General features: G+C 37.7%; 1 protein-coding gene across 1 annotated transcript; it reads right to left on the bottom strand.

Annotated features, from left to right (window-relative positions):
* Positions 1–28,120: 28,120 nt before the first annotated feature.
* Etnk1 (ethanolamine kinase 1) lies at positions 28,121–86,350 on the bottom strand. The gene is made up of 8 exons (XM_005379081.2): positions 85,913–86,350; positions 65,201–65,460; positions 53,998–54,138; positions 50,357–50,499; positions 40,812–40,895; positions 38,740–38,900; positions 34,014–34,087; positions 28,121–33,698 (listed from the first exon to the last, which is right to left on the bottom strand). The coding sequence occupies exons 1-8, from the start codon at positions 86,066–86,068 to the stop codon at positions 33,626–33,628; spliced, it is 1,092 nt and encodes a 363-aa protein (XP_005379138.1). The 5' UTR covers positions 86,069–86,350; the 3' UTR covers positions 28,121–33,625.
* Positions 86,351–144,179: the final 57,829 nt, after the last annotated feature.

The following is a 144,179-nucleotide window of genomic DNA, read 5'->3' as shown; positions in this document are numbered from 1 at the left end:
ATTATTCAGCCAAATACCTGGGTTTTTTAGAGCTATTAATTTACCACAGATTCCAGCACCCTCAGCATATCCCATCTAGCCTCCCAAATGTCACACTTTATAGCCCAGTGGAACACAATAGCCTGGAAGATGGACAAGATTCTTTCCAAACTCCCCAGTGTCTCAGTCCGTGGGTCTAAGGTGGAGCAGAGAAATCTACAATTTTTTAAAATCTTTCCAGATGATTTGGATGATCACAAAGAAGTCTGAAGTCTATCTGTGGGAGGAATTTCCAAATGAGATGCTGGACATGGAACTAATCAGTGAGTAGGTCTTTAATTTACACATGTAAATTGCTCCCACTCTCAAATTTCTGTACCTCCTAGTTGATAGAAGAAATATTACTGCTAGCAGGTGGATGTGGTTTGTTCTCCAGAAATATTACTGCTAGCAGGTGGATGTGGTTTGTTCTCCAGAGGTCCACATGCTGGAATTTTGGATACTAGTGTAGTGATGTTGAGATGGGAGAACTTCTAAGATGTGGGTCCCAGAGCAAGATAATTGGGTCACAGGAGCTCTGCCCTTATGAGTAGAGGAATGCATGACCTGGAGTGGGTTGTGTCTTGTGTAAGTAGATTAGTTCTGATAAGAGTGAGTTGCCACAGAGTGAAGTCACTCCAGGTACTTGGCCCTTCTGCAGGTGGTTAGTTCCCTTTCTGTCTCTTTGCCATGCCATGACTTAACCAGAGAAGTCCTTATCAGAATGCCAGTCCCATAAAGTTTGGAGTATCCAGCCATCAGAATCATGAGCTAAATAAACCTCTTTTCTTTATAAAGTATTGTATCCAGTCACAGGTATTTTGTTATAGCAACATAGAGTAGGACATGCCTCTAGGATGAGTATGAGTCCCAAAATGAGAATGAGGGCTCTCAAAAGAGTCAGGAAACTGTCTAGGAAAGAAAAAAGAACTCTCCCTCTTGGATAGTGTATCCATGCAGAACTAGTAGAAATCAAGTCTTCTTCACCACCCACCTCAACCCTGATTCATTCTAGGCTGCATATTCTTTCTCTGCTCCTGGAAGAAATTCTGGGAAAGGGAAATTGGCTTTTCCAGGCATTCTTTCATTTTGTCTGAGGAAGTTTCATGCTATAATTAAAAGTCAAGTCAAACTATGGAGCTTAGAGTTAAAATCTCACCCAACTGGAGAGTTGTTCCTCCAATTTGGGCTTGTACATTCAACCTCTCCTCAGCTCCCTCTCTTGCTACTTCCCCTCCCCGACTTCTTTCTCCAAAGCCAGGTTTAAGGTGGGGCTGGAGGACAAGGTAGGCAAAGGAGAACTAATGGTGTAAAGGCCTTACCTGACCAAGTCTGATGCAATCTAACACAGACTCCCTCTAACTGATTGATACTTAAAACTAACCTTGCTCCTCAGGGGCATCAAAGGTTTCTTAGAGGGCATCTGCTAACACTGGAGACCACCACCTGCAGAACCAGGTAGATTCCTTTACCCTGGCTGGGGCCTTACAGTTCTTCACTTAGTGTCTCTGCCATACAATTGCAGGCTTTTCTGGTAGGGTCTCCTTGCCCTCCCCACCATACGCACTTGGGCAGGACCTAAAGAGACCAATGGCAGCTTTCTCTCTCATATGCAGCCCACATTGGAGCATAGAAAAGATTTCCGATCACTCTCGGTGCCACCAAAAAAAAACAGAAGCTCTAGCTACAGCCTTTGCTTTTAAATGTTTCAGCATGTGTCAAACACCAGTCCTCTGTGGCCCCCAAACAGCCCGGAAGCATATTAGAATTTTTATTTCCGTGAAGTTCATTTTGATGGAGGTGAGGAGAAAGCTCCTCCTCCCCTCCTCGCCCACCTTCATGAGGGAAAGGTATAAGCAGAATATTAAAAACTTTAAAATTTCCTCCTTTTAATCTCCATCAACATCTCCTGATCCATCCAATCTCTTTCACAGATTAGAGGTAGACAGCCAGCAAAAGCAGTTTATGTACCTATCTTCTCAAAGTGATGTGCAGTACATCTATTGTCTTGAATGCTTAGAAGAAATAGGGATTTGAAGTGACTTATTTTACAGTCCTAGTCTCGTGGACTGCCACACTGAGGCCAATGGATTTCCATTACAGGATCTGAACATGCCCCACATTCAGTTGGCTCTTTGACATTTGAAAGTCTGGGCAGACTGGCAAGCCCCATTTGCCAAGGAGTAATTACTTCTGTAGTAATTAGGTCTGAAATCATGTTGCCTATTTGAATCAAAAGCAGTTATCTGCACAAAATAACATTCAACCACTGCAGAAACAGAAAAGTAAATAAACAACCCATGTTTCTTGAATCAGGCACAGCACTGAATTTCATAGCAGTTAAAGATTCTAAGAGCATGAACGATTACAAGACTGTCATCAAAAGAACACCAAAGAGATTGGGTAATGAAAGCCAATAATTAGAAATGCAAACTGAAGTTACTATTTATATCACAACAGAAAGAGAACAGAGGGATTAGAAGGGGAAGAAGAGAAAGAATCTTAAATGGTAAATGGAAAATTTAGATATAGCATGGATTTTAAGAAGCAACTGGTCTAATGTCATTTTAAATAAAACGGTAATCAGCTAAATTGAGCAGTTACTGTGTGGTAAATGCATCATATTTATTTAATCATATATGACTGCAGTACATTGAATTGTTCTTGTTGGATCTTTACTCATTCTCTGGCTTTGCTGATGTAACCTACAGCACACAGGACTGGGGAGAATAAATCTCTTCATCTTGTTGTTGCTGGGCTTGACCACGTGCTTGACTGACGGATTTGATGTGAGCACATGCAACAGAGAGGTACCAACGCTGTTCTGTAATTATGATTTCAGGCTTTCTTTTTTGTTCTTTGCTTGTTTTGTAGCTTTGTAAGTTGTATAATTTAACTTGTCCTCTTTCCTGAGACTGGTGCTGGCCCAAAGAATGAAGAAATTTCAGGAGCAGACCCAAACTCAACTTGAAGTTTAGAGTCAGGTTAACCAACCAATGATAAGTCACAACAAAGTTGCAGGCCCATGAGCAGGAGCAATTAATGCTGGTGGTAAGGCACTGGGTTCTGAACAGTTTGGTAGATGGCATTATTTCTGCAACAGCTGATTTATACAGAGGCCAAGACAAAAAGAATTTCTGATCCTCAATGAAACTGCATTTCAATATTTCAAAATATTCCTAGTTTTTTTCATACTATCTATATGTCTCAATTTGGATACCTTGATTCCTATCTATTGTCACTCCTGGCAATTCAAGTTTTTACTTAGAAAACAGTTCTATAAAGAACTTACAAATTCTGAGTCACTAAGAGAATTAAAGATATACACTGCTTCCCTATTTTTGGTGTTTTCTTACTCCAAGCTATAGAGATAACCAAATGGACATCTAGAGCATGATTCAAATAATATATGAGCTTTAGAATGAACAAGATTAAGCAGACTGGCAATAGCTTTTCACACAGAATGGACCACCAACTCCCAGGACGAGAAGCACATGAAAAGTTTGGCATTAATCAACAACTATTCGTTGAGTGTTGATGCAACATTAAGCTCACGACAAAGGTAGCAGTTAGGAGTGGGGACCGGAGGAGCGGCTAAAAACAAAAGTATTAGAGAGAGAACTTCCCAATGAGAAATTTTGTCCCCATTCTAAAAGAAACTCTCATAGGTTCATATTCAGTCTCAATTCCAAAGCATTCAGAACTGCATGGAAACCTACAACTTGCTTCAAAGAATAAATCTCAAATTTTCCAACAAACAAAAATAACCACCCCACCCCCAAAGTAAAACCTACAGCAGCAAGCCAGGCATAGTGACACATACCTGCAATCCCAGCCCTCCAGAGGCTGAGGAAGAAGGAATGGTGCAAGTTCAAGACCAGCCTGGGCTATAAAATGGGTTCAAGGCCAGTTTGAACTACATACTGATGAACAGGGTATTCAAGCCAGCAAAATATGAGGGGAAAATAATCATCAGCATGAAGATTGTAAAAGAATGAAATAATTATTGCTGTTCAAGTGTATATATTAAAAACTCAAAGAAATACATAAAGTATTAGAATCATGACAATAGTTTCAACAAGGCAGTTGGATATAAGGTTGCTGGTGTTGGGCTTGGGAGGTGTAGTTCAGTGGTAAAGCATTTATCTGGAATACAAACACCCTTAGGCTTCATCACCACTAACATATACGCACACACACACAAATTATTAGTGTTAAGCTAAACAACAAAGTCAACTTCAATTTTATACACCAGGAATGGAACTTTGTATCTTTTTTATCACTTCTCAGCCTTTTGGCTAATATCAAGTGTAGAATATCTAACTCTTTTAAAATACACTTTAAAAATCAGCAATAAAGATGTGTAATAAATGTTTTTAAAGCTTTGCAAGATCTCTGTCAAGAAAAATATAATACTTTACTGGAAAACATAGAAGATGACATAAGTAAATGACAGGCATACAATGTTCATGGTTTATATGAGCATGTATCTATTCTAAAAATGACATTATCTCCCATTTACCTTCAATCACAGTCCAATGTGGGTTTTATGTAACACTAAAAGCTAATTTTTTAAAAACCACCAGTAGGACTGGAGATGTAGCTCAATGGTACAGCATTTGCCTCCTGTGCTTGAGACCCTGGGTTTCATTGTTAGCACCCAGAAAAGGGGGGAAAAAATCATAAGCAGTTTAACAGGTAGATAGTTAGATAGATAGATAGATAGATAGATAGGTAGATAGATAGATAGATAGATAGATAGATAGATAGATAGACAGACATGATAGATAACTACATGATAAAGCAAAATAATGAAATATCAACTATATAAACTAAGTGTTGGGTTCATGAGTATTTTTTAATGTAAAATTCACTTTATTTTTGAACTATCCATAACAAAATATTAGGAGCAAATCATATTGAAAGGTCAAGGGCTAATAATAGACCAGACAGTTCTGAAAAAGAAAACTGAAGTGGTTTACCACATGAGAAAGCTCTGAATAAAAGTTACAGTGGTTAAGACTATGAGGTACTTGTATGGTAACCAACGAATGAATCAACGAAACATAATATAGACTTCTTTTTGTGGGGGTGGGTACCATCAATTGAACTCAGGACCTCGCACTTGCCAGGCAGGCACTCTGCTGCTGAACTATACCCCTGGCCCCTGAAATATATAGAATATTCATTTATGAAAACCTGATTTATGTTGTATTTGACATGATAGATCACTGGGGCAAGTAAAGAGCACTCAATAAATTCTGTGAGAAGAACTGGTTATCCATATGAAAAAGAATACGAATATTAAATATGAGACTTTAAAACGTTTAAAAAATATCTTTTAAATATCTTTATGAAATGTAAAGCTTTTAAAATATGACAAAAAGCATAACCTATAAAAGGCTAACAAATTTTATTATATTAAAATTTAAAACTCTTATTAAACACAAGATAGCAGTAAGAGAGTAAAAGGATTTCCCACAATCTAGAAGGAATTTTTTTCTATTAAATAACAGAAAAGATTAATACCCATCTTTTATAAACTACTCTCATAAATCCTTAGAAATAATCTTTTGGAAAAAAATAGGCCAAAGTAGAAACACCTCACAGAAGATGAAGCACAAATACCCCATGTACACTAAAATATGTTCAAATAGTTAGTTATAGGTAAAATACAAAGTAAAACCACAATTTCTATATAATTTCCATTTTATACTGATCAGATAGGAAAATATTGACAATTCTGACAGCATCATATGCTGGTGAGAAGGTGGAGTATCCAGAGCGCTCTTACAGTGGTGGTAACTGGAAGCATAAATTGGTATAACTACTTTGGAAAGAAACATGGTATTACCTAATAAAATTAATCATACATGTGATTGTGACCCAGCAAACCCATTCCTAAGCGTACATGCTAGGAAAACTCTGATTCATGACATATGCACAGCAACATTGTTTAAAGTAATAAAAACTTTAAAATAACTCCAAAGTCAAGATAAGCTGTGTATTACAGTAGAACAGATAAAATAGAGATTTCTTTACAGACACTGATGCATCACTTAACAGAGAGATATGCTCTGAGAACGGTGCTCTTAGGCAATTATGTTATTGTACAAACGTCACAGCGTGCATTTACTCAAGCCTAGAGGGTATGGCCTACTATATACTCAGGCGCATAAAACAAACCACTACTGCACAGAGTTACGATGAACAAAATAATGTGAGATTAGATCAAGAGAAGGTGCAATCAAGAGACCCCATACACATGACCTGTTGGTCAGCTTTCTAGTTGTTACAATGAAATACCTGGCACTTGCAACTTACAGGAGAGATTTACTTTGGTTTCAGTTCATAGTCGGCTGGCTCCAGAACAGGAACATAGGGCGTGGTAGAGCAAAGCTATTTAGTTCAGGGCAGTGGGGAAGCAGAACAGGAGGACCACTCCAGAGAGGAAGGGAACAGGGACCAGGTATAATACGCAAAGTCGCCCCTCCGTGACCCCACACAGACACACACAGGGTGCGTTTACTCACTTACCAAGCAGTGCCCACGCCAATCAAGTTGACAGTCCAGCTTAACCATGACATGTGAGATGTCTGAGCCTGCTGCAGTACTAAGATGACACACTATTTCTAAATTTTTTTCATACAGAGAAGTACACTGTAAAATAATTTTTTAATTATAGCATAGCAAATATGCAAACCAGCAACACAGTCTTTAATTATCGTTATCAAGTAATATGTATTATACAGTATTATATTGCTATATTTTTCTATGATTGACAGTGCTGTAGGTTTGTCCACACGAGCAGAGCATATAAGTCAGATTTTGCTATGACAGTAAGATGGCTACAGTGGCACCAGGCGATACTCCTACGGTGCCACTGTCACATATGCATGCTATCATCACTTGAAATGTTTTACCATGCATGGTTGTAATTGCATACTATGTAACTGTGAAACGATATGAACCATGACCTCACATAGCTTGAGAAATACACCAGTACACCAACAATAAAGCAAGGCACAGAAAAGTATGTAGTAAAATTTCTGCAAAAGTGTTCACAACAGAGACCAGGGATTTAGCTCAGTGGCACAGCACACCTACCTGGCAAGTGTGAGGTCCTGAGTTCAATTCCCAGTAACCCCCACAAAAAAATGTCCACAACAAATACCATTAAACAGTGTATTACTCAGAGATATGTAGAAATTCAAAAGATCAGCACAACATATGAACACAAAAGTTTTGGGATCCAGGGATGAGAATCCAATTTGTAACGTGCATATTGGGAGCCACAAGACTAGTGGATAATAATCTATTTTTAATTGAATGATTTGCATGGGAAAGTTCATTTTATTAACATCTTTAAAACTAGAAACATATACATTATTAGCTATATAATATAGTTTACAAATTAAGAATTTTAAGGCAAGTGCAAAAGGATGCTCAAGAGCCTAATAAATAAATAAAAATCTAAAAAGTGTATCAAGGAAGAAGGATATAAACTAATTCTTTTAGAAGCTCTAACAATTTTAGTGCCTCTCAACTTAAAAGAAATGTCAAAAAATAAATAAAAGGTGACAATGGCTTATACAATACAGTGGTAAGTTTCCAAAACCTTCCATAAGGTATAATGGAGATTTATAACCACACAAGACTTTTATTATTATTATTATTATTATTATTATTATTATTATTATTTTCTCTTTCGGAGACAGGGTCTCACTATGAAGTTCAGGATGGTCTTGAATTCACTTTGTAGCCCAGGCTGATCTCACACTCACAACCAATCCTCCTGCCTCAGCCTCCTGAGTGCTGGGAATATAGGTGTGTACCACCACACCCAGACAGACTTCATGAAGACATACTCATTACTCTTCCAGAAATGTACAAATTGTGGCAAGTATGTCACTCTCTCCTAGAACACAGAACAAGGGAGTAGAAATTATGATCAAATAAATTCTTTGGGTTTTTTTGTTTTTTTTTTTTTTTTTTTTTTTTTTTTTTGAGACAGGGTTTCACTATGCAGTTCAAGCTGGCCTTGAGCTCCCTTTGTAGCCCAGCCTGGTCTCGAACTCGAAACAATCCTCCTGCCTCAGCCTCCTGAGTGCTGGGATTACAGGCGTGCACCACCACACCCGGCATCAACTAAACTCTTTAACTCTCTCCCTTCCTGTCTTTTTTCTTCTTTCCTTTTTCCTTCCATCTCTTCTTTCCTTCCTCTTTTCCTGCATTTCCTTCTCTTTCTCCTTTCTTCCATCCTTTCTCTTCTTCTGTATTAGTTTCCTAGTACTGTGCAATAAATTACAAAAAAAACTTAGCAATCTAAATTAAAGTTTATTTTTCCACAATTTTCATAGGTCAGGAGCCCAGGAACAGACCAGCCAGGCCATCTGCTCGAGCTTTTAGCAGGCTGACTGCGTGGTTTTGGCCAGGGCTCTGATTCCCATGTGCCTGTTATCTTTGCTGCTCTTTCAGTTGTTTGGCAAAATCTAACTCCTTGAAGCAGTAGGACTGAGCTCCCCATGTTTTATTTTTGTCTTTGTTTTATGGTACTGGGGATTCAGCCCAGGTCTCAAGCTGTATCCCCGTCTCTATTTATTTTTGTATTTATTTATTTATTTACTTATACTTCGAAACAGGATCTTCACAAGTTGCTAAATTGCCCCGACTGGGCTCACCTTGCAATCCCCCTGTCTCGGCCTCCGAGAGTGCTGGGTTTACAGACATCTAACACCCTGCCCTGCTGTATCCTTCCTGGGTGTCGAATAAGGATTGCTTTCAGCTATTAGAAGTGTTGCCTTCCTGCAGTGTTCGGCCTCCAAAGCTGGCAGGAGAATCTCTTTCATGCTTCAAATCTCTTTTGCTGTATGTAAGACCTTAAATTAATTCAGGCCTGTCTTGAATAATTTTCTTTTTGATCAACACAAATTCAACTGACCAGAGACCTTCATTACAGCTAGAAACCACAAACTGCTTAAAATGCCTGATGCCTACAGTGACGGGTGGCATTGAGTGGGAGAAAGCTGGAGAAATAGAGGCCATCACATAGGACTCCACGAGCCACGTATGGAACGTGGCCTTTATCCCAGCAACAGTTAGAAGCCACTGGAGCGTCAAAGGTTTCTAAGAACAAACTGTTAGACTCGACTACCTGGATTTGTAGGTTAGAAGGACGGCTGTGGGAGTTGTAAGAAAGGAAAAAAAAAAAAGAGTGCGAGTCACTTGAATGCCTTTTTGTGGGCTGAAAGAAAGTCACATGATAAAATAATCACATGATAAAATAACTGAAAACTGCTGTAGTGCATGCCTGTAATCTAGGTTACTTGAGAAGCTGAGGCAGGAACTTCATGGAGTTCGCCAAGTTCAAGGCTAGCCTGGGCAACTTAGTGAGATTCTGTCCCAAAGTTTTTAAAAAGTTGGGGGAGGGGAGCGAGAATGTAGCTCCGTGGCAGGAAGCTTGTGTGAGGCCCTGAATTTGATCCTGAGGACTGCAAAAAAAGAACAAAACTCCATAAGTTACACACAAAATACTACTACATGCTCTCAGAAATTCTTCAATTTGAAAAACTATTATTGAGCACCTTTTGTATGCCTAAAAACAAAGCTTATAATCAGAAAACAAGTGACTTGTTCCTCATCCTGGGGTCTGCCATATGTATACACCCATGATTTTTTGATAAACTATTTAAGACAGAGCAAAAATCAAAATGAGAAAGAGAATAAAATTTAGGGGAGAAGGTTAGCACAGCAAAATCCATGCCACACCTTCATCCGTTGTTTTCAGTTCAGGTAAAACATTATTCTTAAATTTCCTCAAAATCAAAAGGATGCAGGAGACATGGTCAAAGTTATTACATCCACAGGCTAAACTGCCCAGGAGAACAAACATTCCTGACAGTGAGATTGAACAAAACTTTCCCCCACAGATCCTCTATGTTATTTTAAGCAGTACATTAAGGGCTGGAAAAGGTCAAAATAAAGGAGTGACCAGGGCACCCTTGGATTTGCCAAAAAAAAAGTCTTTTGATGAAGGGAAAACAGAAGATCACTGTGCAAAGAATTGGGGCAAATCTTAGAGATAAATTTATCTCTATATATGGTGTTTGATTACTGCTCATTCAATTTGTCAAGGGCTTAGGGGTTATTTTGTGATTGGAGCATTCCACATGGATAATAAATTGCTAACTTCATGCCTTGACTGACTTGCAAATCTTGGACCTTTTCAGGGATTAACTACTTGCTAAATTCATTTATCAAAATTAAAACTAGGTTTTCAGAAGAGCACCCTACAGATCCCAAGAAACCATGAAAGATTAACTTTTCACAGACTGAGCACCAGTGGGTGACATCAACGCAAGTGATTAATAGTGGGTATCTAAGGTCTGGGGGATATGCTGACAGGTATTTCCCACACACGATGGCATAAGCCAGCTACTAATCAACCTAAGAAAACACACAGCCTGATCCTCTCCATACTAATGAAACATGTCCAATGAACATTTAGAACATCTATAAGAATTCGCTTTTCACTAGCACAAGTTTTTACAAGTGCATCAGATGTCCTCAATATTTTAAAAACAAATTTCACTCTCAACTTTTTTCATCATTCCGGGAGCATCAGTGCCAGCCACAGAATGAAAACTGAAATCTAAAGGAAATCAGCCATAGCTCTTTTGTGATGCAGCTGTGGGGGAAAAAAAATGATTTTAGCTAACTTTTTTTCTCAAGGACCCCTGTGTTGTTTGAGCTATGCGCAGTCTAGATGCTTATCATAGAGAAGCATACACTTCTGTCTCCTTATCCCTTGTCTATTTACAGCCTGTGGTGCTATCTGGGGGCTTTAGAGGCACTTCATCCAAATATCCACATTCACACAAAACGTTCCACCACCTTCCCAGTACAATCCTTGACATTTTCTCTTCCCTCCCTGAGAGGCTCACGCTGTGAACCTGCTCCTTCTTGCATCTGAAATGGCAGCTGGGCTAGTTAATGGTCCCTTCAGAACCTCTACCTCCATTATTCCTGCAAACCAAACTCTGCCTCAGTTCCTAACAGGTCTGATGGTGCCCTAAATAAAGCACCACTGAGACTTTGCTTCCCACCAAAGGGTACAGGTTAGACCCAGATGGAAGTGTAAAACAGCATGTGCCCTATCAAAAGTATTCCCAGATTCCCTTAATTAGACTTTATGCAATTGTTCCCTTCGAAGTCTCCAAACCAGTGGTGAACAAGACTTTTTTTCCCCCTTGCGGGCCATAGCTTACAGTATAACCACTTAACTGGGGATCATAAGAATGTGGGTCGTGCTAACCCCATTGTTTTTATCAGCATCTGGTTAAGCTAGCATTGCTGAGCATTTATGGTTACCACACTCTGTGTGAGGTAATTTATATGCATTATTACCACCGATCTTTACAAGTCTGTGAGGTATGTTCAGTTTCCAAAAGTCACTTAAACCTGAGGAGACTGAGGTACTAGGAGCGTAACCTGCCCGAAGCTAATGATAGCAACAGCAAAAATCAGACTCTGGTCTGTCTGGTGCCCAGAACCTGGGTTGTACTCACCAATCTCTACTGTCTCCTTTACCACCAGGGAAGCCATTGAGTATGCACAGATAAAAGGATGACAAAGAAAGGCCCCTTGGATTTAGAAATTAGATGACCGTTAGAATCCTTAGCACAAACACCTGAGAGCGTTGAGAAGGGAACTACAAGTTGTTGAAATTTACAGAAGAGGTAAGAAGGGGGCTATCCACTAGCAATGGCTAGCATTAAGAAATCAACCAATAACAAAAGCTGGCGAGGCTCTGGAGAAATGGGAACTCTTCTCCACTGCTGGTGGGAATGCAGACTGGTGAAACCACTGTGGAAATCAGACTGGAGATTCCTCAGCAAAGTATGTCTACAGGTCCCATTCAATCCAGCTACGCCCTTTCTGGGTATTTTCCCAGAAGACCTGAAAACATCATATCACAGCGATATAGGTGCATCCATGTTTATAGCAGCGCAATTTGTAATAGCTAAATCATGGAAACAACCCAAATGTCCAACCACTGAGGACTGGATTAAAAAATTGTGGCATTTTTATATAATGGAATATTACTCAGCTATAAAGAAAGATAAGCTCGAGGCTTTTATAGGTAAATGTCACAACTAGAGACCACACTCATAAGTGAAATAAATCAGACCTGCATGTGTAAGCAACATATTGTCTCACTAGCGTAAGAATCTGAAAGAGTAAATAAAAGCTAGGAGATATGATAGACATTGTGAAATGAAAGGAAAATGCTCAAAAGTAAAGGGCAACTGGGATGATGGAAATGAGAAAAGAAAGAAGGGGAAAATTATGTATATATGTATATACAGCATAGCTAACATAGTTGTACTACTGACTTCTACAGCTTTATTGAAAGGAACAGTTAATGATTCATTATTTGATCAACCTTGCATGTCCATATTTGTTTTCCTGAGTAACCACTTTGCAGTTATCAATATGTAATACAACAACCATTGTTAATTTCCTGTCACCTTTTCTGTAATTCAGTATTGTTCATATTGTTTTTGTGCTATTTTGTAAATGGATGTCTGTTTGTTAATATGTTTTTGTTCTTTTATTTTTAAAATTAAGAAAAAAAGGGGTTATCACAAGCTGATTGCCCACTTTATGCTAATTAGAGAAAGGTACCCCCTTCTTGGCAAGGGTACCAGGAAACACTGGCAGATAGAGCACCCAGCCCTTGCACTTGGATCTTGGCACAAGGGGTGACTTGCCCCATATCAGGTGGTGGCCCTTGCTAGGAAGTAGACAAAGACTTATTTGAGGGTAGGGAGACCATAAAGCAAGGACCGGTGAAGAAGTCAACTGAAAATAAAGGACCGGAAGCAGTAAATAGGCTACAGCACAGGAGACAGGAAAACACCTTAGAGTTTAATAAGGAGCATGGAAAATGAAACAGGGGAAAATAAAATTTATTAAAAACAGAAGAAAGGAAGCAGGGGATATAGTGCTTGAGTGCTTGGTGCTGGAGTGCTTGCCTGGCATGCACAGACCTGGTTTTGATCTTTAAGACTAAGAAGGGAGAGGAGAAAAAGAAAGAGGAAGAGAAGAGGAGGAGGAAGAGGAGAAAGAGGGTTAAGAAGAAAGAGAAGGAGGAGGAGGATGAGAAAGAGGAGAAGAAGAAGCAAGAGGAAAAGGGAGGATGAGGATCTGATCCCTTTTGATCAGTTGAGATTAGATATTGGTGCTGCAAATTATACAGGGATGTAACATCTTTCTCTGACAATAGTTAGAAGCCCAGCAAGAAGAAAAAAAGAAAGCAAGTGGTTAGCTTCATCTTAATTTTTTAGGAAATTTCAAAATGCTTCACTACCATTTTAAGGGTTGCCAATCAAAAAAAAAAAAAAATAGGCTGTGGGAAATTATAGAAAAATAACTCAGTTCCTTCAACAAATAAATTGCAGGTTGGAAAAAAAGGGAGAAAGTAGAAAATTGGAGAATGAAAAGTATTAAGAGAAAAATCAACCAATCACAATGCATGCATGTTACTCGGAATCACAATTTTTGGACCATACATGGACTCCTGGATTCCGAAGAACAAACTTTTTCTTTTTTTCATTTTTAATTGGCATCAAAAGGCCACTGGAAATTTAAATGGTAGTTGAGTTTTGTGATATTAAGTATCATTAATATTTTTAGGAGTAGTACCAGCATTGTGGTTGTGTCTAAGAGTCCTCATGAATGAGACCTATACACAGACATATTGACAAATGAACTTCCTACAGAACTTGCATTTGTTTCCAAATAATATGGGAAATAGGGAAGTGGGTTGGGATAGGTGAAACTTATAGTCATGAACTGATAACACCAAAGCTTAATGAGAGGTCGTGTGACATTAACTAAAGTACACTGAGCATTTTTATGAGTTTTCACCTCTCCAATAAATCTTGTTTGATTCAGTGAAAAGATGACATGCGACTCCACGTCTAGTGGGGAAGGTTCTGTTCTTTCTAGTGGACAGTTAAGGAGATAGGCTGAGGAAGAAGTGGAAAACATCCTAAAAGGAGGACACATACACCAGGAAAAGTCAGAAAAATTAAAAAGACTAAAAATACAGAGGCAGAAAGGGATAAATACAAACAGAAAAAGGAAGCAGCCAAAGTGAAAGCAACGCGGATACAGACAGACTTGTGAAATTACATTACCACCTTGTGGTCTTTTAGGATATTGCCCCTGGATACTCAAACCATGCCGATTTCTCACACCTGTGGGCATTTGTGGGGCTCTGGATCCTACACACACATCAGTGGTAAATGACTGAAAGTCTATACCCGAGCTTCAGTCAGGTTTTTTGTTTGTGACATAAATCACCTCGACCCTACTAATATTTTCAGACTCGACCTGCACATATTGTCTCAGATCTCAGTATTCACTAAGCTTTACTGACTCAGTGTCCCTACTTTATATATTCGGGGTTAGCTTTTAATCTGGTGGTTCAGGATTTGATGAACGAGTCCTACTCACCTTGTATGAACCTTTAATGACTTCTTTCTTCATTTATCGTATGTTTGTGGTACATAATAATTGCATGCACCTTGGGGAATCAGCACAGATGCATCGAGCATCTTAATCGTTTTACTTCCCTCACTGCGACACTTGTCCTGCCATCCCTAGACCCCCTCCTTTGGTTTTATCATATATGCTTTCACCATTTTATCCCCACTCGAATTAATCTTAATTTTTAACTCCTCTTAGCTCCTTGAGCATTCTCTTTACCTTTTTGCTTACTTTCCACTCCACAAAAGTTATTTTGGTTGGAGTAGGTGGTAGGCAGTGGAAGGGATTCATACAGCATGGCACCACACGGCAGCAAAGGGTTCGGCAGTGTGGAACTGGTAGCTAAAATAGCCCCACTCTGCAGCCAGATAACCCAAGCCAGAATATTCCACCTGCCACAGTCCAAACGCTTATTGCTGTTGCACACGCATGTGTGCACACGCGCGCACACGGAACACGTTACCTTTCACGTTCTTCCGTGTCCATGCATACTGATGCGCTGGGCTCCGAGCCAGCCTCCCCACTTCCGGTCAGTAACCCTCCAGCTAACCCTCCACACGGCCTCCAGTCAGTTCCCCAAAATGCACATTCGATCATGTGACTCTGCTCAGTAAGTACCTCCTAGTACATTTTAACCTACACCCACAAGGAAAGAACCCTACGTGCCGACAGCTAACCTCTCATAACATAATTTTCACAGCCTGTTAGTGTCACTTATTGCTCTTTCCCAGCTTATATTCCCTGCTCCAGCCTTACCAGTCCTTGCTGTGCCCACCAAGGTCACTGTATGCTTCCGCTTCCTGCTCTTAGCACAGGTTGAGACCTTTGTCTGAAAACCACTTTTATGCCAGTGAACACCTAATCTTAGTTTGCCTTACTTAACGCTTTGTGGCTAGCCTCACTTCTCCCATGAGCGTTTCCCTGGCACTTTCACACTACCACACTCCACTCCCTGAATTGTGGTGATGTACTTACCTACTCTCTCCCGTGCCCTGCGTCCAGCCCCTTAAAACAAGGTGGACTGGAACTGTGCTGTATTAATTTCAACATTCTCAGAACCTAGCACATTGGCTGGCAAGGTGTGGTCTGCCTTCTACTCGACCACTGTGTAGAGGGATATGGCTTCCAGAAGATAGAGTGGGGGATCAAAGCCTTAATGAATAAAAGGAAATACCACTTAGGACATGTATTTTTAATGATAATTAACCTGTAGTGGGGGCTAGGGATTTAGCTCAGCGGCACAGCACCTGCCTGGCAAGTGCAAGGTCGTGAGTTCGATTCCCGGTACTGGAAAAAAAAAAACAAAAAAACCTGTAGTAGCAAGAGTTCTTTCTTCATATAACAGTGAAAAGTTATTTGAACTGTCTTGAAATACATAGAAATAGATGAAAATCGTGCATTCTGGTAGAACAAGAACTTCACTTGTAGGAATTGAAACTGACTTAGAAAGAGAAGAAGGCACAAGGACTTTGATATAAGAATGTTTGTCACACAGTATTATGGTTTAAAAAAACTAGGAGCCTAAAATGTTCAGAATAAAAGCTCCAAATTGAACTGTAGTATAGTCTATAATGAAATTCTAAGTGGTCATTTAAAATGAAATTTAAAGTTATTCTTCTCAAAGGCAAAAAAATCTGATATAAAATAACTGTGGTCAGTTTTACTGTGCGTGTGTGCATTTCTACCACGGGCTCACGCAACAGACTTAGCTACAAGCACATATACAAGATAAACATAGATATATGCATAATGCAAGTTTGAAATATATATACATCAGGCTATCATTTCATTTTTGGCTTCTCTTTACTTCCTGATTTCCCTCTAATGGGCAGGTATTGCCTTCATAATGATGAAGGAGAAATTAAGGACATTTTTTTAAGAGATGAGGAAAAGAGAAGAAGCTGGGTCCCTAAATCCAGGAAGAAAGAAGAGAATAGAAAGCTGGCCTGAATTTAAAAGAGTATCAGAATCCTACTAACAGAAAGACCTATGGAGTTTTACTGAAGGTTAAGCCAATTGGTCATATGTGCCTCCGTGTCAAGTGCTGCAATCAATATGTACTTGAGGTCAGTGTCAGTGAATGGAAATTATTTGGAGAGGAGGCAGAAAAGGTGATATCTGTCAATAGCATGGGTGAGGCTCTTCATACAACGCTTCTTTCTTTGGTGCCCCATCCCCACCTCCACACCTTACAGCAGGGACTTGGGAGAATTCTTGTTTTAAAAAGCAAATAAAATTTTAAGACGCCTTCCCATGGTTTATGGAGAACAGAAAAAACACCAGTGGAAGCAAAGCAAAATATCTATGCCATATACCTGCCCACTTCTACCTGTATTTCCATTACTAGACTACGGTTTTCCTCTTCCAACCAGAACAGACTGATTGTTTCTGAGTTCTTGGAAATTTATTTAACATTACATTTCCTCAAAACTTTTTTGTTGATTGATTGCCAAAGAAAATCCCCCCAAAAAATAATTTCTGGTATTCTTAGAATGGATATAAAAGTTTAAAATTTTTTTGTTCAGAGTGGAAAAAACATATTAAAATCATAATAGATGAACATTTCCTTCAACAGGAAAGAGAAACCAGGATGGGGGAAAGGAGAAAAAAGGAAGGGAAAAGCAAAAAATATATATATACATATATATATGATACTTCAGATAGTATCTAATTCCCCTTTGTGCATTGAAAAGAAAGGTTTGTGCTAATATTGTTTGGGTAATTAAATGCCTATATCTTGTACTCTGAGTAACTAATTTAAAGATAACAATATGCAATGTATTAACCATTATTACTGTTTTATTGTTTTGAAATTTAATTTTTTTCTTTAAAACATCTATATGCCCTACTCCCATCCCTTAAACTCCACCCTCAACACGAACATTCACTCATTGGGGCTGAGAATTTAGTTCAGCGGCAGAGCGCCTGCCTGGGAAGCGCAATGTCGTGAGTTCGATTCCCTGTACCGGAAAAAAACAAAAAAAAAAGAAAGAAAGAAAGTACAAACATTCACTCATATACTGACAATAAAGACATAAACAGCCTATGTTCTTAACGTATGTATTAATCTGTACAGTCTGACACACACAAAAAATACCACAAACTGTGGAGGTACGGGGTTAGATAACAGAAATGTATGTTCTCAGTTTTAGTGACTAGAAATCGATGATTAAAGTGCTAGGCAATTCAGTTACTGATAAGGGTTCTCTTCTTGCCTTGTAAACAACCCACTTTCTTGTTGAGATCAGTTGGCTCTGCCTGGAGGGTAAGGAGAGCCAAAGGAGCATCTTCCTGCTGCCTCTTCCTATAAAGACACTAATCTGACTGGGCAGGGGGTGCACACCTGTAATCCCAGCACTCGGGAGGCTGAGGCAAATGGATTACTGCAATCTCAAAACTACCCTGGGATACAGAGTTCACGACCTGCCTGAACTAGATAGCAAGACCCTGCCTTAAAAAACAAAACAAACAAAAACACTAATCTTGACCTCATTCAATCTTAATTACCTCCTTAGAGGTCCTGCCTCCAAATACAGCCACATGATTGGGGGCGAGGGGAGGTTAGGACTTCAGTAGATGGATTCTGGAGAACACCAACACTCAGTCCATAACATCCAAAAGCTGGCTGAAAATGGCCTATCATGGAAAGCCTAGGAAGTCAAGCTGAAAGCCAAGAGCTCCAAAGGTTTCTCCACAGTGGTTCACACGCAGAGGAGCCAAGTGGACCATCGGCTCATCTACATTCTGAGTAAATTAGAAACACGGAGCAAAGAGCACAACCAAGGGAGAGAAGTGATACACAAAGTGATAGAAAAATGTCTAAAGGTCTCTTCTTTTTTATATTAAATCTTTCTAGAAGTATTTTGGTTACTGTATCTTAGCATTATAGAACGAGAAGAGCCTCCAGAGGTAATCTTATTTAATTTGAGTTTTCAGACAAGATTGGGCACGTTCGGGGTGGCACGGCCTTAAATTAATTTGATTTTTCAAATGACACAATAAGGCCCCAAAAGCCATGGTAATTTTGGGGAGTCTTACACCCAAATAAGGCCTTTCCTTTATCCAACAACTTCTTTCCGATTTCTGTCTCTGGCGTGACGAGGAAAAAGAAGATCCATTCAACCTTTACAAAGAATGGTAAAACCAGCGACCCCTTCTGCCCCCACCTTCATTTTTATAACAGAAGGTAAATGAACTGATGCTGTCAACACCATACCAGGTAACACAAGGCAAAGGGAAACAATTCTACTGCTCTAAGCAGCAAAGGAAATTCACTGGCAAATATGGTCAAATGGTTCATTTTTCTTTTTAATGATTTTTTGGTTAGAGCTGAAACTCAACAATCTTTTCTGGCAGGACTGCTTTAGGCCTTTGTTAGGGTTATCACCAAGACAGCCTTTTACAAGGCACCTACACAGCCTTCTGTTTCCGTGGGGTGGACGACCACAAAGAAGCACAATAACATTTTAAACTCTTTCCAAGTGTCACAGAACTAGGAGAAAAAAGAGAACAGTGTGAATCAGCTTCCTAAAATGTAGCGAGATTAAAATGGCAACTCTTCATCAACTAATTACTAAATATACAGTTTTATAAAAGGGTCTAAATAATTTTTCAACAATTAAGATTCACAGTGTACATAGTGGCAAAAAGCAAATAGGAAAATTTGAGTAGAAACTGGGATGGTTGATTCATGATCTTTTGTTGAATGAAAATAATACAGGAAAAATATTTGATATGTCAGAGAAGTTTTACATTTATTCCCCTTTTGTAATGTTCCAGTTGAATGAAGGCATTAGAGGAAATTATCCAGTGTAACTGCCAATTTTTTAGAAAAATGCAGATTCTTGCCCGCCTAGAAACTTACTATAAACACCCACCTTGAAAAAAAAATAAAGTCAATAATGCTTGACTTGGGTTGCATTGACTTCCATGTAGTATTATGGGAAAACGATTACAGGTTTTGGTGGCAACTCATCTAGAGGGAAAAAAAAAATCATTTACTGCTTATTTCAATGTTATGCATGAGGATAGTAAGTTCAAGGCCAGTCTGGACTACTATGCAATTTTGCAAGACCCAGTCTCAAAATAAAAAATAAAAAAGGTCTAGGGATGTAACTCAGTGAATGTCCTGGATTCAATCCCCAGCACAATAAAATAATAATAATAATAATAATAAATTTATTTTAAATATACATACTGGAGGGTCAAGATTGCTAGGATACTAGACACATGGTCACCACTGAGAAATCAATGGCAGTTAAAAGTGTGTATATACTACCTCAATTATGGCTCAACTAAATAAATTAAAACCAAATCATCCCCCTCCCCTACAAAAAGTCTCTGATGAAAGAGTAAAATGGATTTCTAATTTCAAAGTTGTGAATACAGTTTCTCCAAGGAAGTGGCTTTGCAAGTATCAACTCAGAAAGTTATACTGGCCAACTGTCTCCAAAATATTTACCTCTCTACAAAATTAGAGCCTGTTTTGTTGGTGGCGTTGTTTTATTTGGTTGTTTTGGGTTTTGTTTCTTTTTCTTCGTTTTTTTTGGTTTGATTGGAAATATTTCTCAACTGCACATTTTTTTCATTAAGAAACATATATGGAAATCCATTAGGTACCTACCACTGTGTTAGGTTCTGAGACTATAAAAACACATAAAGTTCAAGTAGCCAGGGAGCATAAAGTCTACGCAAGGAGACACTCATCACTAGCAGGCAACTGTCATCATGACATCCCCAGAGCACTGCAGTGAGCTAGGGAAAGGGCGGAGGAGACAACTGACCAAGCAGAAAGATGGCTTTCTGGACAAGTGGCTTCACGGAGCTTTTTAAAGTTTTAACAGAGTAAGAATTAGCCTGGTCAAGAAAAGCATGAACAAAAGCATAGACTGATAAGTGCTCAGAACAATAAACAAATAGGCAAGAGAGTTAGAAGACTTAAAGGAAGAAGAGAAAGGCTGAGTGAGACCAAACCACAGACACTGATATTTTAAAAATCTTGGTTGTGGCCGGGTGTGGTGGTGCACGCCTGCAATCCCAGCACTCGGGAGTCTGAGGCAGGAGGATCATCGTGAGTTCAAGACCAGCCTAGGCTACATAAGTGAACTCAAGGCCAGCCTGAACTGCATAGAGAGACCCTGTCTCAAAAAGACAAAAATAAATAAATAAATAAATAAATAAATAAATAAATAAATAAATAAATAAAATCTTGGTTCCACATGCCTGATAGTATGAAGGCTTTGAAGCATTTTAAATAGGAAGGGATTTTTTTTTTTCTTTTTTCTTTTGTTTACACAGATTTCTCTGGAGGTCTAGTGGAAGATGGATTTGACAAGCCAAACCAATACCAGAAGACTGAGACAGAGAATATTGAAAGAAACCACAACTATCTTGAAAATTAACCAGGAGCAGCCAATGCCAAAATTCTCTCAGAATCTCAGAATTCTCTCTTTCAGATGTAAAATTATTACATCTGAAGGACAAAGAAAGAATCATCAAGACCTACAGGCAAAACCAAACAAGCATCAAAATCAATATTCTCAAAATGGTAAGAAAATTAGGCCAACGTTAGAAGTTTTCAAATGCAAGGCACCAAGTGAAAAATATTTTTAAGGAACTCAAGTGACTGCCAGTCAAGCATATCATATCACATCTTAATGTCAAAGTTATAGAAAAAGTCCAGATTGTGTAAGCATGAAACATAATAAATGCAGTATATAAATGTACTTCCATCTATTAGGGAACGAGTCTGCACATTTTCTGTAAAAGGCCAGATAGTAAATATTTTAGGTCCTGCAGGTGACATATGATCTCTGTTGCATATTCTTCTTTGATTTCGTTTAACAACTCTTTAAAACTGTAACAATACTCATACTATCACTATACCCAAAGACCATAGTTTGCCAATGCCTATACTGTACTAAAAGATGACTATTATGCAACCAGGAGATAATGAAGCAGTTTTGGTTAAAGGACTGATGCATTAGTATGTTTAACTGTGGGACTGAAAATAAAACAAAGGTTGGGACACAGATGCAAGAATATGTTCTGACATGAAAAGAATTAACTAGATAAAATGGAGAAAAGAGAAAGTAGAGCAACATTATCAACTGTTCAACAAGCTGTATTGAAAGGATACCACCTAAAATGAATAGACTAGCAGGCTATGGTGGTACATGCCTATCATGGGAGGCTGATGCAGGAGGATCACAAGTTTAAGCCCAGCCTAGGCAATTCAGCAATTAAGCAAGACCCTATCTAAAAAAAAAAGTTTTAAGTGGGGTGGGGGAGAGTAGCTCATTGCAAAGACCTTGGGTTCAATCTCCAGTACTAAGAAAAAATAAGTAGCATGCAAAGCAGCCAGGCATGATGATGCAACACCTATAATTCCAGTACTCTGGGAGGCTGAGGCAGGAGGATCACAAGGTCAAGCTCATCCTGGGCAACTTAGTGATTTAGTAAGACCATCTCAAAAATTTAAATAAAAAAACAAAATGGGGTTGGCAGGCAGCCTGGGGATGTAGTTCAGTGTGAAGGCCCTATCTTCAATCCCCAGTACTTCAAATACATATTAACAGGCAAGATAGGAAAAACTAAAAGGCCCCTATAAAAGGTACTCATATAGCTGGACATGGTGGCACACGCCTGTAATCCCAGCACTCGGGAGGCTCAGGCAGGAGGATCATTGTGAGTTCGAGACCAGCCTGGGCTACAAAGTGAGCTCAAGGCCAGTCTGAACTGCATAACGAGACCTGTCTTGAAAAGAACCCCCCGCCCCCGCCGCAAAAAAAGTACTCATGTAAGCAAGCCAGTAGGACAGTAATGTGGAACCTCTTAGAGACAAATGCCTACACTGCAACCCAAACCCACTTATTTATCACAAAGTGCCAGCACTGCAATTAAACCTGAACACTGAGGTTTTATAGTTTAGAAAAGACAATTCACACATTAACATCTTTTGTCTTGAAAGAAAAACAACACCCGCACCATAGGTTTGCTACCACTACCCTAGGACATAAATAAACCTTCTCAAGCACAAAGAATAGTAAAATAATAAAAATGCACTAGAGAAAAAAAAAAACACAGTAAATACAACGTACAATAATTTTAACAGACCAACATGGTCAGAGTTGAATCCAAGCATATCGATGACATAAAATAGATTATCAAAATGAAAACATTTTCAAATTTACTCATAGGGCAAAGTCCCATTATGACCTTTACATATCTGAAACAATGACTCAAAAAAGCTAAAAGGATGGACCAAAGGTAAAACAGACATTCTCAACCAATAAGAAAGCAAGGTTATGATTTGACATCAAAGCAGAATTCACACCAAAGAGCATTAAATGAGATGAAGGTAAAATTTCATAAAGGTCAAAGCCCGGATACACAATGAAGATGCAACAGTTAAGTGCCCAATAATGCAACAATCTACACGAAGCAGGAGCTGCAAGAGTGGAGGACAGACTGATAGAATAGAGTATTAGTGCCAAATAGATGGTGCAGACAAAAAAATACAAAAGGATGAGAAGACCCAAGCAATTAAAAAGTCAGCCTGGATGCCGGTGATAAGCCAGAAGTTCGTGGGCCCCCTACAACTCGAAAAAGCTACAGTCTCATTGAAAGTCTAGAGGCCAGATATCAGGGCAACCACAACATTCTCGAAAAATACAGAAAGAAATTCCAAGAAGTGGCAGAGAAAGGAGCACTAAAATCTGCATATATTCTCTGCTCTAATCTCTGGCTGACTTCTTAAAATATGCCTGTAAGGGGTATATGTCAAGAAGCCCAGCTAAGACAAAAACCTCAATCAGAAAGTTTAGCAGCAGCCTACCAAAAAGGGGCCAGACTTGGGGGGTTTTAGAATGCCCAAGTTATACGCCTGCTAAAATAGACTAAATCAATACTTCTCAATCATGATAGAATCGAGTCTACCAAATACCAACCAGTGTCCTGGATACAAATCAAAACTGCTAGATATGAGCTGGGTGTGGTGCATACACCTATAATCCCAGGACTAGGGAGGCTGAGGCAGGAGGATTGCCATGAGTTCGAGGTCATCTTGGGCTAGTAAGTTCAAGGCCACCCTGAACTACATAGCAAAACTGTCTCAAAAAACAAAACAAAACAAAACAAAACCCTGTTAGGTATATAAAGCAACAGGAAAATGAGAACCAAACTGAGAAGAAATGAAATCAACAGAGATGGCTCTTTGGATGACCCAGGTGTTGAAATTAGTGAAATTACCGTAATAATGTTCAAGGATGTAAAGAAAACTATGGTGGTAGTGTATAAGAATCTCAAAGTTAAAACAATAAAAAAATCAAATGAAAGTGCTAGGACTGAAAATCATAGCAGAAGTAAAAAGAAATTAGATCAAGATGAACGTAATTTGGAAATGCTGTGGGAGTCAGTCTCTTAATAAAAGACATACATTTGTAGATTTAAACTCAAAACCCAGGCGGGACAATAAATACAAATTACACTGCAGTGCATCATACTAGCTTTTTGAAAGCAACTGCAGGAAAATAGCACACAACATACAGAATAACATTCCTTTGAAAGACCAGCTGTCCATCGGGGCATGTTTTATTCTGTCATTGCTTTCCTTGTGGCACTGTCATTGCTTTCCTTGTGGCACTGTCATTGCTTTCCTTGTGGCACTTGTCTAGCACGCTAGACACGCCACCGCCGAACTACATTCCCAGCACTCCCCTCCCCACTTTAGATTTTCAAACAGGGTCTTGCTACATTGCCTAGACCAGCCTAGAACGTTTGATCCTCGCAGCTTAGCCTCCAGAGTAGCTGTGAGTACAGGCGGGTAGCATTGTGCCAGGCTTAGAATAGTTTTCTTAGGAAAAGAATTGAGAGGTAAAAGAAATTTGTGTGTCAATTTTCTTCAAATAATTGACAAGAAAATGAGAAAGCAAAAAAAGCAAGAGAATGAACTTTTCTTGTGGTTCTTTTGGATGCCTGAAATGAAGTTAAAAAAAATGGATATAGAGGAGTATCATTCATTCTAACTGTCCACTGATGGAATCCAGTAGCAACCCAGTAGCAACGAGCACACCTGACACTCAGATCTTGGTTTCTCAACACCATTCCCTAATTGCAGGAGGGGGGGTGGGGGAGTGTCACAGCTCCTAAAAATAAGTTGAACTGAGGGCTGGGGCGGACAAGGTAACAAGATGACCCTGGAACACTGTATGCTGTCAGAAAAGCAAATGCTCAAAAATGATGTGGGCATGATGAAAGGATACAGAAGCCCACTTAAACGAGCTCCTAATTCCCACTGGAACTTGAATAACAAAACTACTGTAATGTAGCACAGCCCATAAAATTGAACATGCATCTGTATTCTATTATAGTTGAGTAAATAAATGTAAGGCAGTAAGGCTCTTCCTTATAATAAAAGTACAATTTATGAACGTAGAAGAAACATTAGCAAACACAAGAACTGTTGTGGGCAAAACTCACCAATGGATGCTAAAATAAATAATGAAGGACTTGCATAGTTTCAGAGTATCCCTCTGTCGAATATCGAGTTAAATAACCCTTAGCTATTGCAGGCTGATCAAGCCACAATCTCCCAAGCAAGAGGACAGTGAAGGCTTAAATAAATGAGACAATGGAAATGATTTTAGGGCTCCAGGAGGGACTAACTCTCTTACAGCTTGTATATTCTCTGAGTTTAGCCAAAGACTTCTCTGGTGGCCTGTATTTATTTGGTTTTCAAATATAGGAGGAGGATACTCAAGAAAACATGGCAATCTCACAGGACCTTGGGAGAATTTTTCCTAGTAGTAGATGATGTCAATCAGGAGAACTACTTTATCTTTAGGTTGGTATTTATTGTAGGAATGTGGAGCCTGCAGCTGCAGTCTCCTTGTAGCTAACTGGGGTTGGAGCCAAATGTCCTCAGCTGTGGTCTTCTCTTGCCCTTTGAGGTGTCACAGCTTAACAGGTAAATACAGGCCTCAGGGTGACCAGGGACTCACAGAGGTTTACTTACTAGGAATCCACTGCCTATCTTCAAACAAGGTGCCTAAGCTTCAGACAACTCACAAGGAAACACGGAAAGCCAATTGGTTAATATTAAATCCAACTCATAGCCACTTTGTAGTGGTCTCCAACATCCCTCAAAATATATTTACTAATGAAAAGGGAAAGATAGGGATAAACCTGGAAAATACTGCTTTACATGATCAAGGTTAAAAAAAATCACTACAGTTGAGCATTCCTAATTTGAAAATCCAAAATCTGAAATGCTATGAAAGCCACTTTTTAAGCACTGATATGAAATAAGGATTCACACCAGGAAACTATTTCATTTACAAAATTGCTTTTTTAAAAAATAGTAAATAAACAAATAAAAATATAAATAAGTGTGAAGCCAGACATGGTGGTACATGCCTGTAATCCCAGATACTAGGGAGGCTGAGGCAGGAGAATCACCAAGTGGGGCCAGACCCTGCCTGGAAATACAATTCAGCAACTGCTGGTTCAATTCCCAGTATGAGGTAATGAAATTACCTTCAAGCTGTGTATAAATCATAAATTTCATGTTTAGACTTGGCTCCATCCCTAAAATATCTCATTATGCATATGTAATATTCCAAAATCTAATTATCTGAAACACTCCTGGTTCTAAGCAGATATATACAAGGAATAACTCACCTATGCTAATTTACATATTAACAACTTACACCCTCATGAATGTTATCCTAACATAAACGTACACTGTATAATCATGTAAGGATAAAGGGAGAAAAGTCTAAAATGTAGTCAGAAATGCTGTGACTAGATACTGGAGGTACTGCTCTCAGACTTTTGGCTAAGATCAAGTACAGAAACTGAAGGTGTCAGAATGGACTCACAATTTCTAAAATAGGTACTTAAATATAAAGTTATATATATATTTCCTTGTTGTTCTAGCAAAAAAGACCTTGAATCAGTCAGTGAGATCTAAGCAGTAATGAACGTACTTTAGTTCTCGGACCCCGATTTCTAAATATCAGAAAAAAAAGAGATTCTAAAAGGAACAGACCCTTTGCAGAAATGGTTGACTACAGGGCTGAAGCGGGAGATGAGTCCAGAACATCTTGGTTTGCCAGAAAGTACAGAAAAGGAACCGTATTTGATGCCACTTCCCGAAAACAAATCCAATAGATTATCATCTAAGTGATGAATCCAAAATCTGAATGTATACTTGAAGTACAGCCACATAGATGACAAAGAGGTGTGTGCACACCAAGAGGACCAGCGCTTATACTAAAATGCTAATGCACCTGTAGTACAAGGTGAAACTGAAATGTCATTTCGCAGCCATCAAAATAAAGACTGGTGGGGTAAGGAACTATCAACTGCTGCCAACTGGAGGAGGGAAACGGCATGTTTGACAAATATCAAAATATTTATATATCATCTTTAAAAGGGGGGAAAGAGCTATACAAATGAGAGAGATCAATACTTGGGCTGGGTAATTAAAATGAACAACTAGTTCCTCATGTCAGGTATGAAACCCTCATCACCATAACATCGCTTTGGGTTGTAGTGTTTTGGTTGGGGATACACAACCTGAAGCTTCCTTACAAAACATGAGATAAACTCAGTGGAAAAATATTCTGCAAGAACAGCTACACAAATTACTATTTGTTACAAAACATTGATCTTCATGGTAAATAGCACCCGAAGGCTGTGTTCACCTTACTAATCTTTTCATACCCATCACCACTGTACCTGCACATTTTAAGAATTTAATGAATAGTGAAGACACACAGTATAGAGGAGTGGTCAGGAGGATACATTTTGGGGGAGGGGGGAAGACTTGGTCTCTACATGATTCAGGCAGGAATCCCTTAAACTCGCTGCAATCTTCCTGCCTCAGCCTCCCGAGTGGTGGTATTACAGGCATGGGCCACCATGCCCAGCAGAAGTATATCAAATTTTTAAACTAAACAGAATGTGTTCACAAATTATGTAATATGCAACATTCTCAAATTTTCAAAAGTAAACTTTTTCAAAACATGAAATCAGAAAATGACATCACTCCAAATATACACTTTTCTGTGTTAGTAGCACGTGTTTGCATGCTTTGTGTGAAGTCGGTACATGCATCTTCATTCCTTTTTTCATCCTCTTTCCCTCCACTCCTTCCCACCTCCGTCTGACCCCTATGAGAAGGATCTATCTCCCTAGTTCCTACTGTCTGTATTTTATTTTGCTGTTTATAATTTGCCTTTCTCATGTAAGAGAAACCATGTGACATTTAAGCTTGTGTGTCTGATTTATTTCACTTAACAGGATGGTCTCAAGGTTCACCCATTTTCCTACAAGTGATTCAAGTTTCTTTTTCTTTATGGCAGAGTAGTACTCCATTGTGTGTAAATACCACACTTTGTCAATTTGTCTGTTGATAGACATCTAGGCTACTTTCAATATTTAGCCATTACATACTGTGCTGTTATAAACTACTTTTAAAGCTCCTGTATTTCTTTCACAAAATAAAAATATCAGTAAGTTGACATAAAAAAAATGGATACACTGTAGTTAGAACCCAACTTTATTGTTACAACCAAGTTTTATTTACAGAATATAAATCTCTTCAAAAAGATACATTCCTTCATTTAATCAATGGTAAAAAGCTTTATTAATCAGAAATAAAGTCTAAACATCACTTATGTTTAAACAGAAAAACAAACAGCTTCATTAAAAGTTCATGAACATATAACAAAAATGTACTTTTACTTTAGCAGTTACATGAATGAGGCTGTTTTTAAATTTTCTTCACAGGCAATGCCTTTTTACCCACAGAACTAACTTTACTTAAATTAACAGCAGTAAAAATGTAAAAATTAAACCTTAAACATGAAAATATGCAATGAAAAACAGGAAGTATCTCCATTAGCAAACAGATTAACAAATTCTCAGACACTCAGATACTTTCTGATGCTTATCGAAACACCCACATCAAAGGTTGCATTCATTTGAGAGGTATCAATACATGTTCAGTGCTGAGACTATTTGTAGCACTTATATATACAAAGCAGCATTATACCACTATAGTTCACATTTGATGTACACAAATTTAAGCTTTATGCCACGATTTCCCAATTCAACAGACAGTTTAATGTGATGACAATGACTCATTTTTTTTCTTGCACATGGGGTAATACCATGTCTTTTTCCTTAGAGTGACAGTATATCTTAAAATTCAATTACTTCGTATCATGGAAACTTGACCTAGCTGTACAAAGGCATCTAAATACAGTATAGCCGAAAACTTTCTTCTTTGCAGATCCCATTCATTTATACTTTAGTAGATACATAAAGAAAACTACCTCAGATTACTGAACAATAAAAACTTAAGTATGTCACTACCTAAACTTTAGCAGCAACACACCACAACTAAAACTATGGCAAGCAAACACTCTCGTCTCCTCCACTGCTTTTGGGGGCTCTTTTCCAAGTCACAGGAACTAGTTTACAAGGACACAACTGGGTTTCAAACTATCTCGGAAAGTTCCTTGTTGAAAGTTTTGAAATTTAACTAACAGCCTACAATGCCAATCAGCTAGCTTATTTCTTGCTCTTTACTGACTAGTTGAAATATAATTATACAATGTTTACAATTTTTATGAACCTCTTAAATTTTGTTAAAGTGATTAATCCCAAACACGCTTACTGGGCAAAATGTTAACGAAAAAGAAATGAGATAGGGGTATTTCAGAGAGCAATTTTTTCATGCGAAAAGCTATAGGATTCTTGGTGAATACAGATATAATGATATATTAACCCTGCTGTTTTATAATGTCAGTAGTATACTAAGTACACAAAGCATAGGAAAGACAAGAAAGAAAATTTCAGGAGGAAAGGACACTAAAAACTTTGCGATAGCAGAAGGGTTTGTAGAGCTTTCATAGTGTTACTTTTACTCACACAAATAGGTCAGATTTTCTTTCCACAACACATTGCAATCCAGAAAGAAAAAATTTTCAGTGTAAAATTTTCAGTGTTTAACTCATCAGTATCTTAGTAATTTCAGTTTTCTAACAAAGTAATACAAACCTGAAGTATTTTCTATTATTGCAACATTTACTGTCCAATTTCCAAAGATGGGGGAAATGATTTAAATAATTTTTTCTGTTTAAAGACATCAAACCCAGGACTTAACACTATAATCACACAAGTGACATATGTTGGAGGAAAAGAAAGTGACTCAATATAACAAATCACTTTCGAAGAATCAAAAATAAAAGAGTGCCTTACATATCAGTAAGTTTCTCAGTAAAAGGACATTCTGAAATACAATGAACCAAAGAAAAATCAGATCAAATCAATTTTGAAATAAAGTTACTTTAACCACATACTTGTAAATCTTTTTTCTTTGTGCACAATAATTACTAGCATTTGCCTTCTATATAAAGTTGTGTAAGATACTGCCAATAACAAAACTCTCCTGTCACAAAGCATGGTTAACTTTGTCCATCAACTGAATAATATTAAAAGTTTATATCTGTATTACTTTTGAATGCAATATAACATGCATTAAAACTTAAAGCAAAAAATCAGACACTTTCATTGTATTTAAACTCATAAAATGGTACAGAAGGCTTCTGTGTAAAAAAGAAATATATGATTACTTTTAAATGTGGAGGGTAGAGCTTTTAATTGAGAGTGTTTGGGGGGTACTCTCCTGAAATCTAGAATAATATACATTAATAGAGTTACAATACTTTTAGCAAAAAATAGAAATAGTTGTCACTAAAAGATTACCTATATCCTTTCTGTCTTTTACAATCACACAACTTTAGTGAAGTCATCTGAGACAGGCATAAATTGAAGTAAGAGATACTGCTTGTCATATCTCTTCTATGGATATGGGATTTAGATTCACACTGAACTTCAAAGTTTTTTGTAGAAAATGTTAATAACCCTAAAGTGAGAAACAATAATACTTCAGCGTGCAATCATTACATCATATATAGTTTGTCTTAGCTTAGAACTGTGACCCAAGAATGGACAGGTATTAGTAACAGCCTGTAAGTTCACTGCTCCCAGGAATCTAACCTCACAAAAATTAATGGCAACTAACAAATGGAGAAAAGTCTTATCAGGCACTGAGAGGCTAAATAAATAAGTACAGACACTGACCAAAGCTGATAAACCCTATTTCCAGTTCCTGTTATCTCACTGTGCAGCCAGAACTGTTGTTGGCTATTTCCAGTCTAAAACCAACAAGCTGGATCATTTCCTGACAGAAAAATTTCTACAAAAGAGAAGAGAATCCAAAACGACACACAATCTCATATGCAAGATACAATTCACAATAATTTACAAATTTTTATTTACACTGTCGTATATACATCCAGGCAGACCTAGTTGATGAGTTTTGTGCTCATATTGATCTCAGATGATCATGTGAACGAATGATTTACTACCATGTCACTTTGACTTCCAGAAAATGGTGGCAGCACGGGATTAGGAGAGAAAAAATCAAATCTTATGTGTCAGATAAAATCATAAATGTATGCATGGGGAAAACAGGGAGAGGATGTGGAATTTTGCTTGTTAAAGCATCCAGGCCACTATGGTCTACTGACTAACACTGAACAAACATGAATGCCACGTCTAACAATCATTTTCCTATTTACAAAATGAGCTTACTACCAGTTGAGTGATTAGGTAAGGCATTCAAGTTCCTCAGCTTTAATAAAAAGGCAACTGATATCTCAGCAAGCCATAGGTCGAATTTCAGAAGGATGAATTCAGGGTGTTGTTGAGATTTACCCTCCTTTAGAATCTTTTAATGGTCAATATAAAGGGAAGTAATTTGAACTCTATTACTGGTCTGCACCATGATCCCATAAACCTGTACAGGAAGTAGGAGCATCACAACACCCCAAATCCAGTCAAAGACTGGGGGGCACTATTTTACATTTCTTAGTATGTTCCCAAGATCCACTGCATGCTTCAGGGCGAGCTAACCTGACGGCCTTCATTCCTGGTTACATTCGCTTCTAAATGAATCTCTCTGCAACAGTTACAGCAGTGTCACAGCTAGCAGCTACGCACGGTCTACACGCAGCGGCTCTGTGAATCTCTAGCCAAAACAGGTGGAAGTAAGAATATTGAGTAAGGTACTAAAATGATCTCTCCTCCTCCCCTCATTGTTCTACGAGATATACACTCTTGCATTTTAAAAGGCAGAAAGCAAAAAAATCAAAAGCATTACATATTCTTTATCATTCCACGATAATGTTCTAACCATAGATGAAAATTCCACCAGAAACAATTTCTGAAGTTCACTTTCACATTATAAAAAGCTATTAACTTTTATTTAATTGGTTCCATTCATTTAGTCAGCTAGGCAAAATTATATTAATTTTACAGTAATATGGTTTATAAAAACAGAAGTGAACATTTATAACATTGGGGAGGTAGAAACCAAATCTTGGTCTAACACTGTTACAGATACAAACATAGTAGGATCCTACTTATGTAACTAGAATTTACCATTTAAAATGCCCTTTAAGTGTTTAGACTTACTTTATTAGCTTTAAACAGCTTGAGATAATCCAAGTATTTTAATGCACTTGTCTGAGAACATAAGTCATTTGGAATAATACATCAGACTCCCCAGAAGGTTTCTCAGAGGATGAATCTGTAGTCGCATACTTGAAATATGCAGATCCATTAAGCTAACTTTGTACATGAGCACTTACGTGACCAAAGTGCAAAGCTTGTCAGACTAATTTTCTAAGTAAAGTTAACCATGACTGCTCAACTTCACACAGCAGTCTTCTAAGCTTGAAGCCTTCTTAACTATTCCAAAGCACTAACTTCCTCCCATACAACTGCTCCCCTCTTACCCCTACACAAAACAAAATATATAAACAAAAACACAATCAATCAAAGCAAAAAAAGCCCTCCTACCATGAGTACTGCTTAATTCACATTTTGTTATTTTTCAGATTTTAAGTGTATAAGACCACTACCCTAAATGTATCCTAAATCCTTATTCGATTCTTTTAACTGCCTCAAAGTATTACTCTGACATTACATGCATCAAGACATCACTATCACACGAAAGACAAAATAACAAACTAAAACTTGAAACTAGGACATAAAAAATGAATAGATTTTTAAAACCTTAATCTAAATAATATCTTCTTGTTTTCAAGTATGATAAATTTTGAGTACTTGTCTGAAAAATCAGCAATATAAACTATTATTTAATACAAAGAACGCATCTCAAGTAAAACACAATTTTTGATTAGAAACAATTTGATAAGGTACAACAAACTAGTAACTTAAATGACCACATTTAGCATTTTGGATACATTTTTCAATACAGATTTTGGTAACAACCTTTATACTTATTTGAAGATTATGTGGTAAATGTTCATATTGCCGGACTACATAGACAAGAATTTAATTCTACATTGTATTCCCCCCCAAAAGAAATGCTTTCCAATGTTCAATTTAAAAAGATGTATCAATAACAAAGACAGTGAATGCATTCCTTCCTCCCGAACCCACAGTTCCATGTGACCATCCTGAATTATCTATACCCGTCAGTGACTGGCATTTCAAAAGTAAATGATGCATTTCACCCATGGTGAATCAAAACAAAAAGGTTACACTGAACAACCAGAATCGTTTTCTAAAATCAACCTTCTTCACATAAAACTCTGACACGTATACACTTAACAAGAGGACGCTGATGAAAGCAGTCACAGAATCATGTTAAATTTATAATAAATAACCCACATGACATAAATTATGAGAGAAAGGCTTAAACTGACATCTTTATACCTTTTGCAGATCTAAGAAATCTCTAATCCACCACATTCTAACAGCAATAGGTATAATTCTTGACATCATTCAGTCTATTTAAAAGTAAGATTGATTTTCTCGAGGCATAATTTGTAAAGCAAAATAACCAAATTAAGTAACAGAATTTTAATGAATATTGGCTTTTTGGAATTTCTTAAGAAAAAATTCACAACCATCACTCAGCTACTGGGGAATTAATGAATTATCTTCTTTACTCAGGCACTTTTAATGCAGTAACCTCAGGCTTCATTTTAAAGTACTGGTTAAAACGAACGATTGCATACCTAGTGAGAAAACAGAATGACAACAACATTAGTGAAAGTCGAAAAACTTAAATTTTCTTTATTTTCACGCACTTTTTGAGCTTTCTGTGTTTCTAAAGGACAGATTTTTAGTTTATTGCACCACCTACTGGACAGTTTTCTAGCACTGAGAGCACTGAACAAGCTTCAGTGTACCAAATTCTTTATAGATCATTTCCAACTGCAGCAGCCTTTAGAACATGATCAAATAATAACAACAACGTTCCCCATCAGTTCTAAATGTTAATTCAAACAAAGATAGAGACAAATGGAATCCATGCAAAAAATTAAACTTACCCAAGGAAATCAAACTCAATAGTGGAGTATTTGGCTTGAATCAAAGCCCATAATCCCCAAAAGAAATGAGAAGCCTTAAAAGGAGAAAAGAAAAACAAAGACTAATGATAATACATTTCTTTGTAAAACAAACTGTTAATTCTATCCTATTCATCAATTACATACACAGTACTTTGTTTTCTTTTTTGTCAGTGTTAAAAATTGAAACCAATATAAGGTCATTAAAACTATTAATTGTATTAAATTTCTACCCTAAAGTATATGTTTTCTTTTTTTTTTGTTTGTTTGTTTTGTTTTTCTCCGGTACCGGGAACCGAACTCACGACCTTGCGCATGCCAGGCAGGCACTTTTTGCCGCTGAGCTAAATCCCCAGCCCCTGTTTTCTTAAATATAAAAAAAGAAGCTGTCATTTCAATGAAAATAACTGATAACACTTGTGCCAATGATAAAACCTGAGTTTTCACCTAAAAATTGGAATCTGAGAAAAATTATATTGATTTTGTGAGCTTAACAGCTTACTATAGTACCATAAACTTCTGGTACAGTGGTAGTGATATCAGTGTATGTGAGGTTTTTGCTATCACGTAAGATGTGTCAGTGCTTGGCAGACCTACAAAATTAAATGTATATTTCCCAAATAATTAATGTTAAAATCACAAAATCATGCACAATAGCCTGTCCAAGTAAACCAATGAATTTTAAGGTAACAAAGTAAAAAAGGTCTTATGTTCAAATCACACATTGCAACCTCAAAAAACAATCGGTCAAATTCTGCTTAGTATCAAGAAGAATATACATAATTATCTGCAAAGCTAAAATATTCCTCTTTCCAAAAATATATGTATGTGAAGTTATTTTCCCATACACTTTAGCTGAAGCATTGAATCTGCACTACAATGATGGAATGGAGAAACAGACCAGAGAACCTGTCTTCAGTTCAGGCAGACATTAAAGAAATTTGCACAAATAATGCTCTTAATAAATTTTTGTTTAGAGAAATTTGTTTTTAAAAAAGTGGTATTTATCTTACATGTAATAAGCTTAGTACATGTATTCAGTGAACACTCTGAATTTTTGTTTTAATTTCTAATGTGGTAAATACTGACAACTTGCATAAACAAAGGTTCGCAGAGGTCTTCAAAATTTTTTTAAAGTATAAAAATTCCTGAAATTAAAATATTTGAGAATCACTGATCTAAATCACATTGGCACATTTTAAGTAACACAAAATTATCTGGATGGTACCTAATCTCTTATATACTGTATTAAACTCTTTTCTTATACAGAGTAGCTTCATATATATATTAGACTCTTAACAGAAGCACCAGAAAGTCGGCAGTTCGGCTCAATTCATGATTTGCATTTCCAAAAAGCAAACTTAGTTGCAAATAAAACACTATCCTCTGCAATTTACTTGCATTATTTCTCTCACATCTGAAAGTCATGGATATGTGAATCTCCTGGTGGAGGGGTGTGTGTGCGCACACTGCTGGGGGTTGAACCAGGGCCTTTGCACTGAGCCTATATCCACCCTCCCCAGCAGTCTTTAAAACTTCTGAGACAGGGTCTTGCTAAGTTGCTCAGGCTATCCTTGCACTTGTGACTACATGCTCTTCACATTCTTGAAGGGACTAGGAGTGCACTCCACATCACGCCAACAAAAATACGCATCATCCACACGGCAAACTATGTCAGCATTTGAATGCAAACCTACGTAACAAATTCGCTTTTGGTTTTTGTTTCCGTGCCTTCCTGCCCAGCACCGTTTCCTCGCTCCCTCATTCTTCCTTCCCCATACCTCTCACATGTGAGTACTTCTTGAGTTCTGGCCAGCGACAGCCCCCTCCTTTCACCTTTGATTACTTTCCCGAGGTGATCTGGTCTCAAGGCTTTCACTGCTGTCTCTATTAATGATACCAATTTCAGTTTTTTCATACTACTGAGCTTCACACGGTCTCTCACTAGTGGCTCCCATGAAACCACAGGCAGAAAGGAACACCTCAGTCTTTACTTAGACTTTGCTTTCCTCTGACGCCTGTTCTCATCTTGACAGAGCGACTACACTCGAATAATTCTGGAACTCATCACTATATGGTGAATGTACCCCATCTACTGAACACGCTCCCTGAGAGACGTGTTTACACTGTTCTCCCCCTCTTTAAGTACTGTGAAACTTAGAGGAAGAAAATTCTCCTTGTACGGCAATACACAATGATTCATGGAATCACCATTTGAATGTCTACTTATTTTCACTGTCTAGAGTGGGAATCCATCACAAAAATAAAAGAAAACTTTAAGAATCAATGACTAATACTGTCGAATGGTACTCATGGTCACATCAAGCAAGACACCGTCAGATGGCATCTATGATCACATTAGATCAGGACTAATAAGCTTACACTGAATTTATTTTATAGCAACTATGTCATTACTGACAACCATTTTATAGTAAAGGAAAAGGCAAGACTGCAGCTGTTCAAAGCATGCATGAAAGAAAATAAAGAAGACAAGGTTTGCTATTATTTCATTCTACATTCCCGATAAAGTATTCCTCCGAACACCTGAGATGTGACATGTACTTAGTGATGTTCCTGGGAATGAAATTAAGACTTAGAAAGAAAAGAAGGTAATCTTGTTGGTTACAAACAAGCTACACCCCGCTTGCGGCCAATATCCTTTCTACCTGAGGATAACAAGGAGGGAGGGTCCTGATGCAAGAAAAGAAAAGACAAAGAAGCACACAAAAGACGATCACAGAATTTTGATAAAATAAAAGAAATTAAAACAAAAACTAGCTGAATAAATGTTTTCAATGGTTTATTAATGAGAAAGAACTAGAAACTGATATCAGATCCTCACAGTACATAATAAACTCACGATATAATGCTTACTCAAAAGCTAAGCGTATATAAACTCAGAGCACATGCTATGAGGAATATTAAGAGTTTTAAGTCTGGGGTCTACCAACTGCCCTTTATCCTTTTCCTATCAGATCTTTTACCGAATATATGACATATTTTATAAATGTATTTACCTTTCATAAAGATATCTTGTTCTTAAGTTAGGTTAACTGAATTTTCTTCTGATTCCAATTTGCTGCACATTTTAAATAGAAATGAGTGTTCAATATTACCCCCCCAAAAGTTACTGTGTATGTCTCATTTGACCTTCTAAATTATAAGCATTTTTGAAGGAATTCAGTTGCTTCCAATCTACTTAACCTAGCTCAACAATGTGTTCTTAATACCTAATTAATGAATATTTATAAAGAACTTGGTGATCAGACCAGAAGAAACTGTACTTTTAATACCATGTACAGATAATGACCACAGTATCCAAAAAAAGATGTTAAACACAAATGTTTACAACTAAATCCAATTTAGCTTTCTAAAAGCAAGGAGTGGACTGTTAACTAAGAATTAGTTATGTAGAAATTAATAAGATAAATGCCTTATGAAAGAAACAAATTAAATGAGCACAAAGAAAAATGCAAATTATGGCAGTGATAATATTCCTCTTGTTAAAACAGAAGTCATCTAAATAGCAGCATTGACTCTGAAGTTCCTTAAGTGACCTAATGGGAAAGAAAACCCTGCACTGTCTACTTGAAGTTCACGCTTAAATAGAATACACAGAAACAGTAGGCACTGTACGACTGGCTAGCGAGTATGTCATCAACTGAACCAACAGTTCTACTGAAGCTAGGGATGAGAACAGCAGGTCAAGGCACATTACAGCACGAACTCTTACTTGAGATGCACGCTGAGTGGTTTCAGGGGAAATGCTTACTGCGGTTAAGATTACGGACCGAAACATTGGTGGGCCACCAAAAGGGTCTATTTTGTAAAGACAGCCAGGCAAATATTCCCCATGTCAGCTGCACAAAACTGTACTAAAACTTATAAAGAGCTAAAATAAATGCTTGGGATTCAATTTAACTGTTTTAATACCTTAGCTGAATGCTCATGTATCACTTTATCCTCAGAGAATTTAAGTATGTTTTTTAAAAAACAAAAGGACATGAGTCAAGCATGGTGGACACATGCCTGTAACATCAGCTACTCAGGAGGCTGAGGCAAGAGTACTGCAAGTTCCAGGCCCGCCTTATCTCAAAAAAGATAACTAAGCAAGACTTTGTCTCAAAAAAGATCTGGGGATGTGAGTCAGTGGTAGAGCACCCAGGTTCAATCCCTAGTATTGTAATTAAAAATAATAATTAAATGAAATTAATTCAAATTAAAAACCCATAAAAAGAAGTAGATTTTGGAACTAAGAAAGTATTAACATAATCACAGGAAGAGAACTATTTGTATCGAGAAAAGTCACAAAGACAATACAATGATCCGGTCATGAAATATAATTCTACTAGTTTTTCCAATCTACTTCTAGCATTGAGATGTGATGACTAACTGTACTGTGGAAAAGCTCGTTTCCCGTAAATCTTCCTGTTTTCATAGTGTAAAGAAACAGATACAAGAAACAGCTTTATATACTAACCCTAACTTCCATTCACTCGTTAAACAAATTACTACTGAGCACCTACCAGATGCCAAGCACCAGTGTACAGGCTGTGGAGATAATACTGAATGAAACCACAGTTCTGTTCTCAAAAGCAAGGCAATGGGATAAACTGTAAATAAGCATTTATTTTTTCATTATTTTGAACAAAAATTCACAAAACAAAATACTGCTATATTAGGAATCACTATTTACATTTGAACTTACCAGTGCAAACTGATTGACTTGGATAAAGAGTACTTCTACCTCCCTCTCCGTAACTTCGGTCCTAAAACCCTTATATTCTTTGTAGGCTTCAAGGTAAGAACGGAGCCACTGGCTTTGTAGCTCTCTATCTGGATAAAGACTATAGTCCACATCACTTACACCTTGAGGGAAAAAAATACATGGGTAGTTTTAAAAACACACACTCTTCTACATACTTTAATCATCATTACCACCACCATTTTTTCATAAAAACCTAACAAAATCTCTTCATTTCTGACTGCAATAGGAGATGTTAAATAGCACTTACTAAAATAATAACTCACTCTGTATTCCAGTTTAAACTCTAAGGCACATCGTTGTTCATTACCATAACCAGTTTTCACTGGTTCAATTTTTCCTCACAGTGCGTAGTTTGAACCTCTACATCCAAAGCTCCAAATCTGCTATTCAGCAAATACCTAGGAGAGTCCAGCATACTAAGAGGATAGTTTGGCTCTAAAACCTCAAACTGTGGCTCTAAAATTTCTTGAGCATGAATCTGCATAAGAAATACATATTTACTGAGACCTTATATATGTACCTGTTATTATGTTTCACAAAACAATACATACTCTATCTTCCAACTCTGATATTTCTATTCCTATTTTTTCATTCCTTCATTTAAAAAAATCATCCCACAAATTTGATTTCATGATCCATAGTTAAAAAAAATACAGATGTAGAAGATACAGTTCTATTTTTTGTGGTATTTAAGGTTTTCATAAAGTGGTCTACTAAACATCTCTAATCTTACAACTTTTTCTTCTCCTTCAGCAATTTTATACTGTACCTACAAAAAAACTCCTCTTAAACATTTTTCCTCTGCCTTGTAGTAATCTTCCTTTCTCTTATATTTGAATATTCAAATTGTACCTAATTTTCAAATTTTAGCTCAATTTTTTTTCTCTATAAAACTGCTGGAAGATCACTGTAGTTTGCTTGTTCATATCCACAACACTGTCTATGTCACTAATATGGTTGTTATCACATTATATGCATAGCTGGCTTTCCCTCTTACAATGATAGGAAAATATGTGCAGCAGTCAGGCATGGTACCATAGGCCTGTAACATACCCAGCACTCTGGGAGGCTGAGGCAAGAGGATCTCAAGGTCAAGCCTAACTTGAGCAATTTAGTGACTTCACAAGATCCTGTCCCAAAAATATAAAGAGGTGGAGTGGTGCAGCCCAGTGCAAAGGCCCCGGGTTCAATTCCCAGTAGGTGCCACATTAAAAAAGAAAAAAGTGGCATATATATGGAGTTATGACCTGTATATAGTAAGCGCGGTGGAAGAAAATAACTGGCAATGTGTCAATCAAAATTTTTTTCCAACTTACTTGTTTGCAAGCCTTAAATATATAAAAACACATAAATAAAAGAATGTGCACAAATACAAGTTCAGAAATGAAGTATTTCTAGTAGGTATAAACTATCCAAGAGAATTTCCTAATAGTTATAGAACAATTCATGTTTCTAAATACAGAGCATTAAAATGAGCTTTAAGTTAATTTTACTTACATAAAAGCAACTAAACTTTTGTACTTCATGATTATAGATTAATATTCAGGAGTAAAAATTACTAACATTTTAATCATCTAACCAAAATGTTTAAGAAATCAAGCTTTTAAAAAAGACATTTCAAAAGTACAAGTGTAACAACAGAAACTGCTTGCTTTGTTTTCCGGGGCTAGGGAGCAAACCCAGGGCCTCAAGATACTAGGCAAATACTCTACCACTGAATTATGCCCTTCAACCCCATCAAAGGGTTTTAAACAACAGCTAATTAGGTCCAACTCTTAGCACTTTGAAGTCTCAACAGAAGCCGCAATCATCGTTTTTCTCCTAGTCATTATTTTATGAAGGCAATTATGGAAGAACCTTTGGTAATCTGTTTCCTCCAGTAATAAGTGAAAACCAAAAAAGGTGAAAGTTGCTTCTGTTGCCAGCTGATCTTTTAAGAAGAAAAAATAATTCTGAAAATACCATTTCAAAGTTAACTAAGTTACTCCCATTATTGAAGCATTCGATTTTACCTGCAAATTCATTGAAATGATTTCCAATATCATATGCCAAGTAGTTGTATCCAGAATATTCATAATCAATGAACTGTACATCACCTATGTGAGACACAAACACAAAGATACTAAGAAATCACAGATAAGGTGAGAAAATCCCTATGCTATTTGTAATTAAATAGCTTCCAATACTTTGTCTCAATGTATGTGCTTGGTTACATGCACTTCTGAGACAATACACGGTAAGGCTGTGAATTTTATGGCAATGAGCTTTACAAAATTCAAACTCTGTCTCCTGATCAACAGCTTCTCATCAACACTAATGACCACTTTATTAAGAAAAAACTAACAGTCACTCCCCAGATTCTAACAAAAGCAAAATATGTTTTCCACCACACGGGGGCATCAGTAACTTAAAACTTCAAGTTTAATGAGTCGTAAGTGTCTTTGAAAACTGTGAATAGTCTATGCCATTTTAACAAAAACTTAATCTGTGATGCCCAACAGTAAATTAACAAATTTATCTACATACAAAAATAAAATACAAATTCTGAAAGACTTGTATTCTGTAAATCTGAAGCACAATGCTGTAATACTTGCTGATGAATTTCAGAATATCACCAATTTAAGAAGTTAGTTCCTACCATACTCTTCTATTTACCAGGAAAGCTACACAACTAGGTTTCCGTATCTGAGCAGCAGTAATGTGCTAGTTTCATCTTTTAAAAAGAATGACATAGTTTTGTCTCAATATTTATAAATTTGAGAAAATGTTACATGAACTACGATTCCCATTCTAAATGTTGCTACATATATACTATATACTTCACTATTATTCTCCAAAGATAATCTTATTCTCCCTGACAAGTGAAGTACTCCTATTTTGGAACTTTTCAATTTTGAGTAGGGCTTTACCTGACAAGATACAGGTTCTACATAGCCAAAAAGGGAAAAAAGAAGAAAAAAAAAAAAAAAAAGTAACACATTTTTAAAAAAGTAATGTCACTGGCTACACCAGGAATAGATCTTTATGAAAAAATTTCACATGAGTCACTGTCGACACTTAGGTATCATGGCTTATAGGGTACAAAATTTTAAATGAACAGAGAGGACTATACGAGTAATTTCTAAGCGGCTTACATTGAGAAAATGTGTAACAATTCTGGTTACCCTACCTGTGAGGTCACGGAACAGACACAGTGGTTACACACACGGGCATTGGTCAAATAAAGCAGCCTATGAACTATAATGCTTTGATATAGATTTGTAAGTTTTAGTTAGGGAAGTACTATACACTGATATTCAAAGAACAGAAAAAATAATTATATGACAAAAAATCACGGAAAATGGAAGGTTTTACATAAAAGCAACAACTTTTTTAAAAATGTAACTATTTCATATAATTCTAAACCTGTGTGAGTAACAGTAAAGAGCTGGTGACGTGCAGCGCGTGACAGCACTTGCTCATGTACACAAGGCCCGAGGTTCACATCCCGGCACCAAGAAAAAGTTTAAAAAGTCACACTGGAGTAAAAAAATAAGCAAGGAGGACCAAAGTATATCTCAGTTAGCAAAACGGAATGCATACTGTTACAATAAATGTTGTATTTTTAAATGTTGGTGAGAATAAATCATCACTGAAATTTAACCCCAACTATTATATTCTTGAATTCCCAGAACAGTATTCTACATAAATAAATCAGAATGGAGTATGTTTTAAAACTTCTTTTCTAGAAGTTATAAGGAATGAGGGTGCAACACGATAAAATACTTGCAACCATGAAAATCAAACAAACTGAAAGCCACGAAAAACATCTCATTTTCAAAACTAAAAATTAAGGAATTAAAAATGCCATATGAAAAGGACACTAAATTAGCTGACATGATTCAAATTATTAAAATATGCCTACAGAGAAAAAGAAACATACACTGAACGAGAGAAAAAAATGAATGAAAATAAACAAAAACAAAACGTTTTAGCTGGTTTTATTACAAATGTTAGACAAGTGACTCTCTGTTGTTCTATTTTTAAAATTATTTTTAGTAAGCATTACTTTTTCACAGGAAAATGCTAGTTTAACAAAATAAGATGAATTCTCCATATGAAACTGTCAATAAGTAAAAGACCAAACACAGTGACTCAGACATACCTATCCACAAGCCTTCAATCAATCAGGATACAAGATTTATCAAGGCACACACCTGAGCCTACTAAACAGTTTTAATACCTAACTTTTAAAATTGCAGCTGTTGATTGCTTTAGCTCTTTAAAAACAAATTCTTGTAGAGCTCATATCAACTGTTACAAGCCAATAAAAATACACAGCCCAGTCTTGAAGCTTACTTTTGCCACATAAATAAAAGCTTCAATTTCAGTTTTAATTTTCAAATTATAGTTAGAATTTGGCAAAGATAGTTAAAATGGCAGGTTCAAAACATGCCTGCCTGTAAATACAATTTAATTAAAACACAGACCATTTTAACAAAATCTGTTTCAGCATGACAACTTTAGCAATGACTTTTTGTAATAACATTAATTCATTAAAACTAGCCTTTATTTTTAAATGCTATGTTGAGTTTATAAATTATGAAATTTAAAAATAAGAAAATGAAGCTAACAAGATACAGATGAGGCTGTTACCAGGCTCCGTGCATGTGAACAAGTGATGCGATAAACCTCCAGTCAGTGCGTTTAAGAAGCACGGGGTGCGCCGCCACATGGCAGCAACAATGGCATACCTAATCTGTAGCAGATGAAGAAAATTTGGCAAACTCACATTTTACAAGACACAAAGCTTAAAAGGAAAGAAATGGTTTAAAAATCTGCATTCACTATTCTTTTTCAAATTATTACAAACAAAGTGGAACTCAACCTTAAATTTAATCTTCTGCAACAAAGTAAAATTAGGCTTACTGCCTTATTTAGGGTGCCAGAAAAATCAAATTACAGTATTGGAAAATACTTTCCTATCAAGAGAAACATTATTTTTCTCCTATAAGTGTCGCTTTTGATTCTAGAATTGCCCATGAACCGAGGTTTCAAGGGTGGAGGGCAATGAGCCTACTCCCTACAGTGTTATGCATATATTACTTCTAAAGGAGGAATTTCTATTTGCAAGGTCCCCAAGGGACCCTTGGCCTCTAAAAAGTACAAATTCACTGGACTAACGCCTACCACTGTTCATCCTTATATAGTTAGCACAATGACAAACACATAGTGGGTAAAGGATATGATTAACACATAAATTTTCAAAGGCTATATTCTGGAGTTTTTTAAAACTATTTCCTCTATATCTGCACTACAGTAATAAAAATCCACACACTGAGTGCAACTGTTCCAACCACAGTATACTAAAAAGTCTTCAAATTTTAAAAGTACTTTAAAACCAAAAACACAGTCACTTATTACCTATGGCTATATAATTTATCACATGACACATCTCTGGATTCTTTTGTTGTCAAGGAGAAAGAAATGAAAATGAAAAGTAAAATAGTCAATGTGTAAACCTAAAAATCTTTCCAACTCATCTGTTCTGCTCTTAGGCAAGAGGAAAGAATAATAAGAAAAGTAACTACGGTCATACTAATGTTAGCTGACATTTTCTCCCTTACACAGGGAAAGACAAGGTCCCTTTCACTTTCACCATGTAAATCAGAGCAATTAACTCCTAGCATGTAAGAAGGATTCAAAAAACTAGTGGACTAAATGGAGGATTGGCAGAGAAAGCTGAGATATGAGAATATATGTTTAAAGGGGGAAATACAAAAAGTGTGGTATTTTCTATCATTCTTATCAAAATATATGGCTGAATACAGAAGGCCCGAATGCATTTGTTTTAAAAAAAATGAGTTCTAATTTTAGGTCTCTCAGAGTTTTTAAATTCATTTGTGTTTCGTATTACCTCAGTTAGGAGGATATTATCTTTTGCTAACTTAGTGGTCCAGATTATGAACACAAACTTAAGATTCTCCTTCAGAAAAGTATGGGAAACTTTCTTGGTTGATAAAAATGTTCTACACCTTTTACAGGTGTCTGAATTACAGGGATGTACACATTTGTCAAAATTTATTGAATTGTATGTTTAAGCTTTTTTGTTCATTGAAAAGTGACAAAGTTACAGACTGGCCTAAACTGCTGTGCTCAGCTTCTCAAGTACCTGGAACTATAGGCACACATCAGCCACTATGTTCACCTTGGTGTGCTTAAGACTTATATATTACACTCTAATGGAATCCTGACTCCATGTTATTCATGTTGAACGTTGAGGCATGAATGTCACTGATGTCTGCAACTCACTATGAAATACATAAAAAAAAATAAGATGAACTAATAAACGGACAGATGGAATGATGTGATAAAGCACAAACTTGCCAACAACTCTAGAGTCAGGTACACAGGTGAATACACTGTAATTCTTTTCAATTTTGTTTGAAAATTTTCAGAATGTATAGGAAAAGAAAAGCAGATTATCAGGTATGTACACTCATTTATTCAAACTACTTTTCCGGTCTTTGTATACATTTGTATCAAACACTGTGGTGACTTCTTCTGCTGAGTATGGGGAGGTACTCCAAGCAGGGAGACAGCTACACATGAATATGAATCCATTTGTTTTATACACAAACGTATTTATATGGTCATGCACATATTTTAATTATTCCATCAGTAAATATATTTAATTTGTTTATATAGGTAAATATTTCTCAAGGCTAGTTCTGTAAAGGAGTATACAGGTCTCAGCCTACCATGGATATTCTGAGTCATCTGTAAACTTCTTAGTAACACTGATCTTTATTTATTTAAATTTTAAAATAAAACAAATGACAAACATTCTAAATCAACAATGCCTTGCATTAATAATTACCGAGTGGACAACAGAGCCAAGTGACAAGCAAGGATGACTGGTCCACTTTCTGTTTATATGGAGTAAATCTCTACAAATCTGATTTACTGTGTAAATCCAAGAAAAAGCTTTCCTTTTCCACTCATCTGCATTTCCTTACAGAATATAAATCAGCTTCTTGTACTTTGATGACAAAGAAAATAGAGACCTCCACTGTTGAAACTTGAATTTATATAGTACCTCCTTTCTTTCCTTTGTTTTCTTTCTTTTTTTTTTTTAATATATGTCTGTTTTGTAGGGTTGAACTCAAGGCCTCAAACAAACTAGGCTGTATTTACCAACGAGCTACAGCCCCAGACTTTTTTCCTTTTTGAGACAGGGTCATGCTAATAAGTTGCACAGGCTGGTCTCAAACTTGTGGTCCTCATGCCTCAGCCTCCCAAGTAACAACAAATATGGGTGTGTGCCAGTGTGCTCAGCTATCAGCTCCTCATAAGGGCTTTTACAAGAAATGGGGGAAGAGAGAGAACCACCAAAAGCCATCAGAATAATAAACAATCTGACAAAAGCATTAAGATATGAGACAGAAATCTCAAAAGCTTTAGCTATTACTTCTGAGATGTCAATAAAAGATTAGTTGAAAGTTAAAATATTAGATTTGAAGTCAGTCAATAAATAATACTCTAATTCACTTACTATAAGTCTACTAAATTAGTAATTAATGTAAAAGATGTTTGTCAACTCTTACAGTTCTGGAGCAAGAACTACTTAATACAGGAGTTGGCACACTGCACGTTCAGGCCAAATCCAGCTCACTATCTGTCTTTGGAAGTAAAGTCTTATCTGAAACCAAAAGCAGAATTTATTCCAAATCTATCTCATCTCATTAAGTGTTCCCTTCCTATCTTTTGGGGACATCTCACTGAAGGCAAGGAAAGCCACTGTTTCCCAACCACTGAATTCCACGCACTCACTTTCACCTCTGAAAAACCTGACCGCTATCATCAGCTCTAAACAAACCCAGGCATCCTCCAGCGGGCTCAGGGCACGCAGCGGCAGTACTCCTCCTGTGGTGCCCATCAGTCCCTGGGAGGTGTGCGTGTGGAAATGCAAACAAGGTGCTTACTCTGTGTGCACTATGTATAAATATGTATATGCACACACAAATATCCTCATACATATACACTTTTAAAATTTTAATCACTGAAAACTAAAGTTGCTGCTAAGGACAAACCAAACTGTCATCTCAAAGTTGTAAGTCTACTTCTACTAGTTATAACCAACTTTTACCTTTTCATAATCTGATACATTCGATAAAATGCAGGCTATAAACAATACAGGAGCTGGCACACCTGTCTTTGGAAGTAAAGTCTTATCTGAACATGGACATATCATTTACTTATGAGGTGTCTATGGCCTTATTTATGCTGTAACATAGAGTAGAATAATTACATTGAAAACTATGGTTCGGCCCACTGTCTAAAAGATGTACCATTTCAGTTTCTTGCCAAAAACATCTGTGGGTCCCTGTCTTAGTATATTGTAACTACAACTGACAGCTAATACATGGACGAGGCTATACACTCCATGTGCATGATCTAAAATCCTGTCAGCAATCATCTCAGATAGATATTATCCCTTAAATTACAAATAAACCAGACTTAAGCTCAAGAATATGTATTACAACTGCCTGGGAATCTGTTAATTATACAGATTTCTCAGTCTTTCTATAGAAATTCTTGTTTAGTTGGTCTTGGGCAGGACCTAGAAATCTGCTTTTCTCCAAGAATATGGATTCTCAAGCAAATACACAGTCAAAACTCAAATATAAACACTTCTAAAGGGATAAAATGATTGGTCTAGTATCACTTACTTCCGGCAATGACCAAAGTGTGCTTGGTTCCAAAATCTGTATTCTGATTTATCTTGGTCATAACTAAGTTTTAATACATCTATTTTTGAGAATTGCTTATAAATTTCTAGTTAAAATATACAAAAGCTACATTATTTTGGTTGGAAATATATCCAGAGACTTCAAGGTGATCCTGTACAGATTTATTGAATTTGGCTAAAATTTACACTTTGGAAAAATTGACAGTCAGTCCCTTGGCTTTCATTCATATTTATATCTTTCTTTGCGTCTCAAAAGGTAGTATGAATTACTTAAAGAGAGACAGCAATGAAACATGTCTGTGAACATAATATGTAGTTTAATCAACTATCCTCTGTGGAAATTATTTAAATCTCAAAAGATTCAACTTGACTCTTACATGCTGTACGTAACAAGGTAACCAGTTAAGAAGATAAATAATTTTGGAGTCTACATTTAAAGTTTTAAAGAACCTCTTTGAGACCACTGCTATAAGTATCAACGCAATGCTACAGTGTCAAACATGAAGCTTTTGTACATTAAACTTACTAACTTTACAGACTATGAGGAAATGTTATCTTCTACTTATAACCAAAGACTTAGCTCTATGGTTCCATTATCCCTAAATCATCAGCTCCAAATTTGAAACTTGACACCAAAGACTAGAACATGCTTTCTTTTTTTTTTTTTTTCCAGTACTGGGAATCAAACTCATGGCCTTGAGCCTGCCATGCAGGCTCTGTGCCACTGAGCTAAACCCCCAGCCCCTAGAACATGCTTTCTTAACATCCTTCCTTGAGTTTTAGATATTTCCTGCACATTCTAACCATATTTTCTTAATACTGATGCATCAACTATTCACACAGGAATATTATTTTTTTCAAATGGATACTACAGGTCCAAGTTAGCCTTCCTAACAAACTACTGACAGAAAGGGGGAGAAAAAACCCACAATCTTCCCGTAACCAACAAACATAACCACAAAGACAAGAAGAAACAAATGGAATGAAATGGACACCTACTGATAAGGGCCAACTCTGAAAAATACATCAAAATGGTTACATTTGTGGAACCGAATGTATTCTTCCATGCAGGAAATAAAAATCAAGACACGTAAGTCTACCTGACCTAACTTTTGGCATGTGCACGTGCACACACACACGCACACCTGTGACTTCTTAAAGTCAAACTGAAGCATAAAGATGTTATTTGAAAATATAGGAACTTTTACGATAGCTGATCAATAGCTTATAGATAAGCAACTATTTCAATGAAAAGTAAAATACCTAAAATAAAGTAATCTGATTTTTTTGGTCCCTTATTTTTAGTGTTAGAAACAAGTTTGTTCTATGAAATGAATATGCAAAAGAAACAAAAATAAAAATATGGAAGGTTAAATTATAGTCCAAAAGAAATAACAGATTATCTTTATTAACTGGCAGTTAAAAATAAAGCTGAGTGTCCACTTCAAATGTAAGATGAAGTCCCTCACTTGAAAGTCCATCATATAAAATGTGTTATTAGATCCTACACTGAACTTACAAGCTGATACATTGCTATACTGTGTAACTAACGTTCTTGTCTACAAATGGACATTGAGATTTGGTTACTAGTATACTGCAGAGTGCATATATACTATGACAAGCATGTATAATAAATGGTCAATAATTCATTAAAGCACACTGTCAACTACTTAAGATTTTAGGGTGTACCTGAATTTTAAAATACAAACTGATTGCATCCAAAATTTTCAAGATGATTCAAATTTAAAGATGTTAGTAGCTCAGTATGTTTAAAAACATAACTTTTAATCCACATTAAAATATCAAATATAGACAATACTCAATCCTTGACAGTGTTCCTTTGGTTGGTTTTCAAGTTCAAGTTGGCTATAAATATTAAGAAACTTTGTATTAGAAGTCCCAGCTGTAAGTAGTAACTCACAACCATGCTCATGAGAATTCTTTGGCTTTAGTATATTCGCAACAGCATACTTCTGTTTCTTGTGAAAAGCAACAGCTTCTCAGTTTCAAGCACACTTTTTTAAATTAATGATAATCCTTTAACCAAAATTATATTTTTAAATATCAATTCAGCATTTGAAGGGCATCTACCCTTTAGCAACCAAACCTCAAGCCACTTTACCCTATGATAAAATACAAACAAATGTTTCTTAGGCAAGAAAAAGAAAATTTGAATACAATATACGAACATTCACAAAAACCATTCCACCTGAAAGCATCAAAGTCTACCTCTAAAATATTGCAACTATTTAACAAAGCTTCTCAATTATTACTTTATTAGATGTAAATTTGAACAACTACAAATAGTTCCTCCATCTCTGGCTCTCTCCTTAGCATCAACATATATAACAAATCAGCACAACAAACACGTGATGAAAAACCTACAGATACATTTGTTTCTCATACTGTTCTTCCCCAATACTTTCTGTTAAAACAGAAATAAAGCAGTGCGATGTCAATTTGTTGATTTTCCCACAACCCCCATTACAAGCAGGTGCACTTTCAAGTCATAAACAACCAAATAGGTTTTAGAATTATATGTATTAACAAAATCATTTCATCATTGTATACTTAAATATCCAACAGGAACCACAACTATTTCTAACAAACGAATTTTTAAGACATATTTTATACAAATATATACAGTATACTCTAAATTTATCAGTTATCATGGCCTTATAACCTAAAAGAAAGTATTTAAAGGTTTTATGCATTTTTTAAACCTTGTATGTGAATTACATTTACTTTTATTCATATAAAGATCAAAAGACAATTAAGAAAATTTTAGAAATCAACCTTTCCTTACTGCTAAGGTCAAATACCTACCTTGTTTCTCATTGTAGATTATATTCTTACACAATAGGTCATTATGGCAAAGCACAACAGGTGAGCCCAGGTTGGAAAGAATCTCCTTCATCCATGTCATCTCTTCCTGAAGAATCTGAGAGCTTGGGATATCACTTAGGAACCTTTTGGTTTCAAAAGAAGAGTTGTAGCTTATTTATCTTCATGACAATTTTTTGAAGTTTGATTAAGGATTAAAACCTATTTTGAGTAAGTCTTTTCCACTTAATTACATATACTACTGAATTAAAACAACCAACTAATGTATGAAGTAAAAAAAGTTGAAACAGAAAATCTTTAGAATGAGCTTAAACATGAAAGCCTATGAACAGTTAAAATGTAAAGCAGTAAAGTTTAAAAAAAAAAACCTATCACTAAAATTGGTGAGTAAATATACAACTAACAACATTAAGTACTACTCTAAAATGTTTTATATTTCCATTTTAGAAATGAAAAAAAGGCGTTAAATTAAAGCTACTTAAAAACTACAAATGCCTGTTTCCAGCTAAGACGTGTGAATACAATAGGAAGCGGCTAAATTCTCTAAGAAGTGAACACATCACTGTCTACAGATGATAAATCAGTATACAAAGGTGTATTCATTAATTATGTTAACAAGAAACATAACTAGAAATTGAAAGTTTTGAGACTGGAAAGACTGAAGGGTAACACAATGTCAGAAACTAGCAACAATGGCCTTTTATCCTACACACTTCGATGTGCTGTATTGGGATCAATCTGACAAAGAATAAAACGGCACAACGACGAACAAGTCACATGAATTCCTCAGGAGCACCATAAAATTGCTACTGAACTGTTTACTCTGAAACTGGGACTCTTGTCCCCTTCTTAATAACTATCATGTTATCTGGACAAGTAGCCTCTCAACCTCATCCATTTTACAATATGGAATTGTTTTTCTCTTTTTACAATACTGAATTTATCTATTCCGCTAGTTTTTCTACCTATATTTTCCCCACTATCATATTCTTCTCTACAACTTCTAAAGTAATCTTTTCATGTTCTTTTCAAAATAATATGCCTGTTGAAGAATCTCTGCTTTTAAAAAAGGGTATAGGAGTCAGGAATATGAACATAATAATCACATTCAAATAAAAGGGAATGCAAGAAAATAGAAATACTTATTTTGCATATTTTTAGTTCTGTATTTTCTATTGGAGCATGGTGTTTTCTCCTTTTTATTGACCATAGTCTATCTCCAGCTTTCCCAAAATCTCACTAATCTCGTGGATTTAAAGTGAACCGTGATGGCACAGATGTGGAAAAACAGGAACTCATCTACATTGTTGGTGGGAATGTAAACTAGTACAACCATTATGGAAATCAATGTGCAGAGTCTTCAAAAAGCCAAAAACAGAAATTCCACTTGACCCAGCTATCTCCCTTTTAGGTGTGTTCCCCAGAGTTAAAAATCGTATTACAGGGATACATGCATACTCATGTTTACAGCAGCATAATTTATCATAGCTAGACCTTGGAAACAATGTATACGTCCATCAACGGATGAATAAAGAAAATGGCATTTATACAGAATGGAGTACCACTCTGCCATAAAGAAAGAAAAATGAGGCCTTTATATGCAAATGGTGCAGTTTGAAAACATAGTGTAAAGTGAAATAAGCCAGACACACAAGCTTAAATATAGCATGGTTTTTCTTACATGAGAAACTCAAAATAGATATACACACACACACACACACAAAGCAAAATACACAATGGGTATATAAGAAATAGGGAGTTCAAATGATTTCACAAATTACCTATTCTGTCGTTTCAAAAATACTTATACACACTAAGTTGTTCCATTTATACTACATACGGTACAATACCAGTTTCTCTTAGTCCACTGCAAAGAAAATTTTATGCTATACTGTTTTTATAAGTCTTTTTAAATCTAAGCAACTTAAGATTATGATACATAGTGCATTATTATTTTGTTATAAATTTTATTCTTTCATATAACAGGCAGACCCTAGGAATCTAGGAAATATAACATAAAAGTAACCTAAAAACCTTCTCTAAATAATAACATTTACTTAGCATTTATGTGGCCAGCCACTTTTTAAGCACATTATATTAACTCAATCCTCACAAGAAGCATGCAACATTAATAAGCTTTTGTTGTTATTTGCATCTGATAGATGAATGGAGTTAGGAAACTTCCCCCAAGGTTTTACAGCAGAAATGCTGACTGGCAGAATGATCTCAATCTAGATCCAGAGTGCTGTGTGCTCTTAAGATAAACAACAGTATATTGTCTCTCACTTCTACATTACCTTCGGTTAAAAATCTTCCCTTACCATCTACTTCATTTTTTAAATTGTTTTTCACAAAATCTTTCAATAAAATAGCTTTTTCAAAAAGAACTGTGTTTTTATGCTATAGCTTTCACAGTATCTACCATACTAGATATCACTTCCAGAAGTCTGCCAGTCCTAGCTTAAGAGGTATTCCTACCAAATTCAAAGTCTGATAAACCATGTGCAAATACAAACACACACAGTACTCCTTCAATATCTGCAAGGGACTGGTTCTAGGACCTCCTACGGATACCAAAATGTACAGATGTTTCAAAACCCTTATATGGAGTAGCATAGTATTTGCACATGTTCTCCTCCTTACTTTGAATCATCCCTAGATTACTTATAATACCTAACGCAACATAAATGCTATGTAGTTGTTAACTATATTGTTTAGAGAATAGTGACAAGAAAGTATTTTCTACCTGCAGCTGGCAGAATCTATGGATGCAGAGGGTCCGGATAGAGAGGGCTGACTTTACAGAGCACATCAAATTAAACTTTTAAATAATCAAATTTAAGAGCTAGCTTTGCCTAATGAATTATAAAAAAATCAAAAGACACAAGGGAGAAGAAAGCCTATTATAGGACCTGCTTGTCTCTGTTGTTCTTGAAACAGATTTCCTAAATACAACAATGCAGCCTTCAGATTTTGGATATAAACGACAAAACTTTTGACTTTGTATTAGTAATACTCATGCTATATAAAATATTGATCTTTATTTTTAAATACCAGTCTGTAAGCTTTTTGTATAGGAAATAAAGAAACACCACAGTTGGTTTCAGTCTAGGGAGTCAAGAGTCACCAAAGCCTGAGGAAACTGCAGTGTGTGTTCAGCCTCGTTGTCTGGCATGAAAATAGGCACAGTAAACAACAACAACCCAAGTCTTTTACATTACTATACTAACTCTATATACATCTCTAGGCCTTTTCAAATCACCTTTGAACAAAAGAATTTTTTAAAAAAAGATCTTTATGGCCAATTCATGAAAAACTGTCCCCATTCATCATGACCTCTATAATTATTTTCAAATAAACGTTCCATCTTTGTTTCTTGTCCCTCTACCTCCACCACTTCTGCTGTCTTAGGGTTTATTTTAGAGGAATGAAGCAGGAATAGATGGCAGTTATTTCTGCAGTGCCATCTGAAAGTCAAAAACATCAATCCTTTTTTTTTTTTTTACTCTAATACAAAGAGATAAACAAACCAGACTTCATACATAAAAACCTTGTAGCTACCTTTGACTCCTTATACAACAAAGCAACACTAAAAAAAATTTCAAATGTAAAAGTAAGCTTACCTTTTATTAATGTCTTCATCTGCAAATCCTGTGGGAATGAGAGAGAAGTATTTTCCCATCTTTAACCATAGGTTAGATTTGGGGATCCAGCCATTGTGTGCATGGATAGCATGGATTTTAGCAAGGTGACGAGCTATTAGCCTGTTTAAAACAAAACAGCATAAAAAAAAAAGAAAAAATTACACATTATAAAAATTGTGTCTGTAAAAATTACACATTATAAAAATTAATTGTTGACATTAAACATAACTTCCCTTAATCAAGTCTTAGGCTTCTCAGTTGTCTCCTAGGCATTTCTATGCACTTCCTTGTAAAATCCCAATTTACCAAAAATGCCCCGCCTTCAACACCAAAGCATCTTGCTATTTCACTAGGTTTCGTATTCTCCACCCACCCCCAGATCAGTGATGGTGAACCTTTTAGAAACCAGAGACCAAGTGCCTAACCTGCAAGCCCAAACCCATTTATCGCAAAGTGCCAGCACTGCAATTAAACCTGAGCACTAAGGGTTTAGTTTAAAAAAACAACTCACCCATTAACATCTTCTGAGTGGAAAGAAAAATGCAGTCACATATGTGCCATAGGTTTGGCACCACTGCCCCAGACTACGTATGCCCACCCTGGCCTGTCCTCAGCAAGAACAGTGTTAGTTTGGTTCAGCCAGAATCCTCCTTAATTCTGATAGCATCCCCCCATGAACTTTGGATCCACTGACATCCCATCCCGCTCCTTGGCTTTACCTTCCCACTAGCTCACCCTGTGTTCAGAGGTGAGCCCAATCTCTTCTCTCCAACTGCAAAATCCCACTGCTGCGGTTCCTAGAACTATCATGATAGTCCTAATTAAAGCCCGCCTTATTATGCTTTGTCTGGTATCAATGATTTTTTTTAACATTTACGGGGCCGTGACTCAGATAGGATCAGGGTGATCACTGGACTTTCAGACTTCTCACCCGGGACCCTCTATGTTGCTTTTGAAACATTTTTCTTCACTTTGGGCTGACTTGGGGAAAATCCGCTGGTCAGTCAGGATCCTAAGCCACTGCTCTGGGCAACTAATGAGGGTGACAAGGCCCAATTTTGATTCTTAAGATTCTGGACAGATGCTCTCGAACTAGGCTTCTCTTGCGAGGTATCTCCTGAGTTCTAAATCTCTTCTTCCATTGCTTTCTTGACTGGGGATTTTTCCCTAACTCTCTAGGACAGAAGGCCCTCTTGGTCCTGTTCTCTCTATGAATCCTGCTGCTCCAACAAGAACTTCTCTGTCATCTGATAGTCCTCTGCTTGAATCCTTACTATCTGCCCAGCAACCCTCTCTATCTCCATTTTATTGGCATGGTATTGCTGAGCAACTTCAAAAAATAATCACAGAGGCTCTGTAATGTCCCCAGAAATTCTCATCCAATTGGTCTCTGATATAAACACAGCACCAAGATACCTAAAAGCTTCCCATATAACTGTAATATACAGAACCATTTCAGAACCACTTAATTAAAGTACACAGAGATCTAGCACTATAGTAATCCTTCAGCACTGTGATTAAGTAATATGAGTTTATCAGATTTTTATACAATCATAAATACCCTTGTTGTAATCCATTTAGTGGTAAAAGAACCCTAATTGTCCTTCAGAAAACTGTTGCCCCTATTACTTGTAGTTCATGTTGCTCATAAAGAGATGACCTCAATCCTAACTGGACCTCCCCACCCATAAATTTAGGAGTAAGTATATGGTCCAGAATTGTTCAGGTCATGGCATCTTTCAGGCCACAGTATTACCTCAGAAAATACTACCTATGATATGCCAAAAAGACTTAATGCTATATTCATTAAGGCTATTAACTTTGATTGAAACTATTAAAAAAGATGACCTGGCTACAGAAGTCTTCTGGTCATTATTATGGTCATTCTTTAGGGAAGTTTGTCAGAAAATAAAGCAAACAGTATAAATCAGAAGACAGTAATATTCCTAATGACATGAGTAGAGCTCCTGGATCCAGCCATGCTTGAACTCAATATTTTCAGTTTATACACCAATAAATTTCTTCTCCTTTTAAGACAGTTTGCATTTTCTAATTATCATGTTCGATCTCATCGCAAAAATATTAAAATCTGTGGTCTTTGTATGTGCTTTAGGTCACACCTCTCAAATAGATATGTAGGTTACATAAGTAACTACTGGCTGACCAGTAAAAAACAGAAATAAACGATGTCTTTTTGTACCAGTCTCATATATGCTTAGAAAGGTGTGCACAATGAACTTAGGGTACCTGCACACTGAATAACTTCATGACAAAGCAAGGTGCTCAATAAAAATAAAAAGCAGAGCACAACTGCATACACACACATATACACCCATTTTAAGCTAGTAAGAACTGATTTTAAAGTGTATAGAAGGGGAAACAGGAGGCTTCAAGAAAGGTAAATCTATGTTACATAAAACTCAAGAGGCAACCTCTGTCTGCAGAATACTGTATCCCAGAAGTACTCACTTAACAAGTAAGACCAGTGACTTAGCAGACATGTCACAGATTCGAATCGGCATTTAAATACAATAAACTTTATTTGCTGTGATTTTTAAAAACAAATGAATAACACTGTCACTTTTTACAGTTATTCACAGGGTATGCAGGAGACCCCGACTTGCAAGACATAAACCACTATCTTAGAAGGAGGAGTCCGCTTAATCAGCTAGAGTGACTAGAACGGTAAATACTTCAAAAACATATAAGATAGTATGGCCACAATTCCAAGAGTATTTACTTAAAGGATAATGAAATCTGTTTAACAAGAACAGCTGCTAAGAGAAAACAGCACCTAATTTGCAGTGACTTGTCTTTTGTGGCAGAAAGACAGGCAGCTGGGGCTCAGCCAGGATTTGAACTGATAATAGGATACAAAAGCCAAGCCCATTCCACTGCACAAAACCTTAAAAATATTTTCTCTATCCATTGATACACTGCTACTCTAAATGGAAACAAAATAGGGGCTGGGGATTTAGCTCAGTGGCAAAGCGCCTGCCTGGCAAGCGCAAGGTCGTGAGTTCGGTTCCCGGTACCGGAGAAAAAACCAAAAAAACAAAAACAAAAAATAAATAAATAAATAAATAAAAATAAATGGAAACAAAATAAAATATCTATTAGTGATATCTATCTGTAAAGCTAAATATCAAAATAAGAGCTAATGTTTAGTAGTATCTATAAGTAAATTATAATTTGCCCTATCAATAAGTGTACTGGTAAAATGAAATTATATTAAAAGGAAAAGTAAATAAGAAATAGTATGTCCAGATAATAGGTAGAAATATATTAATGATGTTATTTAAAACTCTAGACAGCATTTTCCTATATAATTCAAAACAGAACAGCAGCAATAGTAGGAGATATTGCAGTATCAATACATCTCATACTAAGTTATCCTACAAAGGGCAAAGACCATCCTCATTCTTCTATTCTAATGCTCACCATTTAGGTCATGCTGAAACAGATATTTGATGAATTAGAATCACTTATCTTGGCAAAAGACTCAAGAGTACACTGAGAAATTTATCATACTACCAAAGGATTCTTCCACTACTAAGATTTATTATAAGGTAATTTTTTTTTTTTTTTTTAGTCTTTTTCTTTTTGGTTTTTTTCCAGTACCGGGAATTGAACTCACAACCTCTCGCTTGCCAGGCAGGCGCTGTGCCGCTGAGCTAAATCTCCAGCCCCTTATCGGGTAAATTAAAATCTATTTCAGATTTACTTGAATATCATGTAAGAAAAATTACCTTACATTTCTGTATGACAATTAATGTTTTCTTATTTTTAAAATACATACTGATTGTCCATTTGAAATACTCCCTGGGGTTTTTCCCCACACCTTTTATTTATCAATGCATATTGCTTACACAGACTAAGGGGTTTCAGTTTGGCAGATTCGTAACATACTTTGATCATCTTCACCCTCATCAGCCCCACACCCACCCTCCCCCTCCTCAGCTTCACATAGTGGGGGTTCGATGCATACATTCTGATCATATTCATCTGCCGTATTTCCTACCCTACTCCACACAGCCACATCTTGCTCAAGTCTCTTCTCAAAGTCTAAAATTCAAGCCACAGGGCCAGTGATATAGCTCAGCCAGTGATACAGCCCTGCTTGGCAAGCACAAGGTCCTCAGTTTGATTCCCAGCACCAAAAAAATAAAATAAAATTCAAGCCAACTTGTATAGGTCTCAGAACTACTGGTCTTTTTTATCATAAGCAAAAAAATTAACAAGAAATGTGCCTCAGCCATTTTGGGCTGCTTCAACAAAAACCATAACTTGGGTAGCTCATACATGATTTAGCAATTTCTTTCTCATAGTTCTGGAGATAAGGAAATCCAACAAGGCACAAGTAGATTGCATGTTGGTTTTAAGAATAGTTCTTCATAGAGGGCACCCTAATGCTGCACCTTTACATGGTGGAAACAAACTTCTAAACAAGCTCAATAGGCCTCTTCCATAAGGACCTGAAGGACATTCATGAGGGCTACTCTGCCGTGACTACCCCCAAAAGGCCCTGCCTCTTTATACTACTACACTGGGAGTCAGGTTTCAACAAACGAATTTCAAGGGGACCCATTCAGACCATAGCAAAAAGAAGACAATGTATTTTAAAAAAATCTTACAGAAATAACAAATATAGGGGCTTAGGATATAGCTCCGTAGTGGAGACCCTGTCTAGTATGTACAGGCCCTAGGTTCAATCTCGAGGATCACACCACACACACACACACACACACACACAACTATTTCAATTACAATCATACCACCTCCATGTTTAAAAACTAGGGTTTGCTAAGAAATCTAAAAACTTAAATACATCCTAAGTTCCATACTCATCTAAAAATTCTCATAAAGTGAACTTAAAACATGAGATTAAAGCTAGGCATTGTGATACATGCCTATAGTCCCAGCACTCCGACTGAGGCAGGAGGATTCTGAGATCAAGGCCAACCTGGACTATATAGTGAGAATAAGGAAGGGAGGAAAGAAGGGAGGGAAAAAGGAAGGGGAAAAAGGGAAAAAAGAAGAAAAAGAAAAAATGTTACTTACAAATACATTCAGCAAATTGCTGCTGTTGCTGCTGCTATGCATGCGTGCATGTGTGCGTGTAAAAATAAATAAATAAATTCAGCAAATTACAGAATACAAAATCAACCCAGCTGCATTTTTACATTAATAATGAATCACTTAAAAAAGGAAATTCCACTTAAAATAACATCAAAAAGAATGAAATACATAGGAATGAACTTAAAATATTGTTTTAAAAACTAAAGCACATAAATAAATGGAAAAACATCCAATGTCCATGGACTGCAACACTCAGTATTGTTATTAAGATGTCCATCCCAACTGATCTACAAACTCACAATCTCTATCAAAATCCCAAAGATGAGGACTAGGGATTTAGCTCAGAGGCACAGGGCCTGCCCAGCAAGCACGAGGTCATGAGTTTGATCCCCAACACCGGTGGTGGTCGGGGACAAGAAGGCTGGGAATACAGCTCAGCAGCACAAGCGCCTGCCTGGCAAGCGCAAGGTCCTGAGTTTGATTCCCGGTACCAAAAAAAATACTAAAATCCCAAAGATGATCTTTGCAAAAACATAAAATCACTCCTAAAATTCATACAAAATCTCAAAGGATTTGGCATGGCAAAAAAATACTTTGAAAAAGAAGAGTTTTAAGTTTTACACTTGCTATTTTCAAAGGAATAGTAATCAAAACAGTATGGTACTGTTACAAAAACAGACAAATGGAATAGAATAAAGAACCCAGAAATAAATTCACATATATATAGTCAAGTGATATTCAATAAGGATGCCAATACCATTTAATAAGGAAAGGACAGCAAATGGTTCTGGGAAAACTCAGTATCTGCAAAATGCAAAACAAAAAAGAAGAAAGAAACAAAGAGAAAGAAAGAAAAACAGAAAGAAAGGAAGAAAGGAAGGAAGGAAAGAAAAAGAAACCAGACCTTTTCCTTACATCATACTAAAAAATTAACTCAAAATGGATCGAAGAGCCAAGTATAAGAGCTAAAAATATAAAAACTCTTAGAAAACACAGGGGGAAAGTTTTATGATTCTGGTCACTTGGCTATGATGTCATGGATAAGGCACCAAAGCACAAACAGAAGTAAAAACGGAAGAACTAGACTGTTTCAAAATTTAAAACTATGTATCAAAGGACGTACTCATCATAGTGAGAAAGCAACACACAGAATGAGAGAAAATACTTGCAAATCTTATCTAGTCCCTGACTTTCAGAAGCTCAACTATACAAATTTTTTATGAAAGTGTGAAAGTGACACACATTCAGCACAAACCACGGTTTGAATTTTGATCTTTTCCCTAGAGAGCAACATGCAGGATGACACTCTCAAATAATGCAGGGCTGCAGCAACAAATCACCCTCCCAGTTGGCCACCGGATCATAAAGGTAAACAACTGATATTCTACAGTGTACTGTTTTTCTAAACTACAATGTTCAGTAAGGTAAGTGGATTAAATGCATTTTCAACTAACAATATTTTCAAACTAAGTGGGTTTATCAGAAAATAAAGTCTAGGAACAACTATATTTGACAAGAGGTTAATATTCAAACATAGTAATGAAGTCCTACAACCCAATAAAAAGAAACAAGACAACCTAATTGAAATTGGATAAAATAGGCATTTTTTTCAAAGAAGATAAAACATAAGGCCAATAAACACATAAATGTAATTTCAACATCACTAATCATTAAGGAAACACAAATCCAAAAGAATGCAATACCTCCTTGCACCAATTAGAGTGGCTACTATAAAAACTAAAAAAAAAAAACTTTAAACACAAGAAACAATTGTTAGCAAGAACGTGGAGAAAATGAAACCCTTGTGCAACATTAGTAGAAACATAAAATAGTACAACTACCATGGAAAACATCAAGGTAGTTTCTTGAAAAATTAAAAATAGAATTACCATTTTAATTCAAGGTATTTACTTAGAAAGAATTAAAACAGGGCATCAAGGAGATAGCTACACACCCATGTGTATAGCAGCATTATTCACAGTAGCTAAAAATGCTGAAACAAGCCAAGCGTCTATCCATGGATGAGTGAATAAACAAAATGTAGTATATAAATATAAAAGAACATCATTCAGCCTTAAAAAGGAAGTAAATTCTGGGTTGGAAGTATAGCTCAGTGATATGCCCTGGGTTTGAGCCCTACACCAAAAAAAAAGAATATTCTGACAAATGTCACCACATGGATAAACCTTGAGGACATCATGCTAAGTGAAATAAGACAGTCACAGAATACAAATACTGTATAATTCCACTTACATGAGGTACCTAGAGTAGTCAAATTCATAGAGATAGAAGTAGATGATGGTTGTCAGGGTCTAGAGGAAAGGGGGAACAGGGAATGTTATTTAATACAGAGTTTCGGTTTTGCTAGATGAAAAGATCCCTGGAAATTAGCTACAAAACAATGTGAATGTAGTTAATGCTACTGAGCTGCACACTTTTAAAAATGGTTAAAATGGTAAATGTTATGTGTATTTAGAGTAAAAAAAAAGTAAAGTTCTTAAAACAACTTGATTATAGCACTTTATTTTCCATCAGTAAAGTTTATAAACAGAAAAAACTATAATTTTTATTTCTTATTTAAGATTTTAAATAAATTGTTTTACTAACATAAAATATTAGGAAATCAAAGCCTTACTTTATTTACTAACACAAAACAGGAAGAAATCAAATCCAATAATGTATAAAAAAGAATGATACACCATGACCAAGCAGAATTATCTCAGTTATGCAACACTGGCTCAATATTTGAAAATCAATTGATGTAATCATCACATAACAGAATAAAGGAAAAAAATCATATGAGCTTATTAACAGGTACTGAAAAAGCCTTTCACAACATCCAACACCAATTAATCATTTACAAACTATAATAAACTAGGAATGGGAGAGGAATTTCTTCACCTTGATCCAGAATATCTACTAAAAAATACCCTCCTTAATGGCACAATGATAAAAAATATCAACATCCTACTGAAAAAACATGAAACTTTCCTACTGAGATAAGGAATAACGTGCAAGGCTATCTCCCCTTTCACAAATCTCTCTACAACGTCCTAAAAGTTCTAACTAATGCAATTAAACAAAAGAAGAGGTATATAAAATTTAAGAATAAATGTATATTTCAGATGTATATCTATTTCATATGTGTGTATATGTATGTATATGAAAGTGTGATGGTTACTAAGGCAGTTAAGACTACTAGACAAACAAATATTAGCCTTAAGCAACTTTGTTCTTAAATCTTTTGGACACTGCCTTTTTTCTGCCCAGTATCTGTAGGCAAGAACACTAGTGACAACATCAAAGAACAAAATAGCTTGGCGCCCATCCTGAATCCAGGCTACTCAGAAGCTAAGGCAGAAGATCACAAGTTCAAGCCTAGAGACCCTGTCTCGTAATAACAGATGTGGATATAGCTAAGTGGCAAAGAGCTTGCCTAGCATGTGCAAGGGCCTACATTTAATCTCCAGTACTACCACCCCCAAATGATGTTTATAAAATTTTTTTTTTTATGTTCTAGAGAAAGTTTCTCATATTGGTAATAGCACAAGGCCTGCCAATTTCCAACATATTCTTTCACCTCCATAGTGAGGGGGCTTATTTCTTATTAAAAGTCCTCCTTTTGAGAACGTGTACAGAAAGAAAGACGAAGAGGTGTATCAGACTAAGCACCCTGCTTGGAAAGGATACCCAGTGATCCTTGTGCTAGGGCTCACAACTTTAGAATGACCCGCTTGGTCTCCCGTCACCATGTTTATCAAGCAGAAGCAGCACTGCAGCCTCCGTAGCCCAGATCTTGTACAGTTTTTTTATGCTGGCCTAGGACTGTTCACTGAGGCTCCACTGACTGGAGGGGGGGCTACAGTGCAGTAGTGGTTGGCACTCATATAGCTGTCTAGACACTCCATGCCCAGCTGCTGTCACTGGTCTGTATCCCTCTTAGTTTTTGCTAAGTATTGGCAGAGCTCCTTCATGAGGAGCTTGAGGTAGAACTCACTTCAGATTGAGTTCTACCTCTCCCTCTGACTTGGTTTCCACCTCCTCTCTTTGGATAAAGCTTAGTCTTTTCTTGTGGCTGCTGGATCCTACTGCTGCTATGAGGATGCTGCCCAGACCTTCTGTATATATAGGTACCTGGGAGACCTGGGAGCCTATTTATAGTCAAACAAGGACTGTCACTACCTGTCTCCCCATGAAAGCTTCAGGGAAGATACGCACGAAGTACGTACCATGGAAAATTGAAGTAGTGTTTAGTGGTCTTTCCCCTTAGCTGTCTGGCTTCACCCCTGAGCCACGGCTGGGCAATGTTGCTGGTATCTTGCATGTATAAGAAGAGAACACCAGACTCAGGAGCTTTTTATACTGCTGCCATCTCCGATTGTGAAAGTGCAAATGGGCAATGAAACCCCTGGGCTTGTGTGCATTTTGCAGATCCTGGGCAAGCAGGTGTTTATTTTTCGGTGGAAAGACATATGGGGGTCTTTTAGACATTGATTCTAAATACAAGTATTTTTCTCTCTAGCTTTATTTGGAAGGAAATTCATGTGGCCTTTCTCTAACAACCTTGTATTATTTTGTATCTGAATCTAACCCCTGCTTCTCCTTTGATCCAATTTATGAATCTTCTCATTCTTAATCCCAATACATAAGTACATCTCAACTACAGCCAAGACTAGTAATGTACAAGTGAATGAATGAAGGAATGCTTAAAGACCATAAAAAATTTGATACAAAAGAACAAACAATTGAGTCTAGTGGCACATGTCTGTAGTCTCGATTACTTAAAAGTCTGAGGCAGGAAGCTCTTGAATTCAATGCCAGCCTCGGCAACACAGCAAGCAAACACAAATGTATCAATCAGGATCCTTCAACACAACACATCTAACGAGTATACTCACGTAAAAGAAAATAGTACAGCTGATAACTAAAACCCAGGGTTTGAATAAATTTCTATTCCAACATGTATTAATACATTCAGGTTTACCAAGAGGCAATAACATTGGTCCATTTAATTTTTATCACTGTTTTAATTTAGCAACTTTTAAAGTATAATCCAGGGACCCTTGAAGAGTTGAGGCTTAGGAAATGTGTAAGGTAAAAATTGTGTTTTTCCATGAGACATTATTCACCATTCTCTTATTCTCTCCCAGGTGTACAGTGTGGTTTGAGAGGCTGCATAACATGTAACATCGTCATACTGATGATAACAGGATATCCACTTGATATTCTCATGTTCTCAACATTCGATTTTAACTTTCGATATGGTAAATATTGACAAATATAAATGAAATACTAAAACACAAGTTCTCTGGGTGCTCAGGAACTTTTCACAGCTACAAAGAGGCTTTAAGAACAAAATAACAACAAACCTGCTATTTTCAAATCAAGTCCATTTTCTAGAGGATTCCAAAGCAGACAGCAAATTTGAGAAGTTGATAATTTCAAAAATTTCTTAAGGATATAAAAGACACTATCCTTTATAGGAAATATAAAATATGAAATTCTAAAATGAAAACCTTACTGTTTTTACTAACAAAAACAACAGAATTAAAAGAACCTTATTGTAAAAACTCTGAAAATATGACCAATTAAATAATAAGTTGACCAAAAAAAGTGCACCACTTTGATAACACATTACTTTAAAAACGTAAGAGGAAGTCAAGCATGGTGGCACATGTCTTTATCCCAGCCCTCTGGGAAGCTGAGGCAGGAAGATTGCAAGTTTAAACCCAGACTGGGCAACTTAGCAATTTAGCGACCCTGTTTTGGAACAAAATATTTAAAAACATCAGGGCACGAAGTTTAGTGGAAAGAACCGGGCTCAGACCCCAGTACCAATCCCCTGCCCCCACCAAAAAATTTAGAGGAAACCTTGATCTTACATAGCTGTAAATTAAAAATCTTGTAGCCTTTTCTTTTGCAAAGGATCAACTATGAAAATAGTAAATATTTTTTTTAAATCTTTTTTTTAGGAAATAAAAGCTCTTAGTAAAGAAAGTTTCTAAGTGAACCAAATAGTTGCTGAAAAAGTAATTTTAAACAATATTTTCCCTTCATGCACTTAATACACTTTTTCATAATATATTCAGAAACAGAAATATACCTGAAAATGGCTGGGTTACAGACATGCTTCGGATCCAACGCTTCTCCCTGTATGAACTCATAGCACAGTCCATTATTGAAGGTACAGTAGAGTTGCGGGGCACAGCCATGAGCCTGCAGCACTCTAAAACTCTTCACTTCTTCATCTCGATCAACTAGCAACTCAGTTTTATTGCCATAAATTCTCACCAGGACTACGTCTTCCATGGTATTACCCACATAACAGCCAATAAGTTTATTTGTGATCCCATCTGTGAAGAGCTGCCAGAAAAAGAAAAAAATGAGGAGAAAAACAATTATATCCTGTTAAAGAATGGGAAAAAAAAGAAATAGTAACATGAAGATACTGAGCAAAATACTAACTCAAGGAAAACATCAGTGGTTCAAGGTATAGTTTAGAAGTAGAGCATATGCTTACTTAGCATGTGTGAGATCTTGTGTTCAATTCCCAGAGCCCGGAAAAAAAAAAAGAAAAAGAAAAAAACAACTTTTTAACATAAAAGAATCTTTGGAAGACTAGAGATGTAACTCAATAGCAAGATTCTGGTTTAGCATGCACAAAATCCTGGGGTGGATCCCTAGTGCCAAAAGAAAAGAATCTTTGAGTATAATTTTGTCTAATACATCTATAACTTTCATTCTAGATTTAAGCAAGGAATACTAATTTTAACACACTGCCTTTAATTCCAATAACATCATGTCTTCCTTGATCCAAAGTATTAACTATTCATTTTGTCTTCAATACCTTTATACCTACTCTATCATCAGTCCACTTTGTAACGCAATCACTGTGTATGTGTGAATCCCCCCCCCAACACACACACACACACAACTTCTCCTTTATCCAATAGATTGAAATGTCCCTGAGGATGTGACAAAGTCATCTTCCTAGCATTATACATTATATATAAAAGATTTTAATCATATTCAAAGAATTAAGTATACATTTACATTATGGTACAGTATGAAAAATCATGAACTCACAAAAAAATCCCTATTTTATTAATTTTAAAGATTAAAAATGCATTAAATATATTCTAAGTACTTAAATTATGACAGTGTAAATTTACAGGAAGAAAAGAAATGGAGATTTCTAGGGTATTTTCTAAGTGGGATTTGGGGGACTTTTCAAGAGCTTTAAACCAAGTACATTAACTTTTTTTTTTAAGCTGAGCACAAAAAGTAGATTTAAAAAGCAATCAGGTGATTACCAACACTAGTTTTCAAAATCTGCTCAAAAGTTACAACTTTCATTTTCCTCTGTACTAATCTGACATTTGCCCATTTATAATTCGGAACTTTTGGAGGCTCTCAAATGAAATAAAGGGGGGGGGGCACATGAAAGTGACACTGACATTCTTTTCCAACACAATTAGGAAAGAACAGGAAAAAAGGACAAAAGGTTCAAAGGTACATAAAGCTAGGTGTGGTACCACACACCTACAATCCTAATACTCTGCAAGCTAAGCCAGGAAGAATCCAAGTTTAAGTCTCTCCTGAGCAACTTAGTGATTTAGCAAGACCTTGTTTCAAAATTAAAAGTTAAAAAATGGGTGGAGATGTAGCTTAGTGCAAAGGCCCTGGGTTCAATCCCCAGTATCACAAAAAAGTATGCACATTTAACTCCTGAGATAATGGAGAAGCACTTCTTTCTCAATTAGATTGCTGTGATATTAGGTGATTTTATTTTTAAAAAGCTGTACATCTTCAAAGGAAGTCCTCCCCCCACAATGCTACGAAGTGAACTCAGGACTTCATGCACACCAGACAAATGCTCTGCATCTGAACTTCTTCCCGGTCCTTTTTGTTTTATTTTGAGACTGCATCACACTAATTTTCTCAGGGTGGCCTCAAACTTGAGTTCCTCCTGCCTTTTTCTCTATAGCTCTATGGTGTGTCCAAGGCAAGCAGAGAAAAAGCAAGACTCAGTCCAATCAGTCAATCAATAAATCTGTGTTGAAAAGCATTTTTTATTATAATGTCATATGGATCTATACATGGTATTCTGTAACTTCTTCAGATCTCATATATAGATAAAATATTTTAATTCCTGTTTATACACTGAAAACTATCTAATGTTCTGAAATGTGCATTTTAGGATCCTAAAATTCCAGAAATCATCTTCACAGCAAATAGTAGGGACTTGATAAACACCAGAACCCACATAGTTATCAACATTAATGCCTTCATCTAATAAAATTTATGTTCTCTAATTCCTCCCTATAATAAGCTTTCCTTAAATGATCAGTACGGCTGACAGTATAGCTTAGTGACAGAGTGCTTGTCTACTACGCACAAAACCAAGTTCAATACTCAGCATAAAATAAAACAAAGTTGACTACGATCATATCATACTGTACATTTATGTGCACACACAAAAACATACATTTAAAGATATATGGTGCAGGGGCTGGGGATTTAGCTCAGCGGCAAAAGCGCCTGCCTGGCAAGTGCAAGGTCGTGAGTTCGGTTCCTGGTACCGGAGAAAAACCAAAAAAAAACAAAACAAAAGATATATGGTGCTTAATAAGCTAGACAGATGATTGAACACAGAGTACTAAACATTTTATCAACATAAAGCTGACAAAGAGTTACAACTCCAGTAACTAATTCTTTCCATATGGCATAGAAGCCATGTATCTTACAATGAAATGACAATCTTTAAGATTAAAAAAATTAACTATATGAATAATGCAACCCACATGTATTAAAAATATTTTATTTAATAAGGCTAAAATATATCCTCAAAGATATACAAAAATACTAAGTAGTTTAAATCTTTCGTTTTGTTCTAGGTAATTTCTTTTACTTTTGGTTTATGGATGTTTCCTCACTTTTTTTTTTCCTGAAATGAACCTAGTTTATACTTATTAAAAAAAATTATGAGGAAGAGAATCAGCCCAATAGTTAGGCACTGACCTGGAACTCCCAACTAGGCTTTGAAGTCTGGCTGAATATAAACAATTTCACAGAACACCATCACATGAGGCCACTCTGTGACCTTAAGGAATCAAGACAAAAATAAAACTACTCTTGTAATAATGCTTGAATATAGAAAAAATATAAATACATTGTCTCCTACCTTGGACAAAAAAGACTCACTATAACTTCTTTTCCAGTCCTAGCTTTGACCTTACTTCATTCCTCCAGCCTTCTGGGTAAGATTAAAATACAGACATCCACAAGCCAGACTTCTCCCACTTCCTTCTACACAGAACCAAATTCACAGAAAATCCCTGCTACTCTGAATCCTTCCTAACTCAACAGACAAATCCAATTACTAGGTAAGTGCTTCTTAGCACCCATTCATGGGAGATCCCCACCATTCTCCAGGGTATAGTTCTCAGTGCCCACAATGAGTAATAAATCCAACACAGTCAGCCACAAGTTTGTTTCTATTATTCTCTGCCTGAAAACAATGATTTTTAAAGACACATAGATCATGTTTCTTGATCTTGTATGGTTCCCGCCGCATATATAAAACTCAAGTAATTCAATGTGCTGAACCATCCAAAATATATTTGTTTTTTCTCTTTCGGCTTTTGTTTTGCAGTGCTAGGGATGGAACTCAAGGCCTCACACGTGCTAGGCAAGCACTCTATACTTCCATCACCCCCCAAATACACTATTAAAATGCATTAAACATACACTAGATATACATACTACACTAAATCTATGGTAGAAATATACATCCCACCTCACTGCAGTGGGGGCAGAACTAATACAAATCTTACAGAGCTCCTTTCAACATTTACCCTGCAGTTTATCAAACAGTTCAGCAGATGAGCTGCAGAGCCAGATTACGAGTCTCACTCCTGGGCTCTGCTACTTACAAACTGAGTGACCTTAGGCAAGTCACTCACCCTCTCTGTGCTTCAATTTCATGTGCAAAACCTCTCAGAATACTGCTATACAAGGTGAAAGCTCTTAATGTGTCTAGCTATATATTTTAATTTTAACATGAGACACTAAAGCAATTCATGCTGATATCATAAAACAGTGAATAAGACAAAAACCTATGTTAAAACAGTATGTTCAATACATTTCTCTTAAGGAAGCTGAAATCCACATATTTAAAAATGTTAACCACTCTGGAAAAATTCTCTTTTCATACCTAAAAAAGTAAAAGGTCTAAGTCAGAAACGCCTTTTTCAATGTAAAATTTAACATTTTAATACTAATGCTGTACACTTGTTTTACTTAACACTTTAGGGGAGTAACTACCTCTGACATCAACTCAAGAAGACACTTTTGTTGCTAATGTAATCAGTTTTTGGAATGGCAGTCAGAAAATAAAGGGATGCTTATTATTCAAACAAAAAAGAAATGCCTTTTACTGTTATTATTTCAAATGAGCAGTACCCTGTGTTTGGTTTTGTATCACTAGGTATATTGTTAAACTCCCAAATAAATGTAACTCCTTAGTGAGGTTAGGTCCTAATCACTTCTACTCTTTAAATATTGACGACTTACAAATTTTAGGTAAATTAATAATGGATTCTAAATTTCTTCTATGCTTCCCTTTATCATATTTTTAAAAATATATATGTCAAAAACAGTATTTAAACTCACGTTTTTTTTTTCCCTTTTGTTTTTTTTCCACTACCAGGAATTGAACTCACCACCTTGCACTTGCCAGGCAGGCGCTGTGCCACTGAGCTAAATCCCCAGCCCCTTAAGCTCACTTTTTAACAAACTCCAACATTTTCAGAGTCTGAATTTAATTACTAAACATTAATGATGGTCTCACTCTGAAAACTGGCAATTAAAACAGAATTAAGCACTCCGCCTGTACTTTCTATGAACTGTACTTCACAATTATAGCCCTAATTAATAAAAAGTTATCTAAAAAATAAACCCAGTTGACAAATGTAGAACAGTTGAACTAGGAAATCAATATGTTAATGTCTATAATGAAATAACTACTCAAGCAACAATATTCAATGAGTAGAACTATTTGATGAAACATTGACAGGGAATTTTTATAACGAGAGGTATCATGTCACATCCTGAATTCACTACATGATCATAGATGTTATACATCATTTTTTTATGCTGTACCTCTCAATTGATGCAGTATGAAATACACTGAACCAAAAGGCAAACAAGCTTCTAGATCTTTTTATTTTTGGAAAATATAGGGGTTAAACACAGAAGGAATCACAACAACAAAATACATGTGTCTATCTACACATACAACCCACCAACAGTCAATGGTTAACTTGTGTATTAAAGATGCTTAAATACATCAACCAATAAAAACATTTTCTGAGCATTCAGAAGGCTAAGGCAGGAGGATCACTGCAAATTCAAGATCAGCCTGGGCCACAAAGTAAGCTCAAGGCCAGCCTCAACTGCACAGTGAGAGTCTCAAAAAAGACCAAAAGAAAAAATTTCTGAAGTAACTAGAGAAATCTGATTCTAGATATTAAAATAGGCCTACAAATTACTGTTAATTTTTACAATGTAACAACAGCACTGTGATGATGTAAATTTCTGTTGCTGCTATTTGTTTCTGTAGTAATGAGCTGCATCCCCAGCCCTTTTTTATTTATTACTTTGAGACACACTCTTGCTTCATCACTGTATTGCCCAAGCTGACTGTGAACTTGAAATTCTCCTGCCTGGGGCTCCCACCATTCTGATTATAGCTTTGTGTCACCACCAGCTCTGTCATTTTTACAAGTGATCACTGAAGGCTGAGGGCGCAGCTCATTGGTAGAGCACAAAGCACAATGATACACAAGAGGACAATAATTTGATATCTGATTGCTTTAAAATACTTCAAAAGGGGTTTTAATTTTAAAAAAAATGAAAGCGAATGTAGATTTTAAATAATGGATATATATGAACATTCAATTCATTCTACTCTGAGTATGTTAGAAAATTGTGTTTTCAACTTGGATGACATAACTAACAAGGCAGCAGTGTGGAACTCTCAAGAGCGTCTACTAGAGAATGACATATAGCATAGTAAAAGTATGCAGGGTGCATTAGTTACCAGATTCCAAAGCAACTAAGTAACAAAATACGAAGATAGGGGAAAAGCAAGTGAAGCCAGGCATAGTGGCCGCCCATGCCTATACTCCAGCTACTTGGGAGGTTGAGGCAGGAAGAACCAAGCTCAAGGTCAACCTGGACAATTAAGCAAAACCCTGCCCCAAAATGCAATTTAAAATAGGAAGTGCGGGTGCGTAGTCTGCAACTCAGTGGCAGAGTTTTACCCAGCATCCCACTCAACATTTACAAGCCAGCTCCTCTCTCCTTCACCTTCTGGTCACGTTTCCTGAAAGAGAATTTTATAGTCAACATTTCTATTTCCAAACCCACCACCTGCTATTTTTCGTGATTTTTATTAAATAATACATGTGGTGCAAGATTTAAAATTTAGTAGTACAAATTTGACAACACTAGAAATACCTCAAATTCTTGTTAACTCATGCTTTTTAACCCTTATTTTTCTTTGTTTGTTTTTTTGGGACAGGATCTCACTATTTAGTTTAGGGTGGCCTAAACTCATTATGTAGCCCAAGCTGCCTCAGTCCGCTCAGTGCTGGGATTACAGGTATGTGCCACTACTTCTACCTTATCTAAGGGATTCTCATTAAGACCGAAGTTTCTTATTATAGGCAGCTAAGTTAGATAGAAATTAACATACAGTCAGAGAGGGACTGGGCTCTCAAGGAAGTCAGTGGAAGAATAAAGGTATCAGAACTGTGGCTGGAGGCGCATCTCAAGAAGGCTAGGCCCACTGGCATCATGGTGCACACCTGTAATCTCAGGTGAGGCTGAGGCAGGAGGATAACCATGAGTTCAAGGCAAGTCTGTACTACTACACAGTGAGACCCTGCCTCAAAAAAAAAAGAAAAAGAAAAAGAAAAAAAAAAACACCAGGCCCAAGATAAACATACAATGGCCAGGCCTACATGCCTCCCTAAGGGATAAACAATAACTTGACGTTAAAACATAATTAGCATTATCTGATCCAAGAGATTCAGATAGGCATCAGTCACCTAAAGAGGATGGGTGATCACAATATCTCAACCCATCTCTTCCCAAAAAAAGCCTTTTGTATCCTTGCTATATGATTCATTTCCCTACTGGACCAGTATTAGCTAAGCAGCTGTACTTGTTATCCTATAGGCTGATGGCAGTGTGACCCACGCTGTACTCACATCCTGACTTTGCTGTATAAATTACCCAACAAAGGGCCTCATGGCAAACCACTTGTGCAACCCCGTCTCTCGGGAGCTATCTCCCAATAAACCTTTCCTATTCCCAACCTCCGCTGTCCCTTGGAATTCATTTTTCAATTTTGGGAGACATGAATGCAGCACATTTGACTCCAGCAGGTGGGGAGTTATATTTCTCCTTTATGAGTATCATCTACATGTACACACACACACGCACACACACACAACCACCTCTGCTATCCTCATTTACTCAATGTAAGTATATGCATTACATATTTTTTACTTTATCAATCTTTAATTACACTATTATGTATATGTCTTTCCAAACCCTAACATGAACTGTGAGCTTCCTTTCCTGGATGGTTCGTTCTGCTTCATTTTATTGGCTTTCTTTTTTTATAACCCATTTGCACTCCCTATGTTAGTGACTTGCAAACTAGGCTGTAAAGCCTTGAAAGAACAGGCACAGAAATCCAAGTGGGCAAAGCTTGCTACCTCCCCTAGCACTCCGAATGCAAGTGCACGCACACACTACCACCATGTCGGCTCTCCTCTACTTTGCACGTTGGACACTGGCAAATGAATTTATTAGAACAAAGGAGAAACAGGGTGAGGACTAGAGGACTGGCTCAGTAGTAAGGAGTTCACCTAGCACATGCAAAGCTCCGGCTTTTATCCCCAACACGGAGGGAGAAATGAAGACAGCATCAATGAGCTGAGAGGCAACTTTACAAGGATGTGTGTATGAATGTGTGTGTGTGTGTGTGTGTGTGTGTGTGTGTGTATCTTACATATATATTCCCAAAGGAAAGAGAAACAAAATATAATGGTTAAAAGTTTTCCAAAAATTAGATGAAAAACAATGACCACAAAGATCCAAGAAAGTAGCTCAACCATCCAAGAAACATGAACAAAAGGGAAGTCACACTATAACAAAAACCTCAAGAGACCAGAGAAAGATCATTAAGACCAATTCATTCATTTATCCACACTGGCAAGTATCATCCTTGATATTCTCCTTTTTCGCCTTCATACTTGAAAGTTTACTTCCTAGGAAACTGAAGGCCACTCAGCTTTCTCTACCCCTACTGCTATCGCCCTAATCCAGGATCTCCTTAATCTTCTCTTTGTAGTATTGTTACAGCCCCATTGCCAGTTCAACCACTTCGTTCCTGGAGGGGGAAACTTTCACCCTCCGTCACTACCAGATAGGCTACCTAAAATACAAATCGGAACATGTGGTTGAAAAATCTTCAAATGGCTCCACACTGCTTAAAGGATAAAATCTAATCTAAACTCCTTAGGGCATACAAATTCCTTGACACCTCACAATCTATCTAGCAATCTAACTGATAAACTTTTCCTTCCTTCTCATCACCTGACTTTTAACTTCCTTGAAAATTCTAGCATAGAAATTATCTCCTGTTGGGGCTGGGGATTTAGCTCAGCGGCAAAGCGCCTGCCTGGCAAGCGCAAGGTCGTGAGTTCGGTTCCCGTACTGGAGAAAAACCAAAAAAAAAAGAAAAGAAATTATCTCCTGTAGGAGTCAGCTCCCAAACCCATGTAAGACATACATACTTCCCAGTGCTTGCTACTAACCTACACACTATACCGTGAGTTCCTCAGAGATTTAGAAAAATATCAAAGGAAGGAAAAATGAAGAAAAAGAGAAACACATACAAACAGGTCAAAGACAAAGAAAAACGTAAGACAGCTAAAAGAGAAAAACAACTAGATTAAATGCAAAAACTCAATAATTTAGTTAAAATACTAGGTAATGGAAAACTGTCACATGCTGCTTTTACAAGATAGGCAATAACAAAGCTGATACACTACCCTGTGTCAGTAAAACAGTATTTTATGATTGATATGTGAAATGATTTACCAGGAAGATAGAACAACTCTAAATTTGTATGTATCAACAGTACATGTGAAATGAACTAAACAAACTCCACAATAATTGTTGGGAACTTGAACATACCCTAAGATCTGATTTTTTTAAAGCAGAAAAAATATTATATATGTAAGAGGTCTAAACACAGTAAAAAAAAATCCAACTTTGTTGTCACATACAGAACCCTATGCAACAACAGAATGCGCGGCCTTTTCAAGGCGACCGACAATGACTACAGACTTGAGTATGAAATAAGGCTCAAAGCATCAAAGATTGAAATCCAGAGCACTTGTTCAAGCTACCATGGATATGAGCTAGAAAACACATGCACATACACACATATCCCCCCAAATAAAAATGGTTAAGAGGCTAAACTGTTACTTTTATCATAATTTTTCTAAAGTTTTCAAAGTCACAAATTGATTGGAAATGAATCAAATGTACATCTGAGTAAATGTGAGATGAGAAAAATGGGAATGAGATGAATCACAATGGGAATGAGAAAACATTTTGACGTGAACAGTAGCAATAAACGTATGTCAAGCAAGTGACATCTGTTGCCTATTATTAGGGCAGAAATCTGAATATGTCAGTCCCTGCATCTTGGTATTGAAGTCACCAAGGAAAATACAATGAGCAGTTAAGCACTACGTGGAATAATGCATTATTCACAAAAGAGACAAAATCCAGTCAGCTTCAGTAGTGGCTGTCAGCACCCCCACAACTACTGGCTTGCTTGCTCTAAGGGCTGATACAAATAATTGGCCTGTACATATTCCTCTCTGCTTCAGCAAAAAGACCTCATCAGAGACAAATTTAGTAGGGGCCTGGCTAAGTGACACATGTCATACATGCTTAGGCAGAATAAAGGAGTACACACAGTCTGAGACAGACAGAGAGATACTCTTCACATGAGGGAACAAGTTCAGCACAGCCTGTACTCTGTCTCTTGGTAAGGAGGCCCACAGACCAAGTGAATGGAAAAGTGAATGGAAAGGCTGCACAAGAAAGGGACTGCCTTTCCCAAAATACATCAAAACTTGTGGGTAAGGCTGGAGTTGTAGCTCGGTGTTACAGTACATGCCTAGCATGGGTGTGGGCAAGTACAAGCCCCAGCACCATTAAAAAACATATAGGAAGGAAATAATAAAGGTAAAGTTATCAACAAAACAGGGAAACTTAATAGTCAAAAACTGTTTTTTTTAAAAAAAGCAAGAAAGTTGGTAACTTCTTAGCAAAATTTATCAAGGTCAAAAAAAAAAATTAGCAATGAAGTACACCTCATTACAGATCCTACACATGTATTACTTAAATAACTCTCTCAAGAATAGAAAAAAGAAACGCCTCCCAACTTGACACTAAAACTTGTCTAGGACATTACCAGAAAGGAAAATTATATACCAATCTCACTTGTGAATATAGTTATAAATTATACACCAATCTCACTTGTGAATATAGTTATAAAACTCTTGATTAAAATACTAGCAGCTGGGGGCTGGGGATTGAGCTCAGCGGCACAGCACTTGCCTGACAAGCGCAAGGTCGTGAGTTCAATTCCCGGTACTGGAATAAAAAAAAAAAAAAATACTAGCAACTGATACAGTAATACATCAAAAGGAAAGGTTTATGCCAGGAATCCAAAGGTTAACACCCAACTTTTTATAACTGATGTTAATTAACCTCAATAGAAAAAAAAATGGAGAAAAATAAAGCAATCATAATTAAAGGCAGAAAAAATTATCTAATAAAATTTACCATTCATTCATGATGAAACTACTAACGGCACTAAGAACAAAAAAGAAACTTCCTTGATCTGATAAAATATACAGAGAAAACCTACAACAAACACTGTATCTAACAATAAATTATTGAATGTTGTCCCTGAGACTGGAAACAAGACAAGGCTGCTCACTATCACCTTTGATTTAACAGTGTTCTGAAAATTAGAGACAGTGTAGAAGACAGGAAAGGCTATAATCAGAATTTACACAAAAACCATCAGAATAAGGACACAGAGGTATAGTTCAGAGGTAGAGCACTTACCTCTCACGTAGAAGGCTCAGGGTTCAACCCCAAGAAGTGTGGGGTTAGGGGCTATGATATTCACAACATGCATCATTAAAATAGAGTGAAAAATTCAGTATAAAACAATAAATTGTATTTCTGTATACCAACAAATAATAGTTTTGTAAATGATACCCTTTCCAATAATATGAGGAATGGACTACCTCGGGATAAATCAAACATGTATGATCTCTACAATGAAAACTTCAAAAGTCTGAGAGAAATTAAAGGTCTAAACAAGCGGGGATATGATATACAGGTAAGATAATACTTCTAAAGAAATTAATTTTTCTTCAAATCCAATAAAAAGTTTCACAAGATGTCAATCAAAGTTACACCCAGCCGGCGTAGTGGTGCACACCTGTAACCCCAGCACTCAGGAGGCTAAGGCATGAGGCCCCATGAGTTCGAGGCCAGCTTAGGTTACATAACCAAGTTCAAGGATGTCCTGAACTGCACAGCAAGACCCTGTCTCAAAGGAATAAATGAATGAATGAATGAATGGATGGATGGATGAATAAATCACACCCAGTTTCTTCTGTGGGGTCTAAAAAGCTGAACCTGCAACTTATAAAGCAGGTTCAAAAACTCAAAAGCTGTGAAGGCAATCTTCAGACTCACAGGGCCAACAGACTGACAACAAAGGTGATCTGCAATGGGGAAAGATCTTTTCCATAACTGACACTGCATCAACCAACAGCCTGGAAAAAAAGACTTATGCTCCCTTTCATCTCACAACAAATGTAACAATCGATTCCAAGTGGTTTGTAGATCAAATGTAAAAACATAATATAATCAAAACAGAAATAACCTCATAAATTTGGTAAAGGAAGAGTTTTTTTAAGGAAATAGACTATCCATGAAGAAAACAAAATGAAATTGGTCTTAACACTGCTCATCAAAAGACAGTAATAAGAGCGCAAATGAAGCCAAGAATAGAGCATACCCATAAACTCCACACTCTGGAGGCCTCTGCGAGTTCAAGGCCAGCCTAGGCTACACAGTGAATTCAAGGCCGGGCTAATTGCATAGGGAGACCCCCCCCAGCTCAAAAAGCCAATCAGTCAATCAATTGTGAAAATGCAGCTGGGCATGGTAAACACCTGTAATCTCAGCACTGTGGGAGAATGAGGCAGGAGGATGCAAGACGGAGCCCAGCAATTTAGTGTCTTAACCAGACCCTGTCTCAAATAAAACATAAAAAAGGAAGGCGGGAGGGAGGGCGAGGAAAGGAGTGGCGGACGGAGGGAAAAACACTATTCTAGTGGTTACCACTAGAGGGAGGGACAAGGTAGGCCGGAATAAGAAACGGAGATACTCTGCGTTGCTGGAAACCCTTCTTTCCCACATGTAGGTTACACAGGTGTCACTTACATACCATAAATTCCTCTCTACGCTGTATCTCACAACTTTTCAAAGGATGTTAAAATTTTATTTATAGCCAATTTGGTACATCAAAAAGTAAAATAATACCTTATAAGGCAAAAATCAAGAAAAGTCTTCTATCATTGCACTATCTTTGTAAACCACCAAAATAAATAAATAACAAAAACCTTAACCTTCCTTCTTACCTCATCTGCAATGAACAAGACCTGAAATGCCAAAATGTGTCCCTCATTTCCGCCTACATGGCCACTCCCCAAATTTAGGACCCAGTGCCTCTTATCTAAATTAACATAAGACTCTTGCCCTTGCTTAAATCTTTCACAAACGTTTTCTTCCTGAAAAAAATCTTGCTATGTGAGCTCAAGCAACCCTTCTGTCTCAACCTCCTGAGTAGCTGCACTTGCTTCAGCATGCAGCTACAGCATCCAACTAAATTTTGTGTGTGTGGTCCTGGGGATTGAACCCAGGGGTTCTCTACAACTAAGCTACACCCCCAGATCCCTTAGTTTTTTACTGTAAGACTGACTCAAAGTCATGACCCTCCTGCCTCACCCTCTTGAGCAGCTGAGATTACACGTGTGCCCGCCATAATACAACCAGCCCAGCAAAACTTTAATGCAATCCACAGAAATACATTTACCATCCGTTGTAATATACTGTATATACAGCACTTTTATATAAAACTAAATCTTCGTGAAACAATACATACTTTAACATGTGCAAGGCTTTCTGATAAACCCATCACATTCTAACTCATCCTTTTAAAACTACAGTGGTCTTGGCCCACTACATTGATTTAGTATGCGGTAATCAAGAATTTCAAAACCCACATCCTAGATAATTCACACAATTCAAAACACTTACCCTTAAACCCTAGTAATCCTCAACCCCTCCGTGGCATTTTTGCTCCCACAGACCAGGCTTCAGTGTTAGTGGGAGCCTGGGCACAATTCATCCATGACTCTGAGTGACAAAAAAGAGGTGACTCAGGCCCTAAAAACCAGCAGAACCTGCCACATACAAAGACTTTAGCGACCATACTGTCTACACCTTCAGAAATGGTACTGAAGTGGGCCAGATGTGGTAATAATTACAGTGTGCCTGTAATCCCAGCAGTCGCAAGGCTTGAGGTAGGAGTAGTGCTGTGAGTTCGAGGCCAGCCTGGGCTACAGAATTCAAGTCCAGCCTGAACTGTATAGTGAAACCCTACCTCAAAAAGACAAAGGAAAGAAAGAGAGAGAGAGAGAAAGAGAGAAAGAGAAAAAGAGAGAGGGAGACAGGGAGAGAGTGAGAGAGCGAGAGAGGGGAAGGAAGGAAGGAAGGAAGGAAGGAAGGAAGGAAGGAAGGAAGGAAGGAAGGAAGGAAGAAAAAATGGTATTGAATCCTTTCAATGCAGCACAGGGAAACAAACCAGCCTCCAAAACCAGGATACTAGCCAGGCACATTGGTGCATGGGAGGCTGCAGTAAGATACAAAGCTCAAGTCAACTTAGCAAGACCCATCTCAAAATAAAAAATAAAGGGCTCCTGATATAGCTCAATAGTGAAATAGCCCTGGGTTCCATCATTGGTACCACCAAAAAGGAAGGGAGGGACGGGAAGGGGAAGGAAAATAGTCTTTAAGAGTGGAAAGAAAAAAAAGGGGCTGGGGATTCAGCTCAGCAGCACAGCGCCTGCCTGCCAAGCGCAACGTTGTGAGTTTGATTCCCGGTACCAGAAAAAAAAACTATTAATACAAAAATGTTAATCTGAATTTCTGAAGGGCGAGGAAGGGATTTTCTAGTCTTAGTGATAATTCTCTCTTTTCTTTTTCTGCAGTAATGGAGATGGAACTTAGGGTCACAGCCCCAGTTGCTGTTTAACTTTTAAAAATTTTGTTTTCCTTCAAGGCTTCCCTACATTATAACCTGTCACTTATCTTTCTAAAAAACATATTCACTAGCATAAAAATATTCAGTGGCTTCACATTATGTCCTTAATAAAATACCAATTCCTTAAAGAAGCACTTAACCTTAATATCTAACACCATCACAGTTGTTTCCCAAATTCATTCCTACTTCTTTTCCTGCACAAACAACTCACAGTCTAGCCTCATTCCCTTTGTGAAATAGTACTCCTTGCCTGAAAATGACCTGTGCCAACTAACTGCATCCTTCCTTCGATGTGTGGCTGAGGAGCGGAGCACAGCTCAGTGGCAGAGGGCTTCCTTCACATGCTCAAGCCTCTTGGTTTCATCCCCAGCACACAGCGTCTCACACATGCGCACACACACATGCACACACACACACAATCTCAGGTCAGGAAACCCCCATCTCATTGAAGCTTTCTCTCCAGTTTTCCCATGCCCACTCTGTACTACAATCAATAGTACAAAGGGGATTCCTGAAACTTACCATTATCTCTACTACAAAAACATGTCAGAATTAATGAATTGTAGAAGCTTATAATTCTTTCAGTTCAATTTTTTCATTTGTAAAAGAGATAAGAAATGGAGGCAGTAATACCAAAACATATTGTGTATAATTTTAGGTGTCTTTCATTCTATGGCAGTTTTCAAATACAGACAGCAATCCCATTTTATAGAGAGACCTTAAAATTTGCCAAAGGTTAGGAATAGCTGGAATCAAGATTTAGAAACCATCTTCCTACCATATTATGTATGCCACAGTCCCAAACAGAAGAAGCTATTTTTTTGTTTCAAATCACACAGATGTTAGTATCTGAAAATGAACTAGCACTTTAGGTGCATGTATTTATAGTTATATCTTAACAAAATATACGGGGAGCAAAAAAAAAATTAAATTTAATGGAGCCTATAAAATATTACCCATTTTTGAAAGGAGTCTATCAAACAAACATTTCTCTTAGCCATCATCAATACAGTCTCTTTTTTTTGGTACTGGGAATCAAACTTATGACCTCAGCCTTGCCAGGCAAGCACTTATGCTGCTGAGCTATATCCCTGGCCCTGCCAGTACAGTCTTAAGTCACACCTCCCACTCTAACACTTTGTTATCTTAGGACATCAAAAACAAAAAGGAATAGGGAATAAAAAGCTAGACACTTTATTGTTATTAAAAGTTATGTTAATATTGTGACTATATTTTTTTTTGGTTTTTCTCCGGTACCAGGAACCGAACTCACGACCTTGCGCTTGCCAGGCAGGCGCTTTGCCGCTGAGCTAAATCCCCAGCCCCTTGTGACTATATTTTATATATACACATGTACATATACACACAGAATTTAAGAGTCCTATAAATATGCCTTCTAATAAATTTAACAGATTACCTAATATTTTACAGAAACTTATACTGTTCAAAGTAAGGGTTAAGCTCATTCTTTAAAAATAAAGAAGATTAATTTTAAAATTAGAACAGTAGGGTGAGGGTATAGCGTAGTGGTAAAGCACTAGGCTCAAATGAAGTAGCAGTTTAGCCTAGCACCTAGCCTATATGTTAGGCTAGCACCCAGGCTACAGTGTTAGATCTGTAGCACCACAAGGAAAAAAAAATGGTAAATGTGTAAGTTTAGCACACTTGAAGAAAACACAATTCAGCTGGGTGTGGTGGTGCATGCCTGTAACCCCCATGTAATCCTAGCACTCAGGAGGCTGAGGCAAAAAGATCGCTGCAAGTTCCAGGCCACCCTGAACTGCACAGTGAAATCCTCAAAAAAAAAAAAGACACAACTCAAAAGAGCAACTGTACAGATCCATTTTTATTTTTCTCTTAAAACAACACCACCAATATCAAAATTAAGTATCAAAGAGATTATGAATTTTTAATAGAATGCTTAGATGCTTTCTAAAATGTTAGAAAACAAGGAAGGTTATATGAACAGTGCTCTGTAGCTACACAAGCCAATACATCAGTTCCCAAGCTAGTGTATGTGCTCTTAACAAATAAAATTAAATTGCTCAGTGGTACTGCAGCTGCCTAGCATGCACAGGCCCTGAGTTCAAACCCCGCACTGCAAAAAAAGGGTTTTTTTTAATGCAAAAGCTCACAGTACAGCAGCAGAGAGAACAATACACTCTTTAAATGTTCTCAGGTAGCTTCTGCATGTGAAACAAAATCTATTCATCCCCAAAACACTATGTTGTAGTTTCTTGTCTCCCCAAGAGACTGAGAATTTCAAAAAACAGATGCCTGGTTTTTGATTCAGGCATCCAATACTCAAATGCTCGGCAACAGTAATTATGGAAAGAGTATTTATTTCACCCTCACAACCACCCTTAGGTTTATTTTACGGTGAAGGGTACTGAGGGCTAAAAAGGTTAAGTAACTTAACCAAATTAAAGGAGCCAGTGGAACAGTTTTAGATTCAAAACCTGCACTGCTTAAACACCATGTTCTTCACTACTATTAACATATCGCTCTTTAAAAACACGAAACGGAAGCCTGACAAGGAGGCACAGGCCTGTAAACCCATGAGGCTGAGGTGGGAGGCCTGCCTAGACAGCCTAGCGACTTGGTGAGACTCTCTCTCAAAAGATTTAAAAGGAGCTTGGGATGTAGCTCAACAGGAAAAGAAACAGAAAGGAAGAGGGAGGAGAGAGAAGGGGACCACAGGGCAAGAAATGTCACGGAGCCTACAAAGAAAAGAGATATGTTAGCTGGATAATGTAACAGTGACTGCGACCTCATGATCTCTCAAGACTTTGCCATTATGGGTTATGTACGGGGCCCAAGTTATGAAGAAGGTGTAAATAATGACACATTAACAAAAAAAAAAATGTTCAACACTGTAGACACACCCTAAAACAACACAATGAAATATTCAAACACTAATTCATCAATATTTTTAAAAGGAAAAACAATTTTAGGAACCTCTGGAGAAAGATTCCGCTGAGCCTGAAAACTGACTTAATTCTTCCTTTACACGATGACGATCCAAAGAAATATAGATAAATCAAAAATCCAAATTCAAGTAAGTGAGGGGGAGAGTTGTTATGTAAAAAGACTATCTTAAAAGGAAAGCCGAAGGAATCCCTTTTCTAAAACAGTGGCACATATGGAAAAAAGAATGTAAATTTATGTTCAAGGGAACTTAAAGCAAAATCTTTTTCTAAGAGCCAAAGCTTTTTTTACATTGTACACAGACATGGCTTCCCTGCCTTCACCATAATATATCACCATAACCTCTTCTTGGTCAAAGAGCAGTAGTTTACAAGACGGGTTCTCATCCCAGAACAGCCATTTACAAACCACAAGTTCAGTTTCATTAACTATAAAATACAGGTTAGCAGTACTTGTCCACATCACAGGACAGTTAGGAGGATACAGGTGAAAGTACTGTATGAACATAATATAGTATTAAATACAAAGCACTGAGGTTGGTATTACTGTACTGTGTCAGAGATACTCTGCCTATTCTCACTGTCCTACAAAAACCTCACAATCCCCGTAATGGCAGAAAATCTATTTAAATTAGCTATATATTATTCCATGTGCTCATAGGTTTTGAGCAAAGACTAGGCCCTTTATCACTTTTACTGTATTCAAGTCTTTTCTGCATGCTCTGAAATTGCACATTTTCCTTAAGTAATTTCCAAGATACATATTACTACAGAAAACTAAAGTATATTCAAAGTGTATTCTAAACACATAAAAAAAGAAAATTTTGGAAAAAAAAAACAAACAAACAGGGTAGGGCAGATATATAGCTCAGTGTTTCAGCACTTGCCTACTATGCTCAAGGCCCTGAGTTCAATCCCCAGCATGAGGGTGGGGGGGTGCCCCGCAAACAGGTGTGGTGATGCATGCCTATATTTCCAGCACTCAGGAGGGCAAGGCAGAAGGATGGCTGTGTGCTTGAGCCCAGTCTGAGCTACACAGTGAATTCAAGGCCTGCCTGAACTACATCAGACCCTGTTCCAAAACAAAACAAACTATATTACTGATACCCAATTTCCTAAAACTACATTTTAATCTGTTTACTATATGATCCATGCTTTCCCTTCTGAAATACCAGGCGTAATTTTTATCTGTATAGTTCCAAGATAAAATCTCAAAACATTCCTACTGAGATTTTCTAAAGAAATTCTGAAGCATCCTTAGAGTTTATAATGACCTATCACTTCCCAGCCTCCTGGCTAAGATCAAGTGTAGAGTTTGTAATGACCTAGAATGTGAGGGAGTCAGATGTATTGAGTTGAAAGGTGAATAACCATCATTTCAGTTTATTGATGTTCTAGCTTCTGGACCAAAATCTCTGGATGCACATGGAGGAAATACATTTCTAAATAATAATCATCTTTTGAAAAAATAAGTGACAGCATTTACCATCACTTACAAATTAGCAGTTCAGATTATGAGCCCAAAGGTGAAAGTTCAAAGCTGCCACACAGAAATGAATATTGAATCACAATTAGTTACTTTCCAACAATCAAAACCAGTTTGATGTTACCACCTTTTTCCTTTTTGCCTATATCCTGCCTTTATTACAGAGTTTTGCCCCAAGAAAGGTAGTACCCACTTACTATGGCTGTTTCGACAATTAAATGACAACAAAATATATAGATCAGTCTCGCACATAGGGCCCCATCATAGATCTTATTACTATTCTATAGACAGATAATTAAAGGAAATCCCAGTCTTCAAATTTTCAAACTTTAAAGTCACTGCTTAAAAAGCAACATGATTTGTTAGTCCTGGAGTTTCCCAGGAAGTGGCACTACTTGGAAAATAAACTTAAAATAAGTTAATAAATAACAAGCAAGTATGAAGACTAGGGACGTGGCTCACAGTAAAGCACTCGTTAGCACGTGCAAAGCCCAGGGTCCAATCCCCAGGACCACAGTAAGGAACAAACAAGTACAAGTTCCAATTTGGAAGACATTTCCTTAAAGGAAATATATTTTTTAATTATAACAACATTGGACCCGTTATTACATACATATATATGTGTGTATATATATATACACACACACACATATATATATATGGCAACAAATACTCTCTTAAAATTTTGAACATTTTTGTCTCACAATTTTTCTCCCTAAAACATATGGTTCCTTTTAATCTGCTCAAAATTCTTCTAGGCAATAAGAACTGAAACCAACACAAGAAAGCGCAAGTGTCAGGGACTGTTCTGGGACCTGGGTATTGTTCATGTTTTATTCATCTCTGTATAGATGGATGGCTACTTGAGTAAAGATTTCAGCAAAGACCCAATCAATAAACATTGCTGAATTAAATTCGACAATTAATTGAATGAAGTCACCAAAAATTAGGCAGATGATCTGACTAATTCAAATAATGTTCTTATAAGCTCTACACAACCCAGTCTTTAAAATTAGTGAGGTGGTTTTTTGTTTGCAAGGATAAAAGAGCAAAGGAGGTTCATTTGCCCACACAATTCCTAAAACTAAATACTGCAAAACCTACAAAAAATTCCAAATTAACATTAGAGAGGAAACCACAACTTCCAAATTATTCGAAAATTTCTAGGTTCTTAAAGAGATTTTTTTTTTCCTCCCAGGTTTTTTGTCTGTCTATAAACACAGTGGGTCAAGAAAAGCAAATACCCCCAGGCATTGCTCATTCGAACATGAGGTACTAATTTCACTACAACTTAAAAATCTAGAAATACCAATCGAAACAACAACAAAAAAAAGATGTGCGTAGGTGCTACCTAAAAACTTAAATCTAGAATGCATGGCCAGGGTCACTACTTTGCAATCGAGTCCTCGCCTGTGGGAGGATTTGGGAAGAGAAAATGCAGACCAAGGCATCAAGGAGAGTAAGTCGCCCGGGTGAGGGAGGGAAAGGGAAAGACCAGAGAGGATTAATCGGGGCAATATTTATGGACGGGGGAAGTCACCCGGGCGGCAGCAGCCGAGGACCCCGTGCACGGGGAGTGGAAAGGGTTCGTTTTACAGTTAGAACGGGCAGAGGGGTGGGAGGAGGGGCAGCTACCACCGGAATCTTCGCTCCCGGGGTGGAATGGGTGCGTCACTCGCGTAGCGGCTTCTAGAAAGAGAAAATTTGCCCGCGGGGCAATCTTAATACGCGGCGGTGAGCAAGGGGGAGTGACCTTCCCGGGGTGATGGAGGAAGCCAGGGTCGCCTCCCGAGGGCCGGGGGTGGGGGACGCGCCCCGGGGCCCCGGCGGGCGGCCGGGAACACGGCGGCCGCCCGGGGACGTCGCGGACGCGGGCTCCAGTGTGGGCGTTACCTGCAGCGTCACCTCCTGGGGGTCCCAGTGCGGCCGCAGGTGTCGCAGGAGGCTCAGGGCCCCCTCGCGGCAGCGCTGCTCCTCCTGATCCTGCACCGTGACGTTCAGCTTGGGCACCTCGGGCGAGCCGGACGGGACGTGGATGTAATTGGCCATGGCCCAGGCGACGGCGGACACGACCACGACCACGACGGCGACGGCGACCACGAGAACGGCGGGCGCCGACAGGCTGGTGGTTCCTTCCGTCCCGGGGCGCCCTCGCGGGAGGGCTGGGGGCGCTCGGGTGGACGGGCGAGCGGTAGGAAGACGGCTAGAGGCGGCACCGTGGCCGAGCCGGAGCTGAGCAGCAACGGAACTGCGCCGCGGCCGCTCACGGGCAGGACTTCTCTGTGCGCTCCGCCGCGGTCGGCCGCGGAGGATGCCGGGACTGGCCTGACGCTGGCGTCACGCCGGGGGCGGAGTCTCGGTGCGTCACAAGCCGGCCGGGCATCCGAGCTCCGCGCACAAAGGGCCGGCGGCTGCGCGCCCGGCTGCGAGCGGCGGTAATCGCGTGCAAGCTGCAGAGCAGCTGGGTAGGCAGGCTCAGGGCTCCTGCTCCTGCGTGAGCCTCGACTCTGCAAGGCGTTAGAGCTTTAGCTCACCAGATCAGGAGAGTCCCGGGGCTCTGGGCTTGAGTTAGGGCTGAGGATATTTTAGGAAGCGGGAGGCACGGGTCCTGAAACAACCCCAGGGTCAACCTCTGAGTTAGAGCCTGAGTTGGGCCAGCTGTGTGGACTTGGTCGTCGTGACCCCGGGGCCGCTGTGTACCGAGAACCACTCAGTTTGATTACTATAGCAACTAAATTCCTATCGCCACGATATCAAGAGCTCAATATTTGAGACTAATTCAGTTAAGATGTTTGGGCAATACAAATTCAACACCTGAGGAAGTATTTTGAGGGTCTGATGATTGGCCGTGCTGAGAATTACTCGAAGCCCAGAAGAACAGGCTAGAACATGGAATGAACGCTAAAGGGAAGGAAAGAAAAATAGTTTTTCGATATAGTGCTAGAGAGACTGGTGGAGTGTGTCAGGGTGTATCTGAGCAGGCCCTGAAGTTCACAACGTCTACCCTTGAGCCTCTAGTATCAACGTCTTGTAACAGCTGTTTCCAACACTTAAGGGAATACTGGAAACTGGATAAGCCAAAAGTTATTTTTTGGGACTTCTAATTTTCTTTTATGATGGAAGAAAACGGGGACCTCAGAAGCTGTCTCCTCTGCATGCTAAGGCATGATGAATACATCTTTGTACTAAATTAACAACATTCAAAATGTTTTCTGTAACTGACACAAATTTATATTCTGCTTGTTCAGAAAGAGCCTACTTACTTTTGTAAATCAAAAAACAAATGCTTGAAGAACAACAATAAATTACTAAACTAAAAAGAGAGGGAAAATCGAGCTTTGCCATACAGCAAGGAAGCTGATTCAACCCTCCGTGCCTCCCCGCTCCCGACCTTTTTATTTCAGTGCTGGGGATTAAACCCAGGGCCTCAAACATTCAAACCAAATGTTCTACCACTGAGCTATCTTCTCAGCCCTTTTTTCTGTTATATTGAGACAATACCTTGCTAAGTTTTCCATGCTGGCCTCAAGTTTGCTGATCATCCTGTCCCAGCCTCTCAAGTAGCTAGCATTACAGGTGCTCACCCGCTAGGCTTACATATGTTTTTAAAATCATGTACTCCGCAGCACAAAAAGAAAAGGAAAAAAAGTAGTATACTACAAGAAATACTAGGGCATGCATTCCTTCCAGTCTGGGGGTAAATAATGAACATAGCGCCAAAGCTTATGAAGCTGTATCTCCATAACTCATAATCAAGACAGGGTAAAATGAGAGACGTATTAAACTGGTGGTAGAGGGGGTAACGTCTAAACATGCCAAGTGTTCACTTTTTTAATTTAAAAAAGCTTTGGGAAAAATTTTGTAATAATATTAAATACAATTGATGGTTCACCTGCTTTACCACCTAGCAATTTCAATTTCAGGTATATAAAAATAATTCCACACAAGTACACAAGTGTGTACAAAAATGTTCACTGCAGAATTGTTGGTAAGAGCTAAAACTTGGTAACAATATGTCCCTCACTATGGAAGTGATTAGATAAATAGGCAGAGCAATAAGTAGAATGCTTAGATTTGACAGATTCAATGACAAACTAAAGCTGGCGGATGGAACATACAAATTTACTTTTGCATACACTCAGCCAACAAGAGGGGCTTGACAATTCAGAAACCCAGCGGTAGTTTTTTAAGCCACCCTGCACATCTTGTTAGTTTGCAAACTGTCTCTGCCCGTTCCTTCCAGCTGTTCTTATTTCTTTCTGCTTCTAGTGGTTTTTGTTGAATATAAAATGTTGTTATGTATGACATAATTATTATGTCTTAAATGCACAATATGGGGGTCACAAGCAAAAGTGCCTAGATGTTTTAATGCTCTTTTCATGAATTCTGCCTACCGGTTTCTTTCTGTATGTCCTCTTATCATTCAGATTTTACTCAAAAATTATTCCCAGCAGGCCTTCTAATTGGTTTTTATCATAACAATGATATAGACAAAAATTATGTAGATATAGCTAAATAGATATATATATCTCAATCACTTATTACAATGTAAGTAATCTTGAGATTAGTGTATTTACCTTTCTTAATATCCATCTTTTGTTCTAGAATGGTGGCCCTAGGAGAGCAAAGCTACAGTTTATTTTATCTATTGCCATTTTTGCACTGCCTAGAATAGTGCCTAGGACATAAAGTACTCAATAAATAAATGCATAAGCCAACCTAGTTTCTAAAACTCTTCCAGTCTCCCATAAGAGCTCCCAGCCAGAGGTTGTATTAGCTGATCACTAGAGTACTCTACTGTGAACTCTCCTAGAGTCTGATCATTTCCTTAGCCACTGGCCATCCCATTTGTTATCTTTAGGCTTTTCTTAGCTATAGGATGTCAATAAAATTCCCCAGCACTTTGCAGCACATATCTAGAGGATATAAAATAGATATGGAGATATAACATTATTAGGAAGTATTTAACAGTTTTAGTCCCTTTCTGGTACTTAACATAACGTTAGTATCCTCCAATACCTGGAATGACCTTGCTTCCTATGTCTGTGTCTTGATATCCCATTCATTCTTCAGTTTAACACTCCAACAATCTTCTTAGAGTTTTTCTGGGTTTTCCTAGTGCAAATTCACTTCTGTCTGTGGTTCTTTCTATCTATCTATCTATCTATCTATCTGTCTGTCTATGTATCTATCCATCTATCTATGTTGTCGTGCTAGGGATAGAACCCAAGGCTCTGCACATGCTAGGCAGTCATTCTACCACTGAGCTACATCCCCACCCCTGCTTCTCTCTTTTATGCATCTGTTAAAACACCTCGGCACTTCTGCTTGTGACCCCCACATTGTGCATTTAAGACATACTAAGTGGGGCTGGGGATTTAGCTCCGGCAAAAACGCCTGCCTGGCAAGCGCAAGGTCGTGAGTTCGGTTCCCAGTACCGGAGAAAAAAAAAAAAAAAAAAAAAAAAAAAAAAAAACCATATAAATCCAAAGACATAATAAATATGTCATATATAAATGACCAGCAAAGCCATTATAACTTGCTTCACAGTAGGCATTTTGTGTAAGATAATGAAAGGTCACTAAATGTAAAGATCACTAAATATAAATTGTAGGGCTCTGATTATACATTTTTAATTGTAATGTATTTAGATTTAGTTACCAGAGTAATGAGACAGAGAATTTGCAGAAGAAAATATGCTGTGCAATAAGATTATATAGGCTAACAGCTAGCTCCTCCACTCAGCTGAAAACATGTTTAAAATGAAATCATTCCTATACACCTAATAGAAAACCAGAGTTGGTTAATTTCATTGCAAAGTGAGCTGAAACTTCAGGAATTCAAAACATCTGTAATACCAGACATTCAAGGTCTGGAATCCTCTGACCTTTCCCCACCAAAAAAAAATACAGAGTCTAAGGCAAAATCCCTATGTACTTAGATTTCAGAGATGCTATTATCAAAATAAGGCTGCACCTGTTCTGCACTTTACAACTTTAAGATAGCCTCAGGGAACTGTTTATAAAGCTGCTGCAACAACCTCATTAAACACACCTATGGCAGGCCATACCTCTATGTGTGTGCTCAGTTTTAAGATCTAATAAATATTTAACTCTATATAACATATCTGTTGGTACATGTTCTACCTTGCCTCTTTCTCATATTCGGATTATAAGTATACCTCATACATTAATTACTTGCTCAGAGCTGGCACTACCCTTACCCAACTCCCTCCTGAGGATTGAATCCAACACCCCTAAGCACTTTTCAGGAGGAGGGGGCAGTACTGGAGTTGAACCCCAGTCCTTCACACTGAGTTAAATCTTTAATTTTGAGACAGGTTACAATAAGTTGCTAAGTTGCCCACGCTGGGCTCAAACTTGCAATCTTCCTGCCTTAGCCTCCCACGGTCCGGGGACTCCCTCTCATTTTTTGTTTTGAGCCAGGGTCTCTCAAAATTCCCAACACCTTTGCCTTACGCGCCCAAGTAGCTGTGATTATAGGTGTGAGCCACTGCACCTGGCTCCGAGAGCGCGAATTCTATCCTTTTCGTCTTATTATCCTCCACAATCTTGTCAGTGTCTTATATGTTATAAATGATAATTATGGGTTTAACTCCATAAAGGAACATAAACTGTCCCTAATTTTCTTCATCTAAAATGTGATAGGGGATGGGAGAAGAGGTCAGGCCTGGTGGTGCATGCTTGTGATCCTGGTGCTCAGAAAGCTGAGACAGGAAAACCACAAATGGGAGGCCAGCCTGGGCAAGTTAGCTGGGTCTATCTCAAAGAAAATAAATAAGTGCAGATAAAAAGTAAATAAAATATGCAGGGGTGGAAACTTTTTAAAAGATCATTACATGAGTAATGAAAGGACATCTGCCTTACCACATGAGCAGGAAAAAAACAGATCAATAAAAAAGAAAGATCCCAAAGTATATGAGATATTTGCTGTATAATAAAAGTAATTTTTGCATGTGAGAGAGACAGGGTTTCTCTACATTGCCTAGGTTGGCCTGGAATTCTGGGGTTGAAATGAACCTCCTGCCTTAACCTGTCCAGTAGCTATGACTACAGACTTACACCACTGTGCCTGGCACATTAAAGGTAATATTTTAAATTGGGGGTGAAGGGAAGTGGATTGTTCAACAATAATGTTGAGATATTATTTTGCACAGAATTTGATAAAGTTGGTGCAGCAGTCCTTGTTATTATTTAAAAGTGGTAATTATAAAAAGATCACAAGTGCTGATCAATTTTCTGTCGTAGTTGTGTCAGAGTTATAAATGGCACCAATATCACTTTAAAGGTGAAGGAAAAAAAAAACCCAGACACTTACTAAAATCCTGGTGATTTAAATCTGTTTTTCCCAAAGTTTAGCTGATGATTAGCATTTAGTAGGCACTGAATAATGATTTGTTGAATGATAAAATAAATACCAGGATAAACATGAACTGCACTGTAGCTTAAAACAATTTTTCCGGACTCTGCAATATACCAAGTTGAATATAGAGACTTTTTTGTTTTACTATTCCAACTTTTTCCCGGTTACTTAATCATCTTATTATCAATTCCCAAGAGAAACTTTTAATATCTTTATTTCCATGTCTATTTGGTCTTTGTAATGAACATTTTAAGCAATTTTTTCATATTTTGAAGAAAGAATTTCAGAGCAATCTGCCAATGCATACTACTTGTGTACCTATAGCATCTGCAAAATGACACAAGTGAGGGCCGCTTTTACAACTTCAGGTGCTACCTGCCTTACTCCAAAAGACACAGTGTTGCTTTCTTGCTCTTTAAGAGTAGTGAGGCAGGGCCCAGAGGTGGAGCTCAGTGGCAGAGCATTTACTAACATGAATGAGACTTTGGTTGATCCCCAGAACCACAAAACACAAACCAAAACCGTAATGAGATAATGAAGGTGATTAAAAGGATTTCAGTTTTGTACAGTCCTGCTGTAAAACCTGGTACTTTAATTACTCCTTTTTTATCTCAGTTTCCTCATCTGCTAAATAGCTACAATAACAGATGCAGAGAACTAGGCATGTAGTTCAGTGGCAGAGTGTTTGCCTAGCATACTGAGGCCTGGAGTTCAACCCTCAGTACTGCAAGTTAAAAAAACAAATACAAGAAGTCTTAAATACACAAGTAAAGGCCCTGGGGATATAGCTCACTGGTACAGCATGTGCTTAGCATGTGTAAGACCTTGGGTTCTATCCCCAGCAACACACACACACACACACACACACACACACATACACCCAAAGAGTGTATGATTGATGAGTCCTTAGAATACTTCCTGGTTCTAATAAGTAGTTCATCAGATATGTTTTGAACCCTCTTTATTAAATTTTTATCTAGATTAAATGAAATGGTACATAATAATTAGCCATTATTAAGTGAAAGTAAAAGACATTTTTAATTGAGGGGACCTAGTTCGATGTTTAAACCTTAGTCCAGTAAGTATACTTCAAGATCCAGAACTGAGTTATAGAGTCAGGGTCTGCTAAACGCACTTCTCTGCCTTCCTTGGGATCGAAGCTTTTATCAGAGGCTAGAGGGTTATAGTCTCGGGGAGGAGTAAAGAGAATACCAAGGACCTAGTTTCTCTGATCCTTTGTAAGCTACTAAGTCTGCTCATGTTACTCTCTTTTTCTTCCCATTGTGTGTTTTAAAGGTATCAGTAACACTGACCTGGAAAGAATACAATAATAAGGGATGAGGAGTGGATGTCGGACTGGTAGGTTAGAAGGGCTGCAAGATTAGACGAAGGGAGATTGTTATAGATTTGAAGGATTTGTGGCTGTGAAAACTCTCTAAAGATTACTAAAGAGTTAGACGAAATCCCAGTTTTTTAATTAAATTGGGCAGAGTGCAGTCCTATTAATTATAGGTCGAGGAGATAAACCAAGGTGCCTAGGTATCTCCTACGTAGCACATTGTCAAACAATCCAATAATACCCATTCGAAAGAGCTCAAAGTACAATGAGGCAAAACACAACAACTTCAAGAGAGAAAAGCCTACTGTACTAATTAATCAACTTTCATGGTGGTGTTAGGTCATTAACTATAACAAGAAAACATTGGACTTGATCTCTTTGGATTTGCTGAGATGTGACTCTTTCATCTTGTCAACACGCTGAAACCAGGTGGTCTAGAACCTGGTATTATTAATTAGAAAGAAAACTGACTGGAGAGCTAGTCCAAATGGTTAACAATACCCCTGCTGCTGAAATGTACCAAATTGGGCTATTTAAGGGTTGGTCCGAAGGATTTTTAATATACTTCTATGGGATAAGAGTGAGACATCTTACAAAAACCAGTAGGAGTTTCTCCCCACGCCTACACCTCTGAGTCAGTACTCTGAAACTGTAGTTGTCTTCTTGACCCAAAACCATATGTCTGAAACAAATATAGAAGAGGTGGCCCATAGACACTCAGGGGGAAAAATTTAAAAGTAAGGTAGAAAACAGAGGAAGAGTCAGAGTGGTAAAAAAAATCCAAATAATATAAAGTGCCCTATAACTATAAGACAAACTATAAAAGGAATAAAACTGTATGTGTCTGAGAGATATAACTTTATTTTTCAGGGTTACTTATATGTTGAGTTCGTCACAAAATAATAAATATTGAAAACGAAGGGGCTGGGGATTTAGCTCAGCGGCACAGCACCTGCCTGGCAAGCGCAAGGTCATGAGTTTGATTCCCGGTACCAGAAAAAAAAAAAACAAAAAAAAGAAAACAGAACACATGACAAATTCATTACACAAAGCCAAATTTATGAACCTAAGGTTGAAAAGAAGACTCAATATTAAGAAGGAAATCAAAATTTTCCTCAATAAAAACTGAGCCCAAGGGCTGGGGGTGTAGCTCAGCACTAGACTCTGAGTTCAATTCCTGGGAACACCAAAAAGCAAAACAAAACCCTGAGTTCCAAATGAAGTTTGAAACACACGGGCAATACTTTGAAAATAACTGGTATGAAACATGCTCAAGATGGGCTGCTGCTAAACTGAATCTTACTCCTGTAGGTAAATAAGCATTTTATCCTCAGAATAGGAAAAGAGAAAATAAAAGCTCTAGCTATTATTTTAAAAATACCCCAGAGAAGGGCAGTGGGAAGAGCAAAGGACCCATACAATAGTCCTTCTTTTAGCTCAACCAACGCTATTTTAGCTATAATATGCAAGTGTGAATGGGCTTTTCCTGTATCACCAGTAACTACTGTAGTTTGAGAGAAGATACTTTTTACAAAAAGTTAGATTGGTACTGGGAATGTAGCTCAGTGGTACAACAATTACCTAGCATGCTTGAGGTCTTGGTTGAGTGTGCGTGTATGCGTGTGTGTGTGTGTGTGTGTGAGTGAGTGTGTAAGAGGTGGGGGGAAAATATGTGTTACTTAGGAATGAAGATATGCATGTATTTTTTTCAACTAGCAATTCAGAAGCAACAGTCATAATTTAGTTAAAAATAATTTCATCAGAGTGATTAGTCAAAATGACAAACAGATCAAAACATATTCCCAGTAGGTAATTTTAACACGGAATGCTCTATTTAACAATTTTTCAAGCAGGGCATTGTGATATACACCTTTAATCCCCAGTACATGGGAGGCTGAAGCAGGAGGATCACCATGAGTTTGAGGCCACCCAGGCTACATAGTAAGTTTAAGGCAAGCCTGAAGTACATAGCAAGATCCTGTCCCCAAAACAAAACAAAATAAAAATTCTCAATCTTTATATTTCTTCTGTCTGTTCTGAGAATTTTTACAGACTTTTTTCTGAAGGTATTTTTGATTCCTTATATTTTTTGGAAATTAACCATTTTATCTAATGCATGGCTGGCCAATATTTTCTCCCAGTCTGTGTCCCAGGCTGGTCTCAAACTTGCATCCTTCTGCCTCATCTTTCTGAGTGCTTGGATTACAGGCCTGCAATACCAGCCCTGGCTCTGTACGTTGTCTCTTTATTATGCAATTTTTCCTTTGCTAGGCAGAAAAATTTTAATTTATTTTATTTTTTTGCAGTACTGGGGATCAAACTCACTACCTTCCTCTTGCTAGGCAGGTGCTTATGCCACTGAGCTATATCCCCAGCCCCTATGCAGAAAAATTTTAATGTGATGTACTTCTACTTCTCTATTGTTACTTTCATTGCCTGAGCTTTTAGGGTCAAATCCAAAAAATCAGTCTCCAGACCACTGTTGTATAGTTTTTCTCCAATGTTTCTTCTAGTAGTTTTATAGTTTCAGGTCTTGTGTTTAATCCTTTATTCTATGTTCATTTTCTCCATGCTGTGAGATAAGTTCAATTTCATTCTTCTGTATGTGGCTTTCCAATTTTCCCAACATGTTACTTTTAAAAGACTATCATTTCCCCATTCTACATTCTTGGCAACTTTATAAAAAATTCAATTGACCAAGCCAAGAGTATATAGCTCAGTGGTAGAGCACTTTCTTTGCAAGACTCAATCCCCAGTACCACCAAAAGAAAAAAATTCAATCAACCATAAATGTGTAGGTTCATTTCTGGGTTGTGTACTTCATTTGGTTGGTTGATGTCTTTCTGCTAATTCCATGCTGTTTTAATTATTACAACTTTGTCATATAATACAATGCCTCCAGCTTTGTTCTTTTTGTTCAAGATTGCCTTGGTTATTTGGTTATTTATGGTTCCATGTGACTATTAGGATTTTTTTTCTATATCTGTAAAAAATGACATTGAAATTTTGAGACAGATGGCACTGAATCTGTGGATTGCTTTGGGTACTATGGACATTTTAATAATATTAGTCATTCCATCCCATGAGCTAAGAAATATTTAATTTGCATCTTCTCAAGTTTTCTTCAATATCTTATGGTTTTCAGATATAGAACTTTCACTTTCTTAGTTAAATTTATTCCAAAGGCTTTGTTTTATTTTTTATCAGTGGAATCATTTTCTTGCTTTCTTTCTCAGGTAGTTTATTAGTATGTAGCTATGTTACTGATTTTTTTGTGCTGATTTTGCATAATGTAAAATTTTGTGTAATCTTGCAAGTTTATAATATTTGTTTATTGTAATAGCCATTTAACAGAATCTTTAGAATTTTCTATATAGAAAATTATATCATTAAGAAATAGTGACAATTTCACTTCTTATTTTCCTATTTGTATATTTTAAAAAATTTTTCCTCTCACCTAATTGCTATGTCTAGGATGTCTAGTAATGTATCAAAGTAGTGAAAGTGGAATTCCTTGTCCTCTAGAGAGAAAAATTCTTTATTTTTTAAAATAGATTTCATTGGTACATTTTAGATATACATAATGATCACATTCATCATAGAGAATTTGTATATGTACATAATATAACTTGGTTTATTTTCCCCATTACCCTACCCTCCCTTCAACCCTTTTCCCTCCCCATTTACAAAGTTCTGTTTCCATATTCTCCCTCTTTTCTCATTTTCTCTCTCTCTCTCTCTCTCTCTTTCTTTCTTTCTTTTTTTTTTTTTTTTTTACAGGAAAAAGCTTCAGTTGGAAAGTAATAGAAAAATAATGAGGTTTTGAGAGGTTGACAAAGATCAGGCCAGGCCTGAACAAAAGAGACTAAGAAAAAATAGGAAAGAACTGCAGTTTTGGGGGCTGTACAGTGCACATGCTGATGCGGGAATCAGACTGGTCCCAAAACTTTCAGTGCTCACTATTGAGTATAACATTAGCTGGGGGCCGATCACATATGGTCTTCATTATGTTGAAGTGCATTCCATTTGTTGAGACTTTTTATCAGAAAAAACTGTGGAATTCTGTTAAATGCCTTTTTGTATGTAATGATATAATCATATGCTTTCTCTCCCGTGCTGTTAATGTGGTGTATCACATCTATTTGTTCATGTATTTGGACTTGTCCTTGCGTCACACTTGATCTTGGTGAATGATCCTTTTAATGTGCAGTTGAATGTGTTTTGCTAGTATTTTGATGAGAATTTTTGTATTTATGTTACTGAGAGAGATTGGCCTATAATTTTCTTTTCCTGCAGTGTCCTTGTCTGGTTTTGGTATTGGGAAGATTCTGGCTTTGTAAGACGAGTGAGTTCGAGATGTTTCTTCCTCTTCAGTTTTCAGGAAGTTTGAGGGTTGGTGATTGGTTCTTTAAATATTTGGAGGAAATCACCTGTAAGGCCATCCTGGACCTTTCTTGGATGGGAGGCTGTTTACTGATTTAATTTCTTTATTAATTACTGGTCTGTTCAGATTTCCATTTCTTTAAGATTCAGTCATGGTGGATTACATATGTCTAGGAATTTATCCATTTCTTCTGAGTTCTCTAATATGCTGGTGTAAAACTAGTCAGAGTAATTTCTTCTGATCCTTTGATACCAAATATAATATCTCTTCTTTTATTTCTGATTTTATTTATTTGAGGTCTTTATTTTTCTTCTTTGTTTGGATAAAGGTTTTCCGGTTTTACTTTTTCAGAGGACCAGGTTTCTTTTTTTGAGCTTTTGTATTTTTTATTCTCTTTCATTTATTTCTGCTCTCTCTGATCTTTGTTATTTCCTTCCTTTTGTTCATTTAGAGCTGATCATTATTTCCTTCCTTTTGTTTATTTTGAACTGATCATTGTTGTCCATTTTAAGCTCAATTCTTTCTCTAGTTCCTGTAGGTATAATATTAGGCTGTTTATCTGAGATCTTTTATTTGATGTAGATATTTATTGCCATATATTTGCCCCCTTAGAACTCCCTTTACTGCATCTCATAAGGTTTGGTTTGCTTTGGTTTGGTTTGGCTCGGTTCTGTAGTACTAAGGGTTGAAATCTGCACTGAGCTACATCATCAGTCTTTTTAAATTTTTTGTGTATTTGTTTGTTTTTGAGATAGGCCTTCACTAAACTGCTAAGTTGCCCAGACTGGGCTCAAATTTGCTATCTTCCTGCCTCAGCCTCCCGGAATGCTTGGATTCCAAGCTCACATCACCATGCTCAGCTTCCATAAGTTTTAGTATGCTGCTTCCATTTTCATTTCCATTTTGAGTTTTTCGCCCCATTGGCTGTTCAGGACCATGTTACTTAATTTTCACATTTTTTGTCAAGTTTCATACCATTATGATTAGAGAAGTTACCTACCATGATTTCATTCCTCTTAAATTTGTTGTCTTTTTTTAAAATCTTATATATGGTCTATCCTGGAGAAGAAAGTGATTCTATTCTTGGATGATGTTAGATGTACACGTCTGCTAGCTTCTTTTATCCTAAAATGTTGATCAAGTCCATGTTTTCTTATTATTTTCTTTATGGATGATTGCTTTACTGTTGAAATTGGGATGATGCCTGCTGCTCCTATTATTGGATGGCAATCCATCTCTCCCTCCAGATGTTTTAATATTCAATTCATATATTTAGGTGCTCCAGTGTTAGCTGCATATAGATTTATAATTTTATATTCTCTTGCTGAATTAATCACTTTATCACTATATATTGACATAGTGATTATCTCTTTACAGTTTTATACTTTAAATATGATATAAATAAACCTGCCCCGCCTTGTTTTGGTTTTCATTTGTTTGAGATACCTTTTTGCACCCATTCACTGTCAGCTATCTGTGTCCAGAAAAAGCAAGGCGAATCTCTTCTGGGTTGCATATAATAGAGTCTTTTCATTTTATCTTCTGTTTTGTTTTTCCATTTAGCCTTTCTGTCATTAATGCATTTAATTCATTACATTTGCCTTAGTCTGTTTTGTGCTGTTACAACTAAATATCACAGAGTAGGTAATATGTAGTGAACGGAAATGTTCTGACTTATGGTTCTGGAACTTGAGCAGTCCGAGATCGAGCTGCTGGTGTTTGGTGAGGGATTTCTTGCTATATCTTGGTGAGAGGCAACATGTGGGTAAAAGAGAGAAAGCAAAAGGGTACCAACCTCATCCTTTTAGAAGGAACCCACTACAATCTAGATACTTTCTTTTATCTTCCACCTCTCAACACAGAGTCATTGGGAGCTGAATTTCCAGCCCAAGAACTTTGGGGGATACCTTTAAATCACAGCAAAAAAAAAATTATTAATAGGGAAGGGCTTGCTACTGCCATTTTGTAATTTTTTTCCTGGTTATTTGGTTGATATTTTATTTGTTTTTGTCTTCCTCTCTTGCTATCTTGCTTTGTGGTTTGAGCCTTTCTGTGGTGGTATGCTTTGAATCATTTATATTTATGTTTTTTGCATCTACCACAGATTTTTGCTCTGTGGTTACCAAGAAACTAATGTAAAATGGCTTACAGCTATAATAAGTTACTTTAAGCTGATAATAATCTAACTTTTATTTCATACAGTAACCCAAAGTTATACCTTCACTATCTCATCTCGGTAGGGAGCTTCAAGGTAGCTCATCACCACCTTGGGAAATCAGAACTTTCTGTTGGACTCCAACTTGGATGGAGTGACTGGCTGGGTTCAACTGGTTGGTGACACCACTGGCACCGCCATTTCCTCTCATCTGGAGAGGTTCCAGCTGAGTGGCAGCACTGTTTGGGTTCTCCAGTTGGGCAGGGCTGTAGGCTGAGCTCCAAGATTAGTCAGGATGGACAGGACCCGAGGCTATCTCCTATAGAAACACATAGTCCAAGCTTGCCTCTCTGCTTAGGGCTTTGGAGTAAGCTCTTGGGTCAGTCAGAGTGGCTGAATGCTTAGGAACTCAAGCCAGGGTAAACTTCCCTCTATGCTGCTGAGAGGGACCAGTTAGGCTTTATGGATGGGCTATGCTGTTTGCTGGTCTGTCTGATCAGACACCCCTACTGCAGGCAGAAACATGGAGTTACCATCAAGACAAGCGTGCTGGGCACCGGGAGCTCTACCTTCTGTCCTTGTTTCTACCTGACCCCAAGCAGTCTAGACCTGCCTTGCCCCCACTAATCTCCATGACACAAGACTGGAGAGGGTTTCCTGGAATGCTAGAGAGGCTGACTGCCTAATTGCTGTCATTTCCCATGGTAGATCTGTGGGTCCAAGGGGAATCCTCTCTCTGCGGCATTGTTCTGAGTTGGAGAGGGAAAGAGTCAATGTGGTCAAAGTAAGCCTGTTCCCTGTATCTTTACTATGGTTTTTAATCGGTTCTGTGCTCTTTGCTGGTATCTCAGTCCCATCCTTAAGTTTTAGTGTTTTCACAAAGGTTCTTGTCTTGGGAAGTGGCTAGTTGGATGTTCTGACATAGAGGACCACAGCCTGAAACTTTCTTTTACCTTGTTTTGTACCCTTGCTTATTCAGTAATGAGCATAGGAAATTTTTTTTAAAAACGCAAATGCAATAAAAGACAATACAATGTTAAAATAAAATAATCTTGGATTTGAGAGAAATTAAGTTTTGTTTTCAGCTTCTGGGTTTTTGTTTTTTTTTTTTACTTTCTAATTTAGCTATTATAGCTTTTCTCCCTCTATAGCAATTTAGTTTTTTTCTTTTTCTTTTTCTGTCTTGGTCTTGCTTTTCCCCCCACTGATCAAAAGCAAATGATTCTAATCAACAGTTCACATTTTTATCTCTTTTTCAGGGCCACAGCATACATCTAGCACCATTGCCTAAAATGTATTTCGATATATAAGAGTGTAGATTTAAAGAGATGAAGAAAAAAAATTGAAAATGTCTGACAGTCAACAAGTGAAAACTAATGACTAGAAATATTAATTTGCATAAGTCCTATATTTTAAAAAACTAATCTACCAAATATAACACACAGCCTTAAAAATATATATGTATGTATGTGTATATACAGTATATACTGTATATACAGTATATAATTTTATATACATATATCTTACATAGGTTATATCACATTGTGTTTTTGGTTTATATAAATAATTTTAAATATGTCATCTGCATTTCTTCATGTCATTAAAATCCATGGTAAGCATAATTTTGATGTTTGCATACAACAGACTTTTCTTTCTTCCCTTCCTCATTCCCATTGTGATAAAAAAAAACCCATAACGTGAAATATACCCTCTTAAACAATTTTTAAGTGTGTAGTGGATATAAGTGTGGACTGCTGACTAGAACGATCTGTTAAATATAATGAGCACAATGGCACTAATCAGCCAGCTGGACTGCTCATCCGGCTTCTGAATCAGAAGCCAAGGCCCGCTTAGCAGGTATATAAAATTAAGCTGGTTTAAACACCACTCACTCAATCTTCTCACTACAAAATGAAAATCATATTACTAACTACCTCAGTTATTATCACTCAGATGAAATAAAGCATGTAAATTGCTGGGCATGGTGGCAGATACCTGTAATTCTAGTGCTTGGGAGACTGAGGCAGGAAGATTGAAAGCTTGATGCCAACCTCAACTGTGTAGTGAGATACTGCTTCAAAAAATTTAAAAAAAATATGTCTTGGATACTTTTCTCATTGCTGAGACAAAATACCAGACACCCCAAGGTAAAAGGATTAAAGGTATATTTAGATCACAGTCTGTGGAGGTTTCAGTTCACAGCGGGCTGGCTCCAAGGCAGGGTGGCTTGGAAGAGGGGCATCACAGAGGAGAAGCACTTCATGTGGCAAAAGACAACAAAAGCAACAAGGGAGAGAGAGAGTATCAGGCTCTTTCTGGCTCTTATATTGTATGCAGGCTACCCATCCTAAGGTGGGTGTAACGCTCACGCCCTTAATCCCAGCATGGGACCATAAATCAATCACCAACTCTAGATTCAGCCACCTCTGAAAAGCCTGCGCCCCATGACTACATGAGGATTTTGGGGGTCATTTAGACACAAACCATACAGTATGTAAATCACTTAATACAATGATAAATTGTACCTACTCAGTATATGTTTGCCTTTGTTGCTGGCATTAGTTAAGTCAATTTAAACTATCAGTCACATTGAAATACTTGGTAGTAACTTAGATTGATTTGGCATCAATAAAAAAGAAAATATTCTCTTTATACTACCTAAGATCATGTGCTGTATCAGGCAGATGAGGTGATGTGTATCTGTAGTCTCAGCTATGCAAGAAGATTGCTTGTGCCCAGGAGTTCAGGACCAGCCTGGGCAACATAACGAGAAAAAAAAATTAAGAAAAAGAAAATATTATATCAAGATGAAGCCCATTTCTTTCTTTCTGTATGGGTTAACCTATACAGCATAACATAGTATCCGACACAGAGTAGGTCAAAATTTATCTTATTTTGATAAGCGCTAGGGATTGAACCCAGGGCTTTGTACATACTAAGCACAGGCACAAGTTCTACCACGGTGCTGCACCCTCAGCCTCTAAATATCTCTTTGGTGATACAGATGGTTGTACGGTTATAAACAGGCTGCCACATGCTACACATTGTGAAAGGTTAGTATTCTGATTCATACAAGAGATGTATCACTAAAGGTCTTGGCTGATAATGATAAATAAAAAGCTTAATGGGTTCATTGACTTCCTATAAACAAGTGATAGAGTCCACAGCCTACAATTCACTATATTGTGTTAGAGAGATGCTGTCTACACTCATCTGTCTGTCAGAAAAGTCTCACCAGGAGGATGTAGTGTAGTGGTAGAGTGCCTGGAGAGGGAGCGAGAGAGAGAGAGAGACAGACAGACAGACAGACAGAGACAGACACAGAGACAGAGAGACAGAGAGAGGGAGAGAGGGAGAGAAGGAGAGGGGGGGAGGGAGCAGGAGAGGGAGAGGGTGGAGAGGGCAAGGAGAAGGGGGAGGGGGAGAGAAGAAGAGAGAGACAGGGAAAGGAGAAGAGCAGGGGAGGGAAGAGAGAGGGAGAGGGAAAAAGAAGGGGGAGGAAGAGGGAGAAAGGGGAGAGAAAGGGGGAGGGGAGGGGAGGGAAGAGGGAGGACGAGAGGGAAAGATTTTTCCTAACCAGTTTCAGGTGCGTTGGGCCAAAGTAGGTCAAACCAGGCTGAATTGTAAATAACTAAATATGATTGGATGTTTATGGGATTTGCCTGAGAGATCATTCAGAGGTGAATCGGGGTATTTGATAGAACAGAGTTGAAGTCATTTAGAACAAAATATGCTTTTTGTTTATGACCCACTGAAGAAAGACTTTATTAGCGTGCATGTGTTTTTGGCAGAAGGACTCAAAAGTTTTGAGAATGCTTAGAGATTTAAACACCCTTAAAACAACGGAAGACTTAGTGCCACCTATGATATAAGATCTTAAAGTACATGTGCTGCCAAAGCAAGCACAGATACAGTTAAGAAGAAAATACTTATAATATATGCAAATCACCTGGTATTAACATTAGCAAAAAGTATAAATGTACCAAACATAAATAACTTACTTAATGTTATCACACTGGAAATATCACTTATGTATTGTGTTTAATGGTTTAAAATAAAGACAGTAGAATACCTATAGTTTGCTTCCTAACAGAATCTCCTATTTATATTTCAAAACTAGTCCATTTTTCCTTTCTAGGAAAGTTATGGTTATTTGTGATAGAGCTCTATATCGTAATTATATTACGATTATATGTTTTTTTCTTTTTCCCTGACTAGATGTGTAAGGTTTTTATTTGTTTGTCTATGTTTTTTACCTTGAGGCTAAATAGATCCAGGACCTCTTGTATGCTAGGCAAGTGCTATACCACTGAACTACATCCCCAGGCCCTAGATGTGTTTCTCAGAATAAGAATTACTTCTTGTTTTTGTATTCCTTATCTAGCACAATGCCTGATACATTGTAAGCACTTAAAAAGGGGTTGATTTATGGGGGCTGGGGATTTAGCACAGCGGCACAGCGCCTGCCTGGCAAGCATGAGGTTGTGAGTTCGATTCCCTGCACCGGAAAAAAACAAACAAAAAAAGGTGGTTGATTTAATAAATCAAATAAATCATAACTATTTCTCATTATTGAAAAGTTGGAATTAAGTTTTGGATGGCTAGCACATTTTGGAAAAGTCATTGACGTTCTTGACCATGCAATATGTGTTAGGTTACTAAGACCTTTTTCCATGAGGTTACAGATTTGCTAAACAGAGCTGATAATTGGCTTTCTTGCTCACCACATCGCTGACACAAATGCAGGTCATTATAAGTTATGAAAAGCATCTTAATTGTGTTTACTTTTTTAAAGTTCACTCTATTTATTTTGGGCCGTGATGGATTTATTACTATGAAGTCAATGAATAGTTCAAAGGAGATCTTAACTTCCCAGTAACCTGACAGTGAGCTGGAAAGTGGAATATGACCTACGGCTTGCAATTCTACACGGGTGCTTAACTTCTGCAGGTAACTCATTAACTATTTGTACTGCTAATGTAAAGTGCATGGTGATTCAGAAATGCAGTCGTAGACTAATAAATGCTTTTTGAAATGGGAACTATTTCATGCTTTTAAGCTTTGACATGCTCTACTGTTAGTGAGTTGTCTTATAGTCACTGAGATATTGCCTTAGATTTTGTGCTTGATGTGTAACTTTTCAACCTCAAATGTGGTGCAGTCAGTTGTAGAGACCTTGGGTAAACTCTGTGTTTTGATCCACTTCTCATAACAGTGGTTGGAACTTGGCACATACTCAAATACGTGCATGGAAACGTTCTTCAAAGAAGTAAAAATAGTGGTGCAGTGCTGAAATTTTAAAAATGTCCTATTTAAAAGGTAAATTTAATATTGCTTTGTTTGTATTCTTACGTGTGATGGCGTACCACTTAGGTTCTAAACTATAGAAACATTTGGTATTAATATTGTTATTATCTGAGTTTTATAAGCTTGGCCATTGGCATTTTCATATCTGCTGACTTCATTGTCTAATATAAAGATGTAATTTTTTCAAATAAAGACAAAATATATTCATAAGTGAAAACTCAGCTGGGCAGCAATCTAGACATTTGTCTGTCTTTCTTATCTTTAATTTCCCAGCACCTAAATGAAGCTGGCAAAAAAGAACCTGAACTAATTATCTTCCTATGTAAGAATTTTTATTTATTTGTTTGTTTGTTTTGAGACAGGGTCTCATTATGCAGTTCAGTCTGGCTTGCAACTCGAGGACAATCCTCCTGCCTCAGCCTCCAGAGTGCTGGCCTTACATGTCTAAACCACCATGTCCTGCTGTCCATTGTAAGAATTCTCTTTTTTTTGTTGTTGTTTTTTTTCTCCGGTACCAGGAACCGAACTCACGAGCAAGCACAAGGTCGTGAGTTCGGTTCCCGGTACCGGAGAAAAACCAAAAAACCAAAAAAAAAAAAAGAATTCTTAAATTGAACTACAGTTAAAGAATTTTCTTTCCTTCTGACATGTAACTATGTTTTCCACAACCAGATGATAGATAAGAATATAGGGGAATATTATTTCTCTTAATTTTTGTTAATAACTGTAGTCTAAAATAAATACCATCTTGGGTTATATTAAGAAAAACCTTGATTAAGAAAATAGTTTCATTAAATTCAGTTCAAATTAAATCCTTCTAGTATTGCTGTTAATTTATAATGTCATTAAAATAAATTTTTAAAAATAAGACTCTGTTAATGAGGTTGTAGATAAATATAACCAGAGAGTCTACATGGATTATATCTACACTTCCTGGAAGCTATGTCACTCATTAGCACAAGTAACATTTGTTCAAAATCACTCTGCAGCAGCCAGTGCTTTATTCCTTTTACAAATATCATTCATTTTCACAGCTGCTCTGAAAGAAAATCATGATGTGGTAATTATTTGCTTTACCAAAAATTGTTTTACTAAATCTCAGCAATACAGTATTAGGCAACTTGTGTGTGAATGCATTCTTAGAGAATATTTCCAATATAGCAAACAATTATTTTCATTTGTAGTTGCACAAATAAAGTATCAAATTACACCTAGAATGCTGTCACTTCTGAGAGTTCAGAAGTGCAAGAGTAAAAAAGAATGTGCTAAGAGCAAATGAGTGAAGTATTCTAAAAGGACATTACTGGCAGAAAAGTTGAAGTCACTGTGACTCTTATGTAGAAAAAAGAGAATATTTCAACAGCTAGTGAAAGGGTGTTTTGCAAGAACAGATTAGATCTATTTTTGTACAGCTGGGAGACGTGAATAAAATATACAAAGTGGAACAGGGAGACTTTGTGAGTCAATGAGCTCACTCTGCATCGCTAAAAGTGCCCAAGATTATCATTCCCAGGGGAGAGTTTGTTTTTGCTCTATTTAATTATATTCCAAAATAAATATGAAACAGCTTTACCAAAAAATGAAAGAAAGAAAGGAAGCAGGCAGGTAGGCAGGCAGGAAGGAAAGAAAGGTGGGGCAAAACACAATGGATAATCCATTAAAAATTTATTTAAAGGGTATCCAATGTATGATCTGCCATTCATACCAAAAATTATTTAGAAAAAATCATATTACAAAATTCCTAAGAAATGCACTGGGGATATAGCTCAGTGGCACAAGCATCTGCCTAGCAAGCGAAAGGTCCTGAGTTCAACTCCTGGTACGAAAAAAAAAAAAAAATAATAATAATAATAAAAATTCCTAAGAAGTAAAGTACCCAATGTAGATTAAGGGATATATGATGGCTATTCTCATTGATTTCTGGTGGGGGAATGTATAAGTTGATACATTTAAACAAAAAATTAACAATGTAAAACATTTATAATGAGATTTATAATGTAGCACTATAATCCTACCTATCCCTAGTGGAAAAATCCTTAAACTATGAGCACAAATATATTCATCACAGTGGTTTTAAATATCAGAAGATTAGAAATAATATAAATCCAATTATAGAGAAATGATGCATTAAGTATAGTGTGTTCATTGGTTAGAACTTATGTGGTCAAAAGATGTTTTTAAAGAATGGGGCCCACCATTGAAAAATGTCTGTGAATAAATGGAAGCACTGTGAAAGAAGCACAGAACAAACAGTAAAAACATTTTTACAAGAATTCTAGGCTGTTCTTGCCTTTTGCTGTTGCTTTTTTTGCCGTTTTCCACTGCCATGAACTATTGCCCTCTGCCATGTGCCACCCTGCCTTGGAGCCAGGGGAGTATGGACTGAAATCTCCACAAACTGTGAGGTAAATAAACCTTTTCTTCCTTAAAAAGAAAAAAAAAAAAAAAAGAATTCTATTAATTCTTCTAAAAGTGTGAATAAATTCCCATTCATTTATCTCAGTAACTTTTCTTACATCTTCTCCATTTTTCTGCAAGCCCATTTTATTTTACAGTTTCTTACTACAAATGACACACTAATATTCTTTCTTCCCCTTTTTTCAACCGCTTTCACTTTCCCTCTACTCTCTTCATACCAGATTGGTTTTCTCTGTTTTTGTGATTTGCTGGGGATCCAACCCTGGGCCACCTCCACGCATGCTAAGCACTTACCAATTATTTATTAAAATGTCCCCGATCATTTTAGCTTCTATATTTTCCCAACTTCTTCTCAATCTTAAGTTCTGCATCTCAAAAGTTCATCACTAGGGTGACAAAAATAACCCTCCTTTGAGGAAAAAAGAAAAAGCAGGAAAAAATAGGAGTGGAAAGAAGTCAGCATTCTCTCTAGTGGTAGAGGGAAGGCCATCTCTAAATTAATCAGTGGTGATCTTGTTTACTGCAGTTATGAATGGGCAAACGTAATTTAAAATATCAAATATTGAAGCTTGTTATCAAATTCTAAATGTTGAAACTTGATATCAAATTTCAAATATTGAAACTTGGTATTCGGGTAACATTGTCACACTGCTTTTTGTTTAAAAGTTTCAAGCTATACCTACTCCCATTAGAAATATTTGCCTTCTTCAATGATGGGTATTTCATTTCTTAGACTTATTTTTCACCTGAAACTAAGCCCCCCCCCCCTTTTGGTTTAAGAGACAGGGTCTGGCTGCTTTCCCGGAGGTGCAGTAGCTGCCCTCAGGCGTGACTACGCTGCTCCTCGGCTCCTGAGATGTCGCCATGTTAATACTGAACTTGGCATGGACCCTTGCTCAGCATAACACAGGGCAGCTGCAAACTCCCAAGCTCAAGAGATCCTCCTGCCTCTGCTTCCCAAGTAGCTGGGATTATAGACTACGCCACCTGCCTGACTCTAATAATTCTTTTAAACTACTGACATATACATAGCTACAATGATGTTAACACAAGTGGTCACACTAACGTGTACAGGGGCAGAAAGTTCTCCCAGACAGAAGGGCCAAGACTTTGCTGTAAAGATGCAAACTTCTTTTGGAGCTGTGGCCCAGAAAGCCGCCAGTGCCTTACCGAGTCAACAGTGCGATCACATGTATCCTGGTTGAACAGAGGAGGGGAGAGTGCCGGGAAGCAGACAGTTGTTAATGAGGAGTCCGTCAAGAGGAAGGAAGACAGACGGTATGGCTTTCAGAATACTTAGCATTGCTTCCTTGTTTTTGAGTTTTAAAATTTTCCATTTCTGAACATAATTGGTATTACTTGAACCCTGCTGTTCCAAATGAGAACAAATTAATTGCTGCACTTTGCGCCTCACTAGATACTTCCTGAGATATCCTGTTGTCTATTAACTAGCTCTTTGATAATTCAATTAAAAATCCAAATTATGAGTATCTGGGATGAAGTCTCAAGAGGTCCGGAATTTGCTTTAAAATACTTTGGCAACAAGAAGGAAGACAAAGCCAGAGTGGCAAAATAGGGATGATTTTTTAACCTGAGTGATGCACATAGGAGAGGTCATTAGAATGTACTTTCAGCCAGGCATGGTGGTGCAGGCCTGTAATCCCAGCACTCTGGCAGGCTGAGGCAGGAGGTACTCAGGTTGGAGCTCAGCCTGGACAACTTAGCAACGTAGTGTGATCCTGTCTCAGAATGAAAAAACAGAAAAGGGCCAGGGATATAATGTAGCTCAGTGAGAAGGCCCTGTATTCAGTCCTCCTTAACACACACACACACACACACACACACACACACACATCTCCTACTTCTGTGAATATTTGAAATTTTTCGTAAGATTAAACTCAGCAGTTCCATTGAAGCCAATGTAACAAGCTCTTAGTTTTTAAGAATAAAGTTTCATATTCTACTAATGAAGATATTCTAGTTACATAGTGACTCATCTAGAACAAATAGAAGTAAAAAAGTGATCAGTGAGTTCCCGCTAGCTGACCACTTTTAACTATCCCAGGATGGAGGGGGCATATGGGTATAAAAAGACTTTTGACATTTGTCCTCCTTAAAACGTAGCCCAAATTTACACTTCCTGTCGCTAGCGAAGCATTCGGCTGCGCTTTCTCTCTCCCCATCCCCCTTCCTTCTCTCTCTTTCTCTTTCTCTTTCTCTTTTGCCACTCTGGAGATCATACCCAGGGCCTTGTGTATACTGCCAGGGGAGTGTCTACCACGGATTTATCTGCCTAGCCCAACACATGCCCTTTTGAGTTCTATTCCTAAGCTTCTTCACTTGCTCTTTCCCACCTCCAGCCACGCTTGACTTTAGATTTATTCACTCTCTTCCTTCACCTTATGTATCACTCTTACACTAATTCACTAAAATGGAAAATACCCTATGCAGAATTCTAGAGGAAAAAGATTCTTAGATCAAAAAGAACCTTAGAGGCGCTAGGACAAACACCAGGGATGGTTGTAACTCAAGAGAAAAGGCAAGAGAACTAACATGTTTCGAGCTGTCCCCTATGTGCCAAAGCTGTATTAAGGCTATTTACTTGTAGCAGGGTAAGACATTTTAAAATATTATTTGCAAGAGACGCTTATTACTTATTCCTTGAAAAGTCACTGGAGTGGCTCTAGTCTTTATATAAATGTAAGGAGATGAAAGTCTTTGTTCGGTAATGAAGGCATAGCAATTATCTCTCATGAGTCCATTTCGTCTGTCACTCACTGTGATTCTGGGAAATGGAAAGCTGGCTTCTGGGGCTAGGGTTGATCTATTTGCATAAAGAGCCCAGGGCTTTCTGAGAGAGAAAAAAAAAACCTCCAGCATATCCTCTCTGAAGATGTTCTGCTCCTTCTCTGAGACACGAATCAGAGAGAGAAATCTGCTAGGACGGAGTAGACTTCATCCGCCAATGCCCAGTGGTGGAGACTGCAGCTTGACTCCCAAGATTAATGCAGAGAAAGAGTTTCCCTGGACCAGTAACTCTAACTCAGAGTGCCCAAATAATACAAAAGTAGAGTAATAAATACATTTATGCTCTTTTTCAACATAAAGAAGGAATTGATTCTTATATCCTTCTCCTGAACAAGATGACATTTTTACCTCAGATTGGGTTTTCCTCCTCTTTACCTTTAGCACTGAGATTTAGCTCTAAATAATCTTTTGCTATTATGCCTCTGTTCCTCAGGAAAATGACCTCTGCATAAAGCAGTGCTGCCTGCACTTTAAAATTAGAGGAAAACAGGGCCACAGAAGCAGCTTGGTAGTTGAGTGCATGCTTAGCATACACAAGGCCCTGGGTTCAATCCTCAGCACAACACACAGGGGAAAAAGTCCACAAAATTATAGGGAAATAATTTGGAATTAGTTGAAGTGGACAAAGAGGTATTTTAATCCCATAAAATTTGCTCCATGGCCCCAGACTCCCTCATCCTTAATCCTGACCTTGTTTCCCCTTTACCCTTTTATCTGAAAGTACTGACTGTAAATTTCCCACCTGACTCTTACTTTCCTTGTAAATCCTCTTCACACATCTCACACCATGGAGATGTTTTTCTGCCTCTGAATTCCTTTCATATTTTCTTCATCTTCTCCAATTGTTTTTTTTAAGTATGTAAACAAAACCATATCTTACTTGAAAACTGACTACCTCCTAACTCACTCTGTACCCTTCAAAGGTGGGGTTGTTGTTGCCAGCAGTCGTAGGGATTGAACACTACATCCCCAGACCTTTTTTATTTTATTTTGAGACAGGATCTCCCTAAATTGCTAATTTGCCAAGGCCCAGCTTGAACTTGTGTTCCTCCTGCCTCAGCCTCCCAGAGTACTCAGATTGCAGGCAGGTGCCACCATGCCCAGCCTGGTGTGGTATTTTACATGTAGGCCGAAACACTAACTTGAGTGTGAGACTGAAACACTAACTTGATCACAACACATGAGTTCTTGCCCTACCCACCTCTCTTTGGCTCTTCTGGCTTAGTAACAGTCATGGACAACTGACCATGAATCTTGGAACTGTTGTCGATCTACCTAACAACCCGGCCCATGCAAACTCTGAAGTCACACTCTTCTGACTTGGTAAACAATGCACTTTCTTATACACTGAAATCATGTCAATATTAGCACTACTGTATAAATGTAGCTTTATGGTCTCAGAAGAAGCCACCATCCTCTCTATAGTCAAATGTTTTGCTTTAGTCACATGAAGCAATCATCTCTAATTTTTAAAAAATGAACGGCACATAGAGTAATAAGAATAATGCATCAACCACATACACAAAAGCCAGGTTTAACATTCAGTTACTTTTCCTAAGAAACAAAGCACTGTACTGCTTAAGCCTTCCCACATTATTCTCTTTTGGTCCAGAAGAATCACTATGCTAAAGTTGATATATATGTATACTCTTCCCATCAGTGTTCTTACGTTTTTACTGTATATTTCAAGTGTTTTTTTGCCATCCATTTACAATAGATAGTATTAGAGTGAATTTTTACAAGTGTTACACAAATGTTAGGTTATGCCCAGTATTCTGCAAACTAATTTTTCAATGAAAATTTAAATGTAATTAAAAATTAAGTCAGCTTCCCCCACTTTTTTATTGTTTCTCTTTTGGCTCCTCCATTATTTTCCACTCATCGATATGTCTTTTCACCTTCTTTGACTTTATTTTTCTCTTTGTTAATATTCAGCGTGTGCTTGAAAAAGTTATCCACTCTGCTCTAATTGTTCTGTGTAGGTACAAAAACACAGATCAGGCGTGTTAAATTGTCTTCCTGAAATGTTCTGTGTTTTTGCCTTCTTAGCCTGATTCACCAGATTCTAAGTCATTGGCGACTTGACAGTATTTCCTTATATTCTTGAAACTATATTGCTGCAAATAGACAGTTTCATCATGTGTTATATAAGCTGATTTTTTAATTGGCTTGACCCTTTCTCATTATGCAGTAGTCTTCTTTTAGAGACAGGGTCCTGCTATGTAGCTCAGGCTAGCTTTAAACGCACTATGTAGCCCAGCCTGGCCTCAAACCTGCAGCTACTCTCCTGCCTCAACTTCCTGAGTATGGGGACTATAGGCGTGTGCCACCATGCCTGGCTCACAGTCGTCATTTTTAACTTTATGAGCATTTTTCCATAAAAATTTTAGCTGTTATTCAGTTTATGTTTTTGTTTTTGCTTTCCTTTGGCTGTTTTTGTTTTTTGGTAGTGATGCTAGGAATCAAACCTAGGTCTTCACACACGCTAGGCAAGTGTTTTATCACTGAGCTACATCCTTATTGCTTTTTAAAATTTTTATTTTGAGCTGAGCATGGTGGCATAGGCCTGTAATCCCAGCAGTTGCAAGGCTGAGGCAGGAGAATCCCCACAAATTCAAGGCCAGCCTGGACACATAATGAGTTCAATGCCAGCCTGAATTACATAGCAAGACCCTGTCTCAAAAGAACCAAAAGCAGGGCCTGGAGAGTTAGCTCAGTGATGCAGCATCTGCTTGGCAAGTATGAGGTCCTGAGTTTGATTCCCAGTACTGCCCCCCACAATACAAAAGAACCAAAAGTAAAAAATTCCTTTGGCACAAGGTCTCACTAAGTTGCCCAGGCTGCTGTTGAACTTGCAGTCTTCCTGCCTCAGCCTCCCTGGGCAAGGCTAGGCCATACCTTTACTTTAGTTACAATGTTTCTTTATTCTTTTGTCTTGGAAGTTTCCCAGTCTTTCTTTATATTTCCTGACACTGACACTTTTGAAGACTACTGTTCAGCTATTTTACAGAATGTTCTCGGTGTAGATTTGTTGGAGTTTGCCGCCTCACTGCATTCAGGCTGTGTTTCTGACAAGAGCACAACAGAATTGACACTTTGTCCTTCCCGTGTCCCATCAGAGGTACATACTGACCTAGAACCGGTAACATTAGTAAGAAATGTCCTACAGAAAGACGCTGAAAATCCTGCTTCCCAGCATACATTTGCAACTATTCTTTTTTTTTTAACCTTTTATTTATTTATTTATTTTTAATCTTTTTAAATTTATATTAAAAATAAAAGAAGGAAAACATATTAACAAACAGATGTCCATTTAGAAAATAGCATAAGAACAATACAAGCAATACTGAATTACAGACGAAGTGGTAGGAAATTAACAATGGTTGTTGTATTACATATTGATACCTTCAAAGTGGTTTTTCAGGAATTTGCAACTATTCTTAACATTCACTGACATATTTGTCTGAAACAGTATTGTTACGGTGTTTGCCATCTGTTTGTGGATTTCTTTCTTTCTTTCTTTCTTTCTTTCTTTCTTTCTTTCTTTCTTTCTTTCTTCCTTCCTTCCTTCCTTCCTTCCTTCCTTCCCTCCCTTCTTTCTTCCTTCCTTCCTTCCTTCCTTCCTTCCTTCCTTCCTTCCTTCCTTCCTGTCTATTTTGGGGGGAGAGTACCAGGAATCGAACTCAGGACCTCATGCTTGCTAGGGAGGTGCTGTGCCACTGAACTACATCCCTGGCTCTTTTACATTTATTAATTGGGCTTCTACAAAAGAGCTCTCTCTTCTCCGGTGTGGTAGAAAACATTTGGTCTTTGTCCTTAGTTCTGGGCACATAGCTCCTGCAGCCCTCAGAGTTTTCAGAGTGACAAGTCTGATGGGAGTGTCTTGTTCTAATGATGCAACTCTTGGCAGGGCCGTGCCAGGCTGACTGTCAGCAAGGCTAGACCCCGATCAGAAGCTTGGAACTGGCAGTGCCATCTCCGACCTCTTGGAAGGGAGAAGGGCTAGAGATGGATGGAGGTGTTCACCAGCAGCCATGATTGTGCCTCAGTAATGAAGCTTCTATAAACACCCCAAAAGACAGGGTTCAGGGAGCACCCAAGCGGCAGCACCACCATGCACTGGGAACACGGCGCACCCTGACTCCATGGGAAAGAGGCGCTCGTACCTGGGCCGCTCTCAGAGCTTACCCTGTGCATCTCTTCATCTGGCTGTTCACTCATCAACCTTCATAATAAGAAAAAGAAGCGATGCTTTAGTGAGAACTAAATATTTGAAGATACAATAGACTATTCCAGAATTAATGTCAGACCTTGAAGATCATGGTGTACAGCAAAGTCCAGAAATAATCTACACCTACATTCAGCATAGTAAATGAAAAATAGATTATCTTAACGGAAAAAAGGGATGCGGTGCAGCTAAAAAGTCTCTCTGTACGTATTTGTATAGCACAATTTCCGGGATAATATTTTTTTGCAAAACTCCCACAGTCCCCTATTTCTTGTGTCACTTAATCATCTAAATATCAAAAGTGCAAGTGTTTTACATGTAGCAGTAAAACCTATGCTCTATTTCTTAAGTTATTATAGAAAAGATACCTTCATGTACACAATGTAGTTATTTAGTGTTTCTGCATGTAACAATCCCGAAGCGATCAGACCAAGTTTTCTGCCGAGTTCTGTTCACACAGCCACTAAATGGCCCCGATTCCTCCCACCCTGTGTCTTCACGATTGCCCATGGCAACAATTCACCATTTTTATGTCACAGACTTTTCTCGAACTTTATGCAAGCATATAGATTCTTGCATAACAATGCATACGTGAAATACATGGATCTGAAAAGAAACCAATCACCAAATCATGGTTATCAAAATAATTTTCTGAAGCGTGATACAATAATTAATGCACTTCAGGTAAGCATGGTGACCCAAGCCTATAATCCCATCACTGTGGGAGGCTGAGGCAGGAGGACTGCAAGTTGAAGGCCAGCTTGGGCAATTTACCAATTTAGTGAGGCCCTGTCTCCAAATAAAAGAAGTTTAAAAAGGGCTGGGCCCTTTTTAAAGTGTGAAGACCCTGGGTTCAACCCCTGTACTGCAGACATACAAACTTCTTAATTCATTAAACAATACCATCTCTCAGTGATCTAATAACTGTCATAATTTTGAAGATGGCTTCAGTATAAATGATGTTTTAAAAAATGACGCCATGCGCATTGGCACACGCCTGTAATCCCACCATTCTGGGAGGCTAAGGCAGCAGACTGCAAATTCAAGTCCTGCCAGGGCAATTTAGCAAGACTCTGTCTCAAAATAATTTTAAAAGGGCTTGGAATGTAGCTTTGTTGTAGAACGTCTTGGGTTTAATCCCTGCTACTACTCAAAAAGCAATTATAAGGTGATATGAAAATATTCTTTTGAGCAGCAAATTTGTTCATACTGCACTGTGGTTTGTCAGTGAAGAAAGTCTTAATTTTAGCTAGAGGCTTTTGAAAATGAGGATGTAGTACTTCCTTACCCGAGTTCATGAACTCAAGATTAAAGGACTGGGCCCTAGGGTGACTCTGGATTGGAGCCGTGTCGCAGGCAGCTTCCCTGCTTACAGAAGGGGAAGGGCATGCTCGGTGAGTGGTCTGAATTTCAGCTCTGGAACTGGCAAACACTACTCCTGCTCACAAGGATTTAGTGACCACATCTACCTACAACATATACCAAGACATTTATAATTGTACTTACTTACCTAACTGTAGTCCTGGGGATTCAAACTAGGCCTTCATATGGATCTACACCCCCAGAGCTTTTTTATTTTTTATTTTGAGACAGGGCCTCACTAAATGGCTACCTTGCCCAGGCCGGGCTTAAATTTTCAACTCTCCTGCCTCAGCCTGCCAGAATGCTGGAGTTGTAAGCATGTGCTACCATACCTAGCTAAGCCCAGTCTTTAAATAGAATTTTGTTACATGAACTTTGGTAAGCAACTAGCAAATTCCTTTATGCTTTTATATAAAAAATTTACAATATTTAACTTATACAACAGAAAAATGATGTGATGAATTTCCTGGAGTGTTTCTTTGATGTGCAAAACCTCCTTCATATGTACTTTAAGCATTTTGATATAGTTTAGTAAAAGTAACTTTTAACTGCAACTCTAAAGCAAATAACTAAGCTAGCATATTATCAGGGAATTACCTCATCATAAAGTTATAAATTAGATGAAATTTATTCCGGTCTTTACAACATTCTCACTTTTTTTTGTAGTACTGGAGGTTGAAGGTAGAGAACGCTAAGCCACATCCTCTACCTTTTATAATTTTACTTTGAGGTAATATCTCATTAAGTTGTCCAGGCAATCTGCTGCTTCTGCCTCTGGAGTAGCTGGGAATACAGGATGCACCACTATGCCTGGGTACAGCACTCAGATCCTTTTCTTTTCTTTCTTTCTTTCTTTCTGTACTGGGGTTTGAACTTGTGGCCTGTTCACTAAGCTACATCCTCAGCCCTTTTTTGTTGTAAGACAATGTCTCTATTACCAAATAGCCCAGACTGGACTTGAACTAAAGATCCTCTGCCTCAGCCTCTGGAATGCTGGGATACAGGTGTACACAGCCTAACATTCAGATACTCATTTTTTTAACTATCCTTTCCTCTTTTCTCTCATTTTATAGAGCTGCATTGTTTAGACTTATAACTATTTCCAGTGGGTTGTTTGGTTTTGGTTTTGGTTTGGTTTTGGAGAAAACGTCTTACCCTACAGTGCAGGCTGGCCTCGTACTCACTCAGGAGTCCAACTTATGTGATCAAGGTGACTTGATCACATAATTCTCCTGCCTCAGTCTCCTGAGCATTGGGATTACAAGAATATGTCACCATTCCTGGCTTCCTATATAAGATGTGTTGCTAATTACAGAAGGGTTGAAAAACCAGTATGAAGTATATCTATACACCTTCCACCTAGATTCAATAATTAGTCATTGTTAACATTTTGCCCCCTATGCTCTATCTCTTTAGATATAAATATATAAATATACAGACACACCCACACATAGGCTGAGCATTCCTAATCTGAAATCCAAAATGCTCCCAAATCAGAAACTTTTTGAAGAGCAACACGATGCCATGCATGGAAAATTCCACACCTGACGGATTGTGACAGGATGCGTCAAAGCACAGATGCAAGGGCCTGGGATGTAGCTCAGTAGTACAGCCCTTGTTCACTCCCCAGGACCATCAAAACAAAACAACAGATGCAGAGAAATGAATTTTGTGTTTAGATTTGTGTCTTATCCTCAATGTATCTTCTTATATATATATAAATATTCCAAAGTTTGTAAAAATGTGAAATCCAAAACATTTCTGGTTTCAAGCATTTCAAAATGGTAAGGATATTCAAAATATATGTATATATACTGAATATATCTATATATAGCTTTTCAAAAGGATAAGGATATTATATATCTATATACATTCAATCTATATATCTATATATCTATAAGTAGATATATAGATTTGTTCAGTTAGGCGTGTATAATGTTCCAGTCAACAACAGCAATGGGGAGGCTGAGGCAGGAGGATTGAAAGTTAGAGGCCAGCCTGAGCTGCATAGTGAGATGCCCCCACCAATTATATCATCTTGTGACATTGTAGCATCTTTGTTATGTATACCTTGTGATGCTCAAAGGATGAAATTGCCCAATGATACATTTCTCACAACAGAGCTCTGCTATTACGTGACTTACGCTCTAAGTAGGTACACATACGTACAGACACACAATTTTCTAAACAGTCTGAAAGCAACTTACAGATACCATGAAACTTCACCCCTACCTACTTCTCCATGAATTTGCTAAGGATAAGGACATTCTCCCATAATATAACAACTATAATATAACTTTAAGAAATTTAATGATAATTCCATAATATCATCCAATAACTATTCCATTTTTTTTTTGTTTTTTTCCAGTACCGGGAATCGAACTCATGACCTTGTGCTTGCCAGGCAGGTGCTGTGCCGCTGAGCTAAATCCCCAGCCCCTTATTCCATATTTAAAACTTCCAAGTCTTTCAAAACATTTTCTCTATTGGCCCAGAGTGGTGGGGACATAATTGGAGAAGACGGGTCAGGCAGTGAGGAGGCAGTTGAAAGGCTGGAAAGAACAGAAATAACATTTGTGGAGGCTGGAAAGGCAATGAAGGAATTGCCGGAGACCAGGAAAGGGGAACCCAAAGTGTAACACCAACCATTCATACCAGTCTGTAACAAGTGATTTCAGAACTGATTTATCCAGCAATGATTTACTGATAATCTGTTAAGGTCCGGGCATTGTGTTAGGGTCTGAAAAATAACATAAGTGCTGTCAGGTGACAATTTTACCAGGAAGCAATTTTCAGTATAACTTTGTACATACTGATAGCTTCTAGCAATTGAAGGTAGGGAGCTGTTCCTCTATGCTATCCCCGCCCTCCCTCACAGTCTTCCTACCAGCGATATCCCACTGAACCTACAGATCTATTTATGAAATTTCTAAGCAGAATGTTGACAATTTCAATTGGTTTCGTTTAGCAGCAACATATGATGGTGTATAACAAGCGGAGAGTGAGACTGAAAGAAAGGGATTGCTCAGATTTCACGCAAAAGGTAAGTGACATATAAGGACCCTGGATGGAAAGGGAAAGTGAAAAGGATCAAGACGCTGTATATATATGTCCCATTCCCCACCACGTATTTCTCCATGAATGTATTCAAATGTATTTGAATGTATTCAAATGTATTTGTATGTATTACAAATATATGCTAATTTTTAAACAGAGGGGAGGGGAAGCACCCAGCGAGCTCATGTGGGTCACAGCCTGTATAAGATGGAAATCAAGCATAGACTAGTCCAAAAGTAAAAATAAAATGAAAGTTTATTATAGAAAAGAAACACAGCTGGCTGCCCTGTAGGCGGCCGAGCCCCAGGAAAGAGCCAGCAAAGCTGGCTCCTTTCCAGACAGAGCAGCCCCAGGAAAAATGTAGTAAAGGTAGCTGCTGCACAGCCAGTCCTGAACAAAAAAGGCATTTCAGTTCTATGAGGTCTCAAAGGAAGGTCATTAATTCATTATTCTTTTTTTTCTTTTCCAGGAAGGCCAAGGGTCTCTGGAGAGAGTGGAGTTTTAGTTATTGTGCAGGCCTGAGTTTGCACGCAGCTCAAAATGTGCTTAGCAATGTGTTATATCCTCCCTCAGGGTAGAGATCTTACTATGGAAATAGTATTACAATGACGGCATAATGAAATTTAAGGTCAAATATCAGTCAGATCCATGGCCAACTCCACTTGCGTCTGACTCATCCACTTGGCCCACACATCCTCCTTCCTTATCTCAGGGAGTACAGTGGTTTGTTCACTTAATTAACAACCTGATTTACTGTCTTCCTCCTATCATCAAAGGTTTCAGCTGCTACTTCAAAGTCCTGCCTCATACCGCTGTCTCATTTCCAAAAGGCAAAACAAAACAACCAGAGAAAGATTTAACCTGGGAAGAATTTAAATCCAGAGTTCTGCCAGTGAAATAGTCGCAATCAAGACAAGAGTACTGTCTTGATCTGAAAGATTTAGGAGATGCCGGGTAGATCCTCAGAGGTGCACAGAAGGTCGTCTTAGACTCTGAAGAGCATTGTCCTATGGCAGTCTAATTCAAGTGCTATCCTGGAAAAAATATCAGTATTGCTTTTGTGAAAAAAATTTTATAGAACTTCAAAGTTGTTAAGACAACTGCCCTAGAAAACAACACAGTCATCTTGTATTTTTTTGTTTGTTTGTTTGTTTCCAGTACCGGGAATCGAACTCATGACCTCACGCTTGCCAGGCAGGCGCTGTGCCGCTGTGTTGCTGAGCTAAATCCCCAGGCCCCAACCCCCCCTGTCATCTTGTATTAAAGGTCAGAGACTTTTAATATTAAAAGAAGCTAATGCGCCTTAAAATTTCTAAACAGTAACAGCAGATTGTGAGAACAACTTTTACAAAAAGAAGGACAAAAGGCAGATCAAAGATCGCACAGAGGAGGCCAAAGCCAAGAATCACTGAAGCAATGAATCTGGAAAACTCCCAGAGAATAGAACTGGGACCAGTCTGTGGAGTTTGGGAAATGGGCCATGTACACTGCTCAGATTTCAGACTCCATGACATCAGTAGCTACTACATGTCTTTCATTTTCTCCTTTCAGAATACCTGTTTCTGCAACACTTACCTTATCCTTTTGTCATGACTGTATATTGGGTATGGGTGGAGGGGTGGAAAGAGGAATGAAGTAAGGAGGTATTTTCTATGCTCAGTTCTCCAGACCTAAATGAAATGAATCTGAGGATTTCATTTACATCCAGACCTAAACAGATGATAGGATCCTAGATCCTGAGTCAGCAAACAAAGGGATGAGATTTGGGTGGGGAGATGAATGCATATTCGTTCATGTGAGGGACAGGCAAGTTGTTACTGCCAGAGAATAGACTAAAATACATTATTCCTAAAGAGAGCTGACATCGATTCCTCCAGCTCCTGCATGTGTATGTGACTCCACCACTCAAAAGGTAGATTTCCAGATGTGGTGGAACACATCCGTTCAAGACAAGCCTGGGCAAATTTAGTGAGACCCTCTCTTAAAATTTAAAAACAAAACATTTTTAAAAGGCCTGGGGACATAGGTCAGTGGTAGACCACTTGCCTATCCTGTGTGAGTCCCTGGGTTCAATCCCCCAGGAAACAAAAATGCAAATGTAGAATTTAACTCCCTTCCCTCGGAACCTGGGCTGAATTGTGACTTTCTTTGATTTACGGAATGTCTTCAAAGTGACATCTTACTAGAACATCCAAGGTCAGGCCTTAGTGGGGCTGGGGATTTAGCTCAGTGGCAAAAGCGCCTGCCTGGCAAGTGCAAGGTCATGAGTTCAATTCCTGGTACTGGAAGAAAAACAAAAACAAAAAACCAAGGTCAGGCCTTAAGAAGCTTCTGCTTTTTGGGGAAACGAACTGGCGTGTAAATATACTTGGGCTACACTACTGAGTAGTTGAGAGATCAGATGCTTCAGAGGAGAATTCCTGACTCTACCTCTCCTTAGCAAGATCCAAGATATATAGGGGACGCCATTTTGGATATTTCAGCTCCTATTTAGCTCCCAGATGCATGAATGATGACAGTACGTGAAGCCACTATACATCATTATCCCTGAGCCCTACTTAAATCACAGAACAAATAAATGATTGTTTTCAAAAACCACTAAATTATTGGGTTGGTTTATTATGCAACAATCAATAACTAAAACCATATGAGTGAGAACGTTTTTGGGATGGTGAAATACACTTCAGGAAATACACAATGATTTAATAGTAATTCGGGGATTGGAATATGTTGCATTTGACATCAGAGTGGGCAATGGCTTTTGAAGTAGGTGGCAGACAGGAATGTTCTGCTGTCAGATTTATAGTACTGTTAAATCAAACTTTTGAGATGGAGAGGTCTGAGAAATAAATGGTTTATTGAGCTGTTTACAGGTGCAAGCCAAAAGGCAAAGGACTGGCCTGGGACAAATTCCCCCAGCTACCTGCTGCCATGGCCGGATGGCAGCTGGAAAAATGTCCACCTGACCTAGGGACCTGGGGTTGTTCATAATGAAATTTTGGAGAAAAGAAACATAAATTGTTTACACTGAACCTACACTGGCTGTAGGAATGAGGTGTGACCTGGATGGGTAATCTTCAGCACACAGGCAAGGGATGTGGAGCAGGTTTTGTTCGTTTGTTTGTTTTTCTTTGTTTAGCTCATAGCTGTGAGTTAGAATGAACCTCCCTACCTCTCTCCTCCCTCTATTCTTTGACCTGTTCCTTCATTTAGAACATTTCAAAATTCCCTTATCAGTGTCTTTAAGAGGAGTAAAATGAAAGCATCTTGTTTGTTTTTTCTTTTTTTTGTACTCAGAATTGAACTCAGGACCTTGTACTTGCCAGGCAGGTGTTTGTGCTACTGAGCTAGATCCCCATCCCTGTTTTTATACCATTTTAAGTATCAATTTATCTACAAAGAACTATTTACTGAGAATCTCTTAGGTGCCAGGCATTGTGCCAGGGACTGAGACAATGTAGGTGCTGTTACCAGTTAATAATTTTCAGAGTTTTTTAAAAAAAAAATACTAGTTGCTTCTGGAAATTAAAAGTGGATGAGGCTATTTCTTCACCCCTTCTCACTCCCAACAGTTTTGATATCAGTAGTATTTTACAATAACAGTAGCCCCAGAACAAATTCTAACAAATGTGCTAACATACATTTCTCTATGTATAAACATGATAATATATGTCAAAAGGTCATATATATATATATATATATATATATATATATATATTTCTGTAACAAGAAAGGAACAGAATTTCATTAAGAAATACGTAATAGCTGGGCATGGTAATCTACCTATTTGTCTAGGTGGTGGCATGCGATTCTTTGGATCTAAGAGGTCCTGCAAAGGCCATGTTCTGGGGGCTTAGTTGCCAACTGGTGGGCTTTGGGGAGATGATTGGATCATGAGGACTCTAACTGCATCATTAACCCACTGATGGACTCATGCTTTGATGGCATTATTGGTAGATAATGGAAATTTAGGAGATGGAGCCCAGTTGACAGGAGTGGGTCATGGATATGCAAACTTGGAGACTGTATCTTGTCCCTTGCCTCTCCCTCTTTGGCTCTGTCTCTTTGCTTCCTAGCTGCCATTAGGTGAACAGCTTTCCTGTGCCATCCCCTTCTGCCATGATGTTTCTGCCTTGTCACAGGCCTGCAAGCAATGGAGCCAGTTTTCCATGGACCAAAACCTCTGAAACCGTGAGCAAATATAACCTTTTCCTATGAAGTTGTTATTCTCAGTTATTTTCTTATAGCAATGGAAAGCTAACACATGGCATCTGTCAATAGTTCTTTTATATTACTCAGTAATAATTTGTATGAAATCATCACAATTTGTTTATTTACCTACTGATGCACAGTTGAATTGGGTCCAATTTTTGGCTATTATAAATAAAGTGGTTATAAATCATTTGTTTAAAATCTTTTGTGTGTATGTGTCTGGTACCAAGGGTTGAACCTAGAGCCTTCACACTCAACTATACCCCAAACTCTTTTTTTTTATTTTATATTTTGAGCTAGGGCCTTGCTAAGCCACTAAGTTGCCCAAGCCAGGCTCTAACTCTCAAGTCTCCTGCCTCAGCCTCCCAGAGTTTTGAGATTAAAATGTATGCTTCTACTTCCGGCTTCAAGTATTTTGCTGAAGTGATTAAAACATTCTAAATCTTAATTGACCATTATATGGCTATAGGCAGTTCACAAGTCCCATATAATTGTCTACTTAAACAGCTGATTTTTACTGCCTGTAAATTTCACTTCAATAAATTTGAATTTTATAATTTAAAAGTACATGAATGTGTCTGTTGGAATGTGTGTATATTTCAAATGCAAATTTTTGTTAAGTATAGCATTAAGATGAGAATAGTTGTCACTGAAGTAAGAAGCTTCTGCGGCACAAATGTACTTGGAATTGATTGCAATACATACATAAAAATCACACACAAATACATTACTATATTCTACCAATGGAAACAAATAGGTATAGTTATTGAAACTTAAAAGTATCGCTCTTTATCTATCATCTATCAGTCCCTCCAGAAAACTGACAACAAAGTCTTTGTCACAAAGCTGATTTGAATACAAGAAAAAAACTTCAGTATTACTTTCTCTCTTTGTTCCCCAATATCAATAAGATTTATTAAAATGCCTTAGCCTTTGAAGAACTACTTTGTGACTCAATCCTCTTTTTACAATAGTATTGAACTTTTTAGCAACTTGCACTTTAAATTTGAGTATCATTTCATTCAAAATCAGTTGAAGCATTTACTCAAAACACTGGAGCATCAGTAGAATAGCTTTTGAAGCTCAGGAAATTCTGATTACTAAAAATAAAGCTTTCAGATAGAAAGGAGGCATTAAAATTATCTCCGTGGAAGCCAGGAAGAAACAAAATACATTAAATGTTGAGATTTGAAGGTTTAAAAAAAATTACATATTTCTATAATATAATCATACTTTGAATATATTTATTACAAAATAGAGTGAAAAAGAGAAGTCCAACAACTTTGCTCCAGTTAAAGTTGGTAAAGTAGTCTTACAAATCCTAAAGACAAATTATGTGTAGGTTTTCTTTTTAAAAAATCTTTATTGGGACTGCGGGTGTAGCTCAGTGGTACAGCGTGTACAAAAGGTCCAGAGTTCAATCCTCAGTACCAAAACAAGACGAAACAAAACAAGAAGCTTAGTTAAGCAAATATATTATGAAGCCTAGCATGGTGGCACATGACTGCAATCCTAATACATAGGAGGGTAAGGCAGGAAAATTGTGCGTTAGAAGCCAGTCTAGGTTACATAGTGAGACCCTGTCTCAAAAACAAACAAACAAAAATAATGAATGAGGGTTAAAAATGTTACTTCTGAAAATATTTGAACTGAAATTAATTTTGCATACCAATATAGAAAACAATAGAATTGAGAATATCTTCCATTTACCTGAATTTGCTTTGAATAGCCCAGAATCTTAAGAGATTATCTTTTCTATTAAAAATATTCTGTCTTTTTTATTAAAAATATTATGGTCTTGACCTGGGAATGTAGTTTAGTGATAACATGCATGCTTAGCATGTGTGAGGCTCTGAGTTCAATCCCCAGTATCATGCACACAAAATATTATAGTATAAGCACAATGTTGTACCGGCAATCCTCCTGCCTCAGCCTCTCAAGTGCTAGTATTATAGGCATGGACCACCATGCCTGGCTCACCATAATACATTGATATACACATATCCATGTTTATAGTAGCATAATCACAGTAGCTGAATCTCAAAGACAGCTTATATGTTCATCAATAAATGAATGGATAAACAAATGTGGTATATATAAACACAATGCAGTACTAGCCACCTGTAAAGAAGGATAAATTTAAGTCATTTGTAGAAAAATGGATGCACCTTGAGACCATAACACTAAGCAAAATAGACAGTAAGGATGGAAAGGAAAGAGAAAGAGAAATTAGAAGGAATCGGATGTAATATATACACCTCAACATCCCACATTGAATACATTCATTATATATCACAAACATATTAATAAAAAGCAAATAAATGAAAACAAAGGAAAGAAGATGAGATCACAGCATGAGGTTGTGGTGTTGGATGGTCCCATGCCTAGCGGTTCCAGACTCTCCGTCCTGCCAGAAGAACCGTGTGAGACAGCTAGTGAGCAGCAAACACAACTTTTATTTAGAGTAAAGGAAGAAAAAGGAAAAAGTAAAGAAAAGAGAAGAAAGGAAGAAAAGGAAAGAGCAGAGAGAGGAGTGAGAAGAGATACATACCGCATGCAGAACAGGCCACTGCAGAATGGGAGGACAGCGGGACAGCAAGATTGCAGGGGCAACCAAGTCAATGGCTGATGTCTTTTACACCCTCTCAGATCGGTCCATTGGGAGTTGCTCTTGTGCATACTCACGTTACATCCTGCATCCTGATTTGTGCCAGCCTGCCATGCCCTTGTCTCCTACTCAGTGAGAAAGTGTAAAAATAACAGGTTGAAGAAGTACAATAACCTTAGGCATCTTGTTTGAGAATATTAACTTTGAAATACCCATAGGCATCAAGTCTACAGGAAAACAATTCAGACTGATATAAAATCTGAACGCTTGAGAACCTGGGACTCTGCTGTCCAAGGGCAGGAGAAGATGGATTTCTGGTGTCAGAATGAACATGAACTTGCCTTGCTTCTGCCTTTTTATTCTATCCTGCCCATATTGCTAAGGGCAATTCCTCTTTACTTAGCCTATTGACTCAGGTACTAGATCTCTTCCAGAAACGCCTTGCAGACTCATCCAGAAATAATTGTACCTGCTATTTGGGTTTCCCTTTACCTTCTCAACCTGACATAAAATTAACCATCACACCCCTGGTTGAAGCATTTGTTTCATATGAGTAAAAAGTTCCCACTCCTGAAAGAAGTACTGTAGTAAACAAAGAAGGAAGGCAGCTGTAGGCAAGCTTGTAGGTGCAGTTGCGAAAAACGGAGGGAATGCTAATCTAATGATTTCTATTTCCGCTTTAATGTAGGAGGAAAGCATCTGTCAAGATGAGAGGGTGAAGTGTTTGGAGGCTGAGAAGCGTAGAAAAGTAAAAGACTGAGGAAGAGAGAGCTGACTAGGAAAATGAGAGGGCTCCCAGGTCATATTGACTTTCCAGGTGGGGTTAGAGAGCATGAATGTTATGGCACCAATCTATATAATTGATGGATTTTTCTCTAGCAAATATTTAACAGCCAGATGTTCTCTATAGTATAGAGAAGGCAGATAATAGGCCTGTTGTACCAGGAGTAGGCAAACCTTTCCTGTACTGAGCCAGATAGTGTAGAATTTACAGCCCATACATGGTCTCTATCGCAGCGATTTGACTGTCTTTGAAGTATAAGATCAGTCATAGGTAACATGTAAGCGAAAGACTATTGCTGTATTACAGTAAAACTTTATTTATGGATGTTGAAATTGGAACATAATGCAACATTCCTCTATCTCAAAATATTCTACCTTGGTTTGATTTTTTTTTCCCAACAGTTTAACAATATAAAAGCAACTTCTAGCTTGTAGGCTGTACCAAAATAGGCACCAGGTAGATTTACTTTGTGCAGCCCTTAGTCTGTAGACCTCAACCCTAATGCACACGTCATATTAGAAAAATGTGTAGCTTTGGGGTAGGACCGTTCCGGGAGCCTAAGTAAAGCTTGAGTTCCTTTCCTTCAGTGCCCTTTGTAGAGTGTTCTTGTGCTGTAAACAAGCAGTGCCTATGTTGTGGTGGGTGTCACAGACTTGAGGAGGATCTGTCATAGAACATGACAATGTGAAACGAAGCATGGAAAGAAGGATAGCGACACAGATGTGACAGCAATGTGTCTCTGCAGTATAATCTGGGTGTGGGCGGACAGGAAACTGGAAAAGGTTTGACAAACATCCTGGCAAGGGAGAGTCAAAGGCCATTAAATATGGATGTGTTCAAGGAACTGCTGCAATAGGAGTGATGAAGGGAAGAGTTGAAAAAGTAAAATCCTAAAGTGCTGTGCTCAAATTGAATTTCTCAGAGTGAAAGACTTCTGGGTAATTACAAGAAATGATGTGTAGCTTATTCAAGGTCAAAGTCTTTAATGATAAAAGCAAAGTGAGTTGGTTGCCAGTAAGTGACAGTAGGCAAAAGATAGGATGGTGATATACTATAGCCGATGACACGAACCCTAAAAGAGCCATGAGAGTGAACATGTAATGATCTGGAAGTGGTTCAGGGACAAAGGGAAGATCTATTAGTTGCTCTAACAGTTGGCTGGCATTTGTTATCTTTGGCCCCTTCCCTTTCAGAAATTAGCTCTCAGCTCTTGATTCTACACCCCAAGGACTTAGGTCTTTTAAAATCCTTTTCCATCTTCCCAAGGAAATGGTCTGGCAAGGAAAAAATAGTGAAAGCATTTAGTAAAAAAAGGTAAGTCTATGCATAAGGTAACAAGTGTGGCCACATTATATTCATGTATTTCAACTGCCTAAGGGAATCAGAGGTTCTCTCCCACACACACTGTACTGGGAATAGAACCCTGGGCCTTTGTACTAAACTGCATCCCCAATCCCTATTCTGTTTTTTGATTTTGAGAAAGGGTCTCTCTAAGTTGGTGAATTTCCCAAGGTGGGCTTGAACTTGCAATCTCACAGTCAGCCTCTCAGAGTGCTGCAATTACAGGCCTGCACCATCCACCCTGGCTGAATGTGGCGGAGTTTCTTAGGTGCAATATTTCCAATAGAGAACTTCATTTCCTCCCTTGACACTCTCTGCTGTCTCCCCATCTGTAAACCTACGTGTTTTGTGTACTTTTTATCAGTAAAGAATGCCACCAGCTCACACCTGTCCTGTGCTCCTTTCACAGTTTTCCTGAATCCACCTGTTCTAGTTTATAGCTGGATGTACCCCAAAGGCTCATGGGAGCATAGGTGGGGCTTTTTGGAGGCAATTGGATCATGGGAGTGTGATACTCATTAGTGGATTAGTCCACTGATGGAAGGTGAAGCCTTTTGGAGAAGATGGGTTGCTGGGTCCATGGCCTGGGATACTCATCTCCTTCCCTCCTCCTTTGATCCCTCTTTCCACTTCCATCTGCCATGGCTCCCCGCCTTGCAGCCAGTCAACCATGGACCCTGCAAACTGTGAGCCAAAATAAACCCTTCCTTTAAGGGGCATGAGACTAATTTCTGTCATCAAGGCACAGAAATATGGGTCTGTCAGACCCACATTTATTCTTTAGAATATTTCTATTGATAAATTATTCATTTTCATTTTATGAGTTTTATTATATTAAACAGTGAGTCCTTCACAGAAGAAAAATCAAAAAATAAAGTATGGAATTTTTCATATTGATGAGTGTTTATAAGAAAGCATCCAGCTTTTCCACATCAACTGGTTTTTGGTGTAATAAGTCTAAAAAAGAACAACACAAACTCTTACATGAACTACAATGAAAATACCAATAGCATTTTATAAAAAAAAATCTTTACTTCAGTTATCACATGTAAAGCAGTTTGCATACATGACAACAGCACTTTCCATATACATATATCACACTGATAGTACATGTGTTTTGCTTTCCTGGATTTTTTGTAGGACATACTTGACATCTCAGTGGTCTTGCTGTTTTGTTAGGAGGTTTATTTTTTTCATTTATTTATTTCAAAGAGAATAACAAAAAAGAACAATAGCAAGATACCCACAACATAGACAAAAACAAAACAAAAAAATATAATACAGGGTTTCAGAACAAAATGATAGGAATTAACAGTGGTTGTTATATTACACATTGTTATCTTCAATGAAATTGCTCAGATTATTAGATGTAAGAATGCAAGATTGAGCAAACCATTAAAGAGAATAAAAAATACAAACCAAAAAAAAAAACATTAAAGACTATACAGAGCTTCATTGACAAAATGGTAGGAATTTAACAATGGCTGTTATAAGGAGGTTTTTATTATATTATACAGTATGTAGTTAACAAGAACATAAAATATCAATAAAATAAAGTTTTAAATTCTTAATATGCATCATACATTTAGAATAGACAACAACATGTTCACATCAGCTGTGTACTTGCTTACAAAATCTAAAAGATAACATCAGAAATAAATTCCTATATGAACTGAAATGAAAATACCAATAGAACTCTACAACAAAAATAAGCTTCAGTTGTCACACCCAGGGTAATCTTCACACATGACAACTGCACATTCCATGCATTTTCTCACACTGACAGCACATGTGCTTAGCTGTTCTTTCCTATGTGGCAGTCTTGTCACCTCTCTTTTCTTCCATTTTTTTCAGGAGCTTCTTACTATACTGTACAACATGCACTTAGCAGAGAAATAAGATATCAATAAAATATCCTGGGTATGGTGGTGCATGTCTGTAATCCCAGCACTTGGGAGGCTGAGGCAGGCGGATCATTGCAAGTTTGAGACCAGCCTGGGTTACAAAGTGAGCACAAGGCCAGCCTAAACTGCATAGTGAGAACCTGTCTCAAAAAGACAAAAAAAAAAAATTGGAAAAGATATCAATAAAATAAGTATCAAATATGTAATGAGTGCCTAGAATAGACATTAACATTTTCATATCAGCTGTCTATTTGCTTACAAAATCTAAAGGATAACATCAAAAATAAAAATCTATGTGAACTAAAATGTAAACAAACAGAAGTCTACACAGATATAAGCTTTGCTTAAACTTTCAAACCCAAAGCAGTCTTCACACATGACAACAGCATGTTCCATACACAAGTATTGCTTACACCGATAGCATGTGTATTTTGTTTTCGTGTCCTTTCTTGTAGGGCATAATTGACATATTTTGTTTTCTTGTTGTTGTAGTAGGTCTTTGTGATGCTGTGTTTTACCTGTTCATCTGTCAGCTCACCTGTGTGCTCCACAAGTTTTTTGTGTAATTCCCTGGGCAGAAACATTTTGATTTTTCTCTGCTGTAAATGATCTGTTATGAGCTCTAGTCCCAATCCTCTAAAAACGTTTCTCCGTGATATTTTTCACGTGTTATTTTCTTTATAGACTATCAAACTATGCCACACATATTTAGGATGGGGTAAAACACAACCATTGGCCAATGCTTTGTGTTTCAAGTGACATCGTAGTAGCTGCATAACTCATCAACAAAGTTTACTCCACCTTTGGTTTGTTGTAGAAAGTGTCCATCTCAGGCTTCTGTTTTGTCAAGGTTTCCCTATCAATATTTCCGTCATAGTGAAATGTTGACATCAGGAGTACAAGTTTGTTTTTCTTTGCCATATATGAGAACAATGTTATAACTTTCTGAAATCCAAGATTGTACTATATAATTCTCTATTGTAAAATTGTAACATTTCATTTGGGATTTCTGCTTTGTTCCTGTGCATAGTTCCTGTACAGGTCAACTTGTGCTCTGTTAGCAAATGTAACATCAATTGGAAACTTGTAAACTAATTGTTGAATGTCACATTTTGATTAGTTTGGAAAATGGGAGCAACAAGTCTGTTCAAAACATCATTTGGTTTATTACTATATGAATAATGACCTGATGGCTGAATTCCAGGATAAATTTCTAAATTGAAAGCATAATAAGCCTTTGCATCCACAAGGGCACAAATTTTTATGCCATGCCTTGACCTATTGCTTTTCAGTATATCTTTTATATCCCTGCAATCACCATGAGAAATCGTTGCTAAGTGCAGCAGGGCTATGAATGCTTTCAGTTCAGCTAGTCATGTGTCATAATAAATAATTTTTTAATATGGTTCTTGGTGCATAGAGAACATTTTACTTGCATTTCAGCCTTTGTGTATTTCACATCATCTTGTAGCATTTTATCTGTTACAGTTTCCAACATTAAATGGGAGGCTGGTATTCTGTCCAGTACCTTTTTCCCCTGCCAAAACCCTCACTGTATATTTGGACCTAGTTCTAACAATGGATCATTTCATTTGGTTGTGTGGCTATTTTGCTACATTTTAACTAGTCAAATATGTACTCACATGACTGTCATTTGAATCAAAGAGGTCTGTATTTCCTGTATCTGTATTAATGTATTCTTGTTCCATTTCACTGTCACAGGAACTTTGGCTCAAATGGCCAATGTCAAACTCATCATCATCATCATCATCATCACCATCATATACACATACTACTCTTCTGTTATGAAAACATGTATTTTACCATGCTTGAGTAATCTGGTGATTCATGATGAGTACTCCTCCAAAACTTGCAAATCTGATTTTTCATGTCCATTGTGCTGAACTGAGCTACTTCTACCAGAAAAATCAAAAGAAACATTTTCTTAAAACAAATCTGGAGTGGTGTGGGTCTATTGGACCCTCAGTGATGCTCGGGTAAACATATGCAAAACAAAGTTACATGGCGCAAAAGGTGGGTAAAAATCCCATTTTGCCACTTTCGCACATGTGCATACACCTTGCCATTGGTCATACCCAGTGAGTAAACACATGGATTGCTTCCTGTATCTCTCAGGGAAAGGTACTGAGACACACAGGCAACTACTATTATGCTAAAGTACAAACTCACAGTAGAAGATTAAGAGATGGGCTCGCTGGATCCAGTCTTATGTACCTAGGGTTTTAACTTATAGATGTCAGGTATAGTGTCTCAGCAACAAGAAAGTAGCTAAGATACCATCTAAATGTCTTTAAGCATAGTGCTACTTCTCTGCTTCTGGTTCTCATCATTCATTTGGATTATTATAGCATGTTCCCCAATAACCATATCTTTAGTTCAAAATTTCAGAAGTTATTCATAATTAATTGCTTTGGCACTAATTGTATTCTTAAAACATTGCATTACAACATCATTTATCCTTTCTTTTTGTTTGTTTTTTGTTTTTTTTTCTGGTACCGGAAATCAAACTCACAACCTTGCACTTGCCAGGAAGGTGCTGTGCTGCTGAGCTAAATCCCCAGCCCCCAACATAATTTATCTTAGTTATAGAGTTTTCTTGGGCCTCGTTGTGCTTCACTCACTTCATGTTTGCCCCAGCCCTGCTCCCTGTCTCTAGTCTTGTCACCTTCAATCTGCTTTCCATCAAGGACAGATAATTAACACAAATATATATGTAATTATGCTGCATTCTTGCTTAAAATTCATCAGTGTATCTCCCTGATATTCACTCAACCAGATTTAACCAGAGGAGCCTTTTCTGGCCCCTCTTACTACTTTAGCCTCTTTTTTTAAATATTTCCTCTTGTATCTCACAGTCCTGAGGTGAGCATTACATACTAGCACAGAATAAACATATAATTTTATTAGAGCTTTTCCTGAATTATTTCATCCCAGAGGTAATATAGATACTACTATGTTATTTTATTTTTCAGTCTTCTTTTTGTTTGTGTGTGTGGTTCTGGAGGTGGAACCCAGACCCTTGAACATGCTACTGAAGTGTTCCACCACTGAGCTACATTGCCAGCATATATTACTTTATAGCCAAAACACTGAGTCATAATGTTCAACTTCCTTTAGGTGTCTTTTAGGCTTTTCCACCTTTCTGCTTTCTGGAAGACTCTGCTTCAGTGATTCCTGGGGTAGGCTGAATAGTATACCCCACTTCCTGTCTATATTCCAGTCTCTAGATCCTGTTACCTTACACACTATGGCAGACTTTGCAAATGTGATTTGATTAGGAATTTTAGATGGGGAATTTCTCCTGTATTATCTGGGCAGGCCCAGGGTAATTACAAACAGCCTTACAAGAGCAAGGCTGAATGATCAGAGTGAGAAAGAACTGTGATGGTGGAAATAGAGAGGTCAGAGAAAAGCCACTGCTGAAAGGGACCCTGAGGAATGTAGGCTGCCCTACAAATTGGAAATAGCAAGGAATAGATTATCTCTTAAAGCATCTACAAAGGATGCAACCCTGTGACACCCTGATTTTGGACTTTCAATGTCCAGAATTACAAGATAATAAATGTATGTTGTGTTAAGCCACTCACCTTGTGGTAATTTGTTACAGCAGCAATGGTAAACTAATATACCTTCTCTTGAATGACGTTCCTGATCTCTCAAACCAGGTTAGAAGCTCTTCCCATTTAAATGTTCCCATAACTTCTCGTTGCTGCCTCTCACAGCACTTGACTTACTGCATTGCATTTCCTGGCTAACAGCTTTCTCTACCTCCTGTAATTTCCTAGGACAGAATTCATGTTGTTCTTTTGTATCCTTAGAGCTTGATTTAAACAGCTGCAGCTGAACAGATATTTGCTAAGAGGATGAATGAGTGTGATTTCTCACTGAAGGGGAGCCAATATTGCATTTGTATGTTTTAACTAGTGATTATTATATTTAAGATGCAACTGAATTTGTCTTCATGCCAAAAAAGAAATTTAAAAGGCAAGAGGTAGGCTTTTTAAAAAATCCAATGAACATACAATATGGGGGTGGGTGATAGTAACAATTTCCTTGACAATAACAAGAAACCTGCTCTCTTTCACAAAACCAATGAAGCTACACATCCAAACAGGGTAAGGTAATTAAGCAATGTGTGAATGTACTACAGGCTTCTAAGGTTTTTTTTATATAGTTGGATGCATGCTTAGAAATAACTTATGTGCCAGTAAAAAGAAAAAAAATTAATTCATGACAATAATGGACTGACAAGTGTGCTATACTTGCTACTGAATATGGTTCAAACATGACTACTTATTCCTATCTTTCTTTTGTCACACATCTTTGCAAGGCTCTGTGTTTTAGTTTCCCTTGGCTGCCATAGTAAAATGTCATACACTGGGTGAATTACAAACAACAAGCATTTGTTTCTCACTATTCTGGAGGCTGAACTGTACAAGATCAAGGTATTGGAGATTTGATATGGGGGAGGGCCAACTCCCTGGTTTGGACAGTAGTATTTTTTGCTCATCCTCACCAGAGAGAAGGGTCAGGCAACTGGAAGATTTTTTTTATTTTTTATGAAGGGTCAGTCTCACCCCAAAACCTTAATACTTTCAAATTGGGGATTAGGTTCCCACATATGAATTTTGGGCAACACAAGCATTTATGCTAGTTTCCCAATATAATTTCAGTGTGCTTATGATAGGCTGCTAAGTTTGCTAGAAATTAATATACAGGCAGAAAATGATTAGGCCCTCAAGGAAGTCAGTACGAAATATAGAGACATCAGAATTGTGACTGGAGGCAAATCTAAGGAAAACCAGGCCTCAGGATGGAGCTGCAATAGCCAAGCCTGCAAGAGAAACAGCAGCTTGAGATCATACTATAACTAGCACCATCTGGGCCAGTGGGGCCAGATACACTAGGTATCAAATACACAGTGGGTAGACCAGAACACCTGGACCCATACTCCCATCCTTCTTAAAAATCCCTTTTTTCTTTTCACATATGCTTGCTGCATGACTCCTTTCCCTATCGGATCAATATTAGCTAAACAGCTCTACCTGTAAGCCTGCAGGTTGATTATAGTGGGTCCCACGTTGTACCCACGTTGTTAACTTTGCTGTATAAATTACCCCTGACAAAAAGCCTTGGTAACCCATTTGGAGCCTCTCCTGGAAATCCATGAGCTATTCTTCCTCTCCTTGTTTGTAATAAAACCCTCCTAACTTCCTCCTTTGGTCCTCGTTTTCATTCCTTAATGTTATGAGACCACCAGCTCAACACATGTGACAGCTAATAGATCGGGGGGTATATTTTCCCTGCATCATGTGGATTTTCAAAGGGAGAGGGCTTTACCAAACAACCTGGGTTTCTCTTCTATTCTCTACCCCACTAACTGCAGAAGTCTGGTGTAATATAGATGGGTTCTCTGCTCCAGGTATCAAAAGGCTGAAACCAACATGTCAGCCAGATTGAGATTTTGCCTGGGATATTTTGGGAAAAAATCCATTTCCAAGTTCAGTGGAATAGTTAACAGAATTCAGTTCTTTATAGTTACTGAGTTCCAGTTCTTTGGTTATCAGCCAGGAGTGGCTCTCAGCTACTAGCAGCTGCTTTTAGGTACCTTTCCTGTGGCCACTACTGTCACTTCACAGCCTATGTATCTGCTTCCATCCGGGTTAGCTGGAACACAGTTCAGAAACTTCCTCTTTTCGGATCAACCAGAGAAAACTTAACATTTTTGAAGGTTAGGTCATGCCCACCCAGGTAATGTCCCGACCTTCAACTCTGCCATTTAACATAACATAATCACAAGAATTAAATTCATCATATTCACAGTCCTAGGTAACCACCGTCCCAGAATGTGGTTTGAAAATCTTGGGATCCATTTGAAGATTCTGCTCACCGCAATACCACTAAAGTAGTGTATTTGAAATAGTGTATTTGGAAAAAAAAAAAAAAAATCCTGAGTTTTGTCTAGCATATTTGCCCACATAAAAATAGAGAACCAATCTCTTAATGGAATTAAATTTCAACTCACAATTATGTAATTAGTTCCTTTGAGTGTGATTAAAATGATTAATCCAATTCTTCCAGCGTGACTTGTAGCTTCAGTTGGTTACACAATGATGGCAGCAGGTAACTAGCTTCTGCAGGCCACCCCTGCTGGCTGATGGGTCGCTAATTAGTAAAACAGGAAGAGCAGAACAGTTCTTTTCTTTTTTCAGGTGGCCCTGGAGATTGAACACAGACAGGGTCTTGTACCTGCTCAACAAGGACTCATCCACTGAGCTACATCCCCGGCCTGCAGAATATTTTTTTGAAGAGCTAAAAATATCAAGTAATGGTAGTTAGTATACTGTAGTTTTGCAAGGTCCTACTGTTAGGAGTATGGATCAAAAAGAAAAATTATGAGAAAAATAATAGTGAAAAAGCCTTTCAAAATGGAGTTGGGATATGATTAAAAAACAGGGCTATATAACCATCCTAGCTGCTGTCTGGAATGTGAACTTGGGTCATTTCCACATTTTGACTGAAAGCATCTGGAAGAACCAGAGTTATCTCATGTCCAAAGGCTCCAGATACATTTTAAGAGGTCGTCTGACCCTTGTGTTATGAGCATTTCCATTCTGTCTATATATTTATATATATATATTTATATATTTTCTATTACTAGGTGTTTGCAGTACACAATGATTATATTCACTGTGCGATTTGGTACATGTATGTAACACATCTTAATCCTTTTTTCACCCCCTACCCCTCCCATCCTTCTCTTCAGCTCTTGGTTCCCTCCCATTTACAACAGTTCCAGTTCCATTTTTTTCTCTTCTGTTCTTCTTTCTCCATCCTGCTTCCCTCCCCTCCACCTCTCCTTTCCCTTCCTACTTGAGAAAGATTTTCCTACTTCCAATTATGCATCTTTTATTTTGTTCTTTGTACTTTAGGTTTCAATATAAGAGAAACCATGTGATATTAAAGCTGGTGTGTCTGATTTATTTCACTCAATATTATAGTCTCAAGGTGCACCTGTTTACCTAGCAATGCCTCAAGTTCATCCTTTTTGGGGCAGAGTAGTACTCCATTATGTTTGGTTTACATATTCTTTTCTTTATCTTCTGTCATGTAGCCCTTCTTTCTTTTCTTTTCTTTTGTTTTTTTTTCCCCCGGTACCAGGAATCGAACTCACGACCTTGCATTTGCCTGGCAGGCACTGTGCTGCTGAGCTAAATCCCCAGCCTCTCTTCTTTCTTTTCAACATTGCATATCCCATACAAACTTCTGTTTTTTCTGTCTTCCCTCAATCACTGATTCAGAGCTATCTGAATTTGTGTCTCCTGAATTATAATTCCTAAGAGCTCAAAGAAAGTCTTTCACTTCTTTTAATTTCTCTCTCTTTTTCTTTCTTTCTTTCTTTCTTTCTTTCTTTCTTTCTTTCTTTCTTTCTTTCTTTTTTTCTTCTCTCCTTCCTTCCTTCCTTCCCTTCTTTCCTTCCTTCCATTTTTTGTGCTGGAACTGGAACCCAGGGGCTCCTACCTGCTAGACAAGTGCTCTACTGTTGAGCCACAACCCTTGCATCAAAATCTATTTTTACTTCTATCTGAAACATAGAAATTGTACTTATTTATAGGGTGCAATGTAGCATTTGAATACATGCAGGCAATGTGTAATGATCTGATCAGGTAACTGGCATATATATCGCAGCAGACATTTATCATTTTTTGTGTTGGCAATGTTTACAATCTTTCCCAGTAGCTATTTTAAAATACTTAATTTCTTGTCATCATAGTTATCCTATGTACTATAAAGCATTAGAAAACATTCCTCCTGCCCAACTGCACCCCCGTACCCCTCCAGCAGCCTCTCTCTATTATCTTCTCCCCGACACCCTTCCCAGGCTCTGGTAGCCATTAGTCTATTCTCTATTCTACTCAGCTTTTTCTATTCTATTCTATTCTATTCTGTTCTGTTCTGTTCTGTTCTGTTCTGTTCTGTTCTGTTCTATTCTATCCAGCTTTTTAGCTCCTATATGGAAGAGAGAGCATGTGATATTTATTTTTCTATGCCTTATATCACTTAGTGGACATTATCACTTTTTCAGTTCCTGGGTTTTGGATCAGCTGACATGGGAAGCTGGGTAAAGTGTACATGGAAGCCAAGCACAGGAGCATGTGCCTGTAGTTCCAGCCACTAAGGAGCCTGAAGAAACTTGAACTGAGGAGTTCAAGGCCAGCCTGGGCAAGATAGCAAGACTCTGTTTCTAAAAAGCAAAGGAGGTACTTGGGATCCTTATTTCTTATACCTGCATGTGAGTCTATGAATTTCATCTCAAAATCAAAATTTAATTTTAAAATATTCATTTATTGGTGGCACTTCTGATTAGATGCTACAGGTCAGATATTTGGAACCTAAGTAAGTTTTTGTTCTTTAAAATAAAAAAGAAGCATGTGGTTGGAGGTGTAACTGGATGGTAGAAGGCCTGCCTAGCATACACAAGGCTCTAGTCTTGGCCCAGTGGCGAAAAACAAAGGGTGGGAGGGGGAGGGGAGGGCAAAGAAGGGGATGGGGAGGAGAAGGAGAAGGGGGAGGGAGGGGAGAAAAGATGGAGACAGGATAGAATTGAAAGCTTGAGGAGTCGGGCAACAGTTTGGAACATCGTAAGTGAGGAATCCAGTAAGAACCAGATGAAAGCTGAGCCAAAACAAATACTCTAGATGGGTGTGTCCTGTAGTGTGCCTCCCCATGCCCCTCCACCGTCTTTTCCTACTGAAGACTGAATCAGGGGATTCTACCATTGAGCTACACCCTCCCCTTTTTATTGTTAAATTGCTGCGGCCGGGTATGAACTTACAACCCTCTATCTCACTCACCTGAGTAGCTGGGATTATAGACGGGCACCACAGGCCTAGTCTAATATGGCAGTTTCTAGTTTTATGCATTGTTTAGTATATCAGAAATCCAAAGTACTTTTTAGACTTTCCATCATATTGCTATTAAGCAAAAGCATTGTGACTTTTAAATTTAAAAAACCAAAATTTCATAACAAAAGAATAAGAGAATAACAGGAATACACTGTGTAGCATTATCTTCAAAGAAGTTCTCAAAGAGAAAATATTCCCTTACAAAGAAGAAACAGATATCAAACTTTCTTTTCAATGAACTAAGAGAAAATAATATATGCACAATTAATTAGCACATATATTAAAATATTTTTCGTACCACAGTAATTTAGTGAATTTTTTAAACTTCTCCCTCTTTCCTACTTATCTATCTTATATTTTGATATATACATAGATTTAGATTTAGGTTTTCTCATATAAGAGAAACCATGTGATAGGTAAGCTTTTGTGTCTGGCTTATTTTACTGAATATTATGTTCTCAACCTACATCCGTTTGTCTACAAATGCTTCAAGTTTATCTTTCTTTATGGCAGAGTAGTATTCTATTGTGTATAAATACCACATTTTTCTTATCCACTCATTGGACATATACACTGTTTCCAAGATCTAGCTATAATAAATTGTACTGCTTTATAAACATGGGTATACGTCTATCCTTGTAATATGGTGACTTTAACTCTCTTGGGAAGATCATGACTACAAAGCCCATTAACATGTTCTCTGAAGGTAGACTGTACTGTACTCTAATAAACTTTTGGTTCAGTTAATTATGATTTCTGCAACAAGACGTATTTAGCTCAGTGCTGTAGTGCTTGCCTCTCATGTGCAAGATCCTGAGTTTGATCCCTAACACTGCAAAAAAAGTCTTTAAAATAGATATTATAGGGCCAATGATATAGCTCAGGGGCATAGCGTCTGTCTGGCAAGCACGAGGTCTCGAGTTTGATTCTTGGTACCAAGATAAACAAACAAACAAATAAATATTATATTTTAGCTTGTTACATGATGAAACTTCTAAAAAAACAAGTACTATTTCTCTGGTTGTCTTCCATTCCTAACTTACTTGCTTTATTTGATAGCAGGATAAAACTTTCCAAGAATGTTCCAGACACCACCTACGAGCTATTTTTTCCTTCTTAGTTATTACCTACTCATATCCTGTTAGTCTAAGATTATAATAATCGAGGTCACTGACAAAGGTATCTTCACTGCTAATCCCTGCTTTTTTTCCTAAAACTACTAAGTTTCAGGGAACATTTCTAGCCATCATTTCCACTTATGAGACAAGAAAACAAAACACAGTGCAGGTTATGGGGCCAAGGACCCTTGGAAAATTAAACCTCAACATGTTCCACATAATAATCTCTGCTTTGGAAAGAGATGAATTCCCTACACTGTCCTTAGAAATTCAAGGCACCCCAAAGCTAGGATAATTTAATACCCAATACATCACTGTCTTTTTTCTTTTGAGTCAAGGTCTTGCAAAGTTGCCCAGGTTGGCCTTCAACTCCGGATTCTCCTGTCTCAGTTTCCTAAGTTGCTGAGATTACAGCAATGCACTACCATGCCAGGTCCCATATAACTTCTAAAAGAATAGCAAAATTAGAGGGAAATGAATGAAGGTTATTTTTGTTTATTGTATTTTACTCTATACCAAAATTTTTTTTTTGCATGCATAAAATGCTGTAACATTTCCATTAGGAATTCTAGTAATAGTACTACCATTTGTTTTTTACTCTCTTTTGAAACAGAAGCATGTTTTTTGTTGCTGTCTTCTGATTTCTTTCTACTATTTGCAACCTCCAAGTCTCATCAGTTCTTCAATGATTTTCTTCTTAACTCTCACTTCCATTAACACCTTAATATATTCATGTTAGTTTAATAACTAAAGTACAGCAATTATTCTTGGCTTTCAGTTTTCAGCAGTTCGATTTATCCTGAATCCTCATGTAACTGTCATTGTAGTAAAAATATTGCTGTAATTAGGCTTCTTGCATTGTGAAATTCTTACATGGCTTCGTTTGCCTCTACAATAATGCTTTCACTTTTCAGCGTTATCTAGTGAATCACTTCCCTCCCAATTCTGGCTGCCATATATAATATACTTCTAGTCATAATCCATTTTTCTTTCAAGTTAGCACTTTTCTCTATAAATGTCAACTCCACACTAATTAGACGTGTTATTGTTTCTATAGTAGGCCAAAAGTGTTCTTTTTAAAGTACTTTTTTTCCCAACTGAATCCCCACTGTTTAGATCTTGCTAATTTAAAAATGTCCAATTGAGGCTGGGGATGTAGCTTAGTGGTAGGGTGTTTGCCTACCATGTATGAGGTCTTGGGTTGGATACACAATACCACTAAAATAAATAGATAAATAAAATTAAAATCTCCGGGTCAAAATCTATCTTCCTTTTCTTTCTTTTCCTCCAGAATCAAACTCAGGGTACAAGGCAAGCACTTTACCACTGAGCTACAGTTCTAGCCCTTAAATTCTAACTTCTACCTCAGTCTTCTCTGATTCTTAGATTATTTTGAAATCCTTTAGTATATACTGTCTAAACTATTTGGTCAACACTTTCTGGATAGTTATTTATTATAGATACTTTTTAAATGTACAGATGTTTTACCTATGCTCCTCAATTATATCCTTCTGGACATAAAGGTACATATTGTATACCTTGTATAACATATAAAGTATTGCCGGGCATGGTGGAGCATGCCTATAGCCCTAGTACTCATGAGGCTCAGGCAGGAGGATTGTTACAAGTTTGAGACCAGCCTGGGTTATAAAGTGAGCTCAAAGCCAGCCTGAACTGCACAGCGAGACCCTGTCTCAAAGAGACAAAACAAAACAAAACAAAACATATAAAGGGTTATCAGAAGATATTAATTGATGTTGCAGTGGGTGGTAAGTGATAAGTCGCAAGGCAACCCCCCCCATGGGAAATTTAAGCTCTTTTATTAAGGAGTTAATAAAAACTCCTTCCTCTCTACCTGTTCCTCTCCAGTTCCCCTCAACAAAAGCCAACCTCGCCCTCATCCACCTTGGCAGAACGAGACGTTCAACTCTTAGGAATGACACCCGCCGCTCCTGCTCGGGCTGTTCTGACCTATAGACACCCCCTGTTCTGGCCCACCAACACCCCCTCCCAAAAAATGTTCTAGGCCACAGACACCCTCCCCAAAAGTTAGCTTTAAAAACCCCATGCTTTGCTCAGCTCGGGGCTGTCCTAGTCCTCTGGGCAGCCCACCATGTCGCTCCCCCCAATAAAGACTCCTCTCGTGTCGGATGATCTGGTCTGGTTCTGTGTGGGTCTCAGCCCTATCATTATCAGTAAGACTCAGGTAGAAAGTGAGTAGATGTTGAGAAAAAGGCCACTCTAAACTAGGGGAAAAAGAAAAATGAGAAAATGCATGGATTGTTCCAGAGATGAAAAGGATAATATGAAATAATATAGGCCATTTAATTCCTCAATAACAACAAAATCAAGAAAGGAAGTATTCAACTATCCTTTCTTCCTCTTGCTTATTTCTCAAGGTACCATCAGATTGTTTTTGCCTCAGGACTTTTGCACTTGTAGAGACTATGATCACTGAAATAGAATTTTATAATTAGACTTTGTTTATATGTCACAGGAAGGAAAGCGGGGGTGTGCTCACCAACCGTGGGCAAAATTACTACCTTAACCAAGTTTCTTAACATAAACTTGAACAATCTGTTTTACACCTAAGACTTTCTGCTGGAGTTGTCTGTGGTTAGCAGGGGAGGAAATGCTACAGAACGCCTAGCAATGTAGTGGCAGGGTGAGCTCTAGCTGAAATTTCCTTAAAGATCTTCAAAAGAGATGAGTCTAGTAGAGTGTCAAAACTTGGTAATGCCAGGAACTCAGAGGCTGAGGGAGGACAGTGAGTTTGAAGTGAAACTCTCAAAAAAAAAGTTGCTTAAATAAAGCATTGAGAAATGACCATGTAGATGACGCCTTCACTTTCACTTTCTGTAATGTCTGTTTCCTTCATCCAACAAATTCATTTATTGAACGCATTGCTCACAAGAAACAATAGGCAAAAATTATACATACAAGAGTTGTGGAAAAGAATAAGAAAAAATATGCCATAGGAATACTGCCCAAAAGAGAGCAGATCTAGCTATATTAATACAAATTAAATATGCTTTAAGGTTAAAAAAAATACCAGCAGGTAACCAGATAATTTAAAATTCTCAACTAAAAAAAATCTTTAACTCATCAGGAAGATATTACAATTTTATTTCTCTATGCTCTGAATAGCAATCTAATATATAGAAACAAAAACAGTTGAAAGAATTGTGAGGAAATAAGAACAAATCCACAATTAGACTATTACAGAGAATCGTTTCTTTACCATGTTTCTTCTCCTAAACCTTTGAATTGCTTTTTTTTGGTGGTAATGGAGATTGAACCGAGAGCCTAACACATGATGCATAAGCACTGTACCACTGGGCTACATGCTCCTCCCTTTTTAATTTAATTTAATTTTACTTTATTTTTTTGTCTTTTTTTTGTGACAGGGTCTCTCTGTGCAGTTCAGGTGGACTTGAGCTCACTTTGTAGCCCAGGCTGGTCTCGAACTCACAATGATCCTCCTTCCTTAGCCTCCCAAGTGCTGGTATTACAGGCGTGCGCCACCATGCCCTGCTTAGTTTATTTTGAGATAGGGTCTCACTAAATTGTCCCTGCTACCCATACTCTCAGCTCAGCCTCTCTAGTATAGGAGTGAGCCCTCCCCTGACTAATTATCTATTATTCTTTAGTGTGTGTGCGTGTGCGTGTGTGTGTGTGTGTGCGTGCGCGCGTGTGTGTGCGCGCGCCTTTGGTGTATACTAGTTTATTGAATTTTTCCTCTATTGAAATCTATACTTGTTTACTGAATTTTTCCTTTATTGAAATCTATCCTCTACTGAAATCTATCTTGAGGCTCAGTGGCACAGTGCCTGCCTGGCAAGCACAAGGTCGTGAGTTCGATTCCTCATACCAGAAAAAAAAAAAAAAAGAATTCTATCCTATAGCCAGGTGTGGTGGTGCACACTTGTAATTGCAGCTACTTGGGAGGCTGAGGTAAGAGGATCAAAAATTTGAGGCCAGCAATTCAAGGAGAACTTCTCAAAATTAAACAAAGAAACATTTTTTAAAAGGGTTGTGGGTGTAGCTCAGTAGTAGAACACTTGGCTAGCACATGTGAAACTCTGAGTTTGACCCCTTTATCAACAAAAAATAAAACAAATAAAATAAAATAAAATAAATCCCACGAGACCAGTGACACTACTGGGCTGCTCTCATGGGTTTTATTTTATTTTATTTTATTTGTATCTGAATGGCAGTACAGAGACTGAAAAACTTTAAATCTGGAAGTACGTATAAAGGGATGTTAGAGAAAATCTCTCTTAGCTGTGGAAAGTCGTAGTAGGTGTCTTTACTCAAATGGTATGCAAGATGAAAGGAGGAAAAGTAGGGACTAAAGTACTAGGAACGTAGCTGAATTTATACTTGGGATCCATACTTAAATCTCACCATCTTTAATATTAAAACATATGTGATTATCTTTTCTGATTGTAATACAGTTCCCATAAGTATAGCTACTTCCTCTTAAGACTCACATCTCAGTTTCTTTTCATCTGAAATGTAGTAGCTGCCATCAGGTATGGTACCTATAATGTATGAAGCTACTTCCTCCCCCAGAAGTAACACAGCCTACAGCATGTTTAGAAACTTATGGAGCTGTGTGGAACAGACTGATAAGGACCATATTATGTGGGCCATATAGGATATAAGCCATGGACTCAGGGTACAGGCCATATACTCAGCTCGCTTTTGTTCTTCCATCCAATTGCAGTAATTTGCAGCAAGTGCCCTTCTTTTGAAGGATGCTAGTCTATGGTGAGTGCAGCTTGGAAGCCATAATAATGTTCTGCTCATTATAAGTTTAGCA

Source organism: Chinchilla lanigera, unplaced genomic scaffold (genome assembly GCF_000276665.1).
Source record: "Chinchilla lanigera isolate Chin_1 unplaced genomic scaffold, ChiLan1.0 scaffold00012, whole genome shotgun sequence".
NCBI classification, from domain to species: domain Eukaryota; kingdom Metazoa; phylum Chordata; class Mammalia; order Rodentia; family Chinchillidae; genus Chinchilla; species Chinchilla lanigera.
Note: the sequence above shows the minus strand (reverse complement) of the source record. Positions and strands in the feature narration are given on the sequence as shown.

Excerpts from the sequence above, each read along its gene's own strand:
- Etnk1 (XM_005379081.2), bottom strand. The coding sequence starts at position 86,068 with ATGGCCAATTACATCCACGTCCCGTCCGGCTCGCCCGAGGTGCCCAAG. Across the intron at positions 50,500-53,997 it reads GATGAAGACATTAATAAAAG|GTTCCTAAGTGATATCCCAA; the intron begins GTAAGCTTACTT and ends TGAAACCAAAAG. Across the intron at positions 33,699-34,013 it reads ATTGAGTTTGATTTCCTTGG|GTATGCAATCGTTCGTTTTA; the intron begins GTAAGTTTAATT and ends TTTTCTCACTAG.